Source organism: Somniosus microcephalus, chromosome 6, assembly GCF_052327205.1.
Source record: "Somniosus microcephalus isolate GS21.2 chromosome 6, FLI_Smic_1.0, whole genome shotgun sequence".
In the NCBI taxonomy this organism is placed as follows: domain Eukaryota; kingdom Metazoa; phylum Chordata; class Chondrichthyes; order Squaliformes; family Somniosidae; genus Somniosus; species Somniosus microcephalus.
The window spans coordinates 245,547,756-245,691,934 of record NC_140992.1 but is presented as its reverse complement, the minus strand read 5'-3'; the positions used below and the strand labels follow the sequence as shown (position 1 = coordinate 245,691,934).

At 46.5% G+C, this 144,179-nt stretch overlaps 1 protein-coding gene across 3 annotated transcripts; it reads left to right on the top strand.

The window, feature by feature from the left end:
• Nucleotides 1-37,024: 37,024 nt before the first annotated feature.
• Nucleotides 37,025-136,185, top strand: chst6 (carbohydrate sulfotransferase 6). Of its 3 annotated transcripts, none has more exons than XM_085991709.1 (2): nt 37,025-38,707; nt 133,620-136,185. In XM_085991709.1, exon 2 carries the CDS (start codon nt 133,647-133,649, stop codon nt 134,829-134,831), a length of 1,185 nt encoding a protein of 394 aa, XP_085847835.1. In that variant the 5' UTR covers nt 37,025-38,707; nt 133,620-133,646; the 3' UTR covers nt 134,832-136,185. The 3 variants fall into 3 exon arrangements, with proteins under 3 accessions (XP_085847835.1, XP_085847836.1, XP_085847834.1); XM_085991710.1 differs by lacking the exon at nt 37,025-38,707 and adding an exon at nt 38,759-40,711; XM_085991708.1 differs by lacking the exon at nt 37,025-38,707 and adding an exon at nt 121,575-121,827.
• The last annotated feature ends 7,994 nt before the right edge of the window (nt 136,186-144,179 follow it).

Here is a 144,179-nt window from a genome sequence, read left to right as displayed (position 1 = left end):
TATGTGCACAAATCATTGAAGGTGGCAGAGCAGGTTGAGAAAGTGGTTAAAAAAGCATACGGGATCCTGGGCTTCATAAATAGAGGCATAGAGTACAAAAGCAAGGTAGTTATGATGAACCTTTATAAAATACTGGTTCGGCCTCAACAGGAGTATTGTGTCCAATTCTGGGCACCGCACTTTAGGAAGGATGTGAAGGCCTTAGAGAGGGTGCAGAAAAGATTTACAAGAATAGTTCCAGGGATGAGGGACTTCAGTTATGTGGATAGATTGGAGAAGCTGGGGTTGATTTTTATTCTTTTTGTTCCTTTTGTTCTGGATATTGCAGCCAACTTAGTGTTTCATTGCTGAACACGGCCCATTCTGTATGCAACTCCCATATGCATGCTGGTGTAGAGATTGGCATATCTCTGGTAAACAGGATCGAGTGCAAACCAATATGGTGGGTATATTGTGTTTAATCGAAGTTTAGGATGGAATATAATGCACTAGTTATACAGCAAAAACATACGACCGTGACAAGTAGCTGGTACCGGACTCGATCGGACAGAAGGCTGGCGTGCACGAACAACTCTTCTTATTCATTCTCCTTCTTGTCACTCTCTCTCTCTTTCTTTGAACTACCCAAGTGTGTTAGACTAGGGTCCACATGGGTCCACTCTCTGAAGAGTGTTAGACCACCGTTTTCACCCTTGGGAGCCCCTCGCTCCATGGTCTGAGCTAAGAGTTCTTTAGCTCTTCCTTTTATTCTCTTTTTAGGGATGGGCCTGAGGTAGGATATGAACAGGACCATTTAACCTATAGAGGGTCCCCTTAAAACAAAGTGCCCAATGGCATGTCTAGTTCTTTGTCTAAACTTACTGATGAAGACCCTCCCTCAAGGGGTCTTCACAACCATTACTTTCTGTACTTGACCAATCATGGCCTTACAGTATGTTGAGGACTGTCTTCCCTTATCTCATCCGGCCCTTTCCTTCCAAAGCAATAGTCTCTTATCTCATCCTGTCTTGTCCCCCCTGGTGCAGCCAGTGCATGTAGCAGGCACAGCTTTGGGCCATTAAATCAGAGGCACAAGCCAGAGCTGTCTGCTCAATCAGCTGCTATCCGAACTATCTCCCCTTAATCTAACAGACTATTCCATCTTGAGATGGTACCTTAACTCCCATAAATTCCTTCTATCCTATGTCCTTTATACTAATTAACTTTGAATTATCTTCACAAGCAGTTCTGTTAAACAAACTCCAAATTCTACCTTAGCTTTATATTATGGTTATTAGTAATAATGGAAGAAACATAGGGGTCGATTTTAACTCAGGTGCAGGCAATTGTCGGGTTCCCTGAATTTCGTGTTCCCCACACGAATCTAAATGGATGTGTGAGATTGATGCAATTTTAACTCAATTGGCCAATTGATTTCCAACGTGTGGGAAGCCTTTGCAAATGGGTTTTTCATGACTGCAAGTCCCCTCCGATGATGTCATCATTGCTGCTGCATTTAAGGTCCACAGCAAACCTCGCTTCCTCTGCAGGCTTCCAAGCTTTCCCCTTATGATGGCACAGGAGCCTACAGGAACAATGGCCAGCGGGAGGGCAAGCGCTGCGCCTAAATTTGATGAGGCATCACTGCAGGCATTGTTGGATGGGGCTAGGGCCCACAGGGAGGTCCTGTTCCCTTCTTCAGGGAGGAAGAGGCCTCCCAGTCAGACCAAGGCTGTGTGGCTACAGGTGGCTGGGGAAGTCAACTCCTTGGGGCTCACACGGCGCACCTGGATGCAGTGCAGGAAAAGATTCCATGACCTTCATCGCACTGGAAAAGTATGAAGTTTCCATCACCCTCAATCTGATCCCCATTGCCTTTCCTCACCAGCACTCAGCTTTAGCAATCTCTTCCTCCACATCCCACTTGACACTCACAGCCATGCACCCTCAGCCATTCCCTCTCTCTCTATGCTCACATTCACCTAACTATTCGACCATGCAGCCCTCACACTCCCTCTCACTCTGATGCTTTGAACACAACTGACAACACACAGGGAGGGCCCTTGGTCTTGCACCCTCACTCCATCTTTGTCTCCTTCTAAGTATCTATGCTATGCAATCTCTACACTCACTCCTTCATTCTCACTCAACCTCCACTTGTCTCCCTCATTGCAGGAGAAGAGAGCTCACAACAGGAGAGAGCGAGCCAGGACAGGAGGAGGGCCACCCTCATTAGCCCAGCTCACCCCCTGGGAGGAAGCCGTCCTGGAGATTGTCAGAGCTGATACAGATGCGGAAGTTGGGGAAGGACAGACAGGTGCATCCCCGCAAGCTGGTGACAGAATAGTTTTCCATCGCTCTCATTGACATGGCATGAGTCGCTGATAATGATTCTGAAGCTACATCATATGGACTTATGATCATCTGCAAAATGCAATGTGCATGTAACCTTGGCATCAAATCTCTAACTTTTTCCTTGACTCCCCCGCAGGACCATCGAGAGCCCCCGTCCCCACTGTGCAGGAGGAAGAGCCTGAGATTCCAGACTCCTCAGAGGAATCTGCAACCTCTGAGGGTGCAGCGTCAGCAGAAATAAGCGCACCCAGCACCAGCGCAGACAATCACACCTCGGGGGGACCTTCGGGACATGGAGTAGTGTTGTCACCTGGTGTATCACAGCTCACAAGTGGAGACAGGGACAGCAGTGGAGAGTCCTCGTCGGAGGGCGCAGGACTCTGCCAGCTCGGCTCAGCTGCATGTCGACCCTCTGCCTCTTGGTCCATCCATAAGATCAGAGGTGATGGAACTCCATGCACAGATGCAGGAGTCTCTGGCAGATTTTGTCTCCAGGGTCGCTGCGAGTGTGGAGCAAATGGAGGAGTCCATTGCGAACATGAGCAGAGCCTTTGTGGAGTCAGTGGCGCATGAACGCATCAACACGGAAAGGATGGCTACCTACGTGGAAATGATTGCTGCCTCCGTGGTAAGGCTGGCTACGGTAGAGGAGAGGAGGGCTACGGTCATGGAGGAGGTTAGTCGCCAGGGTATGGAAAACATGGTGAGTGTTCAGAATAGAATGACATCTCTTGAGGAGCGATGGGCATTTATTGAACAGAGAAATCAGACCTTCATGGAAGTCCTTCTGAGCAGGACTGCCATTGCAGATACGGGTCCCCATGGCCCCCCTGATGTGCAGCAAGGTGCTCTCCAGCCACTTGCAGGCGCGGAGGGGGAGCTGACCCATGAGAGGGAGGTTGGTGGCAGGCCTCAAGGAAGTGGGGGTTCCTCTCCAAGCGCTCACACTTCCATGCCACTGCAGAGCCCTTGTTCAGACCTGCCGGAGTCCACACCCAAGTGAGATAGACGTCTCAACCCCTGCACAGCCGCAGGAGCAGCAGACTGCTGACGAGCCCTCACAGGCTCGCCACCCCAAAGGATGCCCGCCAAAGGTGTCGAGACAGGAGAAGCAGGAAAGTGAGCAAGGGGCCTCCACATCTGCTGAATCCACAGGGGAACCACTACGTAGGAGCATGCGTAAGAGGAAAATAAAGCACAAGTAGTCACAAGGGTAGTCACTTGGGTGAAATGTTGTGTATATTGTAAAATGCCATCAGTTGGTTCTTGTGCATAAAAATTCTGATGTCAACTGTTGCAGTTCTGGTGTGTGTCATTTCGCGAATGGGGCTTTCACATTGAGGACTTAGGATTACTTGCAGTTGTCAGGATGCTGGTCAAATAGCTAGGAATCTGCAAGGTTTGGCCATTGTCGATGCTCAGGTAAGAAGCTGCGAGGCAAAAGAGTTTGATTTACTAGGCTAAGCAAATCTGGCCAGGATGAGTGCGTTCCTTGATCCCGGGCAGCAATGTTCTCGCGTAATGCTTGATGGGCCTCTGCAGGATGCTCGTTTTCCTCATTTTCCTACTCCTCCTCCTCATCCTCATCTATGTGAGGAGCCACTTGGTCCTCAGGAATCTGCAAGCCACAACGCTGTGCCATGTTGTGGAGTGCACAGCAAACCACGACGATTCTGGAGACCCTGGCTGCTGAGTACTGTAGGGCTCCACCTGATCTATCCAGGCATCTGAAGCGCATCTTCAGCAAGCTGATGGTTTGCTCGATTATGGATCTGGTGGAAATGTGGCTGGAGTTGTAGCGCTCCTCAGCTTCGTTGGCTGGCCTCCTCAACGGCGTCATTAGTCAAGTCCTCAGGGGATAGCCCTTGTCTCCAAGTAGCCATCCGTGAAGTTGGTCTGGCGGCCTGAATAGCGGAGGCACACTAGACTGGCGCAGTATGAAGGAGTCATGGCAACTGCCAGGGTACTTGGCACAAACATGCAAAATCTCCTTCTTGTGGTCACACACCAGCTGAACGTTAAGGGAGTGCAAACCCTTGCGGTTGACAAAAATACCTGGATTGCGATGGGGTGCCCTAAGGGCCACGTGTGCAGCCAATGATGCCCTGCACCCTTGGAAAGTCTGCCAGATGAGCTAATCCAACCGCTCGCGCCGTCACATTTGCGTGATCCCTGGTGAAATGGATGTGATTGTGCGCGAGGGCAAAGAGGGCATCGGTTACCTGCGTGATGCAAGTGTGTGCGGCCGCCTGGGAGATGCCGCTGATGTCTGCTGATGATCCCTGGAATGAGCCTGAGGCAAAAAAGTTGAGTGCGGTGGTGACTTTGATGGCCACTGGTAAGGAGTGTCCACCTGGTCCTCTGGGCAGCAGGTCTTGCTGTATCATTGCGCAGATGTCAGTCACTACCTGTCGCGAAAGTCAGAGCCGCCTTTGGCACTGCTGCTCAGTCATGTTGAGGTAGCTGACCCTGTGTCTGTAGACCCTGTTTGTGGGGTATCTTCTGCGCCGACAGGCTTCCATGCGCTGGCCCCTTCTGGCCTGTGCTGCCTCAGGTGGGTGGGCAGCAGCCTGGCGCTCCTGCTGCTGCTGCTGTTGCTGGTGCTGCTGTTGTTCCTGGTTCTGCTGCTGCCGTGCCTGGTGCTCGAGCTCCTCTAATGCCAAGAAGGGAAGGAGAAAAATGGCTTCCATGCTTCTGGCATATGCCTCCGCTGAGGAAGCGCTAAGTGAGGGTGTCGAGAGGGGTTTCCCAGGAGTTCACACTGGAGATGTGTGTGAGGCTCCAACCTTCCACAGGTGTGGTTAAGCCTGGTAAAAGTTGCCCCAGGCCTGAAACAACAAAGTCCTGCCACCTGCAAATGATGACTGATCAAATCTCCTCTTTAATGGTTGACCTGCAGCTGATAGTCAGCAAACCAATAGTGCTCACGCCAGGTTTCACAGGCATGATCCCCACCAGGCATGTTTTACGTGGGAAAAGGGTTAAAAATGCAAGGGCCTGTTAAAATGGCATTATAAAGGCCAATTATTGCTGATTAAGGGCCTTAAAGACCAGTCCCGCCTGTTGGAGGCGGGACTGATTCGGGACCATCAGACACGCCTGGGTTAAAATGGCTCAGGGTCGGGAACCAGGCGGGGGTGTCCCGCCCGCCAGTTTTAGCGATTTTAACCCCCCTGCACGCCTCAAAGCCCGCCTCACGGCTCAGTTAAAATCGACCCCATAGGTTGGGCCTTCATTGGCCAAATTAAAGACACAATAACAGTAAAAATCCCAAACTTATAAACAACAGACAGCTAGTCCGTTGTTAGCTGACAAGGCCACACTCTGGGCCCCTGTGGTTGGATGTTATGCCTCATCTAATCTAACTAACTGAAGACATTTTGTCTCAAAGTCTAATACAAGCCTCCAGGAAAACAAAACTTATACAGTTCCAGTAAAACACAACTTATATATTAACCCCTTACTTGTCTTGAGCACTAATACAATTATTTAAACACTGTATTATTCATGTTACAGTTTAATTCGCATAACCATATATATTTTTAGGCACCCCTAGTTTCTAACACTGGGCAAAATGCCCTTTTTCTGTGCTATATCATTCTATGTTTCTATGAAGTCCCACCAGGTTTCTCTGGCGGGTCTGCTGATTTGTGGGCCGGTCAATTTTTATTTTTAGTTAAAATTGCGCCGTGGTGTTGATGACATCATTGGGTAGTGACTTTTGAATGCCTGGAGCGGGCTGCCCTCCTGAACGAGATTGCTTGTAAGTAAAAGTGGCATTGGGAGGGACTGCGCCCAGAACGTGGCGCAGTCTGATTTTTTGATAGCAGCCAGTAGGCCCTGAGTCAAGGCAGCCACTGTACCACAGCAGCAGCAGACTTTCCACCCCACTTCCAGGTATTGATGGAAGGAGAGGTGTGGAGCCACACCAGGGGACTATCTGGGTTATTCAGATAATCTGAACTTTAATATCTATGTGGCTTCAGTGTCAGCTGTGGCTCAGTGGGCCGTACCCTCGCCTCTGAGTCAGAAGGTTGTGGGTTCAAGTCCCACTCCAGGGACTCAAGCACATAAAGCTAGGCTGACACTCCAGTGCAGTGCTGAGGGAGTGCTGCATTGTTAGAGGTGCCGTCTTTCGGATGAGACGTTAAACCGAGGCCCCGTCTTCTCTCTCAGGTGGACGTAAAAGATCCCATGGCACTATTTTGAAGATAAACAGATTATCTGGTCATTATCACATTGCTGTTTATGGGAGTTTGCGGTTTATTTGTTTGTTTGTTTGTTTTCTTTCTTTCTCTCTTTCTCTCTTTCTTTCTCTCTCTCTCTCTCTCTGTTATGGGTCTGTTCCATCTGCAGCTTCCTCCTAAAATGATTGCAGAAAGAGAACTGTAAATACATAAATGAGAACAACCAACATTTCATGGAGCAGTATCATTTATGAGGTAGTATTTTATTTTGCACTTAATCTTTCTGTGCGGTAATAGGGACAATGTCTACAGGCAAGTCCTCATTCCCTGTAAATTGAAATGTGACCTTATGCACTAAGTAATGTGGGATTGCAGGCCACAGAGTGAACAATGAATCCTTTTTTACCATAAAGGTGTGCACGAGAAATGATACTCTATATCATCATACAGTTCTGATCTCTCCAAACAATCGACAGATAACATTCTGACAGACTGTATATCTGGCTAAAAACTACTAACTCATGATTTAAACACAAGTAAGAACACCACAGCAGCGCAATTTATTTCTCACCAGTACTGTAACAGATTCTCACATCACGTAACCCATTAATCTAATTTATTAATAGTCAAACAAAACCTGTAAAATAATAAAAGTTTAGAAGACAATCATAACATTACAGAGATCTAATCAACATTAGGCCCTCGCACTAATATTAGAGATTAAAACAATATTACCCCATTTGATCTCTGGGCAAAAGTCGCAATCAAGTTGGCAGGTGTGGTCCCTTCAAGTTCTCTGACGGCTAAACAGTATTTTGATAGCTGGGGTGTTCTTTAAACGGCTGTGTAGTTTTCTGCCAGCTAGGTGTTCTTCTGACAGCTGGATGGTCTTCGCTGACACCTCTGCCCCGAGCTCAAAAGACGTTGGGTTTTTATGTCCCCTCCCTCGGCAGTAACCTCACACCATATATGGGGTTGCTATTCACAAGTCCCTTATTAATAACTTGTTTTTCAGAGAATTCAAAATGGTCACTTAGTTAAAACATTACTCATCTACCCACAAGACGTTTTGCAAAGTTGCTTTTCCAGGTGGCCAGTTGCCTGACCAACTGGTTTTATTGCTATTGTTCCACATTTTGGGGCCCTTGTTCCTCTTTTATCATATAACTGCTTTGTCTCACTGTGAGGGCAACAAGGGTCAGTCACTAGTCAAAGGTTAATGGTTTGAAATTCAACAAAATACGCAGCACAGCCTGCAGAGCATGATGGTTAGTAGCATTAAGAAAATGATGTCAATTTACTTCTATTTCCAATATTCTTACAGTACTTTAAACCGATTTCAATACAATAAAGCGCCTGAAGCTGTACCAATTCTCTATAGTCTGGATCAGGCAATCTTGATTAGAAGTTTATGTGAGAATGAACACTCATGGAGTCTTTCACTGGTCATTGCCCATGCAGTACAGCAGGAATGTAACTGCCAAAAGTGTGTTATATTTACATTTAGTTTTGGGCAGCTTCTGACCACAGACTTGTCAATCAAAAATAGACTTCAGAAGTATCATGTAATAAACTATTAGAACAAATCAGACAGCAATTCACCCGCCCTTTCAGAGCACAACCAAAGAACCTTGCATAGACAATTAAAAAAGCCATCAATGAACATCAACAATTGATGGCCCAGCGATCAATATTAATTATTTCGAACACCTGGCTGAAATCTAGGTCCACCACTCATTAATAGTCCACTTAAATTGACATCTGATATGATTCTCTGACTATATAAGCTGTGTCTTTATGCATTTCTCCACTTCACCTGAAGAAGGAGCAGCGCTCCGAAAGCTTGTGATTTCAAATAAAGCTGTTGGACTATAACCTGGTGTTGTGTGACTTCTTAAATTGAAAGTGGCACCTACACAGACAGGCTGCTTCCAGTAAGCAATGATCAAATTATAATGACCCTACTACAAGACACAAACCCTTTATAAAAACATATATAACAACAACTTGCATTTATGTAGCAAAACGTCCCAAGGAGTTTAACAAGAGGGATATCAATATAAACACTTTTGACACTGAGCCACAGAAGGAGATATCAGGACAGATGACCAAAGGCTTGGTCAAAGAGGTAGGTTTTAAGGCACATCTTAAAGGAGGAGAGAGAGGGACAGGTTTAGGGAGGGAATTCCAGAGCTGAGGGCCTAGGCAACAGGAGGCACGGCCACCAATGGTGGAGCAATTAAAATTGGGGATGCGCAAGAGTCCAGAATTGGAGGAGTGCAGAGATCTTGAAAGGCTTGTAGGGCTGGAGGAGGTTCTTCTCTTCTCTTCTTAGGCAGTCCCTAGCAACCGAAGATGACTTGCTTCCACACTAAAAATGAGTTCTCGGGCGACAGATGAGTCCAATGCGGGACCTACAGTCTCTGTCACAGGTGGGGCAGACAGTGGTTGAAGGGGCGGGTGGGTGGGGTGCTTGGGTTGACGTGCGCTCCTTCCGTTGTTTGCGCTTGGCTTCCGCTTGCTCCTGGCGAAGAGACTCGAGGTGTTCGGCGCCTTCCCGGATGCTTCTCCTCCACTTTGTTCGGTCTTGGGCCAGGGATTCCCAGGTGTCGGTGGGGATGTTGCACTTTTTCAAGGAGGCTTTGAGGGTGTCCTTGAAGCGTTTCCTCTGCCCACCTGGGACTTTCTTGCCATGTCGGAGCTCCGAGTAGAGTGCCTGTTTTGGGAGTCTCGTATCAGGCATGCGGACGATGTGACCCGTCCATCGGAGCTGATTGAGCATGGTCAAAGCTTCGATGCTGGGGATGTTGGCCTGAGCGAAAACACTGACGTTGGTGCGCCTATCCTGCCAATGGATTTGCAGGATCTTGCAGAGGCAGCGTTGGTGGTACCCCTCTAGTGCTTTGAGGTGCCTGCTGTACATGGTCCATGCCTCTGAGGCATACAGGAGGGCAGGTATCACTGCTGCCCTGTAGACCATGAGCTTAGTGCTGGGTTTGAGGTCCTGGTCTTCAAACACTCTCTTCCTCAGGCGACCGAAGGCTGCACTGGCACACTGAAGGCGGTGTTGGACTTAGTCATCGACGTCTGCCCTTGTTGACAGTAGACTCCCGAGGTATGGAAAGTGGTCCACGTTGTCCAAGGCCTTGTCGTGGATTTTGATAATTGGAGGGCAGTGCTGTCCGGCAGGGGCAGGTTGGTAGAGGACCTTTGTCTTACAGATATTTAGTGTAAGGCCCATGTGCTCGTATGCTTCGGTAAAGGTGTTGATGATGGTTTGGAGTTCGACCTCTGTGTGTGCGCAGACGCCAGTGTCGTTTGCATATTGTAATTCGACGACAGAGGATGGGACGACCTTGGATCTGGACTGGAGGCGACGGAAGTTGAACAGTTTCCCGTTTGTTCTGTAGATTAGCTCTACTCCAGCGGGGAGCTTACTGAGGGTGAGATGAAGCATTGCAGCAAGGAAGATCGAGAAGAGCGTTGGTGCGATGACACAGCCTTGCCTGACCCCGGTCTGTACATGAATTGGGTCTGTGGTGGACCCATTGGTCAGGATCACGGCTTGCATGTCGTCGTGAAGCAGGCAGAGGATGGTGACAAACTTTTGAGGGCAGCCGAATTTGAGGAGGATAGGGAGGAGCAAGGCCATGATGAAAGGCATCGACCTGAAAACATTAACTCTGTTTCTCTCTCCATAGATGCTGCCTGATCTGCTGAATATTTCCAGCATTTTCTGTTTTGATTAGCCTAATACAGGCCTCCTTGTTACATATACTGGATACTGTGACCTTGTGAGTGTGCCACCTGCATTCTACCGCCTTCACAGAAGTTGGTCTAAAAAGCTCTCTGTTGAGATGAGGCCAATTGTAAACCAACAAACTGGTTTATTTTACATGAAATAAATGAATGAACAGAATACAATTTTCCCAGTACAAATAACAAAAAATGTGACTGCTAGTTTTGTAAGCTAAATACGTTTACAAGCTAATTGTCTATACTCGAACTGATCCCCAATTTCCACTGTAACAGGCTGTATGTGTTTGTGCCCAGGTTCAGAGTCTCTCAGGCTCCCCGACAGATTAGATTTTGTCTCTTACTTTCTTACAATGCTTCTCCAGAGGAAGATGGAGAGACAAAAAAACCCTATCACCTGACTCCCTTCCTCAACTCTGCGTGTTGACGATTGTTCCATCAAGCTGTCAGTCAAAGTTACCATCTTGAATGAAAAGCCGTCGCTTGGTGTGGGTGCTTGGGTCTTCAGTATGTCTGATCAGCTAAAATCCCTGCCAGGCACAGAGATAGAAGACCATCCTATCATCATGGCATGACATACCTAGCACCAGTCTTTTTAACCTTCATTGTCTAATGCAAACATAACATGCAAAAGCAAATAGTCTGTTGGACAGGTTGGGGGAATGGGCGGATACGTGGCAGATGCACTATAATGTGGATAAATGCGAGGTTATCCACTTTGGGGGTAAAAACAGGAGGGTAGATTATTATCTAAATGGCAATAGATTGGGAGATGGGGAAGTGCAGAGGGACCTGGGTGTTCTTGTGCACCAGTCACTGAAGGAGAGCATGCAGGTGCAACAGGCGATTAAGAAGGCAAATGGTATGTTGGCCTTCATATCAAGGGGGTTCGAGTATAGGAATAGGGATACCTTACTACAGCTGTACAAGGTGCTGGTGAGACCGCATCTGGAGTATTGTGTACAGTTTTGGTCGCCCCATCTGCGGAAGGATGTTCTTGCCATGGAAAGAGTGCAACGGCGATTCACCAGGCTGATACCTGGAATGGCGGGAATGACCTACGAAGAGAGATTAAATAGTTTGGGCTTGTACTCACTGGAGTTTAGAAGATTGAGAGGGGATCTCATCGAAACATATAAAATTATGGCAGGCCTGGACAGGCTGAATTCAGAGAGAATGTTTCCAATGGCCGGGGAGCACAGAACCAGGGGCCACAGTCTAAAAATAGCGGGCAAATCATTTAAAACAGAGATGAGGAAGAATTTCTTCACTCAAAGAGTGGTGAGCCTGTGGAATTCCCTGCCACAGAGGGCTGTGAAGGCTAATTCAATAAATATTTTCAAGAGAGAATTGGATATATTTCTGAAGGCTAAGGGGATTAAGGGTTACGGAGAAAAGGCGGGGACGGGGTACTGAACTGGTAAGATCAGCTATGATCTCAGACGAAGATCAGCCATGATCTCATTGAATGGCGGAGCAGGCTCGAAGGGCCGAATGGCCTACTCCTGTTCCTATCTCTATGTTTCTATGTTTCTATGTTATGGTGACTGGCCTGTTTGGTATCTCATCCCAGGAACCATATTCTAAATAGCTAGTGGATTCTGGGAGTTAACCCTTTGTAAGACAAATCTTACCATATATCAACAACATAGCATACATTAAAACAAAGTCCCTCCAGGCCATATAGATAAAAGTCCCAACATTTTACAGAGAACAATGTTAGCCACTTTCAGGCACAATGCCCTGAATTTGTCCTCAAATGGAGTCAGTAGCCAGACTGAACTATGAGATACCGGAGCTAAATAATGTGGATACTCAGAAGTAACAGGCATTCTCACAGAAACTAGAGAAAATCCTAATACACGCCAGTTAACTAATTATAATAGGTCAGTCTATGTTCCTGGGAGGTGATTTGTTATTTCTCTATGCTCCTAATGCCCAGATAAAATAACGTAAATATTCAGCAGAGATTGTGCACTATGTTTGTCCCATTTCTTAGAGAGTTCTCAGTCCTCCAAAGTGCTGATAGTAACACAGGAGACCTTAACATGACCTTGACAGATGTTGAAGGCCATGAAGGCTGATTAGAGAGGACAGACAATGGAGGTGTCACTGATCCACAGTACAACAGAGTTCACTGCTGCTGTTTAAAGGGGCTTTGCAAGCACTGGCGAAAGGAACACCCCTGAAACAATAGCAGTGGCAGAGAGGCTAAAAAGAAGAGCCTTTAATTTCAGAGACTCTGACATCGATGTTCTGCTGGCAGAGATGTAAACCACAAGGAATCGGCTGTTTGCGATCAAGGACAGGGAGGCAGTCATTGCCCGCTTGGAGGAGCACTTCGAAGATCCCCTTAACTGAGACTCTGTCTTCGATGCGAGTGTCCTCAACTCCATCCCGCAGCATGCTACCCGCCACCATCTCAGCCACAACCCCAGCCTGGCATGAGGTTGAAAAGGCCATCCGACAACTGAAAAACAACAAGGCCTCAGGAGCAGATGGAATCCCCGCCGAGGCACTAAAACACGGTGGAGAAGCACTACTGGCACGAATTTATTAACTCATTTCTCTTATCTGGAAGGAGGAGAGTATGCCAGGGGATCTCAGAGATGCCATAATTGTGACCATCTTCAAGAAAGGTGACAAGTCCGATTGCAGTAATTACAGAGGAGTTTCCCAGCTGTCTGCCACAGGGAAAGTCATCGCAAGGATCCTCCTCAATCGCCTTCTCCCAGTGGCTGAAGAGCTCCTCCCAAAGTCGCAATGCGGATTCCGCCCACTAAGGGGCACAATGGACATGATCTTCACCGCGCACCAATTATAAGAGAAATGCAGGGAACAGCACCAACCACTGTACTAGGCCTTCTTTGACCTCACAAAGGCCTTCGACACTGTCAACCGTGATGGATTATGGAGTGTCCTCCTCAAATTCGGCTGCCCTCAAAAGTTTGTCACCACCTTCCACCTGCTTCACGACGACATGCAAGCCGTGATCCTGACCAACGGTTCCACCACAGACCCAATTCACATACGGACCGGGGTCAAGCAAGGCTGTGTCATCGCACCAATGCTTTTCTTGATCTTCCTTGCTGCAATGCTCCATCTCACCCTCAGTAAGCTCCCTGCTGGAGTGGAGCTAATTTATAGAACAAACGGGAAACTGTTCAACCTCTGTCGCCTCCAGTCCAGATCCAAGGTTGTCTCATCCTCTGTCGTCGAATTACAATATGCAAACGACGCTTGCGTCTGCGCACACTCTGAGGTCGAACTCCAAACCATTGTTAACACCTTCACCGAAGCATACGAGAGCATGGGCCTTACGCTAAACATCTGTAAGACAAAAGTCCTCTACCAACCTGCCCCCGCCACACAGTACTGCCCCCTGATTATCAAAATCCACGACAAGGCCTTGGACAACGTGGACCACTTTCCATACCTCGGGAGTCTACTGTCAACAAGGGCAGGCGTCGATGACGAAGTCCAACACTGCCTTCAGATTGCCAGTGCAGCCTTCGGTCGCCTGAGGAAGAGAGTGTTTGAAGACCAGGACCTCAAACCCGGCACCAAGCTCATGGTCTACAGGGCAGCAGTGATACCTGCCCTCCTGTATGCCTCAGAGACATGGACCATGTACAGCAGGCACCTCAAAGCACTGGAGAGGTACCAACAGCGCTGCCTCCGCAAGATCCTGCAAATCCATTGGCAGGATAGGCGCACCAACGTCAGTGTTCTCGCTCAGGCCAACATCCCCAGCATCGAAGCTTTGACCACGCCCGATCAGCTCTGATGGACGGGTCACATCGTCAGCATGCCTGATACGAGACTCCCAAAACAAGCGCTCTACTCGGAGCTCTGACACGGCAGGAGAGCCCCAGGTGGGCAGAGGAAATGCTTCACAGACACCTTCAAAGCCTCCTTGAAAAAGTGCAACATCCCCACCGACACCTTGGAACCCCTGGCCCAGAATGCACAAAATGGAGGAGAAGCATCCGGGAAGGAGCCGAATATCTCGAGTCTCTTTGCCAGGAGCAAACGGAAGCCAAGCGCAAGGAGCGCACGTCAACCCAAGCACCCCACCCACCCGCCCCTTCAACCACCGTCTGCCCCACCTGTGACGGAGACTGTAGGTCCCGCATTGGACTCATCAGTCACCTGAGAACTCATTTTTAATGTGGAAGCCAGTCATCCTCGGTTCCGAGGGACTGCCTAAGAAGAAGAAGAAACCACAAGGAATCGGCTGTTTGGGATAGGGGGAAGGAGGCCTCTGAAGCAAGATGTGAAAGCAATGTGGAGGAGATAGCAGTGGCAGTCAGTGCCTCATCCATAACACCCAGGACTCCTCTGCAGTGTCACAAAAAATATAATGACCTTACCTGAGCATCAGCAGAGGTAAGGTAACACTTCACTGTACTCAATGTACATAGTCACACAACACCAGGTTATAGTCCAACAGTTTTATTTGAAATCACAAGCTTTCGGAGCACTGCTCCTTCGTCAGGTGAAGTGGAGAGATGCATAAAGGCATTGTGGTAAACCACTGTATTGTATATTGCCACCTCTGGGTGGCGCTGTGTATGGAGGCATGCCTCAGCTGACTCCACCCACCACTGTGTGGGTTTCGTTCAGACTTGTTCAGTCACTCACGAAGAAGCATGGTCTCTTCTTAGCTAATAAAAGCCTTATTCATCTCTTCTTTCGACTCGTCATCTCTTCTTCGACTCATCACCTTTTATGAAGTAATTGATAAGCGTATCAATTTTATTAGCTAAAAGTTAAATGGCGACACCTGAGGAGCAACAACAGCAACGGATACAGCAGACATTGCTGAGAGCCCTCAGACCACCACGCCTGGACCTCGACCCTCAAGATGTGGGTGCATCAGCCAAGTTTGAACACTGGCTGAGCTGCTTTGAATCCTTCCTCGCAATCTCACAGGTTACAGAGGAGGATCACAAACTGAAAATTTTGACCGCCCAGGTGAGCCATCAAATATATATGCTAATCCGGGACTCTAATACGTACGTGGCGGCCCTCGAGCTACTAAAAGGGCAATATACGCGCCCAGTGAACACAATTTACGCCCGACACCTCTTGGGATCCCGCAGGCAGCAACCGGGAGAATCGGTAGGGGCATTTGCACGGGCGCTACTGGCACTCTGCAGAGACTGCGATTGTAAAGCGGTAACGGCTGTGGAGCACGCGCAGGGACTCGCCTGTGATGCCTTCGTCAGGGGCCTCCAGTCAGACCACACCCGGCAGAGACTGCTAGAAAGCAAGGAACCCGACCTGAAGACGGCCATTGCCCTTGCGCTCTCGTTAGAGGAGGCCCACCGAAACCTCGAGGCATACCCCCGTAACGGCGCCGAGACATGGCAATCGAAACCGTGGGACACGGGACCGCCGCCCCCGGCACCAACCGCTGCAGCGACCCAACCGAGACAGCAGCCTCCGGTAAGAACTGCTTCGATGCCCAGTAACCAGGCCCAAAAATGCTATTTCTGTGGCCAGTTAAAACATCCCAGAGCGCACTGCCCAGCTAAGACAGCTACCTGCTCGGGCTGCGGGAAGAAAGGCCATTACGCTAACGCCTGTAAGGGGAAGCCAGCCAGCAGCGCAGCGTGCGGGCCGTGGGAGCAGCCATCTTATCCGCCATTTTGTGTACCCCCGGCCGCATGGCATCCGCCGCCATCGTATCCAACGCACTCAACCGCCATTTCGTCACCGGAACCGACCACCGTCTCGGCGGATGACTATAGTGACTCACTAAGCCACATACTGGCCTCCGTGACGCTGGATCAAGCCCTCCCTCACCATCTATCCAGCTCCATGATGGATATCGCGGTAAACGGCCGCGCCACCAGTTGCCTGATCGACAGCGGGAGCACAGAGAGTTTCGTCCACCCCGACACGGTACGTAGCCACTCCCTCACGATTCTGCCAACGCACCATCGCATTTCTATGGCGTCCAAGTCCCAGTCAATGGACATCAGCGGCTACTGTGTGGTGACCCTGTCAGTAGGGGGCACTGAATATCAAAAATTTAAACTGCTAGTCCTGCCCCGTCTTTGCGCTGCCGTCCTGCTAGGGTTGGATTTTCAGTGCCACCTTAAGAGTGTCACACTAGCATACGGTGGACCCCTCCCCCCACTCACAGTCTGCAACCAACAACTTTTAAATCGCCCGCTGCAAACCACCTGCAGCCTTTCCACATTAAAAGTCCCCCCCCCTCCCCTGTTCGCTAACCTCACCCGCGACTGTAAACCCATCGCTACCAAAAGCAGGCGGTACAGTGCCGGGGACAGAGCTTTTATCAGCTCTGAGGTGGAGCGGCTATTGAAGGAGGGCATTATCGAAGGTAGCACTAGCCCCTGGCGAGCCCAGGTTGTAGTCGTTAAAACCACTGCAAAACGCCGCATGGTAATCGACTACAGCCAAACCATAAACCGGTACACCCAGCTGGACGCGTACCCCCTCCCTCGCATATCTGATATGGTCAATCAGATTGCGCAATACAAAGTATTCTCCACCATCGACCTTAAGTCAGCGTACCACCAGCTGCCCATCCGCCATGAGGACCGCCAGTATACTGCCTTCGAGGCAAACGGCCGCCTCTACCACTTCCTTAGGGTCCCCTTCGGCGTCACCAACGGGGTTTCGGTCTTCCAAAGGGAGATGGACCGAATGGTTGACCAGAACGCGCTGCGGGCAACCTTCCCCTATTTGGATAACGTCACCATCTGCGGCCACGACCAGCAGGACCACGACGTTAATCTAGCAAATTTCCTCCGTACGGCCCAACGGCTGAACCTAACGTACAATAAGGAAAAATGTATGTTTCACACCAAGCGCCTGGCCATCCTCGGCTGCGTGGTGGAGAACGGAGTCATCGGGCCCGACCCCGACAGAATGCGCCCCCTAATGGAGCTACCCCTTCCCCACTGCCAAAAAGCACTGAAGAGATGCCTGGGGTTTTTCTCCTACTACGCCCAGTGGGTGCCCCTCTATGCAGACAAAGCCAGGCCCCTCATCAAAGCCACCTCCTTCCCCCTGACACCAGAGGCGTGTGCAGCCTTCACTCTTATCAAGAACGATATCGCGAAGGCCGCAATGCACGCGGTGGATGAGTCCATCCCCTTCCAAGTGGAGAGCGATGCCTCCGACTTCGCCCTAGCCGCGACCCTTAACCAGGCGGGCAGACCCGTGGCCTTTTTCTCAAGGACCCTCCAGGGCCCCGAGACGAGACACTCCTCCGTCGAAAAGGAGGCCCAGGCTATTGTAGAAGCGGTGCGTCACTGGAGGCATTACCTGGCCGGGAAACGATTTACCCTGCTCACTGACCAGCGTTCAGTAGCTTTTATGTTTAATAATAAGCAGAGGGGTAAAATCAAGAACGACAAGATCTTGAGGTGGAGAATCGAACTCTCCACCTACAATTATGATATCCTGTATCGGCCAGGGAAACTCAATGAGCCCCCAGATGCCCTATCACGTGGTACATGCGCCAACGCGCAGAGTGATAGGCTGCAGTCCCTCCACAATGACCTCTGCCACCCGGGGGTCACCAGGTTTTTCCATTTTATCAAATCCCGTAACCTGCCCTACTCCATCGAGGAGGTCAGGACCATGACCAAGAGCTGCCAAATCTGCGCCGAGTGCAAACCGCACTTCTATAGGCCGGACAGAGCAAGCCTGATCAAGGCCACCCGCCCCTTCGAACGCCTGAGCGTCGATTTTAAAGGGCCCCTCCCCTCCGCTGACCGCAATGTGTACTTCCTCAACATAGTTGATGAGTACTCCCGTTTCCCCTTTGCCATCCCTTGCCCAGACATGACCAGTACCACGGTCATCAAGTGTCTGAATGACATCTTCGCTCTGTTCGGGTTCCCCAGCTATATACATAGCGACAGGGGCTCATCGTTCATGAGCGACGAACTTCGGCAGTACCTGCTAACAAGAGGTATCGCCACGAGCAGGACCACCAGTTACAACCCCCGGGGGAACGGCCAGGTGGAAAGGGAGAACGCGACGGTTTGGAAGGCAGTCCTCTTAGCACTAAAATCTAAGGGCCTTCCGACCTCCCGCTGGCAGGAGGTCCTCCCTGCAGCGCTCCACTCCATTCGGTCACTGCTTTGTACTGCCACTAATGCGACCCCTCATGAGAAAATGTTCGTTTTCCCCCGGAAGTCTACATCGGGAACCTCGCTACCGGCATGGTTGACTTCTCCTGGGCCCGTCCTACTGCGGAGGCACGTGAGGACGCATAAAACGGACCCCCTGGTCGAGCGGGTGCACCTCCTACACGCCAACCCCCAGTATGCCTGGGTGACATACCCAGACGGGCGGGAGGACACGGTCTCCATACGAGATCTCGCACCCTCGGGTACCCCTGAATTACCACCGTTATCCCCCTTACCACCGTTATCCCCCTTACCACTGTTATCCCCCACCACCCCTCCCAACCCAACCCCTGCAGACGGCATGCCAAAGCCCCAGGAATCTTCGCCAACCACCCAGACACCAGACCCGACGTCGGATGCTGCAACACCACCGCCGCCACCACGACGATCAGGACGTCAGACAAGGCCTCCTGATAGACTTAACTTGTAGTACCCTTCACCCCGCCGGACTTCACATTAAACAAGGGGTGAATGTGGTAAACCACTGTATTGTATATTGCCACCTCTGGGTGGCGCTGTGTATGGAGGCATGCCTCAGCTGACTCCACCCACCACTGTGTGGGTTTCGTTCAGACTTGTTCAGTCACTCACGAAGAAGCATGGTCTCTTCTTAGCTAATAAAAGCCTTATTCATCTCTTCTTTCGACTCGTCATCTCTTCTTCGACTCATCACCTTTTATGAAGTAATTGATAAGCGTATCAGGCATTTAAGTTGTAAGTAACAGCCTCAATAATGACTTTCACTGTGATGTAGGGAACAAATATCACATATCCATCATTATCAGTACCCAAAAGAAATTGTAACATTAAGATTAACCCTCTCTGTTGGAATGACACACATTCGCATGGCTTCCCACATGCCAATGCTGTGCAGTTCTCAGCCCCTGTCAGCAGCTGATGGATTGGGCTTTCAGAATACACATTGCCGTTCTGTCAATGATGAATTAATATCCTATATTTCTTTTACGGGAAATGGTTGGCATAACAGCAGAGAAAGACAGACAACAGCAGAATGACCACCAGATATTAGACCATTGACACCACAGGAAGAGGAAGTCTTGCTGATTCATTGGGATGGGAGACAGCAGACTCTGGAAGTGGAAAAGTTGGAGGGTCAGTGGCAGCTGCATGTTTCTCAGGACCTTCAGGAGCATGCCATTATCATGGTTTGTTGACATTCAACTGATAAGGCATCCGGTAAGCAGCCTACAGTTCAAAATGCTTTCCCTCTAGATGAGTCACAGCAAGATGTCGAGGAGTATCTTGAGGACGTCATAAATGGGCAGCAGCTTTCCAGCTGTGCCCAATAAATTCCATCATCACCCAGGCTGTAATTCACTTTTTTTTCTCATTCACCAGAACAGAGAAATCCACTTGGGGAATCTAGGTACAGTAGTTCTAATTCGGGTTTGTCATGAGTGAGACAAAGGAAATGAAGGCGCTGAAGGAATCAGAGATGAAAGTGGAGTCTGACAGTGGGGAGTGGAGACTTCACAGAACTTAGCCGTGGGTCGACAGCGTGTAGACTTAGATCAAAAGTGGATGCTGTACAAAGAAGGATGGTGAATGAGAATGAACATAAGAACATAAGAAATAGGAGCAGGAGTAGGCCAATCGGCCCCTCGAGCCTGCTCCGCCATTCAATAAGATCATGGCTGATCTGATCCTAACCGCCAATCCACTATCACAGAACCATCTCCTGAATCTAACAGAATTAGACACACGAAATAGGAGCAGGATCAGGCTACACGGCCCCTGGGCCATGACCGATCCGAACCTAGACTCATGTCCAATTTCCTGCCTGCTCCCCGTAACCTTTAATTCCCTTTACTTCTAGGAAACTGTCTATTTCTGTTTTAAATTTATGTAATGATGTAGCTTCTACAGCTTTTTGGGGCAGCATATTTCATGGACCTACCACCCTCTGAGTGAAGTAGTTCCTCCTCATCTCAGTTTTGAAAGAGCAGCCCCTTATTCTAAGACTATGCCCCCTAGTTCTAGTTTCACCCATCATCGGGAACATCTTCCCCGCATCCACCCGATCCAACCCCTTCACAATCTTATATGTTTCAATAAGATCGCCTCTCACTCTTCTGAACTCCAATGAGTAGAGTCCCAATCTACTCAACCTCTCCTCATATGTCCATCCCCTCATCCCCGGGATTAACCGAGTGAACCTTCTTTGTACTGACTTGAGAGCAAGTATGTCCTTTCTTAAGTATGGACACCAAAACTGTACGCAGTATTCCAGGTGCGGTCTCACCAATACCTTGTACAACTGAAGCAATACCTCCCTATTTTTATATTCTATCCCCCTAGCAATGAAAGCCAACATTCCATTGGCCTTCTTAATCACTTGCTGCACCTGCATACTAACCTTTTGAGTTTCGTGCACCAGGACCCCCAGATCCCTTTGTACTTCAGTACTTTCCAGTTTCTTGCCATTAAGATAATAACTTGCTCTACGATTTGTCCTGCCAAAGTGCATAACCTCACACTTTCCAGTATTGTATTCCATCTGCCAAATCTCTGCCCACTTACTTAGCCTGTCGATGTCCCCTTGCAGGTTTTTTATGTCCTCCTCACTCACTACTTTCCCTCCCATCTTAGTATCATCTGCAAACTTTGATATGTTACACTCGGTCCCCTCCTCCAAATCGTTAATATAGATTGTAAAGAGTTGGGGACCCAGCACTGACCCCTGCGGAACACCACTAGTTACTGATTGCCAGTCTGAGAATGAACCATTTATCCCAACTCTCTGCCTTCTGTTAGATAGCCAATCCTCTATCCATGCCAGAATATTACCCCCAATCCCGTGATTTTTTATCTTAAGCAATAATCTTTTGTGTGGCACCTTGTCAAATGCCTTTTGGAAGTCTAAATACACTACGTCCACTGGTTCCCCTTTATCCACCCTATACGTTACTTCCTCAAAGAACTCCAGCAAATTTGTCAAACATGACTTCCCCTTTATAAAACCATGCTGACTTTGTCCTATTAAATTATGATTATCCAAATGTCCTGTTACTGTCTCCTTAATAATGGACTCCAAAATTTTACCTACCACAGATGTTAGGCTAACCGGTCTATAGTTTCCAGCCTTCTGTCTACTGCCCTTTTTAAATAAGGGTGTTACATTAGCAGTTTTCCAGTCTGCCGGGACCTTTGCCGAGTCCAGGGAGTTTTGGAAAATTATTACCAATGCATCCACAATCCCTACCGCCACTTCCCTCAAGACCCTAGGATGTAAGCCATCAGGTCCAGGTGATTTATCCGCCTTGAGTCCCATTATTTTACCGAGTACCACTTCCTTAGTGATTTTGATCGTGTTTAGCTCCTCCTCCCCTTTAGCCCCCTGTTTGTCCAGTGTTGGGATATTCTTAGTGTCTTCTACTGTAAAGACTGATGTAAAATATTCATTCAGTGTTTTTGCCATCTCCATATTTCCCACCATTAATTTCCCGGTCTCATCCTCTAAGGGACCAACATTTACTTTAGCCACCCTTTTTCTTTTTATATAACTATAAAAACTCTTACTATCTGTTTTTATATTTTTTGCTAATTTACTTTCATAATCTATCTTCCCTTTCTTAATTAATCTTTTTGTTATTTTTTGCTGTCTTTTAAAGTTTTCCCAATCCTCTATCCTCCCACTAGATTTGGCTACCTTATATGCCCTTGTTTTTAGTCGAATACTATCCTTAATTTCTTTACTTAGCCACGGATGGCTGTCTTTTCTTTTACACCCTTTTCTTCTCAGTGGAATATTTTTTTTTTGGAAGTTGTAAAATAACTCCTTAAATGTACGCCACTGATCATGTATCGTCTTACCCTTTAATCTATTTTCCCAATCCACTCTACTCAATTCCGCTCTCATACCTTCATAGTCTCCTTTATTCAAGCTTAGCACAGTTGTTGGAGATCCAACCTTCTCACCCTCTAATTGAATATGGAATTCAACCATGTTATGGTCACTCATTCCAAGGGGATCTTTTACTAGGACATTTTTAATTAATCCTGTCTCGTTACACAGGACCAGATCGAAGGTTGCTTGCCCCCTGGTCGGTTCAGTTACATACTGCTCAAGAAACCCATCCCTAATACACTCAATGAACTCATCCTCAAGGCAGCCCTGCCCAATTTGATTTGTCCAATTAATATGATAGTTAAAATCCCCCATAATTATAGATGTCCCCTTATTACAAGCCTCAACTATTTCCTGATTGATACTCCGTCCAACAGAGTTGCCACTGTTCGGAGGCCTATAGACTACGCCCACTAGTGTTTTTTTCCCCTTATTATTCCTTACCTCCACCCAAACTGTTTCATTATCCTGATCTTTTGACCCAATATCATTTCTCTGTATTACAGTGATTCCTTCCTTTATTAACATAGCCACCCCACCTCCCCTTCCTTCCTGCCTGTCCTTCCTGATCGTTAAATAACCTGGTATGTTTAATTCCCAGGCATTGTCACCCTGCAGCCATGTTTCTGTAATGGCCACAAGATCATACCCATATGTAGATATTTGTGCCATTAACTCGTCTATTTTGTTACGAATGCTACGTGCATTCAGATAGAGAACTTTCAAAGATGTTTTGTGACACTTAGTTCCTGCTTTTGCCCTTTTTATTATTTTACCTTTTACTCCATACCTTCTGCCCCTTCCTGACACGCTCTGGTTTTTAATTTCCCCACTGCTACCTAAGTCTATGACCTTCTCTGTTGTCATTTTTATTATTTGCTCTCTAGGAACCTCCCCCCCACTAGTTAGTTTAAAGCCCTCTCTACAGCCCTAGTTATATGATCCGCCAGGACTCTAGTCCCAGCACTGGCCAAGTGAAGCCCGTCCCAACGGAACAGCTCCCTCCTGCCCCAGTACTGGTGCCAGTGTCCCAGGAAGCAAAACCCATTTCTCCCACACCAGTCTTTGAGCCACGCATTTAACTCTCTAATTTTATTTGTCCTAGCCAAATTCGCTCGTGGCTCTTATTACCCTTGTGGTTCTGCTTTTTAATTTGACCCCTAGCTGCTCAAGCTCCCTCAGCAGAACCTCCTTCCTTGTCCTATCTATGTCGTTGGTACCAACATGGACCATGACAACTGGATCCTCCCCCTCCCACTCCAAGTTTCTCTCCAGTCCAGAGGAGATGTCCTTAACCCTGGCACCGGGCAGGCAACACAGCCTTCGGGACTCTCGCTCTCGGCTGCAAAGAACTCTATCTATCCCCCTAATGATACTATCCCCTACCACTACAACATTTCTTTTAACTCCCCCCACTTGAATGGCCCCCTGCTCCATGGTGCTGTGGCCAGGTTGCTCATGCTCCCTGCAGTCCCTGCTCCTGTCCCCACAGGGAGTAAGAGCCTCGAACCTGTTGGAGAAGTGCAAGAGCTGCGGCTCCTCCAACACTACCTCCTGGATCCCCGTACCTGCCTCACTTCTAGTCACACCATCCTGACCCTGGCCACGGACTACATCTGAATTAATTAATCTAATTGGTGTGACTACCTCGTGATACACAGAGTCCAGGTAACTCTCCCCCTCCCTGATGTGTCTCAGTGTTTGAAGCTCGGACTCCAGCTCTTCAACACGGAGCCGGAGTTCCTCGAGCAGCCAACACTTACTGCAAATGTGATCACTGTGAGCATCAATGGTGTTCACCAGCTCCCACATATTGCACCTCTCTGACGGATATACAAATATTCCTGGAACTGATACTCGCTCCAGAAAGTACTGCATAGTTTCAGATCTTTCTCGGATTGCACTCTACTGTGACTTTTCCCCGCCCCCCCCCCCCCCCCCCCCACCGCAACACCACCCACCCCAACCCCCATCGCTCTCAGGTCCCCTGAGGTGCTCCTCACTCCAACACATCGCCTGATCTCCCATTCTATGTAATTAATTAAATTTATTAATATTATTCTTAAATATCCTCTGCCCCGATTCTAGATGGTGAATATCACACCTTAGAAACTATAAACCAAAGAGATTTAAGCTTAAAAGGGAGAAATACTTACCAACCAATCACTTACCCGCTTTCTGGTGACGTCACACTTGGATTACTTTTTACCTCTCTCCTTCCCTCCGAGTTCCAAGATTGGAGATTGGTAGGCCTTACCTGGGCTCTGGAGCCTTTATACAGCCGCTCAGCCCGCGATTCCCGCCGATTCTCGCACTGAGGCCTTACCTGGGCTCTGGAGCCTTTATACAGCCGCTCAGCCCGCGATTCCCGCCGATTCTCGCACTGAGGCCTTACCTGGGCTCTGGAGCCTTTATACAGCCGCCCAGCCCGCGATTCCCGCCGATTCTCACACTGAGGCCTTACCTGGGCTCTGGAGCCTTTATACAGCCGCTCAGCCCGCGATTCCCGCCGATTCTCGCACTGAGGCCTTACCTGGGTCTCTGGGGCCTTTATACAGCCGCTCAGCCCGCGATTCCCGCCGAATTTCGCACTGAGGCCTTACCTGGGTCTCTGGGGCCTTTAAACAGCCGTTCAGCCTGCGATTCCCACCGATTCTCGCACTGAGGCCATACCTGGGCTCTGGAGCCTTTATACAGCCGCTAAGTCCGCGATTCCCGCCGATTCTCGCACTGAGGCCTTACCTGGTCTCTGGAGCCTTTATACAGCTGCTCAGCCCGCGATTCCCGCCGATTCTCACACTGAGGCCTTACCTGGGCTCTGGAGCCTTTATACAGCCGCTCAGCCCGCGATTCCCACCGATTCTCGCACTGAGGCCTTACTTGGGTCTCTGGAGCCTTTATACAGCTGCTCAGCCCGCGATTCCCGCTGATTCTCGGACCAGTACAGAGAGGCACTGGGGAAAAAAGAAAGCACTTGTTGTAAATATATATGTGCACAGTAAATAAAAAACTTTTTGACATTGGCATGAATGTTCCTCCAGGAAGTAAATCCGGCTTGCCAGCCTTTGGGGAGGAGATGTTGCCCCCCACTCGCCCCCCCCCCCACTCCAGAAATAGGAATAGGCTGTTCTCAAGTCAGGGAACCACTTGCAATCTCGGAAAAATTGTTTTCCCCAGATATTCGGGGTCTGGTCTATGATGCTTGCCTGCACCCGCAGGTGGTCCCGACTTTTGCTGGGTTTCAGGGAGGTACACCTGGTGAGACCAGTCATATCTCAGCCGATGAACACCAGTGGAGAACCTAGGGAGTCCTCCCCCTTTCCGCCGCTTATGTTGATGGCCTTGTAGGTGCGGTCAGAGGTCAGGACCCAGTGTATCAGGTCTCAGAAAAAGTTACAGTGGGAGAACGACTGAGGAGTTTCAATCCCAACAAGTCCAGTGCTCAGAAATATGTCTGTTCTGTGGTTAGATTTTATGCTTCAGTGTACTTGGAGAATTTCATTTCAGGAGGACAGACGAGAATTGAACTTCTCTAGTTGGCAAATGGTGGTCTAGGGCAAAATGTTCAGTTGACATTAAGGACAAGGGTGTTTGCGTCAGTTTAGGCCTGCAAAAGAGTGCTACCTCTTTATTCATTGGTTGCAGAAGGTGTTTATCAGATATTGTGTGTTCTATTTCCTTCCAGCTCCTGGGGCTTCCCCAGTTTTTCTTCCTCCTGTTGTTGTTGGTTAAATAACTGGAATTTTCTGGATATTATAGAAGAGGCAAAACTCTGGTGTTTCTGAGTTGTGCTCCAAATCCTCACCCCCCCCCGCCACCCCCACCCACTCTGACAGAAAGCTGTTGTTTTTCTGCAAACAGAGATCATGGAATTTAGCCTGGGAACTCAGAGACTGCATGACCAGACGAAAGTAGCAGACCCACACTATACAATATTATTCCAGGGATAATCTACAGCCTCAGTTACACTACAATTGCATGAACCTCCTCTGAAGAGGATACAGATGGTATTTTGGTATCTATTGAGTTATTTCCTCAAATATACACACGAAATGTGTTTCGAATGATTGGGTGACATGACATTTGATAAATGCAAATGAAAAATGTGAGCAGGATCAATCTGCAAATCATGAGAATGTTAATACAAAACAAAAGCAGGCGTGAGGGATTCAAATGAATTACAGCAAATTATACGATGCTGTGGTGAAATTCAATACAAAAAAATAGACTATTAAGACAAATGAGAGATCAGCTTGGTAGAAAATCCTTGCAATAAAGCAGAATGATGTGGTCATTTTAAGAAATGGTTATATTGACAGAGCCTTGGTGGCACAGCACTGATTAGTATTCAATAAAAATCACTAGTAACCATATTGGTGTCAAGGCCAAATCTATCTTAAAACCAACTCCTTTATCCTGACAGCAGACAGAATAGTTTTTCACTTTTTGCACCTAGTGTCAGCATCATGTAACCAACAACAACAACTTTATTTATATTTGTGTCTTTAATGTAAAAATGCCCCAAAGAACATCACAAAGGTGTAAAAAAAAATGGAAGCTGAGCTAAAGTAGTAGATTTTAGGATGGGTGACCAAAAACTTGGTCAAAAAGGTGGGTCTTTTAGGAAGACAAAGAGGTGGCGAGATAAAAGGGCTTAGGGAGGGAATTCCAGAGCATGGGGGCTAGGAAACTGAAAACATGGCCGGCAATTGTATGGTGAAAGGAAGGGGAGTTGCACAACAGGTCAGAGCCAGAGGAACGGAGAGTTGGGGAGGGGAGTTTTAGGGCTGCAGGAGGTTACTGAGATAAGGAAGGGTGAGGCTATGAAGGGATTTAAACGTGAGGATAAGAATTTTAAATATGAGGCATGGGAGTACCAGGAGCCAATGTAAGTCAGTGAGGACAGTGATGGATGAATGGGATTGGTGCGGGCTAAGATACATCACATCATAGAGGGTGTGTTGCATGAAGAGGTCAGCCATGATGATGCCCAACCAGGAACTTAGAACATAAGAAATAGGAGCAGGAGTAGGCCATTTGGCCCTTTGAGCCTGCTCTGCCATTCAATAAAATTATGGCTTATCTTCTACCTCATCTCCACTTTCCAGCACTATCCCCATATCCCTTGATTCCCTTAATATTCAAAAATCTATCGATCTCTGTCTTGAATATACTCAATGACTGAGCCTCCATAGCCCTCTGGGGTAGAGAATTCCAAACATTCACCACCCTCTGAGTGAAGACATTTCTCCTCATCTCGGTCCTAAATGGCCGACCCCTTATTCTGAGACTGTGACCCTTGGTTCTGGGCTCCCCAGCCAGGGGAAACAATCTCCTGGCATCTACCCTGTCAAGCCCTGTAAGAATTTTGTATGTTTCAATGAGATCACCTCTCATTTTTCTAAACTCTAGAGGATATAGGCCTAGTCTACTCAATCTCTCCTCATAGGACAATCCCCCCCCCATCCCAGGAACCAGTCTGGTGTACCTTTGTTGCACTCTCTCTATGGCAAGTATATCCTTCCTTAGGTAAGGAGACCAAAACTGTACACAATACTCCGGGTGTGGTCTCGCCAGGGCCGTATATAATTGCAGGAAGACGTCTTTACTCTTATACTCAAATCCTCTTGCAATAAAGGCCAACATACCATTTGCTTTCTTAATTGCTTGCTGTATCTGCATGTTAACTTTCAGTGATTCGTGTACAAGGACACCCAGGTTCCCCCTGAACACCAACATTTCCCAAACTCTCACCATTTAAAAAATACTCTGCGTTTCTATTTTTCCTACCAAAGTGGATAACTTCACATTTCTCCACATTATATTCCATTTGCCATGTTCTTGCCCACTCACTTAGACTGTCTATATCCCCTTAAAGCCTCCTTGCATCCTCCTCACATCTGACATTCCCACCCAGCTTTGTATCATCAGGAATCAGGATATATTACATTTGGTCCTCTCATCCAAATCATTGATATAGATTGTGAATAGCTGAGGCCCAAGCACTGATCCTTGTGGTACCCCGCTAGTTACAGCCTGCCAACCCGAAACTGACCTGTTTATTCCTACTCTCTCTTTTCTGTCCGTTAACCAATCTTCAATCCATGCTAGTATATTACCCCCAATCTCACGAGCCCTAATTTTGTTTAATAACACCTTGTGTGGCACCTTATTGAATGCCTTCCGAAAATCCAAATACACCACATCCATTGGTTCCCCCTTATCTATTCTGTTAGTTACAACCTCAAAAAACTCTAACAGATTTGTCAAACACGATTTCCCTCTCATAAATCCGTGTTGACTCTGCCCAATCCTGTTATTATTTTCTAAGTGCCCTGTTACCACGTCCTTAATAATAGATTCTAGCATGTTCCCTACTGCTGATGTCAGGCTAACTGGTCTGTAGTTCCCCATTTTCTCTCTCCCTCCTTTCTTAAATAGTGGGGTTACATTTGCTACCTTCCAATCCACAGGAACCGTTCCTGGCAAAAACAGGAAGACAGATTATTATCTGAACGACAATAGATTGGGAAAAGGGGAAGTGCAACGAGAACTGGGTGTCCTTGTGCACCAGTTGCTGAAGGTAAGCATGCAGGTGCAGCAATGGTTAAGAAGGCAAATGGTATGTTGGCCTTCATAGCGAGAGGATTCGAGTACAGGAGCAAGGATGTCTTGCTGCAGTTGTACAGGGCCTTGATGAGACCACACCTTGAGTATTGTGTGCAGTTTTGGTCACCTTATCTGAGGAAGGATGTTCTTGCCATGGAGAGAGTGCAGCGAAGATTCACCAGACTGATACCTGGGATGGCAGGAATGACGTATGAGGAGAGATTGGGTCTGTTGTGTCTGGGTATAATAAGACACAGACTGCAGGAGAAACGGTACAACAGGTGTTTACTCAACGTGGCTCACAGTGGAACTGCCTGTACAGATTACTACTCAGTGCTATATACAGGTGTGGTCACTGCCGGTACTACAGCATACATGAGCTGTAAAAAGTAGTTCCCCCCTTAAAGGTATACACATTACAGGATCGATTAGGCTTATATTCGCTCGAGTTTAGAAGAATGAGAGGGGATCTCATTGAAACATAAAATTCTAACAGGACTAGACAGACTAGATGCAGGAAGGATGTTCCTGATGGCGGGGGAGTCCAGAACCAGGGATCACAGTCTAAGGATAAGGGGTAAGCCATTTAGGACTGAGATGAGGAGGAATTTCTTCACCCAGAGAGTGGTGAACCTGTGGAATTCTCTACCACACAAGGCAGTAGAGGCCAATTCATTAAATATATTCAAGAAGGAGTTAGATATATTTGTTAAGGCTAAAGGGATCAAGGGATATGGGGAGAAGGCAGGGACAGGGTACTGAATTTGGATGATCAGCCATGATCTCATTAAATGGCGGAACAGGCTCGAGGGGCCGAATGGCCTTCTCCTGCTCCTATCTTCTATGTTTCTATGTAGAACTTAGACTACTGGAACCACAGGTTCAGTTGTTGCTACTTCCTCACCAAATTCTTTTTGACATCTTGCTTGTGTAAGCACCAGCACAGAGACACCCACTTGGGAGGAGGTAGCTAGTGATCAGAAGGGCTGTCACTGAGTGAAGCACTGAGCATTCGTGAGACTGAGGACTGAAGAGAGGGAAAGAGCCATTCCTACATGGAAGGTTGAGAAATGGCCACTCTTGGCTGAGAAGCCTAGGGATCCAGATTTCAGAGGCCCAGTCTCCAAAACATCTATGATTAGGAAGTAACAATCGCATATGCAGGCAGTGGAGACAGTTTCACTGCATATGGCTGAGATGATGGACAAAAGGGAGGCCTCAACGACTCGCATCTACAACACATTACTGAAATGATTCCCATAACCTGCAGAATACCCTGGAGACTGTAACGGTCCAGTAGAATTCTGCAGCACCAAGAGACCATGAACAGCTTCTAAGGACATTGGACACTTCCAGAATCGCAGCCACCATTGCTTTAACAAATGCCCTGAGGGTCACCCTGAATACCACACTTGTGCAAGGCCTCCAGGATCTGGTTGGAACTATTTGGTTTGTACTGAGCTTGACATGGGTGAAGCTGTGGGCTGGGGAAATATTAGAATAAGGGGGTATAAATTGATTTTGGGCTGTAGTGCATCAGTAGCCCATTTTGCACTCCACCCGATTTTCTTTTCAAAAGAATATTGGGCATTACAAAACAGGCCACTGATTCACTATCGCCCGTTTTGACCTACTACTCAAGACCAATTTATACCCCAGTATGTCTAGCTCCCTATGAGAAATGAAAATTGAAGCAAATTCCCCTGTGAAGCCAATTTGATGAGTCTACAAAAACAATGAAGACATTAGGGTGAATATGAGAAAGTGCAGCAATGGGTGGATCAGTGATTCCTTGCACTCGAATCCAGTATTAACAGGAACTGAAGTCATTTCGTCTGAAGCTAGGTGATGTCAGAACTTGGACAGCAAGTAGCTTCCTCCCTGCGAGAAATCTGATCCAAGTTGGAAACTGCTCAAAACATCTGTGTTAAAATTTTTTCCATCTACTCACTGAAGAGCACTGACTGAACGAATACTTACTTTAGATTTAGAACATGGATGACCAACTGACACCTTGTTAGCCACATGCAGATCCTCTGTGGTTGGAATATCTTTGAATGTTTTGACCGAGAAAGTGCATCGCACAGCGCCTGTTTTCTGGTTTTCTTACCGTTTAAAAAATGCTCCAATTTGTCTTTCTTTGGTCCGAAGTGGATGATCTCACACTTGCCCACATTGAACACCAACTGCCACAGTTTTGCCCACTCACTTAATCTGTCTATGCCTCTTTGCAACTTCCTGCTCCCATTTGCAATACTTACTGCCCCTTCTAATTTAGTGCCATCTGAAAACTTGGACATACAACTCTCTATTCCTTCATCCAAATCATTAATAAATATGGTTAAATATTGGTGCCTCAGAACAGATCCCTGGGGAAAACCACTTGTCACATCCTGCCAATTTGAGTACCTCCCTTTTATCCCTCTGTCTCCTACCTCTCAAGCAATTTCCATACCAAGTCAAAAGTCTTCCTCCAATTCCGTCCGCTCTTACTTTTGCTAATAATCTTTTGTGTGGAACCTTATCAAATGCCTTCTGGTAGTTCATATAGACAACATCTGTAGCATCTCCGTTGTCTGTCTTATTAGTGATCTCCTCAAAAATTCAACATGATTAGTCAGACATTACTTACCTTTAACAAAGCCATGCTGGCTCTCTCTGATCAGCTCATATTTGTCCAAGATGTCAGCCGTGGCTCAGTGGTAGCACTCTCGCCCCTGAATCAGATGATTGTGGGTTCAAGTCCCGCTTCAGAGACTTGAGCACATAATCCAGACTGACACCTCAGTGCAGTACTGAGGGAGCGCTGCACTGTCGGAGGTGCCGTCTTTCGGATGAGACGTTAAACCAATGCCCTCTCAGCTGGACATAAAAGATTTCATGGCAATATTTCAAAGAAGTGCAGGGGAGTTCTCCCTGAGTGTCCTGGACAATATTTACCCCTCAACCAATATTACTAAAACAGATTATCTGGTCATTATCACATTGACGTGTATAGGATCTTGCTGTGCACAAATTAGCTGCCGCATTTCCTATAGTAACTATACTTCAAAGAAGTATTTCATTGGCTGTAAAGTACTTTTATAACAAAAACGAAAGTTCAAATATAATATAAATGCAGGATATTAGTCCTTTCTTCCTTTCTCTGACTCAGTTGGTAGCACACTCGCCTCTGAGTCAGAAAGTTGTGGGTTCAGGTCCCACTCCAGGAACTTGACCACATAAAGCTAGGCTGACACTCCAGTGCAGTGCTGAGGGAGTGCTGCACTTTCAGATGAGACATTAAACCGAGGGCCTGTCTGCCCTCTCAGGTGGATGTAAAAGATCCCATGGCACTATTTCGAAGAAGAACAGGGCAGTTATCCCCAGTGTCCTGGCCAATATTTATCCCTCAACCAACATAACAAAAACAGATTATCCAGTCATTATCACACTGGGACCTTGTGTGCAAATTGGCTGCCGTGTTTCCTACATTACAACAGTGACTGTACTTCATTGGCTGTAAAGCGCTTTGAGACGTCTGGTGGTCGTGAAAGGCACTATATAAATGAAATGCAAGTCTTTCTTTCTTTCTTTCTCAGTCACTCTAACCCTAATGACAGAATCTAGTAGCTTCCCCACAACTGATGTTAAGCTGACAGGTCTGGAGTTATCTGGTTTCTCTCTCCCACCCTTCTTAAATTATGGAGTGTCATTAGCAATTTTGCAGCTTAACGGCATAATTCCAGATTCTAGAGAACTTTGAAAGACAATGGGGGAAAAATTCAGTTGTTTTGCGCCTACCGTTAGTGCCCCGCAGCACTGCGCCGCCGGTGATGACGTCATCGCTGTGCACAGCACCCCGCTCACGCCCCTGCTGCGATCTTTGGTAGCGCCCGCTGACTTACCGCTGGACGCTATCTCCGACGGGGTCAGGGGGGCCTATCTGCGGCTGGGGCGGCGCTATTTAAATGCGAGTTGCTGGCCGCCTGCCAGCACCTGCCTCCGCTCCCGTCCCCGGCCTCCTGACGCCGCCCCCCCCCCCCCATGAAGTGCCGGCTGCACTCCATGGCCTAGAAATTCAGTTGGGCGCCGTTTGGGGCGCCAAGCTCGCCTGGGCGCCGGAATTACCGCTGCGAGCGGAGCCACTTGCGCCATCCCAATATTCAGTTTCTGCGCCCCAAACGGAAGCGGGCCGCTACTCGAGGCTCCACGCGCCCCACTTGGGGCGTTCACCCTGAATATCGCCGCGCTAAGGGCCACAGCGCCACACGCTGCGGCGTGGCACGCTGCGGTACTGCAGGCCCTCCTCCCACTGTTAAGGGGAGGTGCCTGAAACAGCGCGATCCCCACTCGCGAGTGCTGGCAAATGAGCCCGGCACCAAGGAGAAGTGCCGGGCTCTCGGGAAACAGCCGGCAATGCCGCGGGGGGGGGGGTGGGGGGGGTGTTTTAGGAGGCCGGGGACGGAGGTGCTGGCAGGCGGCCGCCGAAAAAGCGGCCGCCCCACACCTCCACCTTAACTTGCGCCACTACCGCCACAGGTAGGCCCTGTGAACCGGTCGCGATTTGCGACCGACGTTAAAGAGGCGGGCGCGACCAAATATGGTGATCGGGGCGGGAGCGGGGCGCTGCGCACACCGATGACGTCATCGGTGGCGGCGCAGCGCTACAGGCTAACGCCGCCATTAGCGCCCCGCTAAATATCGCGGGAGGTGTGGCCAGTGGCGCTAAAGCCACTAAGTGCCCTCTTTGGGCGCTAACTGGTGGCGCAGCCCACTGAATTTCTAGGTCCATGAGCCTGGCACTTCTCTTCAGTGCTGGGCTTTTTTGCCGGCACTCCGATCCCTGGAGGCCCAACTGGGCCCCGGGTTGTGCTGCGCAATGCCCCTCCCCTTTAAGAAGGGGAGGAACATCTGCAATACCGCGGCGCGACACGCGCTGCGGCACGTAGCGCTGCGATACGTAGCGCTGCGATATTCCCTCACAGCGCCCCACGAGGGAGGCAGGGCGCTTCCAATAGCGACCCGCTTCCCTCTTGGGGCGCTACCACTCAATTTTGGCTGCGGGGGCACTAATTTTTGCAGGGCGCTAAAAGTGCCTGAAACCTCCCCCCCCCCCGCAAGAAAAGGTCAAGAAATGGCTAAAATACAATTACATTTATATTACTATGTTCTTTAAATAAACTTACATATACTTACTGCCTGCCACCCTGAATGAGCTGTCCACATGTACATAATTAAGAATCGATGTACTACGTGCCAGGAAATAGTGTGCAGGACATTTGTGCCTCCAATTTAATGTTAAATTCTACCCTATGTAAACTTGAGGTCATCCAAAACTCGGCTGCCCGTGTCCTAACTTGCACCAAGTTCCGATTACCCATCACCCCTGTGCTCGCTGACCTACATTGGTTCCCGGTTAAGCAACGCCTCGATTTCAAAATTCTCATCCTTCTTTTCAAATCCCTCCATGGCCTCACCCCTTCCCATCTCTGTAATCTCCTTCAGTCCCACAATCCCCCCCAAGATATCTGCGCTCCTCTAATTCTTCCCTCTTGAGCATCCCTGATTATAATCACTCAACCATTAGTGGCCGTGCCTTCTGTTGCCTAGGCCCCAAGCTCTGGAATTCCCTCCCTAAAGCTCTCCACCTCTCTACCTCTCTTTCCTCCTTTAAGACGTTCCTTAAAACCTACCTCTTTGACCAAGCTTTTGGTCACCTGCCCTAATTTATCTTATGTGGCTCGGTGTCAATTTTTTTGCCTTATAACACTCCTGTGAAGCACCTTGGGAAGTTTTACTACGTTAAAGGTGCTATATAAATATAAGTTGTTGTTGTTGTAAAATAAAACAACTGCCCATTTTAGACACGTTCTTGCTGCACATGATTTCAATGCCTGCAGAAATGTTTATGTTGCATGGAGTGGGTGGAGATCACCCACCAACTTTCCAATTGGCTTCACTTGTTTTACTACGAAGGTATGAGGATGGAGTTGGCTATGATAGATTGGGGAGCTTCATTAAAAGGCATGACGGTGGATAGGCAATGGCTAACATTTAAGGAACGAATGCATGAATTGCAACAGTTATACATTCCTTTCTGGTGCAAAAACACAAAAGGAAAAGTGGCCCAACCATGGCTAACAAAAGAAATTAAGGATAGTATTAGATCCAAAGAGGAGTCATATAAAGTTGCTAGAAAAAGTAGCAAGCCTGAGGATTGGGAGCAGTTTAGAATTCAGCAAAAAAGGACCAAGAGATTGATTAAGAGGGGAAAAATAGAGTATGAGAGTAAATTTGCAAGGAACATAAAAGCAGATTGTAAAAGCTTCTACAAGTATGTAAAAAGAAAAAGATTAGTGAAGACAAATGTAGGTCCCTTACAGTCAGAAACGGGAGAATTTATAATGGGGAACAAGGAAATGGCAGAATAATTAAACAAATACTTTGGTTCTGTCTTCACGGTAGAGGACACAAATAACTTCCCAGAAATGCTAAGGAACCAAGGGTCTAGTGAGAAGGAGGAATTAAAGGAAATTAGTATTAGTAAAAAAAATAGTGCTGGAGAAATTAATGGGACTGAAAGCTGATAAATCCCCAGGGCCTGATAATCTGCATCCCAGAGTACTAAAAGAGGTAGCCATGGAAATAATGGATGCATTGGTTGTCATCTTCCAAAATTCTATAGATTATGGAACAGTTCCTGCAGATTGGAGGGTGGCAAATGTAACCCCACTATTTAAAAAAGGCGGGAGAGAGAAAACAGGGAACTACAGACCGGTTAGCCTAACATCAGTAGTAGGGAAAATGCTAGAGTCTATTATAAAGGATGTGATAACAGGACACTTAGAAAATATCAACAGGATTAGACAAAGTCAACATGGATTTATGAAAGGGAAATCGTGTTTGACAAACCTACTGGAGTTTTTTGAGGATGTAACTGGTAGAATAGATAAGGGCAAACCAGTGGATGTGGTGTATTTGGATTTTCAGAAGGCCTTTGATAAAGTCCCACATAAGAGGTTAGTGTGCAAAATTAAAGCACATGGGATTGGGGGTAATATACTGGCATGGATTGAAAATTAGTTAACAGACAGGAAACAGAGAGTAGGAATAAATGGGTCTTTTTCGGGGTGGCAGGCGGTGACTAGTGGGGTACCGCAGGGATCAGTGCTTGGGCCCCAGCTATTCACAATATATATCAATGATTTGGATGAGGGAACCAAATGTAATATTTCCAAGTTTTGAGGAGGATGCAATGAGCCTTCAAGGCGATTTAGACAAGTTGAGTGAGTGGGCAAATACATGGCAGATGCAGTATAACATGGATAAATGTGAAGTTATCCACTTCAGTAGGAAAAACAGAAAGGCAGAGTATTATTTAAATGGTGATAGATTGGGAAAATGTTGATGTGCAAAGGGACCTGGGTGTCCTTGTACACCAGTCACTGAAAGCAAACATGCAGGTGCAGCAAGCAGTTAGGAAGGCAAATGGTATGCTGGCCTTCATTGCAAGAGGATTTGAGTACAGGAGCAAGGATGTCTTACTACAGTTATACAGAGCCTTGGTGAGACCACACCTGGAGTACTGTGTGCAGTTTTGGTCTCCTTACCTAAGAAAGGATATACTTGCCATAGAGGAAGTGCAGCGAAGGTTCACCAGACTGATTCCTGGGATGGCAGGACTGTCGTATGAGGAGAGATTGGGTCGACTAGGCCTGTATTCACTATAGAGTTTAGAAGAATGAGAGGAGATCTCATTGAAACGTATAAAATTCTGACAGATCTAGACAGACTGGATGCAGGGAGGATGTTTCCCCTGGCTGGGGGGTCTAGAACGAGAAGTCACAGTCTCAGGATATGGGATGGGACATTTAAGACTGAGATGAGGAGAAATTTCTTCACTCAGAGGGTGATGAACCTGTGGAATTCTCTACCACAGAAGGCTGTGGAGGCCAAGTCACTGAATATATTTAAGAAGGAGATAGATAGATTTCTAGACACAAAAGGCATCAAGGGGTATGGGGAGAGAGCAGGAATATGGTATTGAGATAGAGGATCAGCCAAGATCATATTGAATGGCAGAGCAGGCTCAAAGGGCCGAGTGGCCTACTCCTGCTCCTATTTTTCTATGTTTCTATGTTTATGGACGTAAATTCACTGGGGGAAAAATTCAGTTGGTTTGCGCCTCCCGTTAGCGCCTTAAGAGGGCGCTAATGGGGCGCAAAGCATCTAGCGCCCATGCGCGACGATGTTTGCGCCGCTCACGAAATTAACTGGACATTTTGCGGCGGCGATTAAACACTACCGCCAGCAGATCGTGACATCAGTCGAGCGTGCAATGCTCCGGTAGCGCCCCAGACCAGATATTGAGTGGCGCCCCCTGTCTTACCGCCTGCTGCTAGCAACGACAGGTTGAGGGGAGCGTTTTGCAGTTGGGAAGGGACTAGGGGAGCGCTATTTAAAGGCGACCGCTTCCTGCCTTTTTTTGTCAGCGAAATTTTTGCACCACGCTTTCTGAGTGAGAGAGAGAGACTACAGGAGATATTCAAAGCTGTGTTGAGGAGTTTTGGGTACTGAGCAGCACTTTGCAGGTTCTTTCTGACTTGATCTTCCTTGCTTCGATTTAAAAGCGAATATGGGGGCTGCACTCTGAGCTCTTTCCCTGGGCCTCTCCTTTGTTCTTTCCAACAGATTTGATGTACAGGTCCCTCCAGGCCGAGATTCAAGGCTGCAATGAGCAGGGTGTGGATGGAGAGCAAGATCGACCCTCCCCTTTTAGAACTGGCCGGTGCCATTGTATCTGTGTTCCATTGATGACTGATATCACATGAGCTTCGCCAGTGCTCTGAGGTAGCGCCTCGCTCCTCAGCCTTTGCACCTTAAGACAGGTATGTAGCACCTGATTTAGTGCTCCAATCACCTGGGGCGATAAAAGCCAAGTTTGCAGTCGGAGGCGATAATTGCGCCACAAATGGGGCGATACTGAATTTCTCCCCCACTGGACTTGATCAGAAAATCCAAAATCTTGTGTTTCGTTAATAATGTGGCATTTACTTTTATAAAGCACCGGTTGAACTTTTATGGCTCATGGGTAGCCTGAGACACAGGTCAGGAAGCGGAGCAATCGTTGGGTAAGCAAAATTCACTAGGCATCTAAATTAGTGTGACTTGCCCAGTATTTTATCATCATCATTTGATCTGCACTACTGTTTTCTTTCTTTCATCAGAAACACTGCACTATTCCTACCGTAACAAGTTATTCCCTCACTATAGTAAAAAAAACTTTCATTTTCCCAATAATAGTGTCATCTTAAGTGTTTTTATATGTTACTAATAGATTTTTCTATCCATGACCTGATTCATTTTGTGCTGTTGTTGACCAGCATTTTCCTCTTTAGTATTCTGATCCCTACCCATGTTCTTTCACAGCTCAAGCTCCGAAGGAGGGGCACTTGAAAAGATTTTGCATTTCAGTGCTGTGGTGAACAGCGCGGCTCATTATTAAACACTAGTGAAGCTCTTGCTGCCAGCGGTCTCACATGTATAGAATTCTGGAAAACATTGCAATTCCACATGCATAGGTGCCAGGAAAACTTCATAACTGTACACGGGTGGAGGCTGGGAAAACATCAAAATCATACAAGTGCATGTTAAAGACAGCTGTGAAGAGGCACGGAAAACATCACAACCCAAGATCCAGCTCAAGGATTGAAGCCCTGGGAATAGAGCTTTAGGTTTTTAAGAGAGGGGAATCTGTGGGAGAAAAGTGATTGGAAGTATTGAAGAAAGGATTGGTAAGTTTTGTGATTTTTTTTTTCCAGAATTGTTGACTTTGTTTTGAGTGTGTGTTATGTGCTGTAAATTTAAAATTTTATTTTTATGTTTAAGGGTAAGTAGTAGGATGGATATGACTTTTTTTTCATCAGGGATTCCTTTATTTGAATAATATTTTTTTGAGAGATAGAGAAGTGCACTGTGTGTGTTTGTAAGTGTTTACTTTAAGTGTTTTTGGGTTTTACATTGACTAAAAAGCATGCTTTGTGCCCCAAAGGTACATTGAGTGTTCCCCCTATGAACATACCAGTCACTTTTCCATACCCTCCATTTATGTCATACATGTGCCAGATACAAATTTTTAAATTATATATTAGCAGACCTTCCATGGCGTTACCTCACAGTAAGTCAGGTGATGTGCCGTTCCATAAAGACTAGACTGTTATATCGTGCAATGCAGTGTTGTGTTGCTAAGATGGAGCTGTGTCTTTTTAAGGTTAAAAGTCAAATTGACCTGAGGCTGTACTTACTTAATTAGCAGGATTAATGTAAGGAATGCTAATATGCCCAAAAGCAAATGGTGTGATCTGCAACCTGGTACACAAGTCTCTAGGAAAAAAATAGCTAAAAGCCTTGGTCCTGGTGATGGAGATGCAATTTGGGGCAGGACCTGGATCTGTGGGTTTCCGCCCCTTGCATCTTCCACTCTAAAATGCACAGTGGAAGCCTTACAGTTTTGGCGTATGGTATAAAGATGATCTAAGGCAGACTACCACCAAGTCTCCGTAAGCATCTCACTTTACTGCAGTTGAGTAAGGTAGTCGTCTCGCAACCACACCATTAACAACGTACACAGCTTAGTCCTTTTAATTCAAAGTCATTAATGCAAATTATCTGTTAATTTGAAAAGAAATTGAGCATAAAAAACATAAATGCTGTTTCACTTAAGTTGCTTAACTCAAATGACTGAATAATTTGATTTTTTTGTGCAAAAAACAGCGTTGAATTATGGCGTTTTAGGAGAAGTGTGGATTTTTCATTTGTTAGACCAATGAGTCAGCACAAAATCTTTTCCCCCTAAAAGCCTTGGAGTTGAATCTGGTGAAGATTGAGGGGTCTTTGGTTTGGTGGCTGTATGGATTGTGTGTGGAATTAGTTCAGGCAGTCTTGACCTAGTTCGTTGAGTCCACAGAACAATATTATCCTTAACTTGGCACAAGTTGCCAATAAAGGGTAAATTCAGAAGTCCTGTGCTAGGTTCAAGTGTGGGTCAGTGAACGGGAGATACATTGTTGAAGCCCTATCTTCGAACTAGGCTTCCTTCGCGCACTGCTCCCTGTTGGGAGCACACGGTTGGCAATCTCACTCAGATAGGTGGTAAGGATGCCTGGTGCGGGAAGTGGAAACAAAAAGCACACTGACACAGTATGGGAGGAGGCTGCTTTGATTTTGATGTAAGGGTACATTACTGGGACAGATTAGAGAGAGCCTTTATTTGCATCTAATTCATGGTACACTTCACCTGGAAGTGCTTTATTGCTGGCACTGGATTTTAAAAGTGAAAACAAAATCCTTCCCCTTTCCCCAGCACTGACATTCTTTAAGTGATTAGCACAACATTTAAAACATTCCCACACTTATCTGCAACTCCTCCTTTTCTTTACTTTTTGAGTGAAAGGATTTTAAAAGATACAGATAGAGAGAAAATTTAGACAATATTAATATCTTTTTTAAATATTTGGATTGCATGAAAGTTATAAAACATAAATAACTGTTATCCAAGGCCGGTACAGTTTGTGCCTTCCCCTAACACCAAAACAATGTTTTGCTGTGTTTTCCTCTCATTTGGTAATTGAAAACCTTTCAGACTCTTTCAGTCCGTCCCCCAACTTCCCTGACTCATGAGTAGCACAGCCACGTCTGAAAGCTGCTCATTGTTTCAATTAAACTCTGCTGGTCTCCTGAAGGAAACACATTTACTCAGCCTGCAAACTTTTACAGTTGAGATCCGAAAGATTTTACAGGTAAGATTTTTTCTAAAATTTCTATTAGATAAGGTTTCTAAATGCTCTGCCTTTTATAATTCAACCCCTCCAGAAATCCTATTTGCTTGCTGTGGTCTGTGTTGAACAGAGCTGCAAAGCAACCACTCCACTGCGCTCTGCCTCTGTCATAGAACTGAACAATATTTAATAACACAAATTAACACAATGTAATATTTCAATTTACACACAGCTACTCTAAGAACTGTTCAAATATCTTCCATGCCAGTACAAAGACAGAAGCACCGTTATTTATTTAAATAAATTGTTTTTCCACTGACTGTAGCAGAAGCATGATAAATGTGATTTGTCTTCATCTCCTGCTGACTTTTGATTCTAATATCTTGTTACAACACATTGGGAGAGACATTGGGGCCTATTATTAAAATCTATCTTCTATTCTGAAAAGGATACATTCCACCCATATATAATCTGGTGGATCTGTATGACTTTTTGAGGGCAGGACATTTTCCAAGGTCAAAATTCCCAAAACAGGATAATAGAATGTAAAACATAATTCAAAACAGTTCTCTTTCATGGGTCGGAGCTTCTAGGTATGTAATGAAAAGGATTCCTTTGGCTCGTGTGAGATCCAGATTATAGAAACATAGAAACATAGAAGATAGGAGCAGGAGTAGGCCATTCGGCCCCTCGAGCCTGTTCCGCCATTTAATGAGATCATGGCTGATCATCCAAATTCGGTACTCTGTCCCTGCTTTCTCCCCATATTCCTTGATCCCTTTAGCCTTATGTGGAATGTGGAACATCAAGCTGGCTGGCCTGTCACAAAATATCCTGTATAGATCTACCACCAGGCTGAAGGCCAAATACCAAATGTAGAAACTCTGAGGCTTGAGACAATAACTGCTGGACAGTGGGATCTGGAGGCGGAGTATATGAATGAGCACATCTAATATCCAATGTTTGGTGCCCAATTTGATTGGATTGAAGAGGGGCAAGAATTTCCACATCTTAACTGGTTCAGTAGACTATGGTGTGTGCCTATACCATCATCAAGAGAAAAGTGATGATGGACTCACACAGTCTGTGGTGAGCGGTGCCACCCATAATGTCATTTAGGAGGAGTTTTTTGATACTAGTGAGGGTTAAATCTTGTGCTTTTTAGTTGTCTAAAAACGAACTAGTGGCTATTTTCCTTGGTCAGTGGGGGGTGGGGAGCGAGAATGGTGGGGGAGGAGACAAATGGGGTTTCTTGACGTTAAATTAGCTCCAAGAAGACCTGCCCAGCATTAGGACATTGGAACTGAGCTAGTAATCTAATACCATCAGGCAGATCCACAGAATTCCAGGCAGCTGTTGATAATTGAATAGCCAGCTTTGTTAATTGATATGATTTGGAAAGACCAGGATGAATAGACCTATCACTGGGGATGGCATTCTTCCCATTTGGCTCCAGATAGGATCATCTTAACTTAAAATGCCACCGCCACCTTCTCAAGGGCAACTAGGGATGGACAATAAATACTGGCCTTGCCAGCGATGCCCACATGTGAGAATGAATGTTTAAAAGAGTAACAGGAAGCTTCCAGTGCCTTATGCTAGTAAGCTGCACAGTTTTCACTGGTTAAAGTCCAGTCGTACACCCTCAAACCCTTGGAAGCCTTGGCTCTTACCAAGCTGCAGTTCTCTGGGCTTAAGCAAGTAATGTCTACCCTTATGGGGAGAGATGTGCATGCCATATTGGATAAACAAGAACTGAACTTGACTGAATTTCTCAACAGTTTTTTGGGGTGGTGGGGGGAGTGGGTGTGGGAGTGGTGTTGGGATCAACCCCTGTGGCCAAAGTCTCTTTCATGTTATGGGCTGTGTGACAAGTTTTGGATCTGTCTTGAATATTGACGTAATAAAACTCACTACACACTTGGTTTGAGCATAAAGCAAGGCTTTAATCAACTTGTTTCAGAACATGGAGGTCTGGTTGTACTTCACTAGTTCCTTGTCTTACAAAATGTCCCTAGCAAGCTGGGGCCGACGCCTGAGTATTTATACTCCTTGGACGGCGCCACCAGCTAGCCGTCCAGCGTTATTTCACAAGTAGTTTCTTGATGAATGATGAGATTTATAACAAATATTATCTCAGGTGCATCGGTGTTGGTCACCCCCTTAAGTGGTCCAAGTGCCATACGTTCAGGAGTGTGCCTGGATTGCTCAATATCTAATTATACAATGGCCCAGAAATTCGGGTCGGGGGCTTCCCGCGGGTGCAAGCCCCCGACCTGCACTTACCTTGCGCGCCGGCAGTTGAGCTGTAGGGCCCCGTGGAATTCCGCTCCGGGGCCCGGCCCAGCCTTGCGTGTCCCAGGGGCGTAGTTAGTGCGATGCGTCCCCTGGGATCACGTGAGCCATGGGCAGCCAATCGGAGGAGGGAAAAGCCCATTCATAAGATTGACAGGAAGACCTGTCTAAACTTATGAATACTACGGGCCTCAAAATAGCATTAAACTTTCAAATAAATTTTAAAAAATCACACTTTTTCAATAAACTACAAATTACATTAAATAACTATTTTAAACAATAATTTTAATTTTTGAAAAAAATAATTTTATGAAAAAACAGGGCTAAAAATAAACTTACCTTGCTTTAAAGTATTTAAAAATAATAAACCTGCGGAAAAAATGTTTTAATTTTAATTAATTGACCACTTACCTTGTAAAAAGCAGGCCTTACGCCTGCTTTTTAAATGTGTAAATCCTACAGGCTTAACCTTGCGTGAAAACCTGCCAAAAAAACCTAAGTTCAAAGCGCACACGCAGCCTCCCCTGCGCGCGCGTTTGACCTCTGAACCCCTTCATTCAGAGGATCGGAAGTGCCGGTGTCCCGCGCATGTGCAGTGCATGCAGGAAACCCGCACTTCCATTCGGCCTACGGGTGAGTACCCCGTGCGTACTCACCCATGGAGAGCCGAGTTTCTGGGCAATAGCTTAATTCAGGGTTGTAACAATAGGGCTCCACAGTGATCTGAACTGAATTTCATCACCAGTAAGTTCCAGGGAGGTTCTCCTGATCTCCCATTGTTATTTTGGTGGAAGATTGGTGGAAACACTGGAGAAACAGCTTGAATCGCCATCTACGCCTTTTCTCCAAGGTTTCTGTCAATCTTACACCAAAGCTATGGTGGGAGATTGGGAGAACTTTGCAGAAATTCTACCTCGTATGTCTTTTGCCTGTGCCCTCATGTGCACTTCTCTGATCTTTTTGAAGATGGGCCAGAAACATTTGGTGACATGACTCCAGATATAAATCATTAAACTGCTTTATTTCACAGCAAGTGGATATCAAAGCAAATTCAACATACGGTGTTCACATAAATAGAATTGTCCTCCTGACTATCGGTGAGAATATTTGAGGGTACAGTAACCAAGTGGTTGGACTAGCAACCTGGAGGTTGTGAGTTCATATCCCACCATTGCAAGTTGTGAAATTAAATTCAATAGTAATTTGTGGGCTAGCACCAGAAAATGACCATGAAAGCTGCTGGATTGTTATAAAAATCCACCTGGTTCAGTAATGTCCTTCAGGGAAAGGAATCTGTAATCCCTACCTGTTCTGGCCTATACGTGACTCCAGTCACACACTATCTGGTTGACTGATAATGCCCGAATAGCAACTAGGAATGGACAATAAATATTGCTTTGCCACCATCCTCAAATCCCAAGGAAACAAATTAAAAAAAAATCTTAGACTAGGTAACGAATTTCTTAATGTCCCTGGACAACCTGGCTAATGAGGTTGGAATAAGAGAATGGCCTGTAATTCACTGCAACGGTGATATTGGTGATAAATTCCCTAAGTTAGATCGTTGTGCTCCCTGATCCTCCAGTGGCGAATAATTAGTATACGTTGCAGGGAGTCGATCGGGAGTGGCGCGACCGATGTTTGTTATATCTCCAAAGTACTGAGGCCCAACACAGAATGGAACAACAGGTTATTTAACAGGAATGCGTTTAGGAGCAACGGCTTATAGAATGTCCAGATCGGGTTGAATTTGATTGATGAGTTTGTACTGAAACAGTATAAGTATATAAATTGTTGTTAAGAAGGGACCTGTATGCAGGGGTTGTCTCCCTAACTGCATGTGATCCCGAGCCTGGCGCTAACTTTTCCAGCTTTCTAAATTAAGCACCCCGAATGGGGTGATACCGAATTTCTCGCCCCTAATGTATTACTTAATTGAGGTTTAAGATTTCAATGAGCTTCCTAGAACAAGTTAGGCAACCTGCTAACCGATTAAATGTTTTAATGATTTTTAGCCCTCCAGTACCATTATGTAATGATCTAAGTGCCTGTAGTAGCAGCAAAGTAGGTTGCAGTAGGGGATCATAGAATCATAGAATCATACAGCACAGAAGGAGGCCCATTGTGCCTGTGTGGCTCTTTGGTAGAGCTATCTAAATAATCCCACGGCCCTGCTCTTTCCCCGTAGCCCTGTAATTTTTTTCCTTTCACGTATTTATCCAATTCTCTTTTGGGTGTTACTATTGAATCTGCCCTTCAGGCAGTGCATTCCAGATCACAACAACTCACTGTGTAAAAAAAATGTTTCTTCATGTCACCTCTGGTTCTCCTGCCAATCACCTTAAATTTGTGTCCTCTGGTTACTGAACCTTCTGCCACCAGAAACAGTTCCTCTTTATTTACTCTATCAAAACCATTCATGATTTTGAACACCTCCATCAAATCTCCTCTTAACCTTCTCTGCTCTAAGGAGAACAACCCCAGCTTCTCCAGTCTCACTACATAACTGAAGTCCCTCATCCCTGGTACAATTCCAGTAAATCTCTCCTGCACCCTCTCCAAGGCCTTGACATCCTTCCTAAAGTGTGGTGCCCAGAATTGAACACAATACTCCAGCTGAGGCCTAACCAGTATTTTATAAAGTTTAGCATAAACTCCTTGCTTTTGTACTCTAGTCCTCTAGTAATAAAGCCAAGGATCCCATATGTTTTTTTTAACAGCCTTCTCAACTTGTCCTGCTACCTTCAAAGATTTATGTAGATACACCCCCAGGGCTCTCTGTTCCTGCAGCCCCTTTAAAACTGTACCATTTAGTTCATATTGCCTCTCCTCATTCTGCTGACCAAAATATATCACTTCATACTTTTCTGTTGAATTTCATCTGCCATGTGTCTGCCCATTTTACCAGTCTGTCTATGTCCTCCTGAAGTCTGTTACTACCCTCCTCATTGTTTACTACATTTTTGAGTTTTGTATCATCTGCAAACTTTGAAATTATGCCCTGTCCACCCAAGTCCAGGTCATTAATTTATATCAGAACGAGCAGTGGTCCTAATACCAACCCCTGGGGAACACTACTGTATACTTTCCTCCAGTCTGAAAAACAACCGTTCACCACTACTCTCTGCTTTCTGTCACCTAGCCAATTTATTATCCATACTGCCAGTGTCCCTTTAATCCCATGGGCTTTAATTTTGCTAACAAGTCTATTATGTGGTACTTTGTCAAATACCTTTTGGAAGTCCGTATACACAACATCAACCGCACTACCTTCATCAACCTTCTCCATTACTTCATCAAAGAACTCAATCAAGTTAGTCAAGCATGATTTGCTTTTAACAAATCCGTGCCGACTTTCATTTATTAGCACATACTTTTCTAAGTGCCAATTAATTTTGTCTTGGATTAATGTCTCTAAAAGTTTCCCCACATTAGGCTGACTGGCCTGTAGTTGCCAGGTTTATCCCTCTCCTCTTTTTTAAATGGGGGCGTAACATTTGCAATCCTCCAGTCCTCTGGCACCGCCCCCATATCCAAGGAGGATTGGAAGATTATGGCCAGAGCCTCCACAATTTCCACCCTTAGTTCCCTCAGTAACCTTGGATGCATCCCGTCCAGACCAGGTGACTTTTTTTACTTTGAGGAATGTCAACTTTTTAAGTATCTCCTCTTTATCTATTTTTATCCTATCCAATATCGCTACTGCCTCCTCCTTTATTGCTACATTGGCAGCATCCTCTCTCTAGTGAAGACAGATGCAAAATACTAATTTAGTACCTCAGTTATACCCTTTGCCTCCACAAGAAGATCTCCTTTTTGGTCCTTAATTGACCCCACCCTTCCTTTGACTTCTTCTTCTTCTACCCTTTTACTATTTACATGTTTATAACTGACTTTTGGGTTCCCTTTTATGTTAGCCCCTAATCTAATCTCATTCTCTCTTTGCCCCTCTTATTCCCTTTTTTAGATCTCCTCTGTACTTTCTATATTCAGCTTGGTTCTCTGCTGTATTATGAACCTTACATTTGTCATAGTCCTCCTTTTTCTGTCCCAGTTTAACCTCTATATCTTTAGTCATCCAAGGAGCTCTAGTTTTGGATGCCCTTCCTTTTCCCCTCATGGGAATGTGTCTATTCTGTACCTGAACCATCTCCTCTTTGAAGGCCTCCCATTGTTCAATTACTGTTTTTGTCTACCAATTTTTGATTCTAATCCACCTGGGCCAGATCCCTTTTCAACTCACTGAAGTTAGCCCTCCTCCAGTTAAATATTTTTATGCTTGATTGTACCTTGCCCTGATCCATAACTATTCTAAACCTGATGATATTATGATCACTGTTTCCCAAATGCTCTCCCCTGGAACACACTCCATTTGCCCTACTTCATTCCCCAGAACTAAACCCAGCAGTTCTTCCTTCCTCGTTGGGCTGGAAACATACTGATCAAGAAAGTTCTCTTGTACATATTTCAGGAATTCCTCCCTCTCTTTGCCCTTTACACTGTTACTACCCCAGTCTATATTAAGATAATTGAAGTCCCCCATAATCACAACTCTGTAGTTGTTGCCTGAAAATTTGCTCCTCTTTCTCCTTACCACTGATTGGTGGTCTACAGAATACAGACAGTAGCATAATAGCTCCTCTATTGTTCCTCAATTCTAACCAAATAGACTCTGTCTTTGACCCATCAACCACATCATCCGTCTCCAGTGATATAATGGTTTCTTTTGATCAATACTGCTACCCCACTCCTTATTTTCTTTCCGTCTCTCTCCTGAATTCCTTGTAGCCAGGAATATTAAGTTCCCAATCCTCCCCTTCCTTGAGCCAGTATTGCCACGATATCATAGTCCCATGCAGCAACTTATGCCTGCAGCTCACCAACCTTATTTACCACGCTCCGTGCATTTATGTACATGCGCTCCAAACCCATCTTAGACTGCATCGCATTTGCCCCCTGTCTGAGCCCTCTTATTTCTGACCTATTCTTTAGTGCTATTTGCCTCTCCCTGTCCTCTGTGCACCTTGTTTCTCCTCTCTAATGTTTCATCTTGGTGCCCAGCCACTTGCCAAATTAGGTTAAACCCTTCCCCACAGTACTAGTTAACCTTTCCAGGAGCACATTGATCCCAGCTCTGTTGAGATGCAACCCTTCCACCTTGAACAGGTTTCTTGTGCCCCAGAACTGGTCCCAATGCCCCAGAATCTGAAGCCCTCCCTCCTGCACCATTTCTCCAGCCAAGTGTTAACCTGTTTTATCCTACTATTCCTATACTCACTAGCATGTGGGACAGGGAGTAATCCAGAGAATACTACCTTTGAGGTCCTGTTTTTTAGATTACTATTAGATAAATGTTCATGCACTGTTATTCTGTTAACTAAATCTGGCTCATTACTCATTACTAAATCTAACATGGCTTTGTTGGTTCTAGGACATATTGTTGCAGAAAACTATCCTGAACACACTCAAGAAATTCACTACCTTTCTGATATGAGCTAGTCTGCTTACCCAATCTATATGAAAGTTAAAATCCCCCCATTAAAACCACTCTGCCTTTGCTACACGCTTGTCTAATTGCTGCATTTATACAATCTAGCACTTCACAGCTGCTACCAGGGGGCCTATACACATCTCCCACTACAGTCTTAAATCCTTTCCTATTTTTTAATTCTACCCATAAAGCCTCCACTGCCCGCTTAACTCTCATTATATCCTCTCTCATCATTGAAGTGATTTCATTCTTAATCACTAAGGCTATTCCTCCCCCTCTGCCATTTTCCCCATCTTCCCTGTAGAACTTATAACCTGGTATATTTAGCTCCCAGTCCTGACCGTCTTGCAGCCATGTCTCAGTAATGGCTACCATGTCATATCCTCCAAGTGAATTTGCGCCTGCAGTTCATTCAGTTTGATCCTTATACTCCGTGTGTTTGTATAAAGAACAACTATTTGGGCCACACACCCTAATCGGTCCTGCTGCTCTAATGTTTTAATCACGCATTTCTTCTTTCTCTCTCCTGGTTTAATTACTTTACATATTTTAGTTTTCCCTTTACCTGTAGTGCCTTAAGCACAATTTCTGACTATTACTCTACTCTCTTCCCTTTTGTTTGTTTTGGAACTATTATTTATACTACCTTTTCCACCCGAGCTCTCTCTCTCCCCCCCCCCACCATTTACTAGTTTAAAGTCCTTGTGACTGCCCGATTTATCGTTTCCGCTAGGACCCTAGTCCCAGACTAGTTCAGGTGGGGCCCATCCCAAAGGTACAGTTCCTTCCTGTCCCAATACTGGTGCCAGCGCCCCATGAAATGGAACCCCTCTTTCCCACACCACTCTGCCAGCCATGTGTTCATCTCTCTAATCTGATTATCCCTACACCAACATGCATGTGGCTCAGGTAATAATTCAGAGATTACAACCCTTGAGGTCCTGTTCTTTAATTTAGCTCCTAGCTCCTGGTACTCTCCAAACAGGCCCTCTTGGCTACTCATTCCTATGTTGTTGGTCCTAACATGGACCACAATGACTGGATCCTCCCCCTCTCTGTCCAATATCCTTTCAAGTCAGTTCAAGATGTCCCTCACCCTGGCAACAGGTAGGCAACATACCATGTGGGTCTCTTGATCTTGCTTACAAAGGATTGTATCTGTCCTCCTAATTATTGAATCCCCATACAGCTACTGCATTACGCTTCCTCTCCTCCTCCCTGCTTTGGACAGCCTCCTGCTCCAAGGTGCTATGGTCAGCATTCTGGCTGTCCTTCCGACAGTCTTTATCCTTATCCTCACAGGTAGCAAATACACTGTGCCTGTTGGAAAGGATCAGTTTCTGCAGATCTTTGTTCTCTATATCACTTGGGTTCCCCTTACTCTGTACACTATTGGTCACACAAACCCCATTCTGATCCTGCACCATTCTGCAGAGTGTGGCCGAGGTCTGAAGCAAACTGTCCAGATACTCCTCCCCCTCCCTTATGTGTCAGAGGGGGAAAAATTCGGCTGCTTTGCGCCTCCCTAAGAGGGCGCTAATGGGGCGCAAAGCAACTAGCGCCCGGGCGCGACGGTGTTTGCGCTGCTCGCAAAATTGACCAGACATTTTGCGGCGGTGCTAAACACTACCGCCACGATCTCCTGTGCCCGCAGATTGTGATGTCAGTCGAGCATGCCCCGGTAGCGCCCCGGACCGGATATTGAGTGGCGCCCCCTGCCTTTCTACCTGCTGCTAGCAACGACAGGTTGAGGGGAACGTTTTGCAGTTGGGAAGGGACTGGGGGAGCACTATTTCAAGGCGGCCGCTTCCTGCCTTTTTTTGTCGGCAACATTTTTGCACCACGCATTCTGAGAGAGAGAGAGAGGCTTCTGGAGAGATTCAACGCTGTGTGAAGGAGTTTTGGGTACTGAGCAGCACTTTGCAGGTTCATTTTGATTTGACCTTCGTTGCATCGATTTAGAAGAGACCATGGGGGCTGCACTCTGAGCTCTTTCCCTGGGCCTCTCCATTGTTCTTTCCAACAGAATTCCAACAGGTCTGTCCCAGCCGAGATTCAAGGCTGCAATGAGCAGGATGTGGATGGAGAACAAGATCGACCCTCCCCTTTAAGAACTGGCTGGTGCCAGTGTGTCTGTGTTCCATTGCTGACTGACATCACATGAGCTTCGCCAGTGCTCTGAGGTAACGCCTCACTTCTTGGCGTTAGCGCCTTAAGAGAGGTGTGTAGCGCCTGATTTAGTGCTCCAATCACCTCTAGGGGCGACAGAAGCCAAGTTTGCAGTTGGAGGCGATAATTAGCAGCAGGTGTTAAACTTTGCGCCCGGCCGATAATTGCGCCCCAAATGGGGCGATACCGAATTTCTCCGCCAGAGTGTCTCCAACTCGCACTCCAGCTCAATGACTCTGAGCCGGAGAGATTCGAGACGGAGACATCTCCTGCAGACGTGTTTGCTCGGGACAGTCTCGCTGGCCACAAACTCCCACATACTGCAGTTCAGACACACAACCTGCTCTGCCATATCTTAGTCTATATTAATTATATCTGCTTTTTAGTCTGTTGTAAGTTTTTTTTACACACTAACTTGCATCAAGCACTAAAACAATTAACACCTATTCAGGTACCCACTTACAGCTGATTGACTGTTAACTGTTAACTGCCACTGACTTGCAGTTTTAAAGTAAGAAAAGTATGTTAAATTTCAGCTTGATAAAAAGACACTGGCCTAGAAATTAGCTATAGCCCCGCCAGCTCACTGGCGGCCAGAATTTACCGCTGGGCGCGGAGCCACTCGCGCCCAGCCGATATTCAGTTTCAGCGGCCAAAGTCGAGGACGGCCGCTGTTCAAGGGTGTGGCCGCCCCCGCTTGGGGCGCTGAAACTGAATATCGGCGCGCTAGTGGCCGCAGCGCCACCCGCAGCGGAGCGGCAGGCTGCGGTACTGCAGGCCTTCCTCCCTCTCTTAAGGGGGAGGTGCTTGCAGCAGCCGGAGCCCCGATCGCGAGTGCCGGCAAAAGAGCCCGGCACAACGGAGAAGTGCCGGGCTCCCGGAAACCAGCCGGCAATGCCGCGGGGGGGGGGTGTGGAGGAGGCCGGGGAAGGAGGTGCGGGCGGCCGGCCGCACCTCCACCTTAAAGCGCCCCACTAAGGCTGCTGTACGGACCCAGTCTCCGAATGTTATTAGCGGCCGCCATGGAAGAGGCGGCCGCTACTGAAGATGGGGGTCGGGCCGGTGTCGGGGCGCTGCGCACACCGATGACGTCATCGGTGGCGGCGCAGCGCTAATGGCTACCGCCGCAATTAGCGCGTCAATGAAGTTCGCCCGAAGTTTGCAGACTGGCGCAGAAGCCCTCTTTGGGCGGTAACTGGGCGCAAAGCCCACTGAATTTCTAGGCCACTATCTGTACTATTTACCACTCTCACTAAATTCCCGTTGCCACTATGTTTACAAGCCATTCCATTTAGCAGAAAGTCCCAGCTCGGTGCACACAGCTTGGATGTTCCAAGGGTGTCACGACTGGGGAAGGGACGGCCCAGGATAGCAAAGGCCAGGACTTTCCTTGTGGGGCCTGGCGGAATACTCCTGCTCCTCCTAACCTGACAAAGGAAAGTTTTTTCACTTACCTTCAGTGACCTTGCTGGCTTCCCGACAGCTTTACCTGATGTGTCAGCGCAGCAGTTGCCCCACTCAGGTGCAGGGTCAAATGGCATCAGACCCCCATGTATGCCGTGGGACCCCAGTTTGTATTTTTTAATGAGGCTCCTGCTGGAGTCTGGTGGAAGCCACGCCCGCCGCCAAAACCAGTGGCGTTAAAATGGGGAATTGGCGGGAATGGAGATATTCTATTTTAACTGTTCTCCCGCTCATTTCCCATCAATCGGGGAGAGTTAAAATTGCCCTGCGAGTTACAACATTCCACAAACTGGTTCATCTGGCTTTAATTTACATCTTCAGTGCCTGTAGCCTGTGGTCTTTCTTTTCCAAAGTGCAATTTTACTTTTGTTTTAAAACACTATCCTTAAAAACGTAACTCAATCCCCAAAACCTTTCCGGGAAGAAAAAAGGAACAAATATCCTGAAACGTGACAGTCTGTCTTCTCTTGTCAAAGAAAATGTACAAAATGTGAATGATCTGTGGTTGCTATGGAATACAGTACAACCCAGGTGTCAGGAGGCAAACTGTAATGGGGGTGATGACAGATGCATGAAGCAAGTAATGAATCACATACTACATGATGCTTTTAGTGGAGTCTGTGCATGTACGACTTGTGTTGGATGACTGGAGGTGTAAAGAGCACCCCAGTGACTCCTAAACATTAAGATTAGCTCTTGAAGCACTTCACTATATAGGGGCAGAGGCAGGGGGGTGGGAGAGGAAGGGGGGAAGGTGTAAGATTTGGATCACAGGTCACACACAGATTACTCAAAGGGTCTTAGGAGTCATAGGTTGTTTTATTAAGGAGCAGCCGTTCAAATATAGTTAAGTACAACATGCAATCAGGATAGACATACAACCCGTAACCGATGAGAACGGTTTACTGGCCCCGGAACAGACAGACGGGCGGATGGACGGAGGTTGAGGCAGAACGGTGGTCTCTGATCCCTGCGGTCTGCAGCAATGGCCTCTTCCTCTTTGGTCATCTCCCGAGGCTGGCTGAGGTGTTAAGCCGAAGTTAGCATGAATCCACCTCAGAGGTTGAGCTTGACCAAGGTGTTAAGCCGAAGCTAGCATGAATCCACCCTGGGGAAGCCCTTCCCCTCTCTGCCTGCTTTTCCCTTTCGGCTGCCCGTTTATATACCTTATTTCGGGGGAGGCCGGTGGATACCTCGCATTAATCATTTGTTACCCATTCAATTGTCCAATTACAGGGGAATAGGTACCTATGGCAAACCCCTCCCAGACTCATGAGGTCATTCCTCTGCTGATCTGTTTGGACATCTTGCACTTTCTCCTAGAAAGTTTGTTTATCATAAGGCTCCTTACTCGACCTCTTATCAGGCCTAGCTATACCTTGTACCTTGTAAAGATCTAAAGACTTCAGCTCTTTATGCAAATCCTCATCTGACATGATTGGAATTCTTCTGTGTCATCAGCCACTCCTGGTTGCTGAGCTAGGCAAATCCATTTCTTTTATAACACCATTATTTTTTTTTACAATTCACAATTTCTTCCAATTCACGATTTCTTACAGAGGCGGGTGGATGGGGAGAAGATGGCTGCAAGTAGCGAACAAGCTTAGTACGGTGTATTCTTGGGAGGTGCAACTTCCTGGTCTTACCTTACCTGACTTGAAATAAACTACAACCAGATTATTTCCTACAAGATGGCAGTATAAGTAGCATTACTGTTTTTGTTTAACTTGCTGCCACCTGGACCCACCTACTTTCCAACACGTATTGGCTCATAATTTGCAGTCAGCAGCGAAGCGACGGAGATCGGTGCTCACCTCGAAGCAAGCTGCCCACAGAGATCTCACAATCTCTGTGGCGAGAACTTTAGCTTCCTCAACGTGAAAGTGATTGTCGCGCTGTCCCTAGGGGGACTCCAGCAAAGAGCGGCAGTGATGTCATCATGCTGTCTAAGCAGCCAATCACATTGAAGAATTCTCACAGACAGCAAACCAGGATTATCTGCACTTTTTAAAAATGTTACAGAGTGCGAAATAAAACTTGGGACATACACATGGGGTCAAGGTAGAAGCTGAAATATCATGAACAAACTTTAAAAAAATATATTTTTTAAATCTAGTAATTTTTATCATAATGGAGAAATTTGACACTCCACAAATATAAAATTAGTTTTTCAGGGCTTGAACGGTTGTTCAGCAGTCGATATGCTGTTAAAACCCCAGTTACACCTGTTCCAACAAGGCTTAACATTTAATGTGGTGTTTAACAGCGCAATTAGATCGGAAAAGCTCAAGTTTTTGTCAGTTCAACTGATTTCACTGATTACCGACTATGGGGAGTTCCACTGTGTCGGAGCAGTGAATGACTGACCGCAACTTCAGGATTCCCGTGTTTAGCTGTGCATGCGCTAAATCCTGAAGTTACGGTCACTTTCAGAGGGGTAATGATGGAAAATGCTAACAGTTCGCTGTCATTATCCACCGCAAAATCCAGGCCAATGTTACTGGGTGGACTGGATGTGGCAAGTGAACATAGAATCATAGAATAATACAGCACAGAAGGAGGCCATTCGGCCCATCGAGTCTGCGCCGGCTCTTTTGAAGAGCAATCCAATTAGTCACACTCTTTCCTCATATCCTTGCAATTTTTTCTCCTTCAAGTATTTATCCAATTCCCTTTTGAAGGCTACTATTGATTCTGTATCCACCACCCTATCAGGCAGTGCATTCCAAATCCTAACCACTCGCTGTGTAAAAAAGTTTTTTCTCTGGTTCTTTTGCCAATCACCTTAAATCTGTGCCTTCTGGTTATCGACCCTTCAGCCATTGGAAACAGTTTCTCTTTATCATTCATGATTTTAAACACCTCAATCAAATCTCCTCTTAACCTTAACATATGAAAGCAAAGGAAAGGAAAAGACCAGCTAGTCCATCAAGCCTATGAAAAGAAATACCTCCTTACATCTAACGTAGTTCTATACTTAGATAACCTACACTCATGTCCCCTGATCTTCCCTAATCTATTCAATTCAAACAGTCTATCCACATGGACGAACTCTAATCTTTTCATTATTTTAAAGACACAAATCAAATTTTCTTGAAGTCTATGCTTTTTGAAAATCCCCAGTTTGCAAAGCCTATTGTGTTAATTAAGGACCTTTAAACCGGGTGTCAAACTAGGGGCCCCTCTTCTGAACCTTTCCCAGGACCTCTTAATCACCAACCATGTGAGAGGACCAAAACTGAACATGGTAATCTAAATAAGGCCTAACCTGGGCCATTTACAAAGACGGTTTTGTATATTTTGTTTTGTGTTCAATCATCCTGGCAATACATCCTAGCGTTCTATTTGCTTTTGCAATATATGGGGACAGTGGTTGTGAACCTTCAGAGATTTATATACTATAACATTTAGGTCTTGTTCCTACTCAACAGCCTTAAGTTTGAAACCCTGTGTGGTGTACACATGCTTGGTGTTAGCCCTATCCATGTGCATAACATTTCATTTATCTATATTAAATTACATCTGCCAGATGTGAGCCCATCCTCTCCATTGCATCTAGATTGGCCTATAATCTATTTTTCTCATCTGAGGTCCAAAGACCCACACAAATCTGTGCATCATCCACAAACTTATGGACATTTACCCGACACCTCTATCCAGATCATTGATAAAGATGGGGAAGAGCAACAGGCCTAATACTGATCCCTGCGGGATTCCACTAGTAACCGGTCCCCACACACAACCACTGCCATTAATAACAATCTGCCTACAAGAATGCAAGCAATTCCTTATCAAATCCAAACTTTGCCCGCCAATCCCATAGGACTCTTACCTTATTAAGTAGCCTATTGTGTGGCACCTTGTCAAAAGCTTTTTGAAAATCAAGGTGTTGAGATTAACTTATCTCTGGTACTTCAAATAAACAGAATCGAGTGCAAACCAATATGGTGGGTATATTGTGTGTAATCAGAGTTTAGGATGGAATATAACACACTAGTTATACAGCAAAATCATACAACCGTGACAAGTAGCTGATACCGGACCCGATCGGACAGATGGCTGGTGTGCACAAGCATTTCTTATTCGTTCTCCTTCTTGTCTCACCTGTCTCTCTCTTCTTCTTGAACTACCCAAGAGTGTTAGACTATGGTCAGCACGGGCCCAACTCTTGGAAGAATGTTAGATCATCGATCCGCTCTTGGGTGCCCCTCGCTTCATGGTCTGAGCTAAGAGCTCTGTAGGTCTTCCTTTTGTTCTCTTTTTAGGGGTGGGCCTGGGGTAGAATATGGACAGGACCATTTAACCTATAGAGGTTCCCCTTAAACCAGGGTGCCCAATGTCATGTCGAGGTCTTTGTCTGAACTTACAGATGACTTGCTGAGTTTTTCCAGCATTTTCTGTTGTTATTTCGGATTTCCAACATCTGCAGTATTTTGCTATCTTACAGATGAATACCCTCCCTCAAGGGGTCCTATGTTTTCCCCTTGCATGTCTTTCTTGTTTATACATTTTGAAGGCCAATTCATCTGGATCCCTCTTATCTCATCCGCCCTGACCTCCCTGGTGCAGCCACTGCATGTCCCAGGCATAACCTTGGGCCATTAAATCAGAGGCCCCAAGCTAGAGCTGTCTGCTCAATCAGCCGCTATCCAAACGATCTCCCCTTAAACTAACACACTATTCCATCCTGAGATGATACCTTAACTCCCATAAATTCCTTCTATTCTATGTCCTTTATATTAATTAACTTTTACATATCTTCACAAGCAGTTCTATTAAATGAACTCCAATTCCTACCATAGCATTATAATATGGTTATTGTAATAATGGAAGAAACATAAGTTGGGCCCTCATTGGCCAAATTAAAGATACATTAAACAAAGTCAAAATCCTAACTTACAAACAGCAGACAGCTAGCCTGGGAGGGCAAGGCCATGTTGTGGGGTCCCTGAGTGGAATGTTATGCATCATCTAACCTAACTAATTAAAAAATACTTTGTCTCAACCTGTAATACAAGTTTTCCAGGAAACTGAAACTTACGCAGTTCCAGTAAGATACAACTTATACATTAACCCCTCAATTGTCTCGAGCAAAAACATACAATCATTTAAACACAGAATTATTCACGTCACAGTTCCATTCGCATAACCATATATGTTTTTTGGCACCCCTAATTTCTAACACAGGCTACATACATCCATCAACCTAGTAACTTCCTCAAAAAATTCAACCAGATTGGTGAGACATGACCTTTTCATGAGACCCTCTCATGTTGAGAGTCTCTAATCATCCCTTCTCTCTAATGATCCCTTCTAGCATTTTGTCTATAACTGAAGTCAAACTAATGGGACTGTAGTTCCCTAGTTCTGACTTATTGCCCTTTTTAGAACATTGGCCCTGAACTTCCTTGAACTTTCTGCTGCTGTGCCATTGTAACTTTGCCAGAAATGCTGCAGAGACCCTCAAATGGGTTTAGCCCACATCTGGTGAAGTTATGGCGGCACAGGGGCAGATAGGCTAAGGGAAGTCAGGGCCATCGGCAACCACATGGGCCGACCTCTAGCCCATGGGAACAATCCCATACCTTTGTGAGCTGTTAAATATATGAGACACTGCTGCCTCATTTGTGCCTGCCCTGATGTCGGGCACTCCCCCCAGTATGTCCCATGATCTGCATGGCAGCAGACCATTGACCATCAATGTTTCTTTTGAAGCCTTGTATCAGAATGATCTCAATCTCCCCGTATTGAATCTGGACAAGAGAGATTCCTGTACATTGGAGCCAGAGGCATCAAATATCCCCAGTCAGAGCATTATGGAGAGAAATAGCCACTGGCCTTAGGATGACTGTCTGTGGCTGCTCCACATTAGATGGTCTTGTAGCCCATGGTATAGTAAAGATCAGTAAAGTGGACAAGCACTTAAATACATGCGGGAAGTGGACCGCAGCATAGTTGCCACAAGACCTTGCAGGGTGCTTTGCACATTTTCAAATGATTGCACAAAATGTTGATGCTCAGATAGCAGCCTTCCTTTAGACTCCTGTGAGGGTTCTGTTGTTAAGGAAGAACTTGAGCTGGCCTTCCATTCAGCCAGTTGCTATTCTTCTACCACCATCTCCACTTGCTTCTCCTCACTTGCATCACCCAGTGCTTCACCTATTGCTACTTCCTCAACTTAACTGAGTGAGTAAGGAGAGGAAGAACAATAAGCAAATGATGGCAGCAAATGATAGTAGGGTCTTATAGGCGGTCTCTCTTCCCTCTGACCCCCACTTCATCTATAGCCTCTGTCCTGACTCAAGCTTTACATGGAACAATATTTACATTTTTCAGTGCCAACTCTAAAACTTACCCTGCAGAAATCTGGGTATGTATATGCATAAGAGGAAGAATTGAAAAGTTGTTTACATGTGGCTTCAATCAAGCTGCAGAAGGTTGATAGAAAACTCTGATTTCTATGATTACTATGCTCATAATTGTTTCAGGATAAAATTGCTGGGTTTGTTTGCCCTGGCAGTCTTCCAAAGGCTGGCAAACTTCTTTCTCATTTGCCCCCACTAGCTGCAGGTATGGAAGATGATGTTCACCCTTTTAGCCACGTTCCCCAACAGTTCCACAGCTGTGCAGTCAGCATGGTGCTCTTCCACTCCCAATCCTCCATTACTGCACCTGTTTCACCTTCAAAAGGAACCGTTCCAATTCAAAATCTCCTTTCCTTCATTTTCAGGCTTCCAACTACTGATTCATTATGGCAAAGAAATATATAGTAGCTGCCTGCAATGATTATGGTGAATAGTGGCACTGAGAGTGATGGGTATGAATGTGACCAGTAGAGCGCGCTTCCTTTCTCATTCTGGGTTTTCCAAACAGTGTTTTTTAATTTTGTCACAATTCCACCCCCCCCCCTTCATTCTCTTCTGAAGGCATTAACTTTTTTCTGGCTTATAATTCCACAGGCATCTCCTGTGGGAAGGGGGAAGCAGCAGAGACAGCTGAATGGAATTTAAGTCACAAAATTTGGGACAGCTATAGAGTGATTCCTGCAGCTACCAACGGCTGAAAGTTGCCCAGTGTAAAGTAATGGCCCAGAAATTCGGGTCGGAGGCTTCCCGCGGGTGCAAGCCTCCGACCTGCACTTACCTAGCGCGCCGGCCGTTGTGCTATGAGCCCGCATGGGATTCTGATCCTGGGCCTGCTCCAGCTGCCGATGTGCAGTGCTTGCGTATCCCAGGGGCGCAGTTAGTTCGAAGCGTCCCCTGGGATCACGTGGGCCATGGAGAGCCAATGGTAGCAGGGAATCTGTATTCATAGATTTGACAGAAAGTCCTATCAAATCTATGAATACAATTCAGCCCCAAAACATAACTAAAACTTCAGATAATTTTTTTTTTTAATCACATTTTTAAAATAACTATAAATTACATAAAATAACTATTTTAAACAATAATTTAAATTTTTGAAAAAATTACTTGCAGTTTCTAACGGGGCTAAAAATAAACTTACCTTTCTTTAAAGTATTTAAAAATAATAAACCTGTGGAAAAAATGTTTTTATTTTTCTTAATTCACCACTTACCTTGTTAAAAGCAGGCCTTGCGACTGCTTTTTATAAGCGTAGCTGCTGGAGACTTACCCTCCCGGAAAAACCTGCAAAAAAAACGGAAGTTCCAGGCTTACGCGCTGCCTCTCCGGTGCACGCGTTCAACCTGTGAACCCCTTCCTTTAAGGGAACGGAAGTTCCAGTTTCCCGCGCATGCGCAGTGCATGCACGAAACCGGCACTTTCGTTGGGCCTACGCATGAGTACCCAGCGCGTACTCACCCGTGGGGACCCGAAGTTCTGGCCCATCACACTTGCGTTATTACACCACTCCTGAAAGCACAGTTATTGTATAAATCACTTTTCTGCAATATCTTTTTCAAACTGACTCTTGACTAAAAAGAAACTTACATATCTAACTCTGATTTGACAGAAATTTTGCTGGCATGAGCAATTTTACATTTTGTAAAATGCAATGCCTTTTAACCCAGATTTCACAGATGCAAGGCCAAGCAATTCCTTTCCTTTCTGAAGATCTTAGCTCTACCAACCCCTCATTGATCTCTTTCTCTCAGACAGGATGTCTGCACTGTCATTAGTGCCTCTCACACAACAAAACTGCAGGTAACAGGGCATGTCTGGAATCATTAAATATTGTCCATTCCCTGGATGCGATAGTAGAGAAGTCATTGTTGGAGATCAGTGTCTGACTACAATTGGATAGGTAAGAGTAGAACCAATCAAGGGCAGTCTAAATGAGATGGACATTTGGAGGAGAGTCATTGGAGCAGGAGGGTGTGGTCGCCATGTCAAAGGCTGCAGAGAGCAATATTGCTCCTGTAAGCTGTTTTAGGAAAAGGAAATTTTAATTTTTTTGAATTAGGAAATTACTCAAAGTATCTCAATGGCAGCCTTGGCATCGTGGTTAGGGTAAGCCTTAGTATTTTGGTTAGTCTTGGCCTCAGGTTTAGAAATTGCTTAAGTTTTTGGATTAACCTCATTATTAGGCCTAGAATCAGCTTTGGTATTTCAGATGTTTTTCAGCAAGTTGCTCCATAATAGCTTATCCAAACGAACATGAAGGTCTCAGTTTTGACCCCTAGTTTATCCTGGGCTAGCTTAAATAACAAAGAGTTAGCATATTCAAGATATTTAAGCCTGACTCCTGGTAGGAGTGTGCTGGAAGGCCAATGGAAATTCGGGGCCAACATTTATAACATAACAAATATACTGTATAAAGTGATACAATTCTGAAAAAGCATTAAAGTTACAATTAAAAGTTGTTAATTAATAGGAAAACAGGAACAGGAGTTGGCCATTCAGCCCCTCAAACCTGATCCGCCATTCAATTAGATCATGACTGATCTGTATCTCAGCTCTATTTACACGCCTACGATCCATATCCCTTGATACGTTTACCTAATAAAAATCTGTCAATCTCAGTCTTGAAATTTTCAATTGACCTAACATCCACTTACTTTGGGGTAGAGAATTGCAGATTTCCACTACCCTTTGTGTGAAAAAGTGCTTCCTGATTTCACTCCAGAATGGCCTGGCTCTAATTTTAAGATTCCGCCCCCTTGTTACAAAAGACTGCAGGAAATTGCCATCAAATAGGCTTGCTCTTCTACAAAAGCAAAATACTGCGAATGCTGGAAATCTGAAATAAAAACAGAAAATGCTGGAAACACTCAGCAGGTCAGGCAGCATGTGTGGAGAGAGAAACAGAGTTAACGTTTCAGGTCGATGACCTTTCGTCAGAACTGGAAAAAGTTAGAGATGTAATAGGACTTAAGCAAGTGCAGAGGCAGGGAAAGGGGGAGGAAAGAACAAAAGGGTAAGTCTGTGATAGGGTGGAAGGGAGGAGAGATTAAATGACAAAAGGTATGATTGTACAAGGCAAAGGAGATGGTAATGGGATAAGTAAAGAAACAAAAGATGGGCCTAGAAGAGGTGTAAATGGGAATAACAGGATCATCAACAGCTGGCATCTGAAAATATAGGGGCAGAGGTTATGATCTGAAATTGTTGAACTCAATGTTGAGTCCAGAAAGCTGTAAAGTGCCTCATCGAAAGATGAGGCACTGTTCCTCGAGCTTACGTTGAGCTTCGTTGGAATAGTGTTTGAGGCCAAGGACTGAGAATCAGAGTGGGAGTGGAGTGGAGAATTAAAGTGACGGACGACCGGAAGCTCGGGGTCACCCTTACGGACTGAACGGATGTGTTCCGCAAAGCGGTCACCCAATCTACGTTTGGTCTCCCCAATGTAGAGGAGACCGCATCGTAAGCAGCAAATACAGTAGACTAAATTGCAAGAAGTACAAGTAAATGGCTGTTTCACCTGGAAGGAGTGTTTAGGGCCCTGGACGGTGGGAAAGGAGGAGGTAAAAGGGCAGGGAAGGTGCCGTGGGCATGGGAAGGGGTGTTGGGGATGATTGAGGAGTGGACCAGCGTATCGCAGAGGGAGCGGTCCCTTCAGAATGCTGAAAGGAGAGGGGAGAGAAGATGTGTTTGGTGGTGGGATCATGCGGAAGGAGGTGGAAATGGCGGAGGATGATCCGTTGAATGTGGAGGCTAGTGGGGTGGAAGGTGAGGATAAGGGGAATCCTATCGTGGTTCTGGGAGGGAGGGGAAGGGGTGAGAGCAGAAGTGCGGGAAATGGAACGGACACAGTTGAGGGCCCTGTCAACCAGGTTAGAGTGGAATCCTCATCCTCAGTTGAGGAAAAAGGAAGACATATTGGAAGCACAAGTATGGAAGGTAGCATTGTCAGAACAGATGTGATGGAGATAGAGAAAGTGGGAGAATGGAATAGAGTCCTTACAGGAAGCAGGGTGGGAAGGAGTGTCATCAAGGTAGCAGTGGGAATCAGTGTTCTTATAGTGGATGTTGGTTGCAAGCCTACCCCCAGAAATGGAGACAGAGAAGCCGAGGAAGGGAAGGGAAGAGTTGAACATAAGAACATAAGAAATAGGAGCAGGAGTAGGCCAATCGGCCCCTCGAGCCTGCTCCGCCATTCAATAAGATCATGGCTGATCTGATCCTAACCGCCAATCTACTATCACAGAACCATCTCCTGAATCTAACAGAATTAGACACACAAAATAGGAGCAGGATCAGACTACACGGCCCCTGGGCCCGTTCCGCTACCCACAGGGCCATGACCGATCCGAACCTAGACTCATGTCCAAATTTCTGCCCGCTCCCCGTAACCCTTAATTCCCTTTACTTCTAGGAAACTGTCTATTTCTGTTTTAAATTTATGTAATGAAGATGGACCATGTGAAGGTGAGGGAAGGGTGGAAATGGGAAGCAAAGTGAATGAAATTTTCCAGTTCAGGGTGAGAGCAGGAAACGGCACCGATGCAGTCATCAATGTACTGGAAGAAGAGATGAGGGAGGGGATCTGAGTAGGACTGGAACAAAGAATGTTCTACGTATCCCATGAAAAGGCAACACCTTTTACTTGGAGGAAGTGAGTGGAGTCAAAGGAGAAGTTGTTCAATGTGAGAACAAGTTCAACCAGGCAGTGGGTGGTGGTGGATGGGGACTGGTTGGGCCTCTGTTCAAAGAAGAAGCGGAGCGCCCTCAGGCCATCCTGGTGAGGGATAGAGGTGTAGCGGGATTAGAGGTCCATTGTGAAAAGGAGGTGGTTAGGGCCAGGAAACTGTTAAAGTGGTGGAGGGCGTCAGAAGAGTCATGGATGTAGGTGGGAAGAGACTGGACAATGGGAGAAAAAATAGAATTGAGATAGGAAGAAATCAGTTCCGTGGGGCAAGAACAGGCTGAAACAATGGGTTTGCCAGGGCAGACCTGTTTGTGGATCTTGAGATACAGGTAGAAGTGGACTGTGCAGGATTGGGGGAGTTTGAGGTTGGAGGACGTGGAGGGAAGATCTTCAGAGGACATGAGGTCAGTCACAGTCTTGGAAACAATGGCATGATGCTTGGTAGTGGGGCCATGGTCAAGGGGGAGGTAGGAGGAGGTGTCAGAGAGTTGACATTCAGCCTCTGCAAGGTTCGCCAAGCAAAAACAATGCCACCCTTGTCAGCAGGTTGCCAAGCAACAAGAGTGCCACCCTTGGTAGCATAGTGGTTATGTTACTGGACTAGTAATCCAGAGGCCTGGACTAATGATCCACAGACGTGAGGTCAAATCTTGTCATAGCAGTTGGGGAATTTTAATTCTGTTCTGGAATTTAAAAAAAACTAGTATCAGTAATGGTGATGAAATGTTGTAAAAGCTTATCTGGTTCACTAATGTCCTTTAGGGCAGGGAATCTGTTGCCCTTACCCGGTCTGGCCTACATGTGACTCCAGACCCACAGCAATGTGGTTGACTCTTAACTGCCCTCTGAAATGGCCGAGCAAGCCACTCAGTTGTATAAAGGTGACTCAACACCACCTGCTCTAGGGCAATAAATCCTGGCTTTGCCAGCGACGCCCATACCCAGTGAATGTAAGAAGGGTTGCCAAACAACACAGTGCCAGCAGGTTGCCAAACTTGCTCTTCTGCCTGGGACTTGAGTTGAAAATTTACCTCTGCTCTGATATTCAGCTGCCGTGGACAGATTGTGTGTGTATGTGACAGAGTTGTACGATGGGAGCTGTTTTTATCCTGCTTCTGTGGAACTACAATACTCAGAAAGTTCACTGACCCAAGCAGAATTTCACAGTGGAAAAAGAGATTTAATTTTTATTAACTCTTTATACAGCTTAAGCCACTAAACAAAAGTTTTGAGTTAACAGTGTTGTTTAGACTGTTTCTTTTGTGTTGCTGAGGGGAATTTATGTTTGTGCTGTGGCCAGATGAGATATATATGGGGTGCTGTACCAGTGATAGCTTTAGCAAGAACTACAAATCTGCGTGGGGAAGTAAGGAAAAGAAAAATATCCTATATAATCACGTAAATAGCTTAGATAAAGCAAAAAAGTTTTGAGGAGGGAGGAAAGAAGACTGAACAAATAAATAAAGTCCTTGCAAGTTAAGCAAATAATATAAATCCACAATGGAAGGTAGAGCAAAGAGAACGCGTTTTATAATGTAAATATGTAAAAGTGACAAAGAACAGTGTTACTTGCATCTTAAGAAAATTTTGTAAAGTGCCAAGTAAATAGTACTACAAATATTAGGGTTGTGAAGGGGTGGAAAGTTTCCGGTAAATTTCCGGAAATTTTCCACGGGAAGTTTAGCTTGGGAATTTTGCCCAAAAAAGCACATGCTAGCATAATATTTTTTTTTGTATTTCTTTCATTTTTTTTCACAGGTCCTCTCTTAAAATTACTAACAGAGATGGAATCTTAATTATTAAGGAATTTCTTAATAAATATATTGTAGGAGTCTTCGTACTCCTAGCAAAAAATACTGAACTCGGAGAGGTTCAACAGAAAAGGTTTAATTGTTGAGACTGCATGTTGAACACAAAATGGCATCAGAGCCTACACCAAGTCCGACTGCCTTTCATCAGTCCACAGCTTCGACTCCTCCTCCCCCGCTCTGGGCTTAACTATGTTGCAGATCGAGTTTCTTAAAGGTGTGATCCTTCTTAAAGGCATGACGCCTGATTTATAGTCTATGGACCGAAAAGCGGATTGTGTCCTTTCTGTGATCGGTACGCCACAATATGTTTATCTTCTTACTTGGCTTGTTTTAATAATTACAAGTTTTGTGTATGACTGTGAACAAATGTGTCCTGATTGGTTGGATGAGTGGATGAGCGATTAGCTCCCTCTATCGGTGATGTAGCGTCGTGCGTGCACAGGTCATGCTTCCATCACATGGAGCATCAAGAAAAATGTACTCACCCTGTTGCAATTGTGTTGATCGACCACAGTTCGACACAGAGACGAATGCCCTTTATTTCTCTGCATAGAACAATGCCACGTTTACTGTCGGGTGTGTGGAAGCATTTTACCCCAGGCATTAAAGATGGAAAGACTGTGTACATGTGCAAACACTGTACAAAGCCATATGTAAAGAATGCCACAAAGATGCAGCAGCATTTATCCAAATGCAACAACTTCACTCAAAGCTCACAGCAGTCAGCCCAGAGTTCCTCTGCTTCCATTCAAGAAGATGATGGTTCACATTCAGCATCAGGCTCCTTATCATCAGCAACTCCCAGCCCACTTGGAAGGTTCTTTGAGACAATGGATAACCATAGCCAGAAGAATGCAGATGAATGCCTTGCTCGAGCTGTATATGCGACAGGCTCACCCCTCATGCTCACAGCCAATGTGTACTGGAAGAGATTTTTCAATGTTATCCGCCCTGCATACTGTCCTCCCACCAGACATGCTTTGTCTACTTATTTGCTGGAGGCTGAGTATAACAGAGTCCAAGGAAAGCTCAAAGAAACAATAGAGATGGCAGACTGTGTTGCAGTTATCTCAGATGGGTGGTCAAATGTACGAGGGGAGGGCATCATAAACTACATCATCTCCACTCCTCTCCCAGTGTTCTTCAAGAGCACAGACACGAAGGACAACAGACACACAGGCACATACATTGCTGATGAGCTGAAAGCGGTCATCAACGATCTTGGATCACAAAAGGTCTTTGCAGTAGTTACTGACAGTGCTGCGAATATGAAGGCTGCTTGGGCTCAAGTGGAGGAGGCCTACCCTCATATTACGTCTATTGAGTGCGCAGCTCATGGGCTCAACCTGCTCCTCAAGGACATCATGGGTTTGAGAACCATGGAAGCACTGTACAAGAGAGCCAAGCAAGTTGTAAAGTATGTCAGGGGAAAACAGGTAGTTGCAGCAACCTACAACTCCAAGCAAACAACAAAGAACAAGAACACCACACTGAAGCTGCCCAGCAACACTAGATGGGGTGGCGTTGTCATAATGTACAACAGCCTTCTGGAGGGTAAGGAGTCGCTGCAAGAAATGGCAATATCCCAGTCTGGGGATATGGAAACCACCATCAAGAAAATACTGCTGGATGATGTGTTTTGGGAGAGAGTGGTTAGCAGCCTTAAACTACTCTCACCAGTAGCATCTGCAATTGCTCAGATTGAAGGAGATGACGCTGTCTTGTCAGATTTTCTCAGGCTTTTTGCTGATTTAAAAGAACAAATCAGTATTGCCCTACCCACATCCCTGCTGCTCAAAGCAGAGGAGAAGGCAATTGTTTAATTCATACAGACGTGTCAAGAATTTTGTGTCAAGCCGATTCATGCTGCAGCATACATGCTGGACCCAAAGCATATTGGGAGACCAATACTTTCTGGAGAACAGATCAACAGCGCTTACAGTGTGATTTCTACCCTTTCATGCCACCTCAATCTGGACGTGAGCAAAGTTCTGGGAAGTCTGGCAAAGTTCTCTACCAAGCAAGGTCTTTGTAATGGGGACGGGATATGGGAATCATGCAAGCATATCAGTGCACATACCTGGTGGAAGGGACTTTGTGCATCTGAGGCCCTGTCACCCATTGCATCGGTGATACTCCAATTCCCACCTTCATCAGCGGCCTCTGAACGAAACTGGTCACTTTTTGGGAATACGCATACAAAGGTGTGCAACAGGCTGACTAACAAGAGAGTGGAGAAACTGATGGCTATCCGGGCGAACCTACAACTATTGAGCCAGATACAGAAGTGTCCACCACACAGCTAGACAGTGACACAGAGGAGGAAATGGACACATCAGAGCCAGAGTCAGAGAATCAGGAGGAGCAATGATGTGTAGAAGTCTCAGAAGACTCATGAGTAGAAGACTCAAAGGGACAAAATAAGGACAAATTACAGGCTAAATAAGCTGACACTCTTTTTATTTTATTTTAGATGGGTCTTTTTTGTGGGGGTTCAATAAAGTTCAAAATTATAACCTAAATAAAGTTTTGAAAGCCTGTTTTTATTTGTATGGAACAGTATGTCTATTTTGATGACAAAGATAATATAAGGGTCAGAGACAAAAACCATCAGTGTGCAAAAAAAGCTCAAAATTCCCATAAATTCCCGAAAATTCCCATGGAAAATTCCCTCTTTTAAAATTTCCTGGAATTTTGCGACCCTAACAAATATACAAATATATTACAAATATTGGGGTGAAATTGGTCTTGGGCAGTAGCCTAAAATGGGAGATAGCGAATCGAAACCCAGTTTACATGCTGCTTGAATTTCAGAAACAATCGGCTGGTGTGCAAAAGAGGTTGCCAATTTGCTATCGCCCATTTTGTGTTACCGCCCAAGATAAATTTCACTCCCATTATATCTGTCAGGCCTGCATCTGTCAGTATCAGTAAGGTATGTAATATTTTTACCTAAAGTCGGTCATGTACTGCTATATTGGACCTGTGCATTTGCTGCATTACAGTGATAGGTGAACCGCTGTCGCATTTAGGGTATACAGTACCATGTTAAACATAAAATAATGCCTTCCAGGTCCTGGACCGCCCATTAGAAGTGCCAAAGGAGACCTATTTTAGTTTAATTCTTGTCATAAAATGATGCTGTGGGATATTAATTAAAACAAGAGAGGAATATTTGTATCCCACAGCATAACTTCAGGAAATCTAGGGGGAAAAATTTGGTTGATTTGCTTCTCCCGGGGTGCGACGCTGCCAACGCCTCCTGTGAAATTCAGTGGGAGGTTAGCGGCAGCGGTAATCGTTAGTGCCCCGTGGGGCTGCGCCGCCGGTGATAACGTAATCGCCAGGCGCAGCACCCCGCTTGCAGCCCGGCTGCGATCTTCGGTAGCGCCCCCTGACTTAGCGCCAGACGTTATGTCCGACGGGTTCAGGGGGGCCTACCTGCGGCTGGGGCGGCGCTAATTAAAGGGAAGGTGCCAGGCAGCCATTTTTGTTGCTGGCCACCTGCCAGCACCTACTCGCTTTGCCATCCCCGGCCTTCTGAGCAGCCCCACCGTGGAGTGCCGGCTGCACTCTGTGAGCCCGGCACTTCTCTTGAATGCTGGGATCTTTTGCCGGCACTCCGATCCCTGGTGGCCCAGCTGGGCCCCGGGTTGCGCTGCGCTAGGCCCTTCCCCTTTAATAAGGGGAGGAAGGTGAGCAGTACTGCGGCACGACATGCCGCAGAGCGCGACGCTGTGGCTCATTGCACCGTGATATTCACTCGCTACTGGAAGCGCCCCGTCTCCCTCTTGGGGTGCTACCTGTGAATTTCAGGCGCGGGGGTGCTAACTTTTTCGGGGCGCTAAAAGTAGTGCCCCGGCGAAGTTAGCGTTCCAAAGGGGGCATGACCCAGTTTCCTACCCCTAGTTTTTAAAAATTTAGACGTTTGATTTTAAAGAGAATTTTTTACTGTTTTATTCTAATCACATTCTTGCACTTAACAAAACCCAAATGACAAAGAGGAATTCTAATCACTAGATATTTTGGGGGAGAAATTTATTATAGCCCTGTTTGTGGCGCTAACTTTTAAAAGTTGAAAAAATTAGCACCAGGTGCTAATCTCTTTCGACTTTTACAAAATTCCGTTTTGCATTCCAGGAAGGAAGTGGAGCTAAAACAAGCGCACCACTTCGTTCCTGGGGTGCAACAGGCAGCAGGCGGGGCGGTAGCTGAGCAGTGCTGCACAATGGGCCGTGCAGCGTTGGAAGGCTCCTTCCCTCCCTTAAAGGGAAGGGCCATCGCTGCAGGCTCTGCAAGGGGCAAAACTTACATGGTCCCCGATGGCAGCCGCGATCCGGCCCGATCAGCCTGATGCACTGCAGCAGAGCGCTGGCTGATCGAGCGCTGGGGAAAAAAAGGAAAAAAAAAACAGAAAACGAACATTTGATTATTTTTTTCCCTACCTCGGCCACTTCGCCCTTAAGTATCGCCCCCGAAGCACCCGGCCTCCCGATGAACGCCTCCTGCAGCGGCCGGTGTTGTCGCCCGGCGATGCTGCAGGGGGCGGAACCGAAGTTCGGGTCCGGGGCGCAACCAGGGCAATGCGCTCGGTGATGACGTCACGATCCCCGGGCAAAGGAGAGCGGGGCGCAACGCCATACCGCCTCCGCAAACCTCCCGCCGAATTTAGCGGGAGGCGATATTCTCACCGCGCCCGGGCGGTAAGTGGAGGCGATAACGGAAGGTGCAAAAAGTACTCAATTTCTCCCCCATATTTCCCAACACGAACAGAAAAGAAACTGTGTGAGTTTTAATAAAAATGATCCAAGTGCTGAGTTTCTGGCTGCAGCACTGTGGTGGTCAGAACAGCTTTCAGCGTGCATTAGCTTTGCAGAGTTAAAAAAAAATATTTGTTCTTGGGATGTGGTCATTGCTGGCAAGGCCGCATTTTTATTGCCCATCCATAGTTGCCCTGAAAAGGTGGTGGTGGGTCGTCTCCTTGAACCACTGCAGTCCTCGTGGGTAATGGTGCTCCCACAATGATGTTAGTGGGGAATTACAGGATATTATTGACCCAGCGATGGATGAAGGAATGGCAATATATATCCATCTCAGAATGGTGTGTGACTTGGAGGGGAACTTGGAAATGATGGTGTTCCCATGACATTGCTCCTCCTGTCTTTCTTGTTCTTCAAATGCTGACCCTGATTTTGCAAGGTCAACACATTTCCACATGACCAACAAGCTCTCTGCTCGGATTGGACCTGGGGCAAAAACTTCACTGATCGCTCAAGTGGGATACTCTGCACAGCAGCAGCTGTTGCTGCTGTTATTGAAACGGAAACAGCTTGTAATGTTGTACACTGCTATTTTGAAACTGAGGGAAGCCTGATGATTGAAAAAAGAAGATTCTGCATTGGTGCTGCTCCTTTAGAAAATGCTGTACTTGCAACAAGTGGATCAAAGGCGGGTTGCCCTCTTTTGGGCAGAGGGACATGCTCCTCACTACACAGCAATCTATACTGCATGGAAGGAGATGACTGATGGGGCCAATGCAGTGCCCATGTGGTTCGTGGTGCACATGGGAACAAATGAGGAAGAAGATTGTAAGCCTCTGCAAGATTGCCAAGGTAAATTGACCCAGCATTTGTGTATCCAAAGATTATGGGCATAGTAACCTTGCAATAGAGTTTTCTGTGTGCATCAGGCAGTTTGATTGAGGCCACATGAAAAGCACCCAGACATCTTTGCACCTCTTTCACTCATACACATATGCCAGATTCCTGTGGGGAGATTCACGTATCTCTGGTAAACAGGATCGAGTGCAAACCAATATTGTTAGATCTGGGTATCTTAATGTGGTGTCCTTCAATAATCAGACAAAGACTGCAGGGAATGATCAACAGGTGTTTACTGAATGAGGGTTCAAACTGCAACTGACTGTACAGAGCACTACTCAGGGTTTATATACAGGTGTGGTCACTGCCGGTACTACAGGATAAAGGAGCTGTAAAAAGTAGTTCTCCCCCTTAAAGGTACATACATTACAATTCCTCCCCTTTTAGATTAACAGTACCATAACACTCATTTAACAATTAAATATCAAACTAATTACAATTAACACTTTTAACATACAACATTAACTGGAAATAGTTTATTTATAAATTCAGTCTTTGGGGAGGCTTCCTGATTCTTTCTGGATAACGCCTTTCCCGAGTGTCTTGCTCTTGGTGCGGAGGCGATTCTAACACCCTGTCGTCAGTTGATTCATCAGCTTCCAATGCTATTGTTTCTGAGGAAGATGCGACCTGTACGTCGGGTTCCTCACCAGGTACGTATCGCCGAAACATGGGGTTGACTCGTTCCTGTGACCCTAGGATCTGGTCAGCATGGCGTCTCACAATGTTCTCCCCAACATCCACTGTGTACATTAGTGGCCCCTGCCGTGTGCATATCGTTCCTGGTTGCCATTTCTCTGTTCGGTAGTCGTGGGCCAAGACTGGTTGCCCTACATTGAAGCTCCTTGTCGGCTTCTCATTGATGTGCTGGAATTGCTTATGCTCAACATCTCTTCGTACATTTGATCTGAGCAAATCCAGACGAGATCTCAATCTTCGGTTAAAGAACATCATGGCCGGGGCCTGGTTGGTGACTGCATGTGTCGCATTTCTATAGGCTAACAGGAAATTGTCCACCTTATGCTGCAGTGGAATGTCGTCATCGCACATGGCCTTTACTGCTTTTTTAAAGGTTTGTACGAACCTCTCAGCCAATCCATTTGTGGCTGGATGATACGGGGCGGATGTGTAATGCCTTACCCCATTCCTTTTCATAAATCTTCGAAACTCTTCGGACACAAACTGTGGTCCGTTATCAGAGCAAATCTGCTCTGGCAAGCCGTTCCTGGCAAAAATGGTCCGTAGGACTGCAATAGTTTTCTCCGTGGTGGTGGAGGACATTTTGATCACCTCAGGCCATTTCGAGTGCGCATCCACGGCTATTAAAAACATTGAGTCCATGAATGGACCAGCAAAATCAATATGCACCCGTTGCCATGGAGATGAGGGCCACTCCCATGGGTGTAGAGGGGCATGTGGTGGTGCATTTTGGACCTTCTGGCATCCTGAGCAGCTCTTTGTCAGGTCCTCGATTTGCTGATCGATCCCCGGCCACCACACATAAGCCCTAGCAAGGCTTTTCATTTTCACCCCTCCCAGATGACCTTCGTGAAGCTCATTGAGCACTCTCTCCCTTAACTTGGGTGGAATTACCACTCGGGATCCACACATCAAGGTCCCCTGGCATACTGACAGCTGCTCTGTTCTGGATGAGAATGCTGGCAACAGTGAGTCGCCATGTGCTGGCCATCCCTTCACCGTCAAATCATATACCCGAGACAGTGTCGGGTCATTTCGGGTCTCCTTCTCTATACCAGCGTTAGTTACTGGCAAGCATTCAATTATAGTCAAATGAAATATTTCGACAGGATCCACTGCTGGTGCTTCCTCCGCAGTAGGCAGTGGCAGGCGTGATAGCCCATCAGCGTTTCCATGCTGTTTTGTGCCCTTATACTCGATATCATATTGGTGCACCCCTAGAAAGAGGGACCATCTTTGTAGCCATTGCGCAGTCATCACCGGAACGCCCTTCTTTGGATTAAAGATGAAGACAAGTGGTTGGTGGTCAGTCAGCAAGGTGAACTTCTGCCTGTGCAGATAGTGATTGAACTTTTTCACTCCCCACACTAGGCTGAGGGCCTCCCTGTCAATCTGGGTGTAGTTACGCTCGGCTGAGGTTAGTGACCGAGACGCAAAGGCTACTGGCCTCTCCGAGCCGTCCGGGAATTTGTGTGACAGCACCGCTCCAATGCCATAGGGTGATGCATCACACGCCAACCGAATTGGTAGTGCTGGGTTGAAATGAGCCAACACCTCTTTCGATGTGATCAATGCTTTGTTCTTCTGGAAAGCTCGTTTACATTCGTCACTCCACTTCCATGGTACCCCCGTTTGCAGTAGGGTGTTCAGTGGGTGTAGTACGGTAGACAAATTCGGCAAGAACTTATGGTAGTAGTTCACCAGCCCGAGGAACGACCTCAGTTGTGACACATTTTCCGGTGCTGGAGCCTTGACTACTGCCTCAATCTTTTCAGGGGACTTATGTAACCCCTCTTTATCAATAACGTGGCCACAATACGAGATCTGCTCCTGGAAAAACTCGCATTTGTGGCGATTAGCTCGGAGCCCATATTCCTTCAATCTAGTGAGCACCTGCTCCAGGTTGGCGAGGTGATCTCTGTCATTTTCGCCTGTGACCAGGATGTCGTCCAAATAACACTGGGTCCCTGGAATCCCTTGCAGGACTTGTTCCATTGCCCTTTACCAAATAGCCGGAGCTAATGCTACCCCGAACACCAGCCGGTTGTATTGGTAGAGACCTTTATGAGTGTTGATCGTGAGGTACTGTTTCGAGGCTTCTTCTACCTGCACTTGCAGGTACGCCTGGGCCAGATCAATCTTAGTGAAGCATTTCCCTCCAGATAGCGAGGCGAAAATATCTTCAATCCGCGGAAGTGGATATTGTACAGTGTGAAGGACTGGGTTCACTGTCACCTTAAAGTCCCCACAGATGCGAACCTTCTTTGGTTCCCCAGGCATATTACTCAACGACCTCTTCATTACAGGAACGATGGGTGTAGCCCACTCGCTCCAGTCCACTTTGGACAATACTCCTGAATGTTCCAAACCTTCCAGCTCTGCTTCGACGGCTGGGCGGATCGCATAAGGTACCGGTCTGGCCTTAAAAAACTTTGGGCTTGCATTTTCCTCTATTTTGATCATCGCTGTTATGCCTTTTAGTGTTCCGAGTCCCTGCTGGAACACTTCTTGTGCGTCAGTTAGCATTTTTGACAGTCGTCCAGGTGTGACATCGTCATCCTTTTTGGCATCTACAGTCAGTGCTTGTATGGAATGCCAATCTAGCTGTATCTTCCGGATCCATTCACCTCCCAGTAGTGGTGGTCCTCCATCTGGCAATACATATCGGTCCATTTTTGGTGTTTCCTTGCCGTTATATATGACGTTCACCCTTATTTTTCCTTTGGGGTAGACTTTTTGCCCCGTGTACGTCTTCAAGACAATCTTTGTGTCTCTCAAGGGTATATGTGAGAATAGCCGCTTGTAGTCCCTTCGGTTTATGACTGTTAGGGCTGATCCTGTGTCCAATTCCATTTTCACTTGGAATCCTGCTATCTTGAGCGTGACCCAGATAGTTTGGTGATCCTCCGTTTTGATCACATTATGTAGTTTCAGACAACCCAGCTCCTTGCTTCCGGAGTCTATATCACTCTTCTGTTCGTCTGAACTACTCTCCATCACCTTATGTACCTTCTTGTACTTCTCCTGTGGAGATTTCTTGCTGCTGGTTTTCTTTCCCGAACTGCAGACTTTTGCTATGTGACCTACTTTTCCACACTGTGCACACTTTGTCCTTGAACCAGCAATCATTATGGTCGTGTGTTGTTCTGCCGCAGCGATAGCACTTCACTGTTCCGTATGACATTTCATTTGTGCCATATTCTTGCGGTCTCCGTTGTATCTCTGCAGCGTCCCGTGCGGCTGTTTCGTGTGATACTGCAATGCTGAAAGCCTTGTCCAGCGTAAGATCCTTTTCTGATAGAAGCCGTTTCTGGGTTCCTTCACTTTGAAGCCCACACACAAACTTGTCCCTTAAAGTATCTGCTAGTCCCGTTCCAAACTGGCAGTGTTTCGCTAGCTTGCGCAGTTCCGTTAAATACTCAGCATTACTTTCATCTTTATGCTGGTTCCCTTTGTGAAACTTAAATTTTTCTGCTATCAGCAGCGGTGTGGGGTTTAAGTGGTCCTGTAGGATTGACACTATGTTTTCAAAATCCTTTTCTACTGGCTTCTCTGGGGTTACTAGGTTTCGTAGTAAGCCATACGTTTTTGCACCCATTGAATTCAACAATACCAGCGCTTTCTTGTCATCTGGCACTTCATTCGCCTTGCAGTATACTTCTATGCGTTCGACATATGTTGTCCAATCTTCGACTTCATTGTCGAACGCTGTGATACTGCCACTCTTCGGCATTTTTGGGTGTGGTTAGACTGGCTTAAAATGGCGTCTCCCGCACTTTCCTTTCTTCCCTGCTGCGGCTTAAAATGGCGTCTCCCGCGCTTTCCTTTCTTCCCCGCTGCGGCTTAAAATGGCGTCTCCCGTGCATTCCTTTCTTCCCCACAGCGGCTTAAAATGGCGTCTCCCGCGCTGCTGCCAACGCCGCTCTCAGCGGTCCTCCTGGCAAATGGTGACGTCCTGTGGGCCTCGCGCGCTGCTCCTGCGCTGCTGCCAATGCCGTTCTCTGCGGTCCTCGTGGCAATGGCAGCGCCTTGCGTTTTCCTGCGCGCCTCTCCCCCATTGACACTGCTCGGCCCCTGAACACCGGCTGCGCTCTGCTCTCTCTCGCCTCTCTCCCCCGTTGACGCCGCTCGGTCCCGAACACCGGCTGCGCTCTGCTCTATGTCGTTGACGCTGCTCGGCCCTTGAACACCGGCTGTGCCCCGTGCGCTCTGCCCTCTCTCTCTCCCCCGTCGACGCTGCTCGGCCCTTTCTGTGTCGCTCGGTCGGCTCTAGCCGCCGCTGTCTGGGAAGGGTCTGCGCAGTACCTGTTGCCAGCCCGTTTTGCTGGACCACTGTGGCTGGAAAGCCAAGCTTGGCTCTCGACAGCCTCCCCTGCGATGCCCGTGCTTCTGGACTCGACCTCCTTCCACTGTTCTCCAGGAGCAAATCCCTGGGAGGTGATGCAGAGTTGCAGGTAGGTTCAAATCTTTCTCATCGCCAATGTTAGATCCGGGTATCTTAATGTGGTGTCCTTCAATAATCAGACAAAGACTGCAGGGAACGATCAACAGGTGTTTACTGAATGAGGGTTCAAACTGCAACTGACTGTACAGAGCACTACTCAGGGTTTATATACAGGTGTGGTCACTGCCGGTACTACAGGATACAGGAGCTGTAAAAAGTAGTTCTCCCCCTTAAAGGTACATACATTACAAATATGGTGGGTATATTGGCCTAGAAATTCGGTTGGTAGCGCCAGCGATTAGCGCCTAAAGAGCCCGATTTTCAGGCGGGCGCAGTGAATATAGCGCCACCTCCCATATTGAGTATCCTGTTAGCGCCGGCGCTAACTCTTTTCGCTCGCCCGCGGGCGCAGGCAGATCATGACGTCATTTCAGTGTGCAACGCCTTTTTGGCGCCCCAGACCGGATATTCGGTGGCGCCCGCAACCTTTTCGCCTGGCGCTATTAGTGACAGTTGGATGGAGCGTTCCCAGGCCCTTCTCGGACTCGGAGGGCGCTATTTAAAAGGGACAGCACTAGTATAAAAGCTGCAGCCATTTGGGCTGGCCATCCTGATCGTTGCTGGAGAGAGTTGCTGACCTTCTGTTGGACAGTAATTTTCTCATTGAGCCTTCGGAGGCACTGGCACTGGCAGCTTGAGAGCCCGGCTCCCGAGCTGGTGATGCAGCATCTGATAGCAGGGAGGTGGAAGAGTGGCTTTAGCAAAACGACAGCTTGGCAGCAAGGGATGCCAGATTGCGGCAAGGCTATGACATGGGTCCACAGTGAGAAAGCATGCTGGCGGGGGGAACAAGTGGAAGGAGACAGTTGTAAAAGGTGAGAACCTTACCATCGCTGTCGACAATGGGGTCGGCAGCTGCAGTGGTTACAGGACCACTCAGACGTCCTCCAAGAATCTGGTGGACTCTCTCCTCGAGTGACCACTTCTGGAGGTCCTCCACTGGTGCGAAGCTGGTCTTTGCCAATCCTCGCCAGCTTGGACTGCAGGGGAAAGGAGGGGAAGTTATGTTACATGATGCCCTGAGTGATCATCTCATGCCCCCCATGGTGGAAGAGCCCTTACATGATGCCCTGAGTGATCATCTCATGCCTCCCATGGTGCAAGAGCCCTTACATGACGCCTTGAGTCAAATGTGCATGTGTGTGCCCAGAAAGGGCCATGGGTGCTTGCTGGCAGATGGCCAATGGGGCACAGCCTACCCTGTAGCCATAAAGTCAGGTGCAAATGAAGGGATGCAGAAGTTTGCAGAAACAACACTCACCCTCACGACCCGAGTGAGGTCGTTGAATTTCTTTCTGCGCTGGTCACCATGCTGCTGGAGATGACCCTCTGGCATACAGCCCTCCAAGCTCATCGGTAGTCCTTATGATTCGGCCTCGTGCCATTGTCTGGGTAGAGAACATCTCACCGGCGCTCCACTGCGGTCACCAATTGCTCCAGAGCCTCATTGGTGAAGCGCTCTGCTCTCTGTCTCACCTTCTCCATCTGGTCCAAGTTTTTAGCGCCAGAGAAGGGCCTGCGCCGATTCTGAGGCCTGCAAGGTGAAGAGTGTGGATGCTGAAACTGACTGACCCACCCCTTTAAGAGCTGGCCGGCGCCTGGAAGTCTCGTGGTCATCAGTAATTGAGAGCACCTGCGCTGCGCCCGTCCGCTCCGATATTGGGTTGCGCCGGAAGTTTAGCGCCTTAGGAGTCCCGTGTAATGCCTGAATTCGCGCCTCAATCCCCTTTAGGGGCAATGCAACCCAATATCGCGCCAGGCGCCGATAATTTTCGTCTGGCTATAAACTTTGCACAGCGCCAGTTCTAACGCCTCAAGCGGGGCTATACCCAATTTCTAGGCCATTGTGTTTAATCAGAGTTTAGGACAGAATATAACACACTAGTAATACAGCAAAAACATACGACCGTGACAAGCAGCTTGTACCGGACCCGATCAGACAGATGGCTGGCATGCGTGAACAGTTCTCTGGCTTCTGCTCTCTCTCTCTCTCTCTCTCTCTCTAGGGCCTTCGATGGTGAGCATGGGATCACTCTTAAAAGAGCGTTCGACCAGCTGTTCGGCTCTCCCATCCACAGTCTGTGTGCACTTTTTATTCTCTTTTTAGGGGTGGGCCTGAGGCCAAGTTATTGACAAGACCATTTAACCTATAGAGGTTCCTCCAAAACTTCATCAACCAATGACAGCTTAAGTTCTTTGTCTTGGTGTTTGGATGAAAGCCCTCCCCAAAAGAAGGTATCATTACTTCATCCTTGTTTTTACATTTTGAAGATTCCTCCATTGGAATCCATCTTATCTCTTGTTACTCTTTCCCCCTTAACCTAGCAAGTACAAGGCCCCAGTCAGAGCTGTCGCACATTAACCAGTCGCTATCTCACCATTCTGATCTTCACAAGTAAGGTCTATGATTTACTCCCTTTTTCTACTGTGAACTTTTCTCTCAGAACTTTTACATTCCCATGAATTATGGTTTCGCGCTGCTTTCAGTGTTCAATAGCTGTTGCTTTATACTTTTTTTTCCCTTTCAAAAATACATAGCAACTTGCAGCTGCTTGGGCTATGTAGATTTTTAGGCACCCCTAGTTTCTAACAGTCCCCATCTTGAGAGGGAGAAAAACTCTATTTTGACCTCTCATTTACGAACCTCTACTACCAACCATGCCAACTGTAAATTATTGGTTCGACGGTTCAATTCACTGTTCCGGTGTTCCAATTCTGCCCCACCTGGGGTATCTTCTGTTTCTTCTATCTTTCCTGATCTTACCCCGCCTGGGGTCTCCTCTACATTGCCTCTGATTTTCATCCGTCATTAATTCATTAGTACAGTTAGTCATACTTATAGATGCACATTTGGCTTATGCATCAAAGTCTTACTACACAGGTTACATATATTAAATACACTATCATTACAAGTTGGAGAACTACCAGAGCGTGTGAAATGATACGAACCTTAGGGTGTGCTGATATATAAACCCCAATATCCCACCAGTGTGAACCATCCCCGATGCTGTCAGTTTCAATATCTATTCTCGAGTTGTCTTGCTCCAAAACATAAAATTGCTTTAGGGGGGAGTTCAGTTGCATCACGAGCTCACTGAATTCCTCAGACAACAGGAGAATGTCGTACTTGAATTGTACCACATAATTGTGCAGCTCATACTGGATCATATTGGCTTTTCCCACGCTCTGTTACCTATAAAACACAATTATTACAGTCACAGTTATAATTCAGTCTTACAATCATTAGCACGTCGACTAAGTACATACATTTCAAGTGACAATGATACAAAACAAAGAATACAGAAATTGTGACGAAAGCTACAGTTTAACATCTAACCAGGAATACTTATTCTTTCACAGTTTTCAACTGATTGATATGGTACCATTTAGCCACCTTGGCCCTCCCCTTTTTCCCAGGGAATTGCTCCAGATAAACTGAAGGACTGGCCCTGTCAATAATCAGGAAGGGGCCATTCCACTTTGGTTCGAAGCAATGTTGTTTCTTCCCATAGTTTAGTACCATTACAACATCTTCCACTTGATACTCAAATGGTTGGACCTTCTTGTCGAAGTATTTCTTTGCCTGGTTTTTTGATTTGCCTGTTTGTGTAGCTACAAAAATGTTAGTTTGTTCTATGTTCTCTACACCATTTCAAGCCATTTTTGGTTAGCAATTCCCTGTACTAAAGGTATGGCTGAAGGGGTTAACAGATAGGCTGGCATTTGCATTAGTCGCCCAGTCATAGCCTGGTAGGGTGAGATACCCGTTGTGCTATGCGGGGTGGATCTAATAGCCATTAGACACATTGGCAACATACTGGACCATTTGGTGGGGTGATCTGCACAAAATTTGTTTAACATAGTTTTCAGAGTTCGGTTTCCTCTTTCCACTACACCAGATGATTGTGGGTGATGGGAGATGTGAAGTTTATGTGAGATACCCATTATCCATTGCAATTCGGTAAATATTTGGGTGGTAAAGTGTGATCCCTGATCACTATCAACTTGAATTGGCACTCCCCACCTGCAGATCACCTCACCCAATAAAAGGCGAGCTGCTGTCAATGTGGTGCTTGTTTTACATGGAAAAGCCTCCATACATTTAGTAAATTTATCAACTATAACCAGACAATACCGCAAGCCAGAAGGTCCTGTAGGTAAGGGCCCTATAAAATCAATTTGAAGGTGGGTCCACGGCCCATCGGGAGGAGGGGGACTGCGCAACAGTGCCCGATTAGTGTGGGCACTTGGATTGTGCTGTAAACAGGGCAGACAACGATTCACCCTATGAGTGACATCTGTGATGCAATCGGGATACCATGCAAATTTGTGTAGTTTCTGAACAGTTGCATCAGCTGAATAGTGCCCTCCTACCGGATGCGAGTGCAGGAGATCAAAAATTTCGGGTGCCATGGGTGGGGGAACACAGACAACTGGGAGATTAGACAATAGCCACTGCAAGTGGGGGTTGTACATTAACAGGGGAGCAGTTTCCCCAGACTGATCCAGAGCCAATTGTGTGTCCGCAGCCCAAGGAGTGGGCTGAGGTAACGGACATCCAATCTGGTGCCATGCAATAACAACTGCATAGGGGGAATAACTGGACTGGAGGGAAGGGAGGTCGATGTCCCCACCTTGGATACTCAAGACTGATCTTAAGGGAGGGGTAGGGGCTTTCCAGAGGTCACCATTAACGGCGGCATCCTTGGCAGCATGATCTGCCTGTGAGTTAGCCTGGGTATGTACATCTGAAGAACATGAATGGGACTTTACCTTACCAACATAGACAGGGGCTGATCGTGAATTTAAAGAGTCCCAAAGGGAAGCAAAGAGGTCTGCATGGAGCAGGGTCTTGCCATCAACAGTACAAAAATTATTCCTAGCATACAGTGGTAAAGATAACAAAGTGTTAATTGCATAGGCACTATCTGACCAGACATTAACAGGTATGTCATGAGTAATTTGGATTGCTGTCACCAGGGCTGCAACTTCAGCATATTGGGCAGAGTGGGGAATGCATTTATACTTAAGTTCTCGGTCAGGCAAGACTACTGCAAATCCAGTAAGCGGCTTTCCGTCCCTGTGATAGGATGACCCATCGATGTAGACGTTCTGGGCGTCACTTAGCGGAGTAGGAGAGATGGGGTGACGGTCGAACTCCAGTGGTGGAAGGGGGCACTCATGGCTTCCCCCCTCATACAGTAGGAGCTGAGGTAGTAAAGTTGTCTGCCATGGCGTTATTTCCAAATCTCTCTGAGTTAACAGAAGTGTCCAGTGACTGAGTCAGGCAGAGGAGACCAAAGTGTCCCCTGGTTTAAGTAAAAGATTCAAAGGGGTGTGGGGACTATGTATGATCATTTTGTTCAGCCCAGTAATAAACGTGAAATGTTTCACTGCCCAAAAAGTGGCTAGCAGATGTCTCTCACACACAGTGAAATTCTTTTCCACGCCATTCAAAATACGGGAGGCGAATGCGATTGGCATAAGTTTACCCTGTAACTCTTGGCACAGAACAGCAGCAAGACTCTGATTGGTGGATCGCACCTCCAGGTGGAAAGGCTTCTCTTGGTCAGGGCTTGTCAGGCATGTGGCTTGCATAACAGCAGTTTTAAGGAGGGACACAGCTGTTGTATGTTCGGTGGCCCAGTCACGGGCCACAGCGTCCTCTTCACCCTTTAACAGTTCATATAATGGTTTGGCTAGCTCCGCAAATCTGGGAATAAATGAGCGCTGGTACGAAGTGCGGTTTTGGATGCGGGCAATGGTAAGTGCTGAATCACCTCAATCTTATGCTGGTCAGGGCCTTTGGTCCCACAGAAACCCCTAAAAATGTCACTTCTGGCTGTAACAGTTGTACCTTTTTGGGGTTAATTTTCAGCCCAGCTTTTAGAAGAAGGTCTAATAGCTCTTCCATTAATTTAATATGAGTCTGTTTGTCAGGCGTTGCAAGCAAAAGGTCATCAACATACTGCAACAGGCAGTCGGGTCTCGAAAAAGGTTTCAGTGCCTGAGCCATCCGTTTGTGGAATATAGTTGGGGCGTTGTGAAAGCTTTGAGGTAAACATGTCCAAGTATAAATTTGATCTTCAAAAGTGAAAGCAAACTTGTACTGATCCTCTGACTTAACAGGAATACTCCAGAAGCCATTTGAAATGTCAAAGGTGGAGAAGTAGCAGCTACCTGGTGGAATCTGGGACAGGAGAGTGGGGGTCTCCCGAACAACAGGGGCACAAGCTGGGATTACCGAATTAAGCTTGCGATAATCAATTGTTAGACGCCAGCTATTGTCTGGCTTCTTAACTGGCCAGGTTGGAGAATTAGTGGTAAAAGTGCCAATGCGGATAACACCCTGCTTTAACAATGAATCGATAGTAGACCGAACATAAGGTTTACTCTCAGCCGGAATGGAATACTGCTTAACGGGAGGGTGGGAGGGTCCATTACTCTCCTCATCTCCCAACATCCTACCACAATCATGTTTGGACTTAGCAAAAACCTCTGAAAATGTATGCATTAATGTATTAACCATGGGGTCTTCAGTCCCGGGAAGGGTGAAATCCTTGGGTTTTTTAATTGCATATACCAAATGGGCATCTGAAATAGGTGTCGGTGGTCCCTCATTAAAGTGCCACCAAAGACAATCATTAGCGTAGTTGAGGACAGCACAGTGTTTATGCAACATGTCACTTCCAAGGATACTTTTCTGGTCATGGGTGGTCATATATACAGGAGAGGGGATGTTGAGTCTGTGCTTTCAAATGTAGTTATGCTGAATAACTGGACACAGACAACAGAATACTTAAACAGGTCTTTAGTAACTGAGGGTCAGGGCTGAACTGAAATACACTTTGCTCCACAGGGTTTATATACCGGTGTGGTCACCACCGGCACTACAATATACAGGAGCCATCAGAAAGTAGTCCATCACCTTAAGGTAGTCTCTTAAGGTGGTACAGGTTACATACACTACAATTCCTCCCCTTTTAGCTTAACAGTGTACACCCCAATTTAAACATAACATGGATAACATATATACAACTTTCATACAAAACTGTTCAAAGATTCAGTCTCTGAGGAGGCCTCCTGATCCGGGCCGGATAACGCCTTTCAGGGGTCTCTGGTTCTCGTTGCTGGGGTGACTCATCCATTTGATCTCTTATGGATTGAACATCATCATGTACGTTCGAGTCTGAGGTAGATGCTACAGGCTCAATGACTTCTTCAACTGGTGTCTCTGCCGTAGACATGGGGTCGACCCTTGTTCTCGATTCCACAAGTTGGTCAGCATGACGTCGTATTACGTTCTCACCAACGTCTACCGTGTACATCAAGGGTCCTTGTCGGGCACGAATTGTTCCGGATTGCCATTTATCATTCCTATAGTCCCTGGCCAACACTGGTTGTCCTATTTCGAAACTCCGAGTGGCCTTGTTATTTACGTGCTGGAATTGTTTGTTTTCGACTTCCCTACGCACATTGGGTTTTAACAAACCCAACCGGGACCGCAACCTCCTGTTATAGAACATTATGGCAGGGCTTTGATTTGTCACTGCATGCGTGACGTTTCGATATGCCATCAGGAAATTGTCCACCTTGTGTTGTAGTGGAATATGGTCTTCGCTCATGGCCTTTATCGCCTTTTTGAACGTTTGTACAAATCTCTCGGCCAACCCATTGGTAGCCGGATGATATGGGGCAGATGTATAGTGTTTCACCCCATTCTTTTTCATGAATTTCTGGAATTCTTCTGACACGAACTGTGGTCCGTTGTCTGAACATATTTGTTCCGGCAACCCATTCCTTGCAAATATGGTTCTTAGAACTGCGATCGTCTTTTCAGAGGTAGTGGTCGACATCTTAATCACTTCTGGCCATTTAGAATGTGCGTCTACTGCTATCAAAAACATGGAATCCATGAATGGACCTGCAAATTCGATATGCACACGTTGCCATGGGGTTGAAGGCCATTCCCACGGATGCAGCGGTGCAATTGGAGGTGCGTTTTGAACTTTTTGGCACCCTGAGCAGCTTTTAGTCAGATCCTCTATTTGTTTGTCGATACCTGGCCACCACACATAAGCCCTAGCAAGGCCTTTCATCTTGACTCCCCCCAGATGACCTTCATGCAGTTCCTTCAGAACTCTCTCCCTTAATTTAGGAGGAATAATCACCCTTGTTCCATACATCAATGTTCCTTGACAGACGGACAGCTGTTCTCGTCTGGCTGAGAATGCAGGTAACAGTGGTTCGCCATGTGCTGGCCATCCCTTCACTGTCAAATCGTAGACCCGAGACAGTGTCGGGTCGTTTCGGGTCTCTCTCTCAGTACTCGCATTGGTGACTGGTAAGCATTCGATGATGGTCGAGTGAAATATCTCGACAGGGTCAACTGCCGGTGCCTCTTCCGCTGTAGGTAGTGGCAGGCGCAACAGCCCATCAGCATTACCATGTTGCTTTGTACCTTTGAATTCGATATCATATTGATGTGCCCCTAGGAAAAGGGACCATCTCTGAAGCCTCTGCGCCGTCATAACCGGGACACCCTTCTTAGGGTTAAAAATGGAAACCAACGGCTGGTGATCTGTCAGCAGTGTAAACTTTTGGCCTTGCAGGTAATGGTTAAATTTCTTAACTCCCCACACGAAGCTGAGAGCCTCCCTATCTATCTGAGCATAGTTACGCTCTGCGGAGGTCAATGATCTGGATGCGAACGCGACTGGCCTTTCCAAGCCATTTGGCAACTTATGTGAGAGCACTGCCCCGATACCATATGGAGAAGCATCACAAGCTAAACGAATAGGCAGCGTTGGGTTAAAGTGAGCCAACACTTCCTTAGAGGTGATCAGTGCCTTGCTTTTTTGAAAAGCCCGCTTACAGTCCTCGCTCCACTTCCATGGTACTCCCATTTGCAAAAGAGTGTTCAGCGGGTGTAACACCGTGGATAAATTTGGAAGAAACTTGTGGTAATAATTAATCAACCCAAGGAACGACCTCAACTGGGATACATTTTCCGGAGCGGGAGCTTTCACAACAGCTTCGATCTTGTCAGGTGACTTACGAAGCCCCTCCTGGTCAATGACGTGGCCGCAGTACGAGATTCGCTTCTGAAAGAACTCACATTTCTGGCGATTAACTCTGAGTCCATATTCTTTCAATCTGGTGAGCACCTGCTCCAAATTCGCGAGGTGTTCCTTATCATCATCTCCTGTAATCAGAATGTCGTCCAGGTAGCATTGTGTGCCTGGAATTCCCTGTAATACCTGCTCCATGGCCCTTTGCCAAATCGCTGGAGCCGATGCCACTCCAAAAACCAGTCTATTATACCGATATAAGCCCTTATGTGTGTTGATCGTGAGATACTGGCGTGACGCTTCATCAACTTCCATCTGTAGGTACACCTGCGCCAGGTCTGTCTTGGTGAAGTGTTTCCCGCCAGACAGCGAAGCGAAGATATCCTCAATCCGCGGAAGCGGATATTGCACCGTGTGAAGAACCGGATTTACAGTGATCTTGAAATCGCCACAGATGTGAACCTTCCCAGGTTCCCCCGGCTTGTTGCTCAACGAACGCTTCATGACGGGAACAATGGGTGTGGCCCATTCGCTCCAGTCCACCTTTGACAGTACTCCTGAATGTTCTAGCCCTTCCAGCTCTGCTTCCACAGCAGGTCGTATCGCATAAGGTACCGGTCTGGCTTTGAAAAATTTTGGGTTTGCATGTTCTTCAACCTTGATGTTTGCCGTAATTCCTTTCAGTGTTCCCAGTCCCTGTTGGAACACCTCCTTAGCATCGTCCAATATTTTGGACAGTCGTTTAGGTTTGACGTCGTCCTCTTTACAGGAATCTACAGTTAGTGCTTGTAAGGAATGCCAGTCCACATTTATTCTCCGGATCCATTCCCGTCCCAGTAGTGGCGGACCTCCCTCAGGTAACACATACAAGTCCATTCCCTGACTTTCTTTACCATTGTAGACCACCTTTACCTTTATCTTTCCGATGGGGTATACTCTTTGCCCCGTGTATGTTTTCAATACAATCTCCGTATCCCTCAGGGGAATGTGTGAGAATAACCTTTTGTAATCTTGCTTATTCATGACCGTCAATGCCGATCCAGTGTCCAATTCCATCTTCACTTGGACTCCTGCTATCCGAAGCATGACCCAGATAGTTTGGTGGTCTGCTGTGTTACCCACATTATGTATTTTTAGACAACCCAGTTCCTTACTGCTGGAGTCTGAATCCGTCTTCTGTTCATCCGAACAGTTCTCTGTCACCTTGTGTACTTTTTTGTACTTCTCCTGCGGCGACTTTTTGTTGCTGGTCTTCTTTCCTGACCGGCATACTCTCGCTATGTGACCAAGTTTGCCACATTGCCTGCATTCTTTATCTTTGAACCAGTACTGGTTCTGGTCATGCGTTTTCCTTCCGCAACGATAGCACTTTACTGCGCCCAATACCATTTCATTGGTGCTGAATTCCGATGGCCTTTGCCGCATTTCTGCAGTGCCTCGTGCTGCTGCCTCGTGCGATGCTGCAATGCTGAAAGCTTTGTCCAGCGTAAGATCCTTTTCCTCTAGCAGTCGCTTCTGGGTTCCTTCCTTTAGTAGCCCACACACAAACTTATCTCTCAGGGCGTCTGCTAGTCCTGTACCGAACTGACAGTACTTTGATAACTTGCGCAGTTCAATTAAGAATTCAGCGTTGCTTTCCTCTTTAAGCTGAATTCTTTTGTAAAATTTAAATCGTTCCGCTATCAGCAGCGGCGTGGGGTTTAAATGCTCTTGCAGGATAGTAACAATATCCGCGAAACTCTTTCCTACCGGTTTATCTGGTGTTACAAGGTGCCTTAATAACCCGTACGTCTTCGCACCCATCGAGTTTAATAGGGTTAGTGCTTTCTTATCCACCGGTATCTCATTCGCTGTACAGTAAACTTCAACGCGTTCCACATAAGTGGCCCAATCTTCTACATCGCTATCAAAAGCAGTGATGTTACCCGTTTTTGGCATCCTTGTTGAGTTTCCTTTATTTTATTTTATTTTTCAAAATGGCGGCTTCCCGCGCTTGTCGGCTTTTCCCGCGCTTGTCTTCTTCCCCCGCCGACTAAAATGGCGATTACCGCGCTGTTGCCGTTCTCGCCTCCCAGCGGTCCTTTATTTCCCCCGACGCTGCTGCTCTTGTTCCCCGCCGCTCCCGCGGTCCTCGTGGACATCAACGCTTTTCTGGCTGCTGCGCGTCTCTGCCCCGATTGCAGTCCGGCCCCTGACACCGGCTACGGTCGTGTTCTCCGCCCTTTTCTTCGTTTTCCCTCCCCTTCTCCCACTGACAACTCAGCCGACTTCCCCTCCGTGCCGCTCGATCGGGCTTACCCGCCGCTGTCGTAGAAGGGATGATCACTGCCTGTTGCTGATGGTGGACTTCGTGGCCAGCAAACCAACCCGGGTTCCCGATGGCCTCCCGTGCGATGCAGTGCTCAGCAGGATGTTGAGGGCGGATGCCCCTTTTCGACGCCCGTTCTGAGGACGAAGCTTCCTTGGATGCAAAACTGCCGCTAGGTATGATCAGACTCGTCGCCACTGTTGAGTCTGTGCTTTCAAATGTAGTTATGCTGAATAACTGGACACAGACAACAGAATACTTAAACAGGTCTTTAGTAACCGAGGGTCAGGGCTGAACTGAAATACACTTTGCTCCACAGGGTTTATATACCGGTGTGGTCACCACCGGTACTACAATATACAGGAGCCATCAGAAAGCAGTCCATCACCTTAAGGTAGTCTCTTAAGGTGGTACAGGTTACATACACTACAGGGGACATCGACGGAATTCCCATCAATGGATAAGACTGTGGAGCTCAATCCCTGATTAGCTAACTGAGTAGAAGCATTAAAGCCAGAGAGGTTTAGGGCGGTGCCAGAATGGGGAAAGGGAGCAGGGTCATGTAAAATAGTCACGGCAGAACCGGAATCCACAAGCATAACATGGTGGCAGCCTCCATGATCAGTGGCCCGGACAAAGGGTCGTCCGTCCTCCCCGCACCAGACAGGAGAAGACGTGGTCACCGTGGAGGCCTCTGACCGTCACTGGGGCCGTGAGTCTGGGAGTGCATCTCCACTGCGAGAAACAGCCGAAACGTTTTGCCCCCCCCACCTGACTGTGCTTCATGGCCTCAACTACCGCCGAAAGGTGTTCGAGCTGCTGCTGCACAGAATTCAAATCAGACCTGTTACCTTCACGGATTGAGGGTTGGTAGCGTGGGCCATTATTTGAACGTCGACTATTGCGGCAGTCGCGAGCATAGTGTCCGGGCTTATAACAGTTATAACAGATTACGTGGCATTTGTCTCCCGACTGGGGAGGGGTGTGTGGAGTCAGAGGACCCGCCACCGCCAACACTTTGGACTCAGTAGGGGTGAGGGACGATTTAACTCGGTCCCAAGCTTGAATGCAAGCATCCTCTAGATCAGCCCACGGGGTTCCTGTTGTGTATGTACCTTTAAGGGAATAACTGGTCTTAGACTGCAGTACCGGCAGTGACCACCCCTGTATAAAAGGCCCTAGCAGGCTTCTGTAGTTTCAGTCTCAAGTTGCCTCTTGTTCAGTAAAGTACCTGTTAAACTGTTCTCCCGAAGTCTGTGTATTATTGGGGCGCGGACTTTACAGTTCCCTGATGAACAGTAATACCAAGAGTGTCCCTTACAGTGGGTAAGAGAGCATCAATGAATGTCAGCTTAAATCCCTCCATGTCCCAAAACTCTTGACCATTACAGTTTTTCTGGGACTGGTTGTACAAATCATATAATTGATTTGCAAAAGCTACGGGATGCTCGTTAGCCTTTTGCCAGGCATCCCCAGCCGCACGGGTGAAATTAACTGCGTCCATGCCCAAACAGGAACAAACTGAATCCATAACATCCCACCACCCCTTACTTTTATCATAGATTTCCCGTGAAAGTGATAACTTGAGTTCCCGTGAAATGCATGACAACAGAACTTGTTTTAAGTCTGTCCACTCTAACTCAGGGTGACAGTGACGGAATGTACCCCAATATCTTGTTAGGGCGACTGGGTTCATCCCCCAGTTTATTGGCCCCAATTCTTCGGCTAGTGCTTTGCACTCTGCCGGAGTCAAACTTCTACTGGTAGTAGTAGTTACTTCCACATTTGGGGGCAGGTTGTAGGCTACAGAAGAGGTATCATTATTGAATTCATCATCTGAGGGTGTAGGGTCACCAAATTGGGTGGTAGTAGTGACTATATTAACCTGCTTGGTTTCTACCGGGGCAGTTTGTCCTGGATAGGGAGGCGGAGGCGGAGACGCAGAGGGTGAGGGACTATTTTGGCAGATGGGGTTATTATTGCATTGGGCTTTTCTTGTTAGATCATCCCAGTTAATACCAGGATCCCCTGGTTTAAGGTGACTGACGGCCGCAACAGCAGCTGTTTGTCTCCCCAGCTTTCCCTTCAATTCCATAATTTTTAATTCGCAGTGAGTATGGTTAATGCTCACCAGAGGGGGTTTTTCAAGTAATTCTCTCAAGGCTCCCCTGGCGTCCTCAAGTTGTGAGATCAGGGATTCATTTTTTATTTTTAAAGCCTTGTTATCCTCAAACACCTGATGATGGTGTCTTGAGGCAAGTCGTGCCTCATCTGCCAAGGCTTGTTCTTGATGGAGAAGTGTACAGACTGTGGCATATCGACCTTGCCAGTCCTGTAAGCCTCTTTCAAGTTGTGCATTTCTCTCTTTCAGGAGTACAACTTCGCCTCCCAAGTGAACAGCACACAAGTGGGCCGCATAAGCCAGCCTATTTCTGGCTTCCTTAACTTTACATTTCTTTGCACCCACCTGGGAAGCTATCTCACCCCAAATCTCAGAGAAACTCTTCTCATCTCTCTGCACTATTCCGATTACTGCTTGGGCCCCCGGAGCCCCTAACTTATCTGAAAGACTGTTCTCAACCTTTTCTCTAAAATATGCATCTGCCATTTCGTTTTTACTTTACAACCCGATAAGAATGCCTAGTATCTTTATAGACCAAACCCGTCCTCAACTCGTTTCAACCACAACAACCCTGTTGCACCTCCTGGCTTGGCTCGCCAATTTGTAGAGATTCACATATCTCTGGTAAACAGGATCGAGTGCAAACCAATATGGTGGGTAAATTGTGTTTAATCAGAGTTTAGGACGGAATATAACACATTAATAATACAGCAAAAACATACGACCGTGCCAAGCAGCTTGTACCGGACCCGATCGGACAGATGGCTGGCATGCGTGAACGGTTCTCTGGCTTCTGGTCTCTCTCTCTCTCTAGGGCCTTCGATGGTGAGCATGGGATCACTCTTAAAAGAGTGTTTGACCAGCTGTTCGGCTCTCCCTTCCACAGTCTGTGTGCAAGCCCTTGGGGTGTCACTTTTTATTCTCTTTAGGGGTGGGCCTGAGGCCAAGTTATTGACAAGACCATTTAACCTATAGAGGTTCCTCCAAAACTTCATCAACCAATAACAGCTTAAGTTCTTTATCCTGGTGTTTGGATGAAAGCCCTCCCCAAAAGAAGGTCTCATTACTTCATCCTTGTTTTTACATTTTGAAGGTTTCTCCATTGGAATCCATCTTACCTCTTTTTACTCTCTCCCCTTAACCCAGCAAGTACAAGACCCCAGTCAGAGCTGTCGCACATTAACCAGTCGCTATCTCACCATTCTGATCTTCACAAGTAAGGTCTATGATTTACTCCTTTTTTCTACTGTGAACTTTTCTCTCAGAACTTTTACATTCCCATGAATTATGGTTTTGCACTGCTTTCAGTGTTCAATAGCTGTTGCTTTATACTTTTCTTTCCCTTTCAAAAATACATAGCAACTTGCAGCTGTGTACATTTTTAGGCACCCCTAGTTTCTAACAACTGGCACTGAAATTTGGAAATATCGTTGCACATAAATCTAGAATGTTGTGGTCACAAAGCACAGCAAAATGTAGATGCATGTTGATGGATTCATACTCAAGTTGGCAAGCAGGCTGGGCACTTGGGTGTCAATGTCTGTGTTCCTCAAAGTTCCAACGTCTCTACACTTTGTATCTGCTTGCAGAAGAAGGCTGTGCATAGCAAAAAAGAACAGAAGTGTATTAGAGGAGGCCTGCAATTGCAGGCAATTAATCATAATTGAGGACCTCAATCTCGAGATCCTGGATCCAGAAGTCAGAGATTATGGAGGCTTCACCCAAGCTCAGAGTTGGTTCCATTCTTTGCTTATTATTCTTTCTCCCACGACTCACTCATTCAGTAGCACACAGGCCTATATTGCACTACAGCAGCATGACACACAGTATATTGGTAAGTCAGAGCTATTTGAAGGGGTTTCTAGCTGCCATCTTTCTAACATATATTCTTCTTCAACTTTTACATAGTATTACATAATAATTACAGCACAGAAACAGGCCATTGGAACCAACAGGTCTATGCCGGTGTTTATGCTCCACACAATTTTCCTCCCACCTTAATTTATGTCACCCTACCTATTCCTTTCTCTCTCATGTACTTACCTAGCTTCCCCTTAAATGTATCTATGCTATTCGCCTCAACTACTCCATGTGGTAGCGAGTTTCACATTCTAACCACCCTCTGAGTAAAGAAGTTTCCCCTGAATTCCTTATTGGATTTATTAGTGACTATCTTATTTTTATGGCCCCTAGTTTTGGACTCGCTACAAGTGGAAAAATCTTCTTTACATTTACCCTAGCGAACCCCTTCAACTCACCTTTCAGCCTTTTCTTTTCTGGAGAAAAGAGCCCCAACCTGTTCAGTCTTTCCTGACAGTCATAACCTCCCTGTTCTGGTATCAACCTTGTAAATCTTTGTGCACCTTCGCTAGTAAAAGAAAAATCACAGATGCTAGTGATAGAAAAGAAGCTAGCACCTTGCAGTATCCAGTATCACTTACTCACTCCACCAGCTACAGGCACCAACACAGATGCATTGGCCGGAATTTTCACATTGGAGAGCGTGCGGGTTTGAGGGCGGGTCGGCGGTTAAAAGCGCGGAAATTGACCGCGTCAGGAACCCGCTGTCATCCCACCGACTTCCACTTTTAACTCAGGCACGTTTCGAGGCGCGCCACGGACCCACTCGGGAGAGGCAGGCGACCTCATTCAGGTACTTAACTGCTTATTTACAGACCCTTAACTGCCTTTCTAACGTCAGGTTTGGACTTTAACTTGTTGTGCACGGGATTCACGCACCTCGGGAACCTCGCCTGTGATGGGGAGGCGGGAGCTCAGTGGCCATTGTGCGAGTCCACCAAGTGACAGCTGGAAAAAACACATAAATACTCTCACCTTACACCTGCTTCCTTGCCTAAGGGAAAGGCTCTTGTTGACTCCATTTTGTGCAGAGATTTAGCTGTCAGGAGTTTGCAGGTGATTTCTGTAACCTCTGAAGCCACTCTCAGCACATTGCTAGTCACTCTCAGTACATTGGAGGATTGTGCCACCGATCACCACTTTACCTGCCATCTATTAGATCAGCATGGGTGCCGCTTATGTTGTATCACCTTGGACCTCAGAATCAGATCAAAATGAGCCCCAGCACCAACAACACCAGCAGCAACCACAACTGCAGCCTTCTCCTCAATGACCTGATGCTCCACAGGAGAGAGGGGGTCAGCACAGGGCTGCACTGCGCCGGAGGCAATACCCCCAACACAGGGTATACAGGCAGAGGATGAGCTTTCTGGACATGACTGAGCAGCAGTGCTTCAGGAGACTCAGGCTATCATGCCAGGTCGCCGCAGACATTTGTAGCTTGCTGGAACAAGACCTGCTGCCCAGAGGAACTGATGGACATGCCTTACCAGTGGCCGTCAAAGTCACCACTGCCCTCAACTTATTTGCCTCATGATCCTTCCAGGGATCTGCAGCAGACATTTGCAGGATCTTGCAGTCGGCTGCCCACAGATGCATCGCCCAGGAGACCGATGCCATGTTTCACAAATCAGCCGATTATGCAAACTTTGTCACTGATGAAGCCAGTGATACTGAATGGGCGCTCGGCTTTGCGGCTCTGGCTGGCTTCTCACAGGTGCAGGGCACCATCGACTGCACACATGTGGCCATCAAGGCACCCCCACATCACCCAGGAGTGTTTGTCAACCACAAGGGATCCAAGGAGACGACATATAAATTGGCCAGAAAAAGCAATAATCCTGAGGATTGGGAGCAGTTTAGGATTCAACAAAGGAGGACAAAGGGATTAATTAAGAAAGGGAAGATAGAATATGAGAGTAAGCTATCAGGGAACATAAAAACTGACTGTAAAAGCTTCTATAGATATGTGAAGAGAAAAGGATTGGTGAAGTCAAGCATAGGTCCCTTGCAGTCAGAATCAGGGGAATTTATAATGGGAAACAAAGAAATGGCAGACCAATTAAATACATACTTTGGTTCTGTCTTCACAAAGGAGGACACAAATAACCTCCCAGAGATGCCGGGGAACATAGGGCCTGATGAAAGGGTGGAACTGAAAGAAATCAGTATTTGTAGGGAAATGGTGTTAGGAAAATTGATGGGACTGAAGGCCGATAAATCCCCAGGGCCTGATAATCTACATCCCAGGGTACTTAAGGAAGTGGCCCTAGAAATAGTAAATGTAAGAAATCACACAACACCAGGTTATAGTCCAACAGCTTTATTTGAAATCACAAGCTTTCGGAGCGCTGCTCCTTCTTCAGGTGAAGTGGAGAAATGCATAAAGACACAGCTTATATAGTCAGAGAATCATGTCAGATGTTTACAGGTAACCTTTCCAACTGCCATTTATCGCACCTCGGCAGAGAGATAATCACAGCAGTCAAAGGTGTGAATGGTGTCCAAACAGGTCAGTCAGGGAAACATTACATCAAAGAACAATGAGGTGGGGTCACAAGGGGTCAAATATTGCAGATGCTGGGGTCTGTATGAAAAACAAAAAAACAGACAAAAAACATTTTTTTTGGCTGGAAATCACAGCAGGTCCAGCCGCATCTGTGTAGAGAGAACAAGCCAATGTCGACTCGAGTCTGGATGACCCTGCATCAGGTGGGGTTACATGTAGCGTGACATGAACCCAAGATCTCGGTTAAGGCCGTCCTCATGGGTGCGGAACTTGGCTATCAGTTTCTGCTCGATGATTTTGCGTTGTCGTGTGTCTCGAAGGCCACCTTGGAGAATGCTTACCCGAAGATCGGAGGCTGAATGTCCTTGACTGCTGAAGTGTTCCCCGACTGGGAGGGAACACTCCTGCCTGGTGATTGTTGCGCGGTGTCCGTTCATCCGTTGTCGCAGTGTCTGCATGGTCTCGCCGGGAATTCTTCCACAAATCCCAAGATGTCAGCAGCGAACCCAATGAGACAATCAATGATCCGGAACAGCAGACAGAGGGATCCGCAGTGCAGCAACCGAAGAAGAAAGAGTCAAATTGGACCCCTCCGGAGGGTCGCTGCCCTAAGCTTGACATGTATGCTCAAGCTGTCAGGAGATGCATCAATGCCAGATTCATCAGCCGCACTCACAAGACAGTCCAGAATGTCACCCGAGCACAACGCAACGCCATCCACGCTCTCAAGACCAACCGCAACATCGTCATCAAACCAGCAGACAAAGGAGGTGCCATCGTCATACAGAACAGAACGGACTATTGCAAAGAAGTATACCGACAACTGGACAACCAGGAACACTACAGACAGTTACCCGCAGATCCGACCAAAGAACACACCCGCCAACTCAACAGACTGATCAAAACCTTCGATCCAGACCTTCAAAGCATCCTACATGCTCTCATCCCACGTACTCCCCGCGTGGGTGACTTCTACTGCCTCCCAAAGATACACAAAGCCAACACACCTGGACGTCCTATCGCATCAGGCAACGGAACCCTGTGTGAGAACCTCTCTGGATATGTCGAGGGCATCCTGAAACCCATCGTACAGGGAACCCCCAGCTTCTGTCGCGACACTACAGACTTCTTACAGAAGCTCAGCACCCACGGACCAGTTGAACCAGGAACACTCCTCGCCACGATGGACGTCTCGGCACTCTACACCAGTATCCCCCACGATGACGGCATCGCTGCGACAGCCTCAGTACTCAACACCAACAACAGCCAATCTCCAGATGCCATCCTACAACTCATCCGCTTCATCCTTGACCACAATGTCTTCACCTTCGACAACCAGTTCTTTACCCAAACACACGGAACAGCCATGGGGACCAAATTCGCACCCCAATACGCAAACATCTTCATGCACAAGTTCGAGCAAGACTTCTTCGCTGCACAGGATCTCCAACCAATGCTATACACCAGATACATCGACGACATTTTCTTCCTATGGACCCACGGCGAAGAATCACTGGAAAGACTACACGATAACATCAACAAGTTCCATCCCACCATCAAACTCACCATGGACTACTCCTCAGAATCAGTCTCATTCCTGGACACACGAATCTCCATCAAAGACGGACACCTCAGCACTTCACTCTACCGCAAGCCCACGGACAACCTCACGATGCTTCACTTCTCCAGCTTCCACCCTAACCACGTTAAAGAAGCCATCCCCTATGGACAAGCCCTGCGAATACACAGGATCTGCTCAGACGAGGAGGAACGCGATGGACACCTACAGACACTGAAAGACGCCCTTGTAAGAACGGGATATGACGCTCGACTCGTCGATCGACAGTTCCGACGGGCCACAGCGAAAAATCGCATAGACCTCCTCAGAAGACAAACACGGGACACAACCAACAGAGTACCCTTCGTCGTCCAGTACTTCCCCGGAGCGGAGAAACTACGCCATGTTCTTCGCAGCCTTCAACATGTCATCGATGACGACGAACACCTCGCTAAGGCCATCCCCACGCCTCCACTACTCGCTTTCAAACAGCCGCCTAACCTCAAACAGACCATCGTTCGCAGCAAATTACCCAGCTTCCAGGAGAACAGCGACCACGACACCACACAACCCTGCCACAGCAACCTCTGCAAGACATGCCAGATCATCAACACAGATACCATCATCACACGTGAGGACACCACCCACCAGGTACATGGTACATACTCATGTGACTCGGCCAACGTTGTCTACCTCATACGTTGCAGGAAAGGATGCCCCGGAGCATGGTACATCGGCGAGACCATGCAGACACTGCGACAACGGATGAACGGACACCGCGCAACAATCACCAGGCAGGAGTGTTCCCTCCCAGTCGGGGAACACTTCAGCAGTCAAGGACATTCAGCCTCCGATCTTCGGGTAAGCATTCTCCAAGGTGGCCTTCGAGACACACGACAACGCAAAATCATCGAGCAGAAACTGATAGCCAAGTTCCGCACCCATGAGGACGGCCTTAACCGAGATCTTGGGTTCATGTCACGCTACATGTAACCCCACCTGATGCAGGGTCATCCAGACTCGAGTCGACATTGGCTTGTTCTCTCTACACAGATGCGGCTGGACCTGCTGTGATTTCCAGCCAAAAAAAATGTTTTTTGTCTGTTTTTTTGTTTTTCATACAGACCCCAGCATCTGCAATATTTGACCCCTTGTGACCCCACCTCATTGTTCTTTGATGTAATGTTTCCCTGACTGACCTGTTTGGACACCATTCACACCTTTGACTGCTGTGATTATCTCTCTGCCGAGGTGCGATAAATGGCAGTTGGAAAGGTTACCTGTAAACATCTGACATGATTCTCTGACTATATAAGCTGTGTCTTTATGCATTTCTCCACTTCACCTGAAGAAGGAGCAGCGCTCCGAAAGCTTGTGATTTCAAATAAAGCTGTTGGACTATAACCTGGTGTTGTGTGATTTCTTACATTTGTCCACCCCAGTCCAACTCCGGCATCTCCACACCATGGCTAGAAATAGTAGATACATTGCTGGTCATCTTCCAGAACTCGATAGACTCTGGAACAGTACCCATGGATTGGAGGGTAGCTAATGTTATCCCACTATTCAAAAAAGGTGGTAGAGAAAAAGCGGGGAATTATAGACCGGTAAGCCTGACATTGGTAGTGGGGAAAATGCTAGAATCTATTATAAAAGATGTAATAGCAGAGCACTTGGTAAGCAGTGACAGGATCGGACAAAGTCAACATGGATTTACAAAAGGTAAATCATGCTTGACTAATCTACTGGAATTTTTTGAGGATGTAACTTGTAAAATAGATAAGGGAGAACCAGTGGATGTGGTGTATTTGGACTTTCAGAAGGCTTTCGATAAGGTCCCACATAAGAGATTAGCGTGCAAAATTAAGGCACATGGGATTGGGGGCAAGGTATTGACTTGGATAGAGAACTGGTTGGCGGACAGAAAGCAAAGAGTTGGAATAAACGGGTCGTTTTCCGAGTGGCAGGCAGTGACTAGTGGGGTACCGCAAGGATCGGTCCTAGGACCCCAGCTGTTCACAATATATATTAATGATCTGGACGAGGGAATTGGATGTAATATCTCCAAATTTGCAGACGACACGAAGCTGGGTGGGAGGGTAAGCTGTGAGGAGGATGTCGAGAAACTCCAGTACGATTTGGACAGATTGGGTGATTGGGCAGAAACATGGCAAATGCACTATAATGTGGATAAATGTGAGGTTATCCACTTTGGTGGCAAAAACAGGAAGACAGATTATTATTTGAATGGCAATAGATTGGGAGAAGGGGAAGTGCAAAGAGACCTGGGTGTTCTTGTGCACCAGTCGCTGAAGGTAAGCATGCAGGTGCAGCAGGCGGTTAAGAAGGCAAGTGGTATGTTGGCCTTCGTAGCAAGAGGGTTCGAGTACAGGAACAAGGATGTCTTGCTACAGTTGTACAGGGCCTTGGTGAGACCGCACCTTGAGTATTGTGTGCAGTTTTGGTTGCCTTACCTGAGGAAGGATGTTCTTGCCATGGAAGGAGTGCAGCGAAGATTCACCAGGCTGATACCTGGGATGGCAGGAATGACGTATGAGGAGAGATTGTGTCGAGTGGGCTTATACTTACTGGAGTTTAGAAGATTGAGAGGGGATCTCATCGAAACCTACAAAATTCTGTCAGGCCTGGACAGACTAGATGCAGGAAGGATGTTCCCGATGGCCGGGGAGTCCAGAACCAGAGGTCATAGTCTAAGGATAAGGGGTAAGCCATTTAGGACTGAAATGAGGAGGAATTTCTTCACCCAGAGAGTGGTGAACCTGTGGAATTCTCTGCCACAGAGGGCGGTGGAGGCCAGTTCATTAAATATATTCAAAAAGGAGTTGGATATATTTCTTAAGGCTAAAGGGATCAAGGGATATGGGGAGAAGGCAGGGACAGGGCACTGAATTTGGATGATCAGCCATGATCTCATTGAATGGCGGAGCAGGCTCGAAGGGCCGAATGGCCTACTCCTGCTCCTATCTTCTATGTTTCTATGTTTTATGTTTCACTCCCTCAATGTGCTGCTCATCTACAACCATAAAAAGATCATCATGCATGTGTGCGCCAGATTCCCTGGCAGCTGTCATGACTCTTTCATGCTGCGCCAGTCCACCCTCCCTCAGCTCTTCACACCTCCAAACCAGACTTACCGGCTGGCTGCTTGGAGACAAGGGCTATCCACTGAAGACGTGGTTGATGACACTGTTGAGGAGGCCAAGCAATGAGGCCAAGGAGCGTTCTAATGACAGCCACATGTCCATCAGATGTATCATAGAGCAAGCAATCAGCATGCTGAAGATGCGCTTCAGATGTCTTAACAGATCTGGAGGAGCCCTTTAGTATGCACCAACCAGGATCTCCAGAATCTTATAAGGTTCGGGATGGCGACCCGCTACATGGCCCACATGCACCTGCCCCGATGCTCAGGTAAAGATTCCAGCCATCCACTCTGGAGGATTTAGCTGGTCAGTGGCCGGTGGCAGTAGAGGGACAGGAGCCTGCTGACTGGAGGGCCAGCTCACTCAGCTGCCAAATGCAGGGATTGATACCTCTTGGGGCCTGCATGTCGAGGAAAGCTGCAGTCAGAGCACCGAATGTTTATGGCAGTCATTTGAGAATCTGAGAAGAACGCTAAAGGTCTGGTAGTGATTGTGGAGTTCATTTCCTTCATATGTTGCCGAGCTGCAGGCACAAGTCACCACATGGGACTATGATATAGTGGCAATAACAGAAACCTGGCTGAAGGAAAGGGAGGACTGGGAACTTAATATTCCTGGCTACAAGGAATTCAGGAATGATACGGAAGGAAAAAAAGGAGGGGTGCTGGAGGTATTGATCAGAGCAAATATTATAACACTGGAGAGGGATGATGCAGTTGAGGGGTCAAAGACAGAGTCTACTTGGTTGGAATTAAGAAACAATAGAATAGATATTACGCTACTGGGTGTATACTATAAGCCACTAAATAGTGGGATGGAGATAGTGGAGCAAATTTGCAGGCAAATTACAGAAAGATAATAATGGGGGACTTTAATTATCCTAATATAGACTGGGATAGTAACAATGTAAAGGGCAAAGTGGGGGAGGATTTCCTGAAATGTGTACAAGAGAACTTACTTGAACAATGTGTTTCTAGCCAATCAAGGAAGGAAGCAGTGCTGAATCTAGTTCTGGGGAATGAAGTGGGGCAGGCGGAGCATGCTTCAATGGGATAGCATTTGGGGAACAGTGATCATAATATCATCAGGTTTAGAATAGTTATGGATAAGGAAAAGGTACAATCAAGCGTAAAAATACTTAACTGGAGGAGGGCTAACTTCAGAGAGTTGAAAGGGGATCTGGTCCAGGCGGATTAGAATCAAAGATTGGTAGACAAAACAGCAATTGAACAAAGGGAGGCCTTCAAAGAGGAGATGGTCCGGGTACAGAATAGACACATTCCACGAGGAGGAAAGGAAGAGCATCCAAAATTAGAGCTCTCTGGATGACTAACGATATAAAGGTTAAAAGGAGACACAAAAAGGAGGCTTATGACAATTGGTTCATAATACAGTAGAGAACCAAGCTGAATATAGAAAGTACAGAGGTGATCTAAAAAAGGGAATAAGAGGGGTAAAGAGAGAGTGTAAGATTAGATTAGCGGCTAACATAAAAGGGAACCCAAAAGTTGGATATAAACATGTAAATAGTAAAAGGGTAGTCGATTAGGGACAAAAAAGGAGATATTCTTGTGGTGGCTGAGGGCATGGCTGAGGTACTAAATGAGTATTTTGCATCTGTGAAGCAGATGCTGCCATTGTAGCAGTAAAGGAGGAGGCAGTAACGATATTGGATAGGATAAAAATAGATAAAGAGGAGGTACTTAAAAAGTTGGCAGTCCTCAAAGTAGAAAAGTCACCAGTGTAAGATTCGGATCACAAGCCACACACAAATTACCCAAAAGGGTTTTAGAAGTTGTAAGGCATTTATTAAAGAGCTACAGTTTTAAAGCATAATCAGGTGTTATATATGGTTTAAGCCGAGTATAATAGACATACAACCCGTGACAGTAGAGAGCGATCTACGACTCCTGAATCGGAATGCCACAACCGGACAGATGGGGAGGCAGTACGGTGGTCTCGGATTGGGTGGATTCCTGCAGTCTGCTGCAGCGGTCACTTCCATTGGGTCATCTCTCAAGCTGTTGGAGGTGTTAGGCTGTCAGCCACCTCAGAGGCTAAACTTGACCAAGGTACCTCGGAGAAGCCTTCGCCCCGACTGCCTGATTTCCTCTCTCGGTCGTCTATATTTATAGTTATTTCGGTGGGCTGGTAATCACCTGGTGTCAATCATTTGATCCCCATCCTATTGTCCAATTGTGAAGCGGGAAGGCATCCCTCGCCGTCTCTTTCTGCATGTCTAACAAGGCCTCCCTCTTATCTTTCTGAGGAATGTTTTGTTATGTTTCTTTAAGGACATTTTATGACTTTTCGGCTCCATTTTTGTCTATTATCCCTCACCCTGTGTTTTGCATTTTACGATTCGCTTATCACTTCTATTTGTCTTTTGATGCTTGATATTCGACCTTGCTGGTATTTCTGCTCTCTGTTCCCGGCTGCATGTTGTCAGTCTCTGTTCTAAGAATTAAAACCCATCTTTGAATCTAACAGCTATTTCTTACAATTCCCTTCTTTGAGAAGGAAATATCCTTATTGACTTCTCACAATCAGCTCTTGACTAATCTAGCTAGTTCTTATTGCTCTCTCAACTTGGGCGTTAGTTAGTAGGGAGTCTTGAAGATTTCCCCCTTCCTTACAGTCCATTCCTTTGAGGAGAAGGAGCAACCTCTGACCCCTTACTTAAATTCAATTCACTGTTCTGGTGTTCCAATTCTGCCCTGCCTGGGATATCCTCTGTTTCTTCTATCTTTCCTGATGTTACCCCACCTGGGGTCTCCTGTACATTGCTTCAGATTTTCTCTTTCGGTGTGCTCAATTAATTTGTTAGTGCTGGTTAGTCATGGACATGAGTACCCAATTGGCTTATGTATCAAAGTCTTACTCCACATGTTACATATATCAAATACACTATATCATTATAAGCTGAAGAACTACCAGAGCGTGTGAAATAATACGAACGTAAGGGTGTGCTGATGTATTAAGCCCAATATCCCACCAGTGTGAGTTGTACCCTATGCTGTCAATTTCAATATCTATTCTCGAGTTGTCTTGCTCCAAAACATAAAAATGCTTTAGGGAGGAGTACAGTCACATCACAAGCTCACTGAAGCCCTCAGACAACAGGGGAATGTAGTATCCGAATTGTGCCACATAATTGTGCAGCTCATACTTAAGTATCTCATTTACTGTCAGTTTCACTTGAGCATAGGTTTCAATATTATGTAAAACATGTTGGTTGATGGGACAGGTCCTGTTAGACCCATAAAGCATGGTAGTTGCGATAGTAGTGACACAGGAGGCACCACCAAAACCACCTCATACTGGATTCGCACTGGTTTTTCCCACGCTCTGTTACCTACAAAACACAATTGTTACAGTCACAGTTAAATTCAGTCTTACAATCATTTCAAGCGACATTACAGTTTAACATCTAATCAACAAATCATGGACTTAAAAGATTCTCCAGCTCTCTCTTTTACTCATTTCCATCTTGTGGATAATTCTTACTAAACATGATTTCTCCTTAGCCCTCAATTGTCCCAATCCAGATTCCATGTAACTCTTCACTTCAACTTCAATTTCAATCCCTTTAACAGGTGCCAGTGTATTTAACTCTATTCTGATTGTTTCATTAATTAGATAGTTTCTCGATGGAGTATGTGTCAATGCTTTAAAGGTTGTCTTGCTCTCCTGAACCACATTAACCATTTCATGTTTTGCTGTTGTCAAGTAACTGAGCAGACTGAGACCCGTTCTTCAGTGCAGGTTCACCATACATTCCCGGATGGTAATTGCCTCATACATAACAAATCACATTTGCACACTCACACCGGTATCTCAATATCATGCCACACGTGCCATCTGATACAAGTCTTTCTCGGGCTTTCAGGTGATCTTATCAAAAGATTGTCTGGAGGTCTTTGTTCATCTTCCACCGCATGGTTCTGATGTCTTGGGTAGTGGCCAGGCTATCAAATTCAGTTTTCTTAAAAAGTTCATTATAGGCAGGGACACAAATGTCTCCAAGAGAAAGCTATCAATTTACTATTCTTAACTACACTTTCCTGACTTTCACTTGAAAGTTTGGAAAATTCTCAATTGGTGGTGTAATTCTCCTGTTTCTATCTCACACCCTCAATCACTTCCTCTCTCCATTTTACACATCCTATTAACTACTATTCATATCTCATTCATGAGCCCTGGAGGAACTTTACTGTCCAGTACAATATTTAAGATTGAAAACATAGATCAAACATTATCACTTGGTCCAAGTTATTAACACTTTTTATTTATCATTATTTTAGAGGATCTTTTATTTTCCCAAAAGTAACCCAATATATAGTGCTGGAGTGCATTTTGTTATTACAAAATTATCCCAAAATCCAAACTGCAGTATTATTGAACTGACAGGTTTTGTCAATGTTCAATTTTATTTCTAACAATTTATCCTCCATTTTCAATTTCAGAAACAAGTGATTCCCAGGCTAGGTGGCTTACACAGTGTTTTAACATTAGAGACAGAAGTGCTGCAATTAGTTTACAAGGTAACTTCCATATAACAAAAGAAAGAAGAGAATCCATTGTGACTCTACTTAAAGCCCAAGGGGTTAATTTATCAAATCATAATTTTCTTTCTGTCATTGTGGGGAAATATTAACTTAAAATTAAGAAACTTAAATTTAATAATGCCCAATATCTTTAAATGTCATACTAAAGTTGTTGCTCGGTGAACTTAAACAGTTGTCAGTGGAAAGGGTTAACTCCTTTGCAGGTTTTTAAGAAGGTGGAGCGAAACATTGTCAGGCGCACGCAATTGCATCACTTCACGTAAATTTAAAAAAACTTTCCCAATCAAAAAAGACAGTTGTGTTTTCACACTTTAACTAAACACGAACAGAACAGATAAAACAAAACAAACTAAGCACATGCTTGCAGAACCAGTAAATTGTCATATTTCTTACTGTCCTTTCTTCAGATGTATTTCCAAAATACTGTAAAAACATTGAATATAACTGGAGAAAAATTAGTTTTTCACATTTAAGCAAATCAAATCAAACTGCTTTGGAAGATTTCACCACAGCATCCGCGACGCCAAGGTTAAATGTTAGACTGAAACTTAATCTTTTTTTAAACAAACTTTTTGTTGCTCTTCTCAGTTTTTACACACCAGCTTAACTTAAATTGTAGTTCAAAGTTTTTTTCCCCAATTATTGTGGCACAATCTTATTCGCACCTTCTTAAAACTTCCAAAATCCAAGACAAGACAAAAGTTTTTAAACGCTTTTAACACAGAGAAGTGGGTGGAGCTAAACCACACATATCAGAATCTTTCTTTTAAAGGCAGACTTTTCAGACAAAAGAAATACTGTAACTTCTTAAACATTCATAGTCAGGAAAACATTCACACTTTAACACACATTTTCATACAAACTGAAATTCCAGCATTTTTTAAGGTTCCTTTCACTCAGCAAATCTTGTGTTTTATTTGTCTCGGCACGGACATTAATAACTTCCATGTAAAGCTTTAAATTTCTCTTTTGTTTCTCTTTTTAAATCAGTGTCTCAGCAGCTTTTCCTGGCTTTCCAAATCCCTGTTTTTTCCCTTCCTTTGTTGAGTTTTCAGATTGGTTAGCCTGCAAATAAGATCTTTTTCCTTCTTTATCTCTACCTCTCTCTCCTGCACTTTATGCTTTACCTCCTTCAGGCTATCTATCAACTGTTCTCGGTGATATGCCAACACCATTGTATTTCTGGTTTTAGCTTTCAACAAGCTATTTACCGCTCCCTTCTTTCAGGGAGAATAAAACACTATACTCAGTCTAAGCAACGATCACGTGCATTTGACCGGTCCCTCCGGTCACCCTGACCGGAACCTTACAACTCCTAACTCTGTGATCCCACTTCTGGCACCACTGTAAGATCCGGATCACAGGCCACACACAGATTACCCAAAAGGGTTTTAGAAGTTGTAAGGCTTTTATTAAAGAGCTTGGCCTAGAAATTCAGCTGCGTTCGCCAGCCGTTAACGCCGTAAGAGGGGTATATTTCCAGCGCTAGGCACTTAGCGCCCGGGCGCAGGCCGATCTGCGCCTACGCCCAAATTCAGTAGACATTTAGCGCCGGCGCAAAGTGTTTGCGCCCGCTCAGCTGCGCGCGCAGCTTATGACGTCATTTCGTCGTGCAACGCTGTTTGTGCGCCCCAAACCGGAAATTCAGTGGCGCCCGCCCAATGTGGGCGTGGCGCTGTTAAGAACTGTGAAGTGGAATGCAACAGAGGCCCTGTGGACCTCGGGGAGCGCTAATTAAAGGGCACTTACACTGACCTATAAAGCCCAGCCATTTTGCTGCAATGACTTTACTGCTTTGGATTTCTGGACAGAGACCAAGGAACAGAGCTTACTGATTTGGGACAACATAGGAGAGGTATTTTTGGCTTCTGGCCAGAGCTTTGACATTTGAATCATTGTGATTTCACTGTTTGCAAGTTTATTATGGGGGCTGTATGGGGTTCCAACCCTCAGTTGCAGCATTATGTGCGAAGGGCTCGCAGACGCTGTGTGAGAGGGCCAGCCATGCCTAGACGCAGAGGGGCCATCAGGCGTCGGCAACGTAGGCCTTACCCACTCAGGCAATACCGGCAGCAGGTGTCCTATCTCACCATGACTGCGGCGCATTGTGTTAAGAGGCTGCGCTTCAGAAGGGAGGTGGTTGCAGAGATCTGCCAGCTGCTTCACAGAGATCTGCGTCCACAGCTGATGTGCAGGACGTCTCTCTCGGTGGAAGTGAAGGTCACGGTGGCTCTGAACTTTTATGCAAGCGGCTCCTTCCAAGCCGCTGCTGGGGACATAGCGAACATCTCCCAGTTCGCCGCGCATCGCTGCATCCGGCAGGTCACCGATGCACTTTTCGCGAGGAGACACCAATTCATCTCCTTCCCCATGACCCTAGAGAGGCAGGAGCAGCGTGCAGTCGGATTTGGCAGGATCGCGGACTTCCCCATGGTGCAGGGCGCCATTGACTGCACGCATGTGGCTATGCGGGCACCTATCGACAATGCCGAGGATTACCGCAACCGGAAGGGCTACCATTCCCTCAATGTACAGCTGGTGTGTGACCACAGGCAGCGCATCCTAGCTGTCAATGCCCGCTTTCCAGGAAGCAGCCACGATGCATTTATCCTGCGCCAGACTACTGTGGCTGACATGTTCGAGGCACAGCCTCCACCAAGGGGATGGCTTATTGGGGACAAGGGCTACCCTTTGTGTACATGGCTCATGACCCCGCTCCGCGCGCCCAGGACCCCAGCGGAGGAGGCATACAACGAAAGCCATCAAGCCACAAGGAACATCATAGAGCAAACGATTGGCGTCCTCAAGCAACGGTTCCGCTGCCTGGATCGTTCCGACGGATCTCTACAGTATTCGCCGGATAGAGTCTCCCAGTTCGTCGTCGTGTGCTGCATGCTGCACAACCTGGCTATCCGCAGGACTCAGGCACTGCCACCTGACGTTGCACCACCACCTCAGGAGGACGAGCAGGAGGACCATGAGGAGGAGGAGGAGGAGGAGGAGGAGTACCAGCCCAGGAGGGAGCCACAAGGTCCAAGGGCCGTCCGCCGGCGGCTTATTGAACGACACTTCTAGGCCCCCTGTCAGGGAATGGCCTGTGGCAATGAACGCACCTGAATGCAGCCGCTCCGCAAGCCCTCAGCCGGTTAACGCAACAACCACTTGAAACATGACACCTGGACATGCTGAATAAATAAAAAGCTTTATTTTACAAACTCAGGGCCCTTCCCACATGAAACAGAAAAACAGGCGAGACCCCCAAAAAACAGTCAAAAACATCTGTCACTCCCACAACTTGGGGAGGAATAACAAAACTTGCCCATCCAATTGGCCTTCATCATCGGCCTTACAAAAATAAGCCCCCCCCTCCACAACACAAACACCCCCATAAAAACAAAAAATGCCTTCATCTTCGGCCTTACCAAAATAAGCCCCCCCCAGAACACAAACACCCCCATATAAAAAAAACCGCTATCACCACACTCTACTGGGTGTGCCGAGAGGGCGAGTCCTTATGCAGGCTTCTCCGGCCCCTGCCCGACCCGCTGCTCCGCCTCAACCTGGGCCCTGTGGGTGTGGCAAGGCTGGGGGAAGGCTCATGAGGGCCACAATGCGTGACGGCAGATGCCCTTGGGGGTCGGCCTAGACGAGGCCCGACCCGGGAGGGGCTGGCTGCTGACTGCTGCAGCTGTGGCTGGCCAGCATCAGTGTCAGCAGCAGCTCGTCGCACCTTGGCTGGGGGAGTGGCAGTGTCGGCTGCACCAATGGGGGCAAGCTGGCTGATGCCAGGCGCGCGCTGTTCGCCAGAGACACTGGCACTCGGCCGGGCTGGCAGTGCAGCAAGCGCAGCAATCTGGTGGAGGCCAGACCGCTGTGCTGCAGCAGGGCGGCGGGTGCCCTGGCGATGCCTCCGCGCCACAGCGAGTGTGGCAGAAGTGAGTGCCCGAACTGCCCTGGTATGTGCCCGCATCAGATCTGCCAGTGTCTGGACGGCACCACTCATGGACTCGCGACTCGCGTCCTGCGCTGCCGCGAGTTGCTGGACACCCCGTCCTGCGCTGCCGCGAGTTGCTGGACACCCCTGTCGTGTGCTGCCACGAGTTGCTCGACCCCCCTGGCCTGTGATTCCCCGAAAGCGACCACACTATAAGCCAGGGACTCAATGGCCTGAGGCAACTGTCCCACAACCCCCATGAACTCCTTGTGGCGCCGCGGACATCTCATCAAGGAGGCGCACCTCCTGGGCGAGGACCGTCTCCGGACTGGAGGGCGGACTCTCCCTCTGGGGAGAAGGCCGCCGAGCTGCCCGACCCTTCCCGCGTGCCTCGACCCCGCTGGGCCCAGGAACTGCCCTCCCCTGCAACACTTCCCCCCTCTGGGGAGAAGGCCGTCGTGCTGCCCGACCCTTCCCGCGTGCCTCGACCCCACTGGGCCCAGGAGCTACACCCCCCTGCAACACTTCCCCCTGCCTCTCCTCCAGGCCAGACGTCTCCCCTCCATTGCCATCCCCTGGCGCGGATGAGGGTTCCCCCGATGTGCCGCCTTCCTCCTGGTCCTCGTCGTCCTCCTCCTCCAAGGGCCTGGCACTCTGAGCTTCAGGGACCACCTCCTCCTCACCAGCTGAAAGCAGGAAGGCACAAGAGTAGCTTTAGAGTGAGGACAGGGCGTCAGCGAGGGAGGCATGAGTGGTGGCATTATGCGCATTGGTCGGACAGTGGGAAAGGATGTAGATCTGAAGCGCAAGGGCAACGAGAGAGGTCCAACCGGTCATGTCCTTACCAGTGGGTCCCAGTACAGGGTCCGCACCTCCAATGGCAACAGGGCCAGTCACCCGGCCATGCATGAGTCGAGCCACGCTCTCCTCCAGCTCACTGAGCGCCTGGTACTGGGGACGGCCTCCCCCGGTGGCAGACTGGCTCCTCAAATTCCACGCCAGCTTGGCCTGCAAGAGAAAGGACGGCCTCTAAGTACAGTGTGGTGCCCTGTTGCTGTGTGCACTGCCTCCCATGGTCGAATAGCTTGGCCAGTGTGGTGCCCTGTTGCTGTGTGCACTGCCTCCCATGGTCGAATAGCTTGGCCAGTGTGGTGCCCTGTTGCTGTGTGCACTGCCTCCCATGGTCGAATAGCTTGGCCAGTGTGTTAAGTGCAGAAAGTGCTATTGATGTTCATGCCAGTGCCATAGCTGTGGGAGGAGGGCTGGCCATTAGGCCTTTGAGGTCCCTTTGCCCATAATGTGAGGTGCACATGCAAGGATGAGGAGGACACTGGAAAGGGTACTCACCCTGACCAACCGAGTGAGGTCGTTGTACTTCTTGCGGCATTGGTCCGCACTCCTGGGGACATCGCTGGTGGATGACACCCTGTGGGCGATTTTCTTCCAGGCTCTCCTGTGCTGCCTCCTGGGAGCCTTCTTGCCACTGTCCGGGCACAAGATCTCTCTTTTCTTTTCCACACCATTAACCAGCACCCTCAAAGCATGCTGGGAGAAGCGCTGCGCTCGTTCACGGGCCTTCTCCATGGCTTCAGGCGCTATTTGGGTCCACCGGCAGTGTTGAGGCCTAGCTGCAGGGCTCCACTATGCAGGGCGTGGCAGCAGTCAAAGTCGACCCTTCCCCCTTTAAGAGCTGGCCGGCGTCAGGGTGTCTGCTGTCAATCAAAACATGACCGCACCTGCGCTGCGCCCGGCCTCGGCGTTATCAGTCCGCATCGCCGGCTTAGCGCCTGAAGATAGCAGTGCAACGCCAGTTTCAGCGCTCGCCCAAACTCTTGGCCAAATCTACTGAATTTCGGCGAAGTGGCCTACACTTTCCGGCGGGCGCTAACTTTAGCGACCGCCCGACTTTACCGCCCCAAAAGTGGCCAGACTGAATTTCTAGGCCCTACAGTTTTAAAGCATAATCAGGTATTACATATGGTTTAAGCCGAGTATAATAGACATACAACCTGTGACAGTAGGAGCGATCTACGACTCCTGAATCGGAATGCCACGACCGGACGGACGGGGAGGCAGTACGGTGGTCTCGGATTGGGTGGATTCCTGCAGTCTGCTGCAGCGGTCACTTCCATTGGGTCATCTCTCAAGCTGTTGGAGGTGTTAGGCCGTCAGCCACCTCAGAGGCTAAACTTGACCAAGGTGTTAGGCCGTAGCCACCTCGGGGAAGCCTTCGCCCCTGACTGCCTGATTTCCTCTCTCGGTCGTCTATATTTATAGTTATTTCGGTGAGCTGGTAATCAGCTGGTATCAATCATTTGATCCCCCATCCTATTGTCCAATTGTGAAGCGGGAAGGCATCCCTCGCCATTCCTTTCTGCATGACTGACGAGGCCTCCCTCTTATCTTTCTGAGGAATGTTTTGTTATGTTTCTTTAAGGGCATTTTATGACTTTTCGGCTCCATTTTTGTCTATTAGCCCCCACCCTGTGTTTTACATTTTACGATTCGCTTATCACTTCTATTTGTCTTTTGGTGCTTGTTATTCGACCTTGCTGGCATTTCTGCTCTCTGTTCCCGGCTGCATGTTGTCAGTCTCTGTTCTAAGAATTCAAACCCATCTTTGAATCTAACAGCTATTTCTTACACCAGGTCTGGATGGAATGCATCCTAGGTTAATGAAGGAAGTAAGGATGTAAAATGCACAGGCTCTGGCCACAATCTTCCAATCCTCTTTGGATATGGGGGCAGTGCCAGAGAACTGGAGGATTGCAAATGTTACAACATTGTTTAAAAAAGGGGAGGGGAATAAACCTGGCAACTACAGGCCAGTCAGCCTAACGTCAGTGGTAGGGGAACTTTTGGAGACAATAATCCAAGACAAAGTTAATTGCTATTTGGAAAAGTATGGGCTAATAAATGAAAGTCAACATGGATTTGTTAAAGCAAATCATGTTTGACTAACATGATTGAGTTCTTTGGTGAAGTAATGGAGAGGGTTGCTGAATGTAGTGCGGTTGATGTTGTGGATATGGATTTTCAAAAGGCGTTTGACAAAGTACTGCATAATGGCCTAGAATTTGGGGTTGTAATGATGATGACTCTGTCAGCGTTCGCTGTCATTACTGTGTACAACTGACAGCAACTTTCTGGCGTCCGCACATGCGCAGGTTAAACGAGGAAATCTGGAAGTTGCTGTCAGCGATACCCCGCTCCTCCATAGAATGTGCTGTTGCAGTCTTCACAGAAGAAATCAACACAGACTCAGTGATCTGATGTGAACAGCAACTTTTTACGCACTATTCTCACTGTAAAAACCATTGAAAATGTTAAGCCTTGTTGAATGAGGTGTAACTGAGATTTTAACCGTGTACTAAGTCATAATTACTGCTGAACAACCTCTCTGACCCTGAAAAACTAATTTTACATGTGTGGAGTGTCATTCCCTCAGAGTAATATTTTAAAATTCCATGATTTTTTAAATAATAAAAATTATTTTTTTTAAAGTTTGTTTATGATATTTCAGCTTCTACCTTAATCCCATGTGTATGTTCCAATTGTTATTTTGCTTTCTGTACAATGATTAAAAAGTGAATTATAATCTGTGTGTTTTACTTCCTGGTTTGCTGTCTATGAGAATTCTTTAATCTGATTGGCTGCTCAGCCTGCTTGATGACTTTACTGTTCCTGGAAGCCAAAGATCCCCTGTAGATGGCACAAGATTGAAAGTCACATCGGTATAGAGGAAATCGACACTCTAGAGCCTGCTAAATCTTTGTGGGCAGTTTTCTTCGAGGTCAGTGGCGAGCACCATCCCTTCACCACTGATCACAAAATCCAGGCCAATATGTTGTTAGCAAAATTGAAGCCCATGGGATTAAAGGAACAGTGGCAGCATGGATACAAAATTGGCTAAGGGACAGAAAACAGAGAGTAGTACTAAATGGTTGCTTTTCAGACTGGAGGGTGGTGTACAGTCGTGTTCCCCAAAGGTCGGTATTAGGACCACTGCTCTTTTTCATGTATATTAATGTCCTGGACTTGGGTATACAGGGCATCGTTTCAAAGTTTGCAGATGATACTAAACTCGGAAATGTAGCGAACAATGAGGAGGATAGTAATAGACTTCAGGAGGACATAGACAGATTGGTGAAATAGGCAAACACATGGCAGATGAAATCTAACGCAGAGAAGTGTGAAGTGATACATTTTGGTAGGAAGAATGAGGAGAGGCAATATGAACTAAATGGTACAATTTTAAAGCAGGTGCAGGAACAGAGAGACCTGGGGGTGTATCTACACAAATCTTTGAAAGTGGCAGGACAAGTTGAGAAGACTGTTAAAAAAGCATATGGGATCCTTGGCTTTATTATAGAGGAATAGAGTAAAAAAGCAAGGAAGTTATGCTAAACCTTTATAAAACACTGGTTAGGCCTCAGCTGGAGTATTGGCCCAGTAATTCCGTTCCAAACGCGTGAGTACAGCGCATGCGGGGAAAACCGGCATTTCCTGTCCTCTGAACGAAGGGGTTCAGAGGCACAGCACGTGCGACTGCACAGGCAGCGCGTGCGCAGTAAAATTCGCCGGTTTCATTCATGCTTTCAGTGAGGTTAAGTCCTTACAACTTACACATGAAAAAAGCATGCGTACAGTTGCTCCAGAGGCTGCGGAGGAAGATATATTTTATCGTGGAGCTTCTGAAAGGCAATATTTTTGTTTGGGAAAGGGAGGGAAGTTATTTTAAGAAATGCTGAGGTAAGTTTTAAAGTTTAATTTTTTTTTTTTTTATAAACGGCTTTTCAGTACTGTAGGTAGAAGGAGCAATTGTGGCTGTGTGAATTGAATTTGCTGTGTTTATTAAATGTGAAAATGACTGTTCTAAAATGAATAATGTAACATTTCCAACATTTTTAAGTAATTATGTACATATGTCCGTATATATTCCTTTACGTATATGTATATATTCCTTTACTTATGTGTATGAATGTATGTATTTAATTATAATTTTCCAATAAGTTACTTTCTCTGAAAGTCATAATTAAATACATACATTCATACACGTAAGTAAAGGAATATATACATACATACATATACGCAAAGGAATATATACAGACATACATACATAATTACTTAAAAGAATATATTACTGATGAAAGTTTCTTTCTTAAAAATGTTGGAGTCATTTTCACATTTAATAAACACAGCAAATTCAATTCACATAGCCACAATTGCTCCTTCTACCTACAGTACTGAAAACCCATTTTAAAAAACAAAAATAAACTTTAAAACTTACCTCAGCATTTCTTAAAATAACTTTCCTCCCTTTCCCAAACAAAAATATTGCCTTTCAGAAGCTCCACGATAAAATATATCTTCCTCCGCAGCCTCTGGAGCAACTGTACTCATGCTTTTTTCATGTGTAAGTTGTAAGGACTTAACCTCACTGAAAGCATGAATGAAACCGGCGAATTTTACTGCGCACGCGCTGCCTGTGCAGTCGCACACGTTCTGCCTCTGAACCCCTTCGTTCAGAGGACAGGAAATGCCGGTTTTCCCCGCATGCGCTGTGCATGCTGAAAACCAGCATTTCCTCCGGCCAGACGCGTGAGTACCCCGACCGTACTCACGAGTTTGGAACGGAATTACTGGGCCATTAGAAAATCATCTCGGGCTGTGAAATTGATCAGGCGGGTATGATGTATTACCAAGACGATAACGCGTTTCTCCTGCCATAGGCCGGGATGATTTTCTAGCCAGTCACTTCATTAAAATTACTTTAACAACTCTTTCCATTTCTTCCTTGCAAGGATGTCTGTATAAGCAGGAGGCCTGTGAGCGAGAAAAATGCCCGGGAACTGCTAGTAGCCAACACCTTCACGAGCTAGTGGCACCTTGTACCTCCCCCTCCCCCCGCAAGGCAAAGAAAGGAGCAGACACAATTAAAAGTGAAGCAGTGAACTTTTATTGCATCATAAAACAGTTTTCAGGGTCAGTTTTGATGTAGATAGTTTATAACTTTAAAATGTTAACTAGCTATTTCCTGCTTTTCAAACATTTGTAAACATGAATAGTTCAGAAAAGAATGTGTTAACATTTTAAAGTGACTTTTTCTGTTTTCTTAGTGCAATAAAGACATTCAAGGTGGAAACTAGCTATGTCCTAATTTTCAAATCGTTGTTGTAAAAATACTTTGGCTCCAATAAAAGTTGCTAATTTTTTTCAAACTGACTACAGGCTGCACTGTTTAAAGGAAAAGGTTACATATCCTTTCAGTCACAAATAAACATTTCAATGAAAACAGCAAACACAACATTTTACATGTCAATAAAATGAAAAATTTAACAATTGCACGATTTGCTCCCTCGCATCTGCAACTGAGGGTTCAAGGAGGTGCATTGCGCAAGAGGTCATCGTCGTACGTATCCTCACACTGTTCCCTTTCGGGAACTGTATGAAGTGGTGGAAGGATTTCTGGCCACGTTAACGCTCCTTCCGTGACCATAACCATCTTCATACCAGCCATTAGGGTGGTTAGTCCTATGGTGCGAGGGTTTTACGGGCTCCCACAACCCATCTGAGGGGGGGGGGGCCACCCACACCCGCGGACGCAAGTATCCCGCTGGATGTCCACCCAGAATTTATATTTGGAGCTCCGACTCCACTTGCCGGGACTGTCTGGAGCGGGGTTTGAAACCCTACTCCTTCTGGCCCAGCGGCGGGGATGCTTACCGCTATGCAAAAGGCCCGCTCCGCGCAAAAGGTGACACCCATACGTTTCCTGCGCCTTTTCCCTCCCCGTGACTGGAGCCCTATGCTGCCACTTGAAAGACCAAGCTATCATCTGTCCTTTTTGCGGCGCCTTGGACTTCTCATTACCAATGATGAGCAGGCGCTGCGCCTCCACCTCGTTGAGGAGATTGCTGAGGTCATCATCAGTTCAATTGTGAGTTCTTTTAATGCCTTGAATTGTGCTAATTCCAGCCATTTCATGTTGCTAATCGGAGTGGGCCTTTGGCGTAGCGGTAGCATCCCCGCCGCTGGGCCAGACAGGGTAGGGTTTCAAACCCCGCTCCAGACAGTCCCGGCAAGTGGAGTCGGAGCTCCGGCTCTAAATTCTGGGTAGACATCCAGTGGGATATTTGCGTCCGTGGGTGTGGGTGGCCCCCCCCCTCGTATAGGTTGTGGGAGCCCGTTGAGGGTGCCGGTTAGTTCTCCTAGTAACCCCTAGGTGGCACCTTCATGAGTGGTTACCCCTCTCTTTTAAATCCCTAATTGACTGTTATTGGGCTTATGAGTTTCACCTGTGATTTGTGGTATATTAGTTCTGTTTTTCCCCTTCTCTGTGCTCAGTCTTGACAAGCCTTTGTGCCAAGTGGTTGCTTGTCAGAGCTTCTAAAGTGTAATTGTATCTTTGTGTTTATTAAATAAAGTACTTTGTTTGAACTTTATACCTGCCTCAAGCCTCGTCTCTGCACTTGGGTCCAGAACCAGCCTCGCCCTGACAGCAAGACTGAGCCAGTATGGACCCAGCAGTGATGGAGGAACTTCGTTCTATTCTCTCCCTTCAGGGTGCTTTCCTCGGCCGCCTTGAGCAACTTCTCCAAGGCATTTCGGACAAGGTAGATACGTGGACTCAGACCATTCAACACCTAGCTGCTGTGGCTTCTGCTCGGGACGTTCCTCTTCGGTCAGTTCCTTTGGGTGCTACCCCACCGGTCGCCGATCGCCAGACTTACCGAGAGCCTCGCCTACCGGCGCCGGAGCGCTATGATGGTGATCCAGGCAAGTGTCGTGGCTTCCTGACCCAGTGCTTCCTGGTTTTTGAACTTCAACCTTCCATGTTCCATTCATCTCGCTCTAAGGTAGCATTCATTATTTCACTACTTCCGGGAAAAGCTCTCGCCTGGGCTACCGCTATCTGGGAGCAGCAATCTTCGGTCTGCTTTGATGTTGTCGATTTCACCGCTGAGATGGGCAAGGTCTTTGACCATTCTGTGAGTGGACGGGAGGCAGCTAAGAGACTTTTGAATCTCCGCCAGGGCGGCTGCAGCGTAGCCGACTTTGCCATTGAGTTCCGCACACTCGCTGCGGAGAGTCGCTGGAACACCGAGGCCCTTCTTTCCATGGTTTTTTTACGGCCTTTCCGGAACTATCAAAGATGAACTAGCATCCAGAGAGATCCCGGAGGACCTTGACACGCTCATCTCCCTTGCTGTCAGAGTGGATAACCGCCTCCGGGAGCATGCTAGAGAGAGGAGATTCACTACTTCCACAAGGGTGAAATCGTCTGGTGTTCCGGATCTGACCAGGAGTTTCCAAGTACCCCCGAGTCCACCTGTTAGCACGGAAGAGACACCTATGCAACTCGGCAGAACTCTGCTCTCCCAGGTTGAGAGACAGAGGAGATTGAGAGAGGGGTGTTGTCTTTACTGTGGCCTGTCTGGTCATTTCAGAGCCACATGCCCAGAGCGCCAGGAACAAGCCAGGAGGATTGGGAAGATACGGATTGATCAAACCCCTTCTACCCCTTCTGTCTTCCAAACCCTGATTCCTGTTCGTCTCTCTTGGGAGGGAAAGCAGTTCAATCTGCAGGCGTTCATTGACTCCGGGGCCGCGGGTTGTTTTATTGATCGTACCCTGGTGCACAGACTGAAAATTCCTTTCTCCTGCCTGGATAAGCCTTTACAAGTCATGGCCCTCGATGGCAGGCCCCTTGGTTCTGGGCACATTCATCATATCACTGGAGTGTTACATGTCTAAGTGGGGGAGAGACATCAAGAGTTGCTGCAGTTTCACCTGATAGATTCCCCTGAGCTTCCTCTCGTTCTTGGACACCCGTGGCTCTTTCTCCACAACCCTCATATTGACTGGACTACTGGGATGGTGCTGGAGTGGGGCCCTTCATGTTCAACTAACTGTCTCAAGGTCTTCCCTAGTCTGCCTCGTCCTTCCTCTCCCGAGCCAGCCGATCAGCTGGATCTTGCTCGTGTGCCTCCTGAGTATTCGGACCTCCATGCGGTATTTAGTAAGGGGCGGTCCTCTACACTCCCCCCACACCGGCCCTACGACTGTGCGATTGATCTCCTGCCTGGCACTAGCCCTCCTCGGGGTCGGCTCTACTCTCTCTCTGGTCCTGAGAATGTTTCGATGGAGGAATATATCAAAGAAGCCCTCGCCACAGGTTTCATTCGTCCTTCCACCTCCCCAGCGGGTGCAGGTTTCTTTTTTGTAAAGAAGAAGGATGGCGGTCTCAGACCTTGTATAGACTATCGGGGGCTCAACAAAATTACGATTAAGAACCGCTATCCTCTCCCTTTGATGTTCTCAGCGTTTGAGCAGCTACAGGGAGCTACCATCTTCTCCAAACTTGACCTCCGCAATGCATATAACCTGGTCCGCATTAGGGAGGGGGATGAATGGAAAACTGCCTTTATCACCCCGAGCGGTCACTGGGAATACCTTGTCATGCCCTTTGGTCTCACTAATGCTCCTGCTGTCTTCCAGGCTCTGGTCAATGACGTGGTCCGGGACCTGCTGAATCAGTTCGTGTTTGTTTATTTGGATGACATTCTCATCTTCTCGAAGTCCCCCCAGCAGCATGTCCAACACGTCAGGCGGGTGTTGCAGAGGCTCTTGGAGAGCCGTCTCTTCGTCAAACCCGAGAAGTGTGAATTCCACGTCACTAAGGTCACCTTCCTGGGCTACGTTATCTCTGGTGGAAGCGTCCAGATGGATCCGAGTAAGGTTCAAGCCGTCCTGAACTGGCCGAGTCCCACGTCGGTTAAGCAGATTCAGCGGTTCCTGGGATTCGCCAACTTTTACAGACGCTTCATCCGTAACTTCAGCTCCCTTGCCGCGCCCCTCTCCGCATTGACCAAGGGCTCGCCTGTATGGTTTAGCTGGTGTTCTGAAGCAGAACGGGCATTCCAGGAGCTCAAACAACGCTTCACCTCCGCCCCCATTCTGATACATCCCGATCCCGCCTTGCCCTTCATCGTAGAGGTGGATGCCTCGGATATTGGAGTTGGGGCTGTCCTGTCCCAGCGCTCCCCCAAGGACCAAAAGCTTCATCCCTGTGCCTTCTTCTCCCGTCGCCTGAAGCCAGCTGAGTGTAACTATGATGTCGGCAACAGGGAGCTTTTGGCAGTTAAGTTGGCCTTGGAGGAGTGGAGACACTGGTTGGAGGGAGCGGAACATCCTTTTGTCGTCTGGACCGACCATAAGAACCTGATATATATTCAGGACGCTAAGCGCCTCAACCCCCGGCAGGCCAGGTGGGCACTCTTCTTTAACCGGTTCAACTTTCTCCTGTCGTACCGCCCAGGGTCTAAGAACCTCAAACCGGATGCCCTTTCTCGCCAGTTTGACCCCTCGGAAAAGGACCGGATTCCGGAACCTATCGTCCCTAGTTCCTGCATCGTGGCTCCCGTCGTGTGGGAGATTGAGACTGTGGTGCGAAGGGCCCAACGTCAGGAGGCCGATCCCGGAGGAGGCCCTCCTAATAAACTTTATGTTCCCAGTCGAGTGCGCGCCCAGGTCCTTCAATGGGGCCATTCTTCTCGATTGACGGGTCATCCTGGGATCCGTCGGACTCTCGAGTTTCTTAAAAGGAGGTTCTGGTGGCCCGCTATGGAAGCCGACACCCGGACCTTTGTCTCCGCTTGTCCCGTCTGTGCCCAGAACAAGACATCCCAACAACCTCCGCTTGGTCTCCTGCATCCCTTGCCTATTCCCAGCCGTCCCTGGTCTCATATCGCCCTGGATTTCATCACCGGGCTACCTCCATCTGAAGGATTCACCATCATCCTAGTTGTGGTTGATCGCTTTTCAAAGGCTGCTCACTTCGTTCCTCTTGTCAAGCTTCCCTCGGCCAGGGAGACCGCCCAGCTGGTTGTCCAACACGTCTTCCGCCTCCATGGCTTGCCCCTGGATGTTGTCTCTGACCGTGGTCCTCAGTTTTCATCTAGGTTTTGGAAGTCCTTTTGTTCCCTCCTGGGGGCTTCCGTCAGTCTCTCTTCAGGGTTCCACCCTCAATCTAACGGCCAGACTGAGAGAACTAATCAGGATCTGGAGAGGGTGCTACGAAGCTTTGTGTCCTCCAATCCTTCCTCCTGGAGCAAGTACCTGGTCTGGGCAGAGTATGCGCATAATACCCTTCAGAGCTCCTCCACTGGTCTTTCGCCTTTTGAGTGCCAATATGGCTTCCAACCGCCACTCTTCCCGGAACAGGAGAGGGAGGTAGGAGTGCCGGCTGCCCAGGGGTTAGTCGAACGCTGCCGTCGTACCTGGAGGAGGGTCCGATCCGCCTTGCAGCTTGCCTCATCTCGGCAGAAGGTACAGGCCGACCGTCGCCCAGCTCCTCGGTTCCGGGCCGGACAGAAGGTCTGGCTGTCTACCAAGAATCTTCCGCTCCATGTAGAGTCCCGCAAGTTGGCTCCCCGGTTCATAGGACCTTTTAGGATTTTGGAGCAAGTAAACCCGGTGGCCTACCGGCTCCTCCTTCCTCGATTGATGAGGATACATCCCACATTTCATGTCTCTCACCTGAAGCCGGTACTTACTAGTCCCTTGGTTCCTGCGGCTAGACCTCCACCCCCGCCCCGTATGATCGACGGCCAGCAAGTCTTCACGGTCCGTCGTCTCCTTGATTGTCGCCGGGTCAGAAGGAGCATCCAATACCTGGTTGACTGGGAGGGTTTCGGTCCTGAGGAGCGTTCCTGGGTTCCGGCCCGGGACATTTTGGATCCGGAACTCATAAGGGATTTTCGCCGTCGCCACCCTGCTCGTCCAGGAGGAACGTCAGGAGCCGTTCCTAGGGGAGGGGGTCCTGTGAGGGTGCCGGTTAGTTCTCCTAGTAACCCCTAGGTGGCACCTTCATGAGTGGTTACCCCCTCTTTTTGTATAGACCCAAAAAAACATTAAACAAATAAACCCTTTAAATAGACCCGATTAATCAAATTAAAATTTGGCCCCTTAAATCAATTACGCACTCCAGTCCCCGCGGCGCCCACCGGTCACGAAAAAGCTCGAGCTCGCCGGCGGACACCGCGTGCTCCATCTCCAGGGCCACCCGGCCGCGAACATGGCCGCGGAAGAGAGGGAGGCAATCCGGCTGGACGACCCCCTCGGCCGCCCGCTGCCTGGACCAATTAATGGCTTTCTTGGCCAGGCCCAGGAGCAGGCCCACGAGGAGGTCCTCCGACCTGCCCGCTCCCCTCCGCACTGGGTGACCGTAGATCAAGAGCGTGGGACTGAAGTGCAACCAAAATTTGAGGAGCAGCCCCTTCAAATAGTGGAAGAGGGGCTGCAACCTCCCACACCCAACATAAACATGGAACACGGACTCCTCCAGACCGCAGAACAAACAGGCGGCCTGGGAGTCCGTGAACCAACTTAAAAACCTATTGCACGGGACTGCTCTGTGCAACATGAGTGGTTACCCCTGTGTTAAATCCCTAATTGACTGTTATTGGGCTTATGAGTTTCACCTGTGATTTGTAGTATATTAGTTCTGTTTTTCCCCTTCTCTGTGCTCAGTCTTGACAAGCCTTTGTGCCAAGTGGTTGCTTGTCAGAGCTTCTAAAGTGTAATTGTATCTTTGTGTTTATTAAGTAAAGTACTTTGTTTGAACTTTATACCTGCCTCAAGCCTCGTCTCTGCACTTGGGTCCAGAACCAGCCTCGCCCTGACACCCGTAAAACCCTCCCGCCATAGGACTAACCACCCTAATGGCTGGTACAAAGATGGTTACGGTCACAGAAGGAGCGTTAATCATGGCCAGAAATCCTTCCACCACTTCATACAGTTCCCCAAAGGGAACAGTGTGAAGACACGTACGACGATGACGTTGCTAATTAAATAAATGGAATGAAAAAAATGCTTTCAGGGCTTTTAAAAGTCTTTAAATTGCTTTAATTCTGTTTAAAACTACTTCAGATTCTTCAAAATAATGTAAACGTTTTTAAAAGTTTATAAAAGTTACCAAAAGCTTCATAAAAATACCAAAAACTTATTTAAAATGCTGCTCTGCATGTAAAAATGCTTTGCAGCTTGTGAGAAACATTGGGGGCATGTCCTTTAAAATGAGACCTCAAGGGGCGTGTCTCACTTGCACTGCGTGCTCCAGGCTTCGCACTGGCTGCACTCCTGGGCGGCGTGACGTCAGACGCTGCCCGGGAGTCATCATTTTAAAACAGGAATTCCAGGCGTCCCTGAAGCTCAACGGCCGGCGCGTCAGGTAAGTGCACATCGGGGGCTTGCACGCGCGGCAAGCCCCCGATCCTAATTTCTGCCCTATTGTGTTCAGTTCTGTGCACCTCACTTTAGGAAGGATGTCATGGTGTTGGAGAGGGTGCAGAAGAGAGACTAAAGAAGCTGGGGTTGTTCGCCTTGGAGCAGAGAAGGTTAAGAGGAGATTTGATAGAGGTGTTCAAAATCTGGAATGGTTTTGATAGAGTAAATCAGGAAAAACTGTCTCCAGTGGCAGAAGGATCGGTAACCAGAGGACACAGATTTAAGGTGATTGGCAAAAGAACCAGAGGCAATATGAGAAAACATTTTTTTTACACAGCAAGTTGTTGTGATCTGGAATGCACTGCCTGAAGGCGGGGTGGCAGCAGATTCAATAGTAACATTAAGAAAAGAATTGGAGAAATACTTGAAGGAAAAAAATGACAGGGCTATGCGGAAGGAGCAAGGGGGTGGAATTATTTAGACAGCCGCCACAGCACGATGGGCTGAATGGCCTCCTTCTGTGCTGTATCATCCTATGATTCTATGTGTAGTGGTGCATGTTCACTTAAAGGAATTGCAGTCCACTATGCAGTAAGTGGTACCTTCACTCCATCTGCAGCAGAGCCCCAGTGATTGAGCTATTTTAAAACACAACACTTAAACATAACTCAATCCCAACATCTTTTCTGTGGAAAAAAATAATCAAAATGGTCAAAAACCCTGAAATGTGACAAACTTACTTGCCGGATGTCTCCGTTCCCTTGCAAGCAATCCGGACTGGCACAAGCGCTGAAGTGAATCCGAAGATCTCGCCATACTGCCGAGCAGGGGTGAGCTAGTGAAAGGGCTGCACTGGGACCCAACGAAGTTTTTTTAATTTCGCTTATGGGATCTGGGCGCCGCTGGCAAGGCCAGCATTTATTGCCCATCCCTAGTTATGGGCAGCAATGGGGGCAGCAGGGAAGAGTGACGAAAAACAGGAAATTGGTAGAGTCATAGAAGAGCCTGGAGAGCAGTGATCAGGCACAGGTAAGTGGAAATCAACCCTGGGAGGACTAACGGGCCAGATCACTAATCCTATTCATTGACGGGCCATTTCCACTAGTTAGCTTCATAATCATAATCAACTTTATTGTCATTTCACTTTCACACGCACGATGCCACTGGCTCCATACAACGGAAAATCAACAACGCTCCGACCAGCTCGTTAATTTCTCGAGTTTGTGACATCCATTCTTTCTCACTTCACTTCTCTCTCTTCCACCACATACACTTCTCAGTTAAAACTACAAAACGGAACCCTCGCTATAAAGGGGTATTTCGTTTTGTAAAATAATCTTTCTGTAAGTACACATACAGAGGAAGACGCCCACTATCTCTCGCTCGTTGGCTCCATAAGATCGACGTAAGCTTCCTTGTCTGGCTATAAAGTGCACGGTGCAGGAGGAGCGAGACTGGTCAATGCAAGCAGCCTGCTGAAGGCGCTGCTTCCAGTTACCCCTGGGACTGGAACAGCGAGCGGGACTGGAAACCGAACAACAGAGCCCTCAAGAGAGTCCACAGTCGGCGACTTGGAAAAGAAACATTATTATCAGTAGCAATTACAAACTTAGCCAGACTTGGCTGAGTTTCAGAATCGCGGAATTGAGAAGGCATTTCTGTTTTAGACAGGCGAGTACAGCTGGAAAGAAAAATCGACAGTTCCTTTAAGAAAAACAAACCGCGTGCAGTATTTCTTTTGGTTTTTGTAAATATTCTTTGCTCGTTGCGTTTCAAGTCAAGCGAATCTTCTCCTGTGCAATAGTTGGGGTTGGGGAGGGGAGGGGGCGACCCACGTTTAACAGGACGGCCAGGACTTGCCCATCAGCACAAGGCTGGCACCTTCCGACGTAACCGTGTATCAGAAGGCGGATAGATTTCGTTCAAAGACCATTTTGAGATATAGATGCATCGTTTGAACCAATTCGGCTTTATTCTGTCCAAAAAAAATGGAATTGGGCCGGCACATTCATTTGCATAAGAAATCCCGCGTAGAAATCTTTCTGATGTTTAGAAATATTGTAAGTGAACCCAGGTGGGTTTTCAAAACTGTGAAGCTGTTTCCTGTCATTTGAAACCGAAAGGTTAAAAGAAGGGGCAGGGGGGAGATTTAAAATGACAAAATGGATAAACTAAGTTGAATGGATAAGTTTAATCTGTATTTTTAAATACACTTGTTGTTATTAAGTATTGCACGCTTGAGTTAAGATGCTGGTAAATTGCAGTGTTGGATAAACATTTTAAGGCCTGTGCTAGTTAAGACTGTTGTTCCAGGGTATGTTTGGAGACAATGCTGCCACCTCTGCTAGCCTTAACTCTGAGGGTAAAACGTTGAACTAGGAGCCGTGCCAATAGTCACTTGACAGTCAACAGTCAAAGATGGCCTACTGCACGCAGAAACTTCTAGAAATTATGAAGGGACACACTGTCCTTAAACCTTAAAAACCAGAGTCTCCTTTGGTATCTTTTTTTAATGTTCAACTGTTATTAAAATTAGTGCTAATTATTTCTCTTATATTTTGATGGTTTAATATTTGTTTGAAAAGGAAATGCTGCTGACATGATCAGTAGCAGAATCTGACAATGTGAGAGGGTTAAAGTAATATGGACAGGAGCTGTATGCAGTGGTGTTATACTTAAGCTTCACACAGCTGGGCTCTGTATTAGTGTGTTTATTATTCTGAAAAGTCACTGGATTTATCTGCTAGTTTATTGAATCCAACGCCCTTTCAGAATACAATCTGCTCCTGATAATTCAAGGTTAAACTTTGTACTACAAATTGTACTCCAAAGTTTGAATTACCCAACAATTTGAACTAAGCAAGCCGTAGGACAAATCCGAGCCAGTGGTGGGGTCGAGAAAGGTGGTGGGGAGGTAAAGCTGGATGTCGTCAGCGTACATGTGGAACCTGATGTGTTTTCGAAGTGCACGTGTAAATGTTAGGTGACGACAGAAACAGGCTTGGCTATGTTTTCTCACAGTCAAGTAATCCACGGATACTCACAGTCAAGCTTAAACCTGAATAATAAGCATTTGGATGAGCTGCCAGGTGTATCTGGCATCATAGCAGCATAACCCAGTAGTATGCAATGCATTCAAGGAGTAAGGAGAGGAGGCAGTTTTTAATTTGTATATATGTACTGGATTGAAGAAAGAAAAATGTTTGAAATTAGTTCTCTGAATACCATCAGCACTTAATGGCCCGGATTTTGCGCTGGGTAATGACGGCAGACTGTCAGCGCTCGCCGTCATTACCCCTGTGAAACTGACCGTACCTTCACAATTTAGTGCATGCACATCTAAATGCGGAAATCGGTCAGTCGTTCACTGCTCCGACACAGGCTGCACTGTGGACCCCCGCCCCACATAACTGTCAATCAGTGAAATCAGTGGAACTGATGAAAACTTAAGCTTTTCCGTGCTAATATCGCTGTTAAAACACCCTATTAAATGTTAAGCCTTGTTGGAATGGGTGTAACTGGGGTTTTAACAGCGTATTGACTGCTAAACAATTGTTCTGGCCCTGAAAAACTAATTTTATATTTGTGGAGTGTCACATTTCTCCATTATGATAAAAAAAATACAAGAGGGGGGGAAATTGGAGCGCTAACAAGAGGTGTAAATCAACCCCATTCCCCCCCTAGATTTAAAAAAATATATTTTTTAAAGTTCGTTCACAATATTTCAACTGTGTGAGAATTCTTCAATGACTGCTTAATGATGTCACTGATACACTAGGAATCCGCAATTTTTTTATTCATTCCTGGGATGTGGGTGTCACTGGCAAGACTAGCATTTATCACCCATCCCTAATTGCCCTTGGGATGGTGGTGGTGAGCCACCTTTTTGAACTGCTGCAGTCCTACGTGGTGAAGGTTGTGTTCAACTGAGTGACTTTTCAGAGGGTGGTTAAGAGTCAACAACATTGCTGGGAGTCTGGAGTCATACATAGGCAAGGACAGCAGATATAATGGGTTTTTACAACAATCTGATAGTTTCATGGTCACCATTATTGATACTAGCTTTTTGTTCCAGATTTATTTAATTAACTGAATTTAAATCCCCCAGCTGCTATTGTGGGATTTGAACTCACGTCTCAACAGATTATTAGTCCAGGCCTCTGGATTACTAGTCCAGTAACATAACCACGATGCTACCAATCCTTGCAGAGTGACAACACTACAATCAATTACACGTTGAGGAAGCTAAAGTTTTCACCACAGGGATTGTGAGATCTCTGGGCAGCTTTCTTCAAGGTCAGTGGTGATCGCTGTCGCATCGCCGCTGACCGCAAATTACAGGTCAATATTTTAAGTTAAATATTCAAAAAAGCTCAGAAAGGCAAAATAAAGATTATGAAAGTTAATGATCAAAACAAAAACAGAAAATGCTAGAAACACTCAGCAGGTCAGATAGCATCTTTGCAGAGGAGATAACATTTTGGGTGTTAACCCTTGGTCAAAACGATTAAAGTTAATAAAGATTTTTTATTGGTCTGCGCAAAGTGATCTTAAACAGAGTGCTTCTAAACACAGTGTTTGGAATTTGGAGAGAGTGGAAGTCTCTGGTAAGTACTAAGTGAGACTGGGTGAGTACTAGCTGCAAAAAGTGAAATTTAGTTTAACATTTTGAAATTAACTTAGAACTTTAAAAACTGTAGTTAACAGCAACTGCCTGTCAGTGGCAGTTAACTATTTAACTTGTAAAAAAATGACCCTGATGGAAGAAACTCCTTAATTCTACTTAGTATGTCACACAAATAACATCTAAGAGGTGAAAATACAACTGTAAAGCACATCTAATGAACAAAGATTCTGATAGGAGTTATTACATCCAATGGATACATTCTGCAGTGTTCTCTTGGTGTCATTTTACTTCTCCAGATGTTCCTAGATAATCAGTACTTCTGGCACGAAATGCTAAACATTTGGCTATAGTGTATGATAATGGTACTCATGCTAATAATATCGCAATGCTTTTTTTGAACAACAGTTTGCATTTATTCTGTCTCCGCCCTGGCCTCAGGCCCTCATCCATGCCTTTGTTAACTCTAGACTTGACTATTCAAACGCACACCTGGCTGGCCTCCCACATTCCACCTAACGTAAACTTGAGGTCATCCAAAGCTCGGCTGCCCGTGTCCTAACTCACACCAAATCCCGTTCACCCATCACCCCTGTGCTCGCTGATCTACAATGGCTCACGGTTAAGCAGCGCCTCGATTTCAAAGTTCTCATCCTTGTTTTCAAATCCCTCCATGGCCTCGCCCCTCCCTATCTCTGTAATCTCCTTCAGCCCCACAACCCCCCCGAGATATCTGCGCTCCTCTAATTCTGCCCTCTTGAGAATCCCTGATTATAATCGCTTAACCTTTGGTGCCATGCCTTCTGTTGCCTAGGCCCTAAGTTCTGGAATTCCCTGCCTAAACCTCTCCGCCTCTCTACCTCTCTTTCCTCCTTTAAGACGCTCATTAAAACCTACCTTTGACCAAACTTTTGGTCACCTGCCCTAATTTATCCTTATGTGGATCCATGTCAAATTTTTTGTCTTAAAATATTCCTGTGAGGCGCCTTGGGACGTTTTACTACGTTAAAGGCGCTATATAAATACAAGTTGTTGTTGTTGTTTAGATTGCTCCTTTAATGTAGAAAAATGTGCTACGGCACTCAACAAAAGCATAATCAGACAAAAATCGATGCCAAGTTAAAGATGGGATATTAGGAAAGGCGACAAAAAGCTTGGTCAAAGAGTTTAAGTTTTAAGGAAGGTCTTAAAGGAGTAGGGGGAAGTGGAGAGGCAGAGGGGGTTAAGGATAGAATTCCAGAGCATAGGGCCTAGAGCATAGGGCCTAGAGCATAGGGCTTAAGTTGCCAATGGTGAGGCAAAGAGAATGCAGGATGCAGAAGAGGCCACAGTTGGAGAACTGCAAAGTGGTTGGAGGGTTGGAGGTAAGGTGGGATGAGGCTATGGAGGGATTTAAACACGAGGCGGAGAACTTTAAATTTGAGCCATTGGGGTAACAAGCGCCAATAAAGGCCAGGGCTGATGGGTGAACGGAATAGGTTACAGGCAGCAGAGCTTTGGGTGAGCTTAAGTTTACAAAGTGTAAAGGATTGGAGGGTGGCCTAGACAACACTGGAATAGTTCAATCTGGAGGTAACAAAGGCATGGGTGAGGGTTTCAGCAGCAGATGGGCTGAGGCTGGGCAGAGGTGGGTGATGTTACAGGGGTGGAAGTAAGCAGTCTTTATGGTGGAGAGATTATGGGGTCAGAAGCTTAGCTCAGGGTCAAATAGGACTTCAAGGTTACATCTGCAACAACATTCAAGAAGCTTGATACCATCCAAGATAGAGGTGTTCACTAGAGAGGTGCCCTTGCCACTGGACTCGATATCCCCTTCCTCCTAGGCTGACACACTATGATTGTAGTATGCATGATCTACAGGGTGCAAAGCAGCAACTCATCAAGGTTATTTCGAAAGCACCTCCCTCCCTTGTGACCTCTACCACCAAGGACAAGACTAGCAATGTTGTGAGAACAGCATCACCTGCAAGTTTCCCTCCCAAGTCCTACACTGTCCTGACTTGGACAGATTTCTCTGTTATAAGATCCCAGAGACACCCTGGTACCAAATGATTTGGTTAACCTGTATTGGGGACCGTGATTTAACTTTATTCAGCACAAGGAAGACTTAATACATTACAGTATTCAAACAGCAGTTACAGAGTATAATTGAGACTTATATTACCCCTGAAACTCTGGGTAGAAGCCGCAACTATGAGTAAGCTGCATTCTGTGTCTCTTGTCTCTCATCTCTCTTTATCTCCTGGGTGTCTCCTTGACACTTCCTGAAATCTTCTACTCTTTCTGAAATCTTCTACGCCTGAAATCTTCTGCACTTTGTGGCTGTTAAGACCCCCTTTTTATACCCTTACTCTCATTCAAAACCTATGGAGTCCTCCTGAACCAATCACTGGCTTATGCCCCAAACCCAAATCCAGTCATAAAGATGCCACGTCCGCAGCACCCTGGCTTATGCAGGTTCTAGTCTTACGACACTCTTACATCATCTGTTTTTGACCATCAAGACTCATATCTGGGGTTGTTATGGCAACACAAACAGAATATGTCCCCATAATGTCCTTGCTGTTCACTGCGAGAGGTCTATGTTTTTAATTCGCCCCAGATATCATAACATTCCAACACAGTGGCAGCTGCACTTGACCTTGGTTCCCAGGCTAGCTGACTATTCGACCATGGCAGTCTTCTTTCTCACCCCAGGCTGTCTGGTTACAGCTTACTCACAGACTTTTAATTATAAGCAAAAAGGGTTACATGTCATATATAATTCAGGTTATCATTGCATACAATTGATGATTACAAACTTCTAAGTTTAACTCATTGTTGCTGGGTCAATATACTGGAATTCCCTATCACCACAAGGACTGCAGCGGTTCAAGGAGAAGGCACAGCACCACCACCACCTCAGAGCAACTAGGGATGTACAATAAATGTGTCCTTTCCAGTGTCACACATTCCAAGAACAAATAAAAAAACAAAGTATATTGATATGTTTACTTAAGTCACATGCTCCACTGAAAGCCGATATGTAAACATTTCCTATGAAGATTTCAGTGATACAATGCCTGTTATATTTCCGTGTAGTGGCCTTCTAACAGGGGTTCAAATATTGATTTTAAGCCTTGCCTGCCACAGCTCCCTGTAACATCACCACGTGATATGTATTATCCTTTCCCCACAAATACACAGAACGCTTTCAGAAAATAAATTCAGCTGCTATTTTCTTTCTCAGTAACTGAAATTTCTAATCTAATTAAAATAAAATAAAAATATATATTGCTCGATAACATGTTGCATTTATGCATTGAATTATCGTTTGTGACTTTTATTGCCTTCATTAAAGTATTTACTTAAAAGCTCAGCCTCTCCCAAAATCCTGGACTCGGTCTGGAATACTTTTGCCCAGAGCTGTGACTGAATACAAGTTGTACAACAGGTTGCCCAATTTCCCAGGAGGCACCAGTACCATTTAATCACCTGAACTACTGACATTTTTGCTCAGTCGTTTTTCAAAATTATTTGAGGAAAAGCTGGAGTAAAATTTCAGAGCTTTATTCAGTTAAAGTTGTATTGAGGCTGCGTGTGTGCACATGTTTGTGTGTGTATGAAAAAGAAAGAGGCGCAAATCTGGCCGACAATGCTGGTTATGCACCTCTGGCAATCTTTTGTTTATCTTCAAATTCTAAACAATATTCATTATTTTTCTCAATGGTAAAATTAAATGGTATCTTTCAGAATAACAGTGTTTCAGTTTGTGTGGTTTTGAAAATTATTTGAGTACGAATCTAGCTGATGAATTTGAGTACGTTTTCAAATGAACTTTTAAATAATAGCCATTAACTTCATTTTTTGCTTGTGAATGTGTACCAAAATAAGAAAGAGAGAGAATATCCTATTGTTTACATTTACAATTTGTAAAGATTTCCTTATCTAGCTTCAGTGGCTGAGTGAGGCACTAATTGTTTGCTCTGTGGTACTTTTTTATATTAAGCTGATAACAACATAAACCAAATACCAAAGCAAAATACTGCAGATGCTAAAAAACTGAAATAAAAACAGAAAATGCTGGAAATACTCAGCAGGTCAGGCAGCATATGTGGAGAGAGAAAAAGAATTAATGTTTCAGGTCGATGACCTTTCGTCAGAACTGGAAAAAGCTGGAGATGGAACAGGTTTTTAAGCAAGTGTAGGGGCAGGGAATGTGGGGAGGGCAGGAAAGAACAAAAGGGAAGGTCTGTGATAGGATGGAAGGTGGGAGAGATTAAGAGACAAAAGGGATGGTGGTGCAAGGCAAAAGGAGATGGTAATGGGACAAGTTAAGAAACAAAAGATGGCTCTAGATGAAGTGTAAATGGCGATGGCAGAATGATCGACAGCTGCCATGTGAGAGAGAAAAAAAATGATAGGAGCAACAATTTCAGACCATAACCTCTGCCCTTATCTTTTTTTTCCCATTTTCTTTCTGCCCGAGGGCTGCCAGAACCGAGCAACACCTCCCCAGTGGTGCCAGACCTATGCTCCCCATCTCTGCTGACAGTTCCCAGAAAGCCAAGCCCCACACTCCACCCTCCGTTCTGCCAATCTCCTATTTCCCCCTGCGTAGCGCTTCCAAGTCACAGCACGTCATCCTCGTGCTGCCAAATCCCAGGGCTATTCCCCTGTGCTACCAGTGCCCAGGACCATCTCCAATGCTCCTAAATGTTCACAGTCCCCTCCCCCACACCCACCTGTAGTACTTCAAAATAGCAGGGCGCTACCTCCAACTTGGTACATCTTGAAATGCCATTTTGCTGCTTTTCCTTGGCTATTACAGTATAAAGGTAAAGGATAAAAATGAAATACAGTGGTAAAGGAATATTTCAAGCTGATGTCTCGCAACATTGCTCATGGTCAGAGGCTATTGAAAAATAGGATTGTTATGCCAAGTAGTAATATCAGGGACACAAATCAAAATACCGCGGATGCTGGAAATCTGAAATAAGAACAGAAAATGCTGGAAATACTCAGCAAGTCAGGCAGCATCTGTAGAGAGAGAAACAGAGTTAATGTTTCAGGTCGATGACACCTCATCAGAACTGGGAAAAGTTAGAGATGTAACAGATTTTTAAGCAAGTGTAAGGGCAGGGAAAGGGAGGAGGGGAGGAAAGAACAAAAGGGAAGGTCTCCTCTACATTGGGAGACCAAATGCAGATTGGGTGACTGCTTTGCGGAGCACCTCTGTCCAGTCCGTAAGCGCGACCCCGAGCTTCCGGTCGCCTGTCACTTTAATTCTCCGCTCCACTCCCACTCTGACCTCTCCGTCCTCGGCCTCTTGCACTGTTCCAACGAAGCTCAATGTAAGCTCGAGGAACAGCACCTCCTCTTTCGATTAGGCACTTTACAGCCTTCTGGACTCAACACTGAGTTCAACAATTTCAGACTATAACTTCGGCCCCTATTTTTCTTTTACTATTTTTTTTCTTCATTTTTCTCTCACATGGCAGCTGTTGATGATTCTGCCATTGTCATTTACACCTCATCTAGAGTCATCTTTTGTTTCTTAACTTGTCCCATTGCCATCTCCTTTTGCCTTGCCATCATCCCTTTTTCTTTTAAACTCTCCTGCCTTCCATCCCATCACAGACCTTCCCTTTTGTTCTTTCCTCCCCTCCTCCCTTTCCCTGCTCCTACACTTGCTTAAAAATCTGTTACATTTCTAACTTTTTCCAGTTCTGACGAAGGGCCATCGACCTGAACCGTTAACTCTGTTTCTCTCTCTGCAGATGCTGCCTGACCTGCTGAGTATTTCCAGCATTTTCTGTTTTTATAGTAATATCAGGGACATTGATCTATCAGCATTGAGGATGGCCCTGTGATCTGGGAGCACTTGGAAATGGGAGGAGGATCTGGAAGTACCAGGTAGAGTCTCAGTTTTAGAAGTAATCCTGGGATGTGGAGCAAGCGTGCTCCTCCTGGCCTCACAAGGATACCTTGGGCCTGCACTGTCCCGGTGCCCCCTGCCCCTCCCGATTGCAATCATTGTCGATCTCTTCCTTCCTCGCTTACCTTGCTGGGGACCATTTCTGTGGGTCAGAACCCAGGCTTTATTTCTCTTTCTAAAGTGTGATTGGTAAGATCACTCAGAGGTTAAACATCTGGCTGTTGAGTCAAGTAAGGTATTTTCAGTTACTGAGGGACACACTATATATACAAATCTTTATATAATGGTAAGTGAGCGGAAGCACTGTTTTACAAGGACAGAAATATTACACCGGGTGAACACAATGGGCAAAATGTCCCTCAAACCATGTGCCAAACCTTGCACAAAGTGGATGGCTAATTGGACAACAGTGGGTGCATTGCCGGCGCTTTTCCATCCATTAATGTCGAAGGATAGAAAATCACTAGCAATACACCCACGGTTTTCGAGTAAACCGACCACTGCATGCAAGATGGCACCGGGGAATTTCAGAAAACTTTGGCCAATGTATTATTCTGCTGCTAAAGTAAAGATGGCTTTTAAAGACTAAAATCTCTTAAGGCCCTGGAAATCTGCAGGATGACGTATTACATAGTAAGGGTCAAGATGTGTCCACCCTAGCAAGGTTTGTGGGGTCGGGAGGTCATGTGACTTATAAGAAAGTGGCGTGCTAGGCACATCTGTGGCGCTCTCCACCCTCCCCAAGTAGATAAAAATTCCAAGAAAAGACTCCTGGGATGGGGAGGAGGTATGGGGTTTCCACCTCCCCCCCCCGCCACCAAAGAAAACTGAAGCTGCCTCCATGGCCCTCTTAAAAAGGGGACTGCTTGAAAACATGGAAGATCCAAACCACAATCCTGGCCTATACCCCCCCTGACTTGCCCACAGTTGCCATTGTGTCTCAGCAGACTTACTTGCACTGGGTCCCCAAGAAGTCTCAGGACATGGGAACTGCGCTGCTTAGAGTCTCCTCCCGCCCTCGGTCGATGGCCTTGTAAAGGGAGGCGGGCAGAGGCTTTGCTGCTACAGGTCATCCCTAATTCTAGAGCAGAACCTGGCATAATTGGGTCAGCCTAGTTTCTGGCCATTCTACTTGACTCCCTCTGAAGTTACAGCAGGAGACCACTGACACGGCTGGTGGTTTTTCGGGCCTAATTGTTTAGCTGGGTGAGTTACTATAATGACCAGTTGAGAAGCTGCAGACATTGTGACCCTGACATTTTGCACTGCAGGAGAGTTTGTATGTTGCATACAAACCTTTGTCTGCTTTTGCTTCTTTATTCCTTCCCCCCACCCCCCCCCCCCCCCAGTGCGAAATGGAAACATAGAGAGGAATTTTAACCCCCAATAATGGGTGGGCTTGGGTCAGGTGAGATGTAAACATTAAAAAAATCTCAAACTCGAACGCAATCCGCCTCGAACCCGACCACTTCCGTTTTTAATGGAGGCGGGACGGGGGTGCAACCAACCTGCTCCCAGGAGGTGGGTTGCTCTTATACATATGTTAATGAGGCTGCATGCCTCACATTTTAGCTCAGTATTAAATGTAACCCTGGCCAGCCAGGTTTCCCAAGCCTCCGGATACTCAGCAGCTAAAGGGAGGCGAGGACTGCTGTGCGGCAGAGGTAAGTGTCTTTCCAGCACTGCTTGTGGACCAGGAGGAGCAGGAGTGCTTCCCCTCAGCCCCTAGCTAACCTGCTTCCCACCCCGCGATCGAACCCCACCCCCCCCCCGCGATCAGACCCCTCCGCCCCACGATATTACTGATCCCCTCCCCATGATCACCGACCCCCTCCGCAGAATCAATGGCCCCCTTCTGACCCCCAATCTTGGCCCCTGATCTGTCTCCGACCCCTGCCATCACCCCCCTGCCAAATGAATCTGTACCCACCCCCTCCTCGTGATCTCTACCTATAGTAATCTGGGATGTAATGCTAAATTATCCACCAGATGGAGACAAATATTAAGGGATCATATTTACCAGTATTAAGGTAATGTCCTGGCACACCACTTATCAAGGTAGTGGCATTGCATTCTGGGTATGACTCAGAAGTTGATCCTCCATCTTTGTGATCGCACAGTAAGAAATAGATTGTGTTTGCTGCAGCTGTAAGAGCTATATTCTCTGCTACATATGTATAATTAAACAGTTGAGTTTTGGTTCCTGAAGTCTGGCTTATCTCAGTTTCTGACCTTCCCACTCGGATATCACACTACCCCAGCAGCAGAAAACCTATCTGCTCCTGGCTGCAGCCTCTGCTGCAGTATCCCCAGTCCAACGGGCAGCCAAGCCTGTCAATTTGGCTGGCTTCCAGGTGGGAATCCTGTTGGGGAAAAAAAAGCACACACAAGCTGTGAAGTTAAAACTCCACAGCTACCGACCAGAACTCCCCCAACCCCCCACCCTGCCCCCACCCCCGGCTTGGAAATCCTGCCCCAGTAAAGATCGGGGCCATAGATTCAACACGTGACGCCTGATATGTGATGCGTGTCTGAAGTTTGATGTGCAGGAAGTATGTGCATCAATAAGGGTCATTTTACAAATGCCATTACTGGTGGGCAGCCTAACTGTCAGCTGCCAATATTGGGAAATTGCAGGTGTTCGCCCATACAATTAATGGATGCAAATCTTGAGCTTGTGATTTCCCTATATGCATAACTGCTGGATGGGTCTCCCCTCAGAAGGTCCTCAGCATTAAATAAAAGGATTATTGATACCTTAAGGTACCTAAGCCAAGAGAACGGGACTTTGAATGGAACTCTTTGCTTTTCTATCTTGCAAAACCCTTTGTTTTTCTGTCTTGTCAACTGCAAATCATTGGTTAGGATGGTGACTGCATAGTTTTGAAGCAATCGGTAATGTCTGTCTGTTTTATTTTACAGATCAATACCACATTAGCAGCCATCGCTATGGTGAGGCTAACTTTTGTAACTACAAGCATTGCTGCATTTGTGGCTTTTCAGGCATTTGCTTTAATCTTTATCTACTCCAGACACAAGGTTGATTTATCCCTATCTGATGAACAGAATAACAAAGTTCACATCCTTATTCTTTCATCCTGGAGATCAGGTTCTTCCTTTGTGGGACAAGTATTTAGTCAACACCCTGATGTCTTTTACTTAATGGAACCTGCCTGGCACGTATGGGTACGTATGTATCAAAACAGTGCAAAGGTCTTGCAAATGGCTGTTAGGGACCTTATACGATCTACATTCTTGTGTGACATGTCAGTATTTGATGCCTACATGGATGAAAACAGACAGGTATCTGACTTGTTCCAATGGGAGGTCAGTAGAGCTCTCTGCTCACCACCTACATGTGACTATTATGAAAGAACAGACCTCAGCAATGACATAACATGTAAGAAACATTGCAACATGTCCAAATTTTTTAAAATGGAAGAAGCATGCAAAACCTACAGTCACATTGTGCTCAAAGAAGTGAGATTCTTTGAGTTAATGCCACTGTTTCCTCTCCTCACTGACCCCTCACTGAACCTCAAAATCATCCACCTTGTTAGAGACCCTAGGGCTGTCATTAAGTCTCGTGATAAGTCAATTTATGCACTCATGCGGGACAACGGTATTGTTTTGGATGGTAAACCCATAGAAAAAGATAATGCTGAAGCATCAAACTACGAAGTCATGAAAGAAGTTTGCAGAAGTCACATACAGATTCATGAGACAGCAACCAAGAAAGCTCCAGACTTTCTGAAACAACGCTATATGATGGTGCGGTATGAAGATGTAGTAAGAGATCCAATTAATGAGATATCGGCAATGTATAAATTTGCTGATTTAAGTTTGACTCCAAAACTTAAGTCTTGGATATATAACATCACACATGGAGAAGGAAGTGGATCAGCATTCAAAATAACATCTAGAAATGCTAGAAGCATATCGCAGGCATGGAGGACTGAGGTACCATTTAACAAGGTTTTAAAAATACAGGATATCTGTCGGGGAGCCATGAATGTGCTTGGATATCGACTAGTTGGGACTGAAAATGAACAGAACCTATTATCCCTGGATCTTGTCTTACCGCGGAGAAAATACAAGTTTACCTGGTTGAATTCTGATGAAAATTCAGTTTAAATCATGAACGTAATTTTGGGCAACCAAGAATTTTGTGTTCATCTGCTGTTTCTGATTTTTTAAAAAGCCTTCTGAAGCATGTATGAAGACCAGAAGGATTATCACATCCTTACATGAACATTATTGAACAATCATATTGCAAAGTTGTCACTGGCTTCAAAAGTAGGCCACATGTTTCCATGATATTTTATCTTTTTTGATAAGTTACAGTGATTATCACTGCAATTGTAAGATATGCACGTTGACAGATGCAATTCATGCTATATTTAGCAGCTAATTCTGGAGTGGGAATATTTTATTTTTGGGAGGACTATGATAAATTCTGTTTTAATATGATTATTTCTCTAGTGAAGATAATTCGTCTCTTTCAATATTGTCTGATTTTGACCTTATTGTGAAGCAAACAAAAGGTCCCAATGCTTTTATGTGGAGTGCGTAGGACTGATTTTACGTAATTGTATTTCTGGCAGGAGCTCATATTTGGAAATCATTGGTGCATGCGCCAGGATATTCTGTGCATAAAATGAATGGGCAGTAAACTGCGAGAAATGCATCAGCAGTTTCCCATTATGCACATCCAGCTGGCAAAGCTCATTCAGTTAATTACATGCTTGATTTTAAAGTTTACAATTATAAGGAGTTTCACTCTCAAAATGAAGCATTTGCCGAATAATCAAAAGCAATACAGTACAGGGAAACAGTTCAGAAAAAAATACTTTTAATTTATAATTTGATGATTCTTTTTGTGCTAATCACAGTGAAGCACCAGGTTCTGGACAATATGATGTATTTCCACCTTGGGCACCCAGTGCCAGTAGAATACACTCCCACGTCAACACAGCATGGCCACATACAGAGTAAATCTCTCTCTACTTTGCTCAACAAAGTGCCTTAATCCACCTCAAGAAGAAAATCTCTGACTGCACCAGTGCCTTTATATTTTTTATTTCTATTTTCCACACCAGTCATCCTTGTTGGCCGTCCGAATTAGATAGCAACAGAAAGCTTGGTATCCTGCTCTGCATCTGCTACACTTGACAAACTAGTTCAGAACTAATTGGAGCAGATTCATGAGTCAGTTGAATATATTATGCCATTCTCATTAAATTGGACCTTGTAACTGTCTGCTGGGTCTTCCACAGAAGTTCACACACACATATTCACACACAGAAGCACCCACACCCACACAGACAATGGGAAAATTGTTGGATTCTTGATTTATGTCTGTATTGTGGTCATTTGGTACTAGTTGGTTCTACATTGTATGCCAATTGGAATTCAGAGTCGACCAATTATTTTTGGTCTGCTATTCATATATAAATTTTGGGTTATTAAAAGTTTCTGGGAAAATTTACTCCTGTGTGTTTGTACATGATATTGCGGTTTTCAGTCTGTGGGCAAGACAGTGGACATTCTCTCCCACATAGTGAGCAACACTAGTCCTCTAAATCTGTTGTGAAATGCAATTATGAACCAGTTAAGCACCTGAAATAGCACTGGGAAGATAAAGCTAGCTTATAACAATAACAGCAACAACTTGTATTTATATAACTCTTTTAACAATGAAAATATCCCAAAGAGCTTTACAGAGGAGAAACAGGTACCATGCAGTCGGGAAGGAGTTAAGAGAGATGACAAAAGCATGGTTGGAAAGAGATTTTGAGAACACTCTTAAAGATGGAGAGAAGTAGCCAGGTGAGACATTTTATAAATGGAGCTTCAGAGAATATGACCAAGATGGTTGAAGGTTTTTCCACTTTTGGTGGAGCGGGGGATGCACAGGAGACCAGAGACAGAAGAGCAAAAAGCACAGACTGAATGTAGGAGTAGGTTGCAGAGGAACGGTGGCACGACGACATGGAGGGACTTGTAAATGATGCTGAGAATTGCTCACCAAATCACTAGAGGTTCGGGTGTTACTGAGTGAGAAAAGGCAGTTTGACAGGTGAAGAACTGCAAATCCTCTGCAAGTATTCGGGAAGAGAAGGCACACAATTAAGTAGCCACTGACCACACACACCATACAGAAATACATCGGGCATGGGAAGAAATACCTTAAAGCAGACAACATTAGTGAGCCACTACAGTCATGTGGTTAACTCACGTGAAGGGCCCTCAGCAGGTTGTCAATGAAATCCTGCAGCCAGCCAACACACTTGCTCTTTCCACAAGGGAATTACTTAAGAGTAGTAGATTCCTCTATCAAACCTCCTCTCAATCTTCTCTGCTGTAAGGAGAACAACCCCAGCTTCTCCAGTCTATCCACGTAACTGAAGCCCCTCATCCCTGGAACCATTCTTGTAGATCTTTTCTGTACCCTCTCTAAAGCCTTTACATCCTTCCTAAAAGCGGTGCCCAGAATTGGACACAATACTCCAGTTGTGGCTGAACCAGTCTTTTATAAAGGTTCATTATAACTTCCTTGCTTTTGTACTCTATGCCTCTATTTATAAAGCCCAGGATCCCGTATGCTTTTTTAACCACTTACTCAACCTGCCCTGCCACCTTCAACGATTTGTGCACATATACCCCCAGGTCTCTCTGTTCCTGCACCCCCTTTAGAATTGTACCCTTTAGTTTATATTGCCTCTCCTTGTTCTTCCTATCAAAATGTATCAATTCGTACTTTTCTGCGTTAAACATCATCTGCCATGTGTCTGCCCATTCCACCAGCCTGTATGTCTTCTTGACGTCAATCCCTATCCTCACTGTTCACTATACTGTCAAGTTTTGTGTCATCAGCAAATTTTGAAATAGTGCCCTTTACACCTAAGTTCAAATCAGTAATCTGTATCAAGAAAAGCAATGGTCCTAGTACCAACCCCTGGCAAACACCACTGTATAGCTTCCTTCAGTCTGAAAAACAACCGTTCACCACTACTCTCTGTTTCCTGTCACTTAACCAATTTCGTATCCATGCTGCCACTGTCCCTTTTATTCTATGGGCTTCAACTTTGCTGACAAGCCTATTATGTGGCACTTTATCAAATGTCTTTTGGAAGTCCATGTACACCTCATCAACCGCATTGCCCTCATCAACCCTCTCTGTTGCCTCATCAAAAAACTCAATCAAGCTAGTTAAACATGATTTGCCTTTAATAAATCCATGTTGGCTTCCCTTAATTAATCCACACCTGTCCAAGTGACTTAATTTTGTTCCAGATTAGTATTTCTAAAAGCTTCCCCACCACCGAGGTTAAGCTGACTGACCTGTAGTTGCTGGGTTTATCCTTACACCCTTTTTTGAACAAAGGTGTAACATTTGCAATTTTCCATTCCTCTGCCTCCACCCCCGTATCCAAGGAGGATTGGAAGATTATGGCCAGTACCTCCGCAATTTCCACCTTTACTCCCCTCAGAATCCTAGGATGCATCCCATCCGGTCCTGGTGACTTATCTACTTTAAGTACAGCCAGCCTTTCCAGTACCTCTTATCAATTTTTATCCCATCCAATATCTCAACTACCTCCTCTTTCACTATGACTTTGGCAGCATCTTCTTGGTGAAGACAGATGCAAAGTATTCATTTAGTACCTCAGCCATGCCTTCTGCCTCTATGCATAGGTCTCCTTTTGGTTCCTAATCAGCCCCACCTCACCTTTTACTACCCGTTTACTATTTATACGCTTATAGAAGACTTTTAGATTCCCTTTTATGTTAGCTGCCAGTTTATTCTCATACTCCGTCTTTGCCCCTCTTATTTCCTTTTTCACTTCCCCCCTGAACTTTCTGTATTCAGCCTCGTTCTCACTTGTATTCGCAATCTTTAATCTGTTAAACGCCCCTTTTTTCTGCATTATCTTACTCTCTATCTCTTTCTTCATCCAGGGAGCTCTGACTTTGGTTGCCCTACCTTTCCCCCTCGTGGGAATGTACCTCGACTGTACCTGAACCATCTCTTTAAAGGCAGCCCATTGTTCAATTACAGTTTTGCCTGCCAGTCTTTGATTCCAATTTATCCAGGCCAGGCCCGTTCTCAATCCACTGAAATTGGCCCTCCTCCAATTAAATATTTTGACTCTAGATTGCTCGTTGTCCTTTTCCATAGCTAAACTAAACCTTATGATACTATGATCATTATTCCCTAAATGTTCCCCTACTGAAACTTGATCCACCTGACCCACCTCATTCCCCAGAACCAGATCTAGCAATGCCTCCTTCCTCGTTGGGCCGGAAACTTACTGATCAAGAAAGTTCTCTTGAACACATTTCAGAAATTTTTCGCCCTCACTGTCCTTTACAATATTACCATCCCAGCCTCTATTAGGATAATTTATTTATTCGTTCATGGGAAGCGGGCATCGCTAGCAAGGCCAGCATTTATTGCCCACCCCTAATTGCCCTTGAGAAGGTGGTGGCGCCTTCTTGAACCGCTGCAGTCCTTGTGGCGAAGGTATTCCCACAGTGCTGACTTTGTTGTACTGGTTTGTTACAACTGAGTGTCTTGCTAGGCCATTTCAGAGGGCATTTAAGAGTCAATCACATTGCTGTGGGTCTGGAGTCACCTATAGGTCAGACCAGGTAAGGACATCAGTGAACCATTTGGGTTTTTATGACATTCTGTCAGTTTCATGGTCACCATTACTGGATTACTAGTCCAGTAACATAACCCTATGCTACCGTACCCCCTATATTGAAGTCCCCCATTATCACTGCTCTATAGTTCTTGCACCTCTCTGTAATTTCCCTGCAAATGTGCTCCTCTATATCTAGGGATGGGCAATTAATGCTGGCCTTGACAGCGACGCTCAGATCCCATAATCGAATAAAAAGGAAAAAAATCCTTCCCACTAGTAGGTGGCCTGTAGGATACAGCTAGTAGTGTAATGGCACCTCTATTGTTTCTTAACTCTAACCAAATAGATTCTGTCCTTGACCCCTCCAGGACATCCTCCCTCTCCAGCACTGTAATATTCTCCTTAATACCACCACCCCATCTCCTTTTGTTCCTTTTCTGTCTTTCCTGGACACCTTGGGCAGGATTTTCATTGGGCCGTGGAGGCGGGATTGGAGGCTTGTGGGGGGTTAAAATCCCAAAATCGGGGGGCACAACCCCATCCCGCCCCCAACCCGCCTCCATGCCAGTTTCAAAGGAGGCGGGTACCCAACCCGCACTGGGACCCGTCTCCCCGAGGCGGGAAGGGGATTAGTGCCAATTAACTGCCTGTTAACAGGCAGTTTTTAGCCTAATCCCTATTTTCATTCTTGAAGTGTGGGATTCCCGACAGCTCCAAACCACGGCAAGTTAGCGAGGTGGGCCGTCGGGCTGAAGGACTTGGAGGGGTCGAGATGTCTGATGTTCAGGTGAGTGATGGGTGCATGAGTGAAGAGGTAAGTGTGTTTGGTGTGTGTAAAGTGTTTAAAGAAGTTTTACTTATGTTTACAGCCTTCCTTCCTTCAGGTCTCGGGAGTCCCTCATCTCATGGCACAGAAAGCAGAATGGCTGCGATCTGTCAAAAATTGCAGCATTCAGCTTTCTGTTCCGGAGAGATCTCTAAATCATCCTGAGAGGAAGGAATTAACTTAGAGTACAGATTGTCAGTGTTTGACAGCTTCAAAGAGCTGTCAAACGCTGACATTTCATCTGTCAAAAGGTCTTGACAGATGAAATATCAATCTATGACGTCACCTGTTGCCGGGTGGCCCTTAATTGGCCTGCTGAGCCCGCTGGGCTCAACAAGGTCAATCAAGTCAAAATCGCATGGGTTGGCTACAACTCGATGGAGGCGGGACTACAACCCCGAAAGTTGTAGTCCCGCCTCCTCAATGAAAATCCAGCCCCTTATATCTAGGAATATTTAGTACCCAATCTTGCCATTTTTTGAGCCAGGTCTCCTTTATCGACCCACATCATATCCCCATGTGGCTATTTGCACCTGCAGCTCACCAACCTTATTTACCACGCTTCGTGCGTTTACATACATGCACTGTAAACCTATCTTAGACATTTTTGTATTTTCTCTTAGTCTGACCCCACCTAATACCGTACTATCTCTTACTCTAGTGCTATCTGTATCTCCCACTCTTTTGTGCATCTTGTTTCTCCTTTCTAATGTTACATCCTGGTGCCCGTCCCCCTGCCAAATTAGTTTGAACCCTCCCCAACAGCACTAGCAACCCCCCCTGCGAGGACATTGGTCCTGGCTCTGTTGAGGTGCAGCCCGTCTGGCCTGTACAGGTCTCACCTCCTCTAGAACACCTCCCCAATGTCCCAGAAATCTAAAGCCCTCCCTCCTGCACCATCTCACCAACCAAGCATTCGTCTGCTCTGTCCTGCTATTTCTAAACTCACTAGCGCGTGGCACCGGGAGTAATCCGGAGATTACTACCTTTGAGGTCCTGCTTTTTAAACTCTTTCCTAGCTCCCTAAAATCTGCCTGCAGGACCTCATCCCTCTTTCTACCTATGTCGTTGATACCGATATGGACCATGACCTCTGGCTGTTCACCCTCCCCTCTCAGAATGTTCTGCAGCTGCTCAGTGGCATCCTTGACACTGGCACCAGGGAGGCAACATACCATCCTGGAATCATGTCTGCAGCCACAGAAATACCTGTCTGTTCCCCTAACTATTGAATCCCCTATCACTATTACTTTCCTGATCATCCTCCTCCCCCCTTGCACAGCTGAGCCCCTGTGGTGCTGTGAACTTGGCTGTACTCCCCAGAGGAACCATTGCCCTCATGTTAGAGCATTAGATGCACTCAGGGGACTCTTGCACTACCTGCCTGGTCCTCCTTTTCTGTCTGGCGGTCACCCATTCCCTCTCTGCCTGCACACTCTTAAGTTGTGGGGGTGACCACCTCCTGAAACGTGCTATCCATGAAGCTCTCAGCCTCACGGATGCACCGCAGTGACGCCAGCTGCTGCTCAAGCTCCAAAACCCGGAGCTCGAGCTCCTCCAGCTGACGACACTTCCTGCACATGTGGTTGTCCAGGACATGGAAAGCGTCCTGGATTTCCCACATGGCACAAGATGTGCATTTCACGGGACTGAGGTGCCCTGCCATTCCTCTATTTGATAGACGATTAACTAACTTAGCAGAAATAAACTTAAGACTTAAAAAAACCCACTCACCAGCTACTCACCAATCAGCTCCTTCCCTTGTGCTGACGTCACTTTAGTTTTTTTTACTCTGACGTCACTCTTTCAAATTCTGCCTTTGTTGAGTTGCTCCCAACTCAGCTCTCGCTCTGCTCCCGCTCAGTTCCATCCTTCTGGGGGCAGAACCGTATCAAAACCCACTGACATCATTCATACATCATTAACAACAACAACTTGCATTTATATAGCGCCTTTAACATAGTAAATCGTCCCAAGAGGCATCACAGGAATGTTATCAGATAAAATTTACACCGAGCCACATAAGGAGATAAGGACAGGTGCCCAAAAGCTTGATCAAGGCGGTAGGTTTTAAGAAGCGTCTTAAAGGAGGAGAGAGGCGGAGAGGTTTAGGGAGGGGCGAGGCCATTGAGGGATTTGAACACAAGGATGAGAATTTAAAATTCAAGGCGTTGCTGGACTGGGAGCCAGTGTAGGTCAGTGAGCACAGGGGTGATGGGTGAATGGGACTTACATAGGATTACATAGGATATACGGCACAGAAACAGGCCATTCGGCCCAACCAGACCATGCCGGTGTTTATGCTCCACACGAGCCACCTCCTGTCTTCCCTCATCTAAATCTATCAGCATAACCCTCTATTCCCTTTTCCCTCATATGCTTGTCTAGCCTCCCCTTAAATACATCTATACTATTCGCTTCAACCACTCCCTGTGGTAGCGAGTTCCACATTCTCACCACTCTTTGTGGAAACATTCTCTCTGTATCCACTCTATCGAAACCTTTCAGAATTTTAAAGACCTCTATTAGGTCACCCCTCAGCCTTCGTTTTTCAAGAGAAAAGAGACCCAGTCTGTTCATCCTTTCCTGATATGTATACCCTTGTAGCGGTTTGTGTGGATCGCCATTAAATAAGAGAGTTTGACTTCGATGAACTATTAACAAGTTGTTTATTTACAGGAACAGACTAATTACATCAGGTAAGATGGCTGACTGTAGGAGCATCGTGGTATAGGTCTTGTCCCAGCGGGGACTCCACGAGGACTGAGTTCGCAGTCCTGTGGGGAGCGTGATGACGTCATCGCGTTTGTGTTGTGACGTCATCACGTTGTTCACATTTCCCGCGCTTAGGGCGTCACATGATGCGCGCCGTTGCGTCGCTGGCCGTTGAGGCCGAAGTCGCGAGCGTGGGAGCGGGAGCTGGAGGCCAGGCTGAGCCGGTGCTTGTCGCGGGAGCGGAAGATCGCGTCGCTCCCGTCGGCTGGCCGATGCGGCCGAAGTCACGAGGCCGGGCTGTGCCGGCGGCCGTCCTGGAAGGCTGAGTCGGGCCGGCGGCCGCCGCACGTACATCACGTGGTACGTGACGTGACGTCAGCGCGCTAGGGCGCGTCTTAAAGGGGCAATGGCCCCAACAGGTAAGTTAAAAGGGCAACGGCCCCAAAAGGTAAGTTAAACATACAGTAAGGTAAGTTAAAGGGAATTATGTATCTTTATGTAAGGTACAACCGGTGGTACTGCCACACCCTCGCATTTCTGGTATCATCCTCGTAAATCTTCTCTGCACCCTCTCCAGTGCCTCTATATCCTTTTTATAATATGGCGACCAGAACTGCACGCAGTACTCTAAGTGTGGTGTAACCAAGGTTCGATACAGGTTTAGTATAACTTCCCTACTTTTCAATTCTATACCTCGAGAAATAAACCCTAGTGCCTGGTTTGCTTTTTTTTATGGCATTGCGAACCTGTGTTGCAACTTTTAGTGATTTGTGTATTTGTACTCCGAGACCCCTTTGTTCTTCTGCCCCACCTAGACTCGCACCCTCCAAGTGATGTGACCTCTCTATTCTTCCTACCAAAATGTAATACCTCACATTTATCTGTGTTGAACTTCATTTGCCAATTATATGCCCATTCTGCAAGTTTATTAACGTCCTCCTGTAATTTGTTGCAGTCCTCCTCAGTATTGACTATCCGCCTCAATTTGTATCATCCGCAAATTTACAAATTGTGTTTTTGATTCCAAAGTCTAAATCGTTAATTTAAATTGTGAACAGCAGTGGTGCCAGACTTGGTGTGAGCTAGGATAAGAGCAGCAGAGTCTTGGAGGAACTCAAGTTTATGGAAGGTGGAGGATGGGTAGCTGGCCAGGAGAGTGCTGGAAGAGTCAAGTCTGGAGGTAACAAAAGTTTGGATGAGAGTTTCAGCAACAGATGGGCTGAGGCAGGGACGGAGACGGGCGATTTTTTACGGAGGTGGTTGTAGGCGGCCGTAACAAGTTTTATGCAC

Bases quoted from the DNA above. Each gene is read 5' to 3' on its own strand.
- chst6 (XM_085991710.1), top strand. From the start codon at position 40,589: ATGAGTAGCACAGCCACGTCTGAAAGCTGCTCATTGTTTCAATTAAAC. The intron at 40,712-133,619 runs GTAAGATTTTTT...TTTATTTTACAG, and splicing joins AGATCCGAAAGATTTTACAG to ATCAATACCACATTAGCAGC.